Below are 135886 nucleotides of genomic sequence, written 5' to 3' on the forward strand. Positions count from 1 at the left end.
CAGTTCTGACCTGAACGTCTAGAATATTATGCAGTATATCTTTTGTTACAAACGATTCCAAGGCTGCATGATTTTTCTTATCGTGCTCTTTCACGCCAGATATGACGAGGTTATTGCGGCGGCTCCTATTTTCCAGCTCATCAATTTTTCTAGTCATTTGGGCAACTTCACTGCGCAAAGCGTGCACAGTTGCCTCACACTCATCAACTTTCTGGTGATATTGCCTGAGTGACGAGAGTGTCGCTTCAATTTGTGAAAGCCTCTGCTGCACATTTGCTGGACCAGTTTCTAAGGTCGAGTGCGAAGTTCGGATTTCAGTTACAGCCCGCAATATTTCATCTAGTTTATCGGGGCCCGGATTTTGCTCTACGTCACCACTTCGTTGCAATACCATGAGAATGACGCGAAATGATTCCAAACAACAAAGCAGTGCGCACTGTGGGCTCGGCAGCACTACCAGACAGACATCATTGCTTTTAACGCAAGCACGAAAACACCATTTGTTACCAACCTGTACGAACAACAGTATGAAGTAAGTCATAGTGCACCGGCCATGCTACCGAGCCCACTGAGTTGCGCGCGGCTGCTGGGCTTCCTTTTAAGCTGGTCCACCGATGTTCCAGGGGTCGCTGGTGAGCCAAATGAGCTAGTGTTCCTGTATATGCTCCCGCAGGGAGCAGAGTTGAGCATAGGTCCGCCGCCGTGCTCCAGCTCTGCAGCGAAGCCACTCCTCGCGCGCGCAGGAGCCAAATGCCACGCGGTGTTCCGCCTTTTTCTCTAGTGGTCGCGAGCTACAAGCGCCAATTGTTCGCAGGCGCTTAGCAAAGGGCACTGCTTAATACAGGCTACGCTCGAACGAGTCATTCGTGCAGCCTGAGGGGGTGGGCTTCCAACCAACCGAAACTTTGTATGTACACCTATGTAAACACGCATATACAAACACACGCACGAACGTACAAATAGGGGGTAGGACCGCCTTCGATTCCCCAAAATAAAATACTCCCGTGGCTCGAATAGCTCCGAAGTTCGCTCGCAAACGCGCAGTACGTCGCCACAAAAAGCGGTGCAATGATTTTCAGCATGCATATGAAGTTGTCTTATCACGGTCAGAAGGCAAGAAATGTTTTAAAGAGTGTTCAAAGAAAACTTCACACACGTAAGGTGGACACTTAGCGCATTTTGGCTGCCGAAACCAGCCGATTAATGAACGTCGCCAAGAGAGCTATCGTGCCTGCAGTTATGTCAGTGACAGTTAACAGAGCGTCATTTATCACTAACCATCGTTCACAACAGCTGCACGTTTTCGATACATGCGGTGCAGACACAGATTTAAGCGCATTTAAAATGTTCACATGCGCACATTTTAAGCAAAGCTTACTTTTACGATTAATTCATACCGTGCACAGACTAATCAGCTATTTAGTAGCAGCAAGTCTGCAAGTAGAAAAAGATTCAAGATGCAAGAGCTTCTAGATCAAATTTATTTCATACAAGGGAATGCATGAACGGCTGCTGGCAGCAGGCCAAGGGTGCTGCTTCTTGGAACCTTGGGGGCTGAATTCAAAGAAACTGGAAAGGCAACAAGCTATTAAGAGTAACAACAGGATAATTTTATTGCACTAATCACATCAAGATGGCAAACTTGTAGAGTAATTATTCACACAGTGCAGACTGTCATATGACAACACATTTTTCTTGATCTCTCACCACTCAGAGAAGACCCAGTAGTTGAAGACACTGTATCAAGTCAATGAAATCACTGAAGCAGGCTTTGGCCAAAGGCCAAGTTACAAAGCTTTGTGACCTATCGCATCAGAGGCAAGGAAATTTTACGTAATTCAACAGTGCATTCACTCCACTCCCGCCCACAGGAAACAGCATTCACCAAAGCACAACGTAGATTTCCAGTATATATATGTTTAATTGGACGACAAGTTTTGTTCCACTGGCACCGCGTAGAGCGCTTTACCACCTTCCGTGAGGTTTGTGCAGTATGGTGCGCTGCACCCCGTCATACTGGAATACAAGTGCCAGTACGATGTGTTTCGTATCACTTCACCAAGGTCCTTGTCTTCACATCGTCGAATACCGTACCTGAAACCCGCAGCTGCTCCTCTGAACGCACGATCAACGGTCTTCTGATTGCAATGGCGATGGAACTGACGGAAACGACGAGTTCGTATGAGTCGGCGATGCGCCCGTAAAGTTGGCTTCGCTGCGGCGCGGATCATTTGACGTCATTTTTCGCGCTCGGCCAATAGCGGTGCGAGCGGCGCCGGAAAAGTTATGCGCAACTCTGCTCCCTGCGGGAGCATATACAGGAACACTAGCTCCGCACGCTGACGGCGAGAGTGCCCCGAGTGACGCCAGAATTCGCGCTCACTCTCCCGCGCGTGCGTCTAATTGTCGCACAAGAATCCCTCACATGACCTGATCCTAGGTGCCTAGGGACAGAATCATTTAGGGACATTTGAGAGAGCGCGATGGTGGCGCCGTGGCGTGTTCGTTCTTGGCGTGATCGCTTATACTATTGGCGAAGAGGAGTTACGGAGTCGCCATCTATCGGAAGCGCCTCGCTGGCGTAGTATGAGGGATCACGCGGCGCGCTCCTCATAGGTTTTGCTGTCAGCGCTCACTGAAAACACCACGCGCGAGCTCTCCCGTTCATTTCTGTAAGTACTTTCGAAACGAGAGAAGTTTCTTACTGTCTAAATAATAATCTTAGGCAAACTGAAAGTACACAATCGTTTACAGACGCTATCTCTTTACCTAATACGTACAGTGAACGCCACTGCGCGTGGTCGCCGCGATGGAGTCTCCCGAACTGCGCACTGCGCGATGCAATGACTGCACTGCGCGATGACTTTCGCGGGGCTGGCTTCTGCTCCCGGGTTCTTGACTGGCGTCCGGTGGTTGGCTGAGTGCCTGGTGGCGGGCGGGCGTACCGCTACTTACATTGAATATTCCCAGTATGATGCCCGTCCCCACAGACGATGCACTTGGGTGTACAGGTTAGGGCTCCGTTGGCGTGTGCTTGTCATCGCAGTTGTGGCAACATCCGCTAGTTGGGGCGGGACAGACATCCTGGCGGTGTCTGATACGGCGGCAGTTGTAGCAAGCCTCCATTTTGGGTCGATTAGGAAAGCAAGTGTGAATACCCGCCCAAAAGAGGACAGCTTTGGGCAGGGGGCCGGTGGCGAAAGTGATAATAATGGATCGCTCTTTCCCAAAGGGCCGAGCGTCAATAACTGGTAGTTGAGGATTGAAGGGAACAAGTCCTTTCAGGATTTCACAGTGCGACTCACCACTGTGGGCCATGTGAATGACGCCCCTCACGGCATCATCGGGCGGAGCGAGGTATGCGGTGACATCAGTTGCGTTCGTACCGATGCGGATTGACGTTATTTGGGCATAAGCCCGAGCTCGAGCCTCCTCTGAAGTGCTGATCGTCAAGGTATTGTTTGTTAGATGCAGCCGCACCTGGTGTTGAGCGAGCGCTTCCTGTAGATGGATTTTCGTCGCGTCACAGATTGCTGCGAAGAGCGTTTGAGGGGGTCTCCTTGGTTACGTCCAAACCGCCGCGTGGTCGGACTACGATTTCGATGTCAGTGCTTTTTTTTCGCTTATGTATTGTTTTGTCGGTTCTAAGTCAGTGCCTGTGCCTTCTGCTGCTGCCCTCAGACCGGGTTTAAGGCCCGTCAAGTTGCTGCGAGCAACTTTTTCCTTAAATCCCCCATAAATTGTACGTTTATGGAAATAAAGGCATTTGTATTTGTATAAGTCTCCCCGCGGGAGATGCGGGAGCGGCGCGTGTCGCGTACGCAGCTGGCGCTGCGCAGCTGGCGGCGCCGCCGCTAGGGATATCTCGGCGGTTGAACGGCCGTCGCCGCCCTTGGGTTCCGTTTGGGGAGAGTAGTGAGTGGCAGTCGCCGGGCGGTACTGTTTGCGCAGACGCAGGATAGTCTCCCATTCCCCGTTTAGGGCTTCGGCGGGGTCGATGTCAGTGCTGTTTACTTCGCATTCCATGGCTGAGTGGGCTGTGGGGGCCACGGACTCTAGGCCTAAAACAGGCGCAGCTTCGGCGTGCGCCAAGGAGACGGAGAAAAGGCCGAAAAATCCGAGCCGGGCGGGATAGTGACAACCGGGTGGGCTCAAAATGGGCGGCCCACCTTCCCAGATACGATGGTGGCCATGTTGAGAGCCTCAAGTCTAAATGTCCGGTCGCTGTGAACTTCGAAGGAGGAGCCCATACATGGCGCGTCCCGCGTGTCTTCCGAAAGTTTTACACAATTCGCGTCGCACATGGGATTAGATTACACTAGCTTCGGTGACAACAGACATCAGATAAAAGCCAGCGATAACATTGGAGAAACTTCCGATACATGCGGGCCCCGTTCAGCGGTCACCCTAAAAAGATACACAAGTAGACACGTAGGTCATCTAAGGTGCGTGGAGAGTTGTAGGATTTGAGTCTGGCTACGTCGGCAATTTGGCTGGTGACGACCAGCGAAAGTGTCCACGCACTTGTTCATTGATCACGTCTTCACTTGTTCAGTGTTCAATTGTGAACGCACTTGTTCATAGCTGAGGACGTAGTGGGTGTGGCTAGATCGATTTCATGAGTGACATCGGTCACTAGGTGGAGAACGTGATGTGGGCCTGTGTAATCGAAGAGTAGGTTGCACCACGGAGGAACGAAACTAAGGAGAGGCCCTGACGTCACTCTTTGTGAAGCTAAAGTGAAGCCGGAAGTTCGCGTTGCTTATGGCGTTGCTCCGCCTATCGGGCCAGCTATCCTCTCTTGTTTACATTTCTCGCGAAACCACGCCGCGCCGCGCAACCGTGCTGCTCGGACTCGCGCGCCCCGCAGCAATACTAAGCAATCGTTAGCACGTTAGCACGATTCCGCGAAAAAGGGCCACATTTCCCGCGAATATTCCTTCGTCCGTAGCCATTGCCGTGGCGCGGTACATTGCGTACAGCGTTGCATGCGCGTTCATTTCACGAACTTTAGTTCCTCCTGTCCCACCTGGCCACAGCAACATCCGGTAGAGCACGGTCCAGAAAACACAGCGCAACAAAACACGGAGACAACGCAAACCTGCCCGCACGGCACCTTTGCCACGGTACGAAACCTACGGAGGAACACGTGTGAGCGCACAGAACCTGAACAAAGCCGCCATTGTGGCCCGAAAGGCATGGCCGCTACAGCAAAGAAATAAAAAAAACAGCAAGAAAGAGGAGAACCTACTACGTCATTTCCTCCACACTTTTCTCCTAGTGGGCGGAGGGGGTATAGGGCCTCTCCTCAGTTTCCTTCCTCCATGGTTGTCACAAAGACCAACTTTAAGAGATGGTGAGCAAAACAACACGAGGGTACGGGGCGAAAGATGGAGATCACGGTGACGGAGGTCATAGCGCCAGTGGCGTAGCCAGAAATTTCGTCCGGGGGGAGGGCTCACGTTGCAGCTCGGCCTCCTCCTTAAGGTAGCTCGGGTGCTCGTATCTAAATACGTGTAGAAGGAGAATTCCCTTTTCTCCGCAACCACTGCACCAAACTTGGCGAGGTTTGTTGCATTTCAATGAAAAACTCAAACTCTAATGACTGCTGGTTCTGAATTTTTTATTTAGGTTCAATTTCTTATTAAAATTTGGCATATATAGCAAATTTTCAGAAAACAGAACTATCAAGTTTAAATCTCTGTAACTCAACAACAAAAAATGATATCAAAATTCTGTGAATTGCTACTAATAGTACATCTGCAACGGACAAAATTGCTATGTTATAAATGATTATCACACAATTTATCACTATGGAAATACGGCTTTTGCAGAACGCTTGTACACAACGTAACAAATTCACGTAAGATACCAATTGACGTACCAAATTTGTCCGCTTTGACTGTTATAATAGGTGCCGTTTACAGAACCGCAATATCTGTTCTTGATGCAGAGCTACTAATCTGTAAACATCGTGCTTCTATATCTTTCGAACTTCCGAATTTTTCAAAATATTTTAAAGAAAATTCAGGCCCTAAATCGAAATGTCGTTTCCAACAGACACTAGAATTTAACCTTCTCTCTCAAATGCAACAAATTTTATTAAAAGCGATCCAGGGGTTATCTCAGAAAAGCACTTCTGCGTTTTACATGTATTTGAATAGGCCATGTTGGAGTTGGGCGCGAGCTAAAGCTTCCACTTAAACAATTTGTCGAAGGATCAAATAGATGAATTCATGGATCAAATACATACTGCATTGCCATTGCCAAAGATGCTGCAAACGATTTCTAGAACACTACGCACTGTCACTACAAGCCAAATATTTGTTTTTTCATAAAAGAGTATTCTCTTAGGCGCCAAAGATCGTGCCTAAAATTGCACCCAAATCAACTGATATCAATGCTTCCATATCTTTTGTCTATTTAAAAAGTAAAGAAAATATCACACGAATTTTAGAACTATATCCGTTCAAAACCAGCAAAGCAGTGCATGCCGTTGATACGAAAAATGTAAAGGCCATGAAATGAACAAGTTGAGGACAAATATGGTAATGAAACTTTGTCATTCAAGAACGTTGTTTACATTCTTGTACATATGCAACGGCCAGTGAAAAATCTCAATAACGCTGTCATTTGTTCCAATAAATCATGCAGGAGCAGCTGTCCCCGGTCGTGTATCGTTATTGATTGCACCAAAATTGTAGTCGCAACAGAGAGCACGTATAAAACGCAGGAGTTCTGCAAAATATACGAGGGCCATTCAAACGAAAGTCAGCCAATGCGACCGTATGACAAATGGGGTACTTTATTTAAAAGTAGTCTAGACATTTGTCCTATTGACTGACGAGTCGCATGATTCCCGTCCCATAAAACTCCTTGGGTTGCTTCTTCAAAACATCTGCAACTGACTCTTTCACATCATCGTTCATCACAAATCTGATTCCCTTAAGCTTTTTTTTCAGTTGCCCCAAAATGTGGAAGTGGCAAGGCGACAGGTCTGAGCTGTATGGCGGATGTTGCAGCGTCAGACCGTTTCCCACTTGAACTTTGCCAGTTTTGTATTAACCACATCGGCGACGTGGGGTCGGTCATTGTCATGGAACAAGATGACCCTATTCCTCGATTTTCCACGACGTTTGTTCTTGATTGCGATACGCAGACGATCAGGCATTTCACAATATCGAAAACAATTGATACTCTCTCAATATTTGGTAAATTCTATCAGTAATGACCCCTTACGATCTAAAAAGAAGTCAACAACACCTTTCCGGCGGAAATTGTGGTCTTTGCTTTCTTTGGGGCTGGCGAATTCGAATGTTTGCACTGTAAGCTTTGCCATCGTGTTTCAGGCTCGTAATCGCGGCACCATGGTTCGGCCCCGATCACAATTGCAAACAAGAAGTCATCGCCCTCACTGTCATACCAAATCAGATGAGTGAAGGCAGCGCCGAAATTCTCCGTCTTCTGGCGGTGGTTCAAAATCTTGGGCATCCATCGCGCACACAAGAGCCGACAACCGAGATGTTCATGAATAATGGTGTGAACAGAAGCGTGGCTAATGTTCACATGCTCTGCCAGTTCGTCGATGCTTATCCTCCGTTCTTGTCTAATCAGCTCATCAACCTTAGCAGTTGTGTTGGGGTGAGTGTACAGTGACTTTGGCCCGGTCTTCGATCGTCTTTGCCACTTTCACGTCCTTCTTTGAACCATTTGCTCCAACGTTTCACAGTGGCCAATGAAATGCAATGTTCAGCGTACACGGCAACCATACGGCGACTAATTTCTTTTAAGGAAACACCTTCAGTTGTCAAAAACCTCACAACACCACGTTGCTCAACTCATGTCACGTCACGCAACCATGTTGAACCCAGTGTATGAGAGCATTAAAGAACATTTATCCTGACGCGTGTCACTTTTGTAAATGAGAGATGCCTGTATGCTACGCGCATGCCTCTCAGGTAATGAACGGAACCATAATTGTGCGGTTTGGGTATGCTCACTTTCATTTGACTCACCCTCGTACATTAGAAACACAAAAATACAATGGAATATACAAATGCGAAGACAAAGCTTGATAAAGGGCAAAAAAGTGTCACTGGAAGCAAAGCTCACTGCACGTATACACAAATCCTTGCAACCAGATATTTAAATATACGTATAAGTCTTCAAAAAAAAAGAGCGGCCCAGAGGGCTGTACTACGAGTGCTATGACTGCTAATTATATATATATATATATATATATATATATATATATATATATATATATATATATATATATATATATATATATATATATATATATTCATCTCATTTATGGGATCGAATGCGAGCGCTGTTGCTTTGTCTCTGCGTGTAGTAGTTAAGAGAGCCAGTTTAAGGGAGGAGAAGAAGAAAGGAAAAGAAAGTTTCTGAAGCAAAATTGCAGCGCCGTGGTTTTAAAGCACCCCCGCGGTAGCGAAACGGACGGCGATATAAGCGTGCGCGGCCATGATACGCAAACGACAAACTGCCTTAAAATATTTAGACTTGAGGGAAAGCTTCGTTAACAAACGATAGCACGGCAGTCAGCACTCGAATACGATGAGAGAAATTATTGCGACGTGGAAAATTCCCTTGAACTAAGTATGGTTTGCGAGACAAATGCTTGTAAGTATTGAACCTTTTAAAAGATGAGGGGAATATGCGCTCACCGAGAGGGCAGCGTCCGCACGAGACCACCACCAGGCACCTTTCAGTCCCTTTCCACGTATGAGGCTCTCAGCAGGTGCTATGGCGCTTCAATTTAACCTGGGGCCTGACGAACCAACCGACTGAGCTATCTTTCCGGGCAACATCCAAGGGTCACGAGTTCAAATCACCTGTTCTCTTCCCTTTTTGTTTCCCTTTTTTCCCCCTTTTTAATGTCTTTTCTTTTAGTTTACCACTGTACGGGAATCCTCCTAAAAAATTGTATATATCCTCAATTATGTATGGCCACACATGTGCATATCATTAATGCCAGGTTGTTTAGCCGAGTGCCATCCGTGCGGTATAACCGAGCTCAGATTGGTCCACCTTGACTGATCAAATAAGGCACCACTGTAGGTTAAATGAGGCGTACAACGCCTGCGGGACCCGCCGTGGTTGCTCAGTGGCTATGGTGCTAGACTGCTGAGCACGAGGTCGCGGGATCGAATCCTGGCCACGGCGGCCGCATTTCGATGGGGGCGAAATGCGAAAACACCCGTGTACTTAGATTTAGGTGCACCTTAAAGAACCCCAGGTGGTCGAAATTTCCGGAGTCCTCCACTACGGTGTGCCTCATAATCAGAAAGTGGTTTTAGCACGTAAAACCCCATAATTTCATTTTTAATTTAACTCCTGCGGGGGCGGTAGAGTATCCGCCTCCAGTGCAAGAAGACCATGGTTCAAATCCCGGTGCCACGCAATTCTCCACCGAAAAATACCAAAAAAAGCCGTGTGTTGAGAAAATTTGCACAAACAGGCCTGGAGTGCGGCCTGATCCCGGTGACCAGAACCGGTAACGCACTCTCTCACCAGAGCAGGATTCGCCACCCTGGTGCAGTACTTGGCCACAACCTCCTATATGAATACAACAATCAAACCCCGGCCCTCAGTCTCCAGCAGCCGCGAAGCAACTAACCAGGCGGCGGTCAGATCTGTGACGCAGCAGAGGGTGCTAAGAATACCTGGCTCCGGACAGGCCGCCATTGGAATCTGAACCTGGCAACGTTTAACGTTAGAACGTTATCTAGTGAGGCGAGTCTAGCAGTGTTATTGGAGGAATTAGAGGGTAGTAAATGGGATATAATAGGGCTCAGTGAAGTTAGGAGGCCAAAAGAAGCATATACAGTGGTAAAAAGCGGGCACGTACTGTGCTACCGGGGCTTAGCGGAGAGAAGAGAACTTGGAGTCGGATTCCTGATTAATAGGGAAATAGCGTGTAACATACAGGAATTCTATAGCATTAACGAGAGGGTGGCAGGTCTTGTTGTGAAACTTAATAAGAAGTACAAATTGAAGGTAGTACAAGTCTATGCCCCTACATCCAGTCATGATGACCAGGAAGTCGAAAGCTTTTATGAAGACGTGGAATCGGCGAAGGGTGAAGTCAAAACAAAATACCCTATACTGATGGGCGACTTCAATGCCAGGGTAGGCAAGAAGCAGGCTGGAGACAAGTCAGCGGAGGAATATGGCATGGGCTCTAGGAATAGCAGAGGAGAGTTATTAGTAGAGTTTGCAGAACAGAATAATATGCGGATAATGAATACCTTTTTCCGCAAGCGGGTTAGCCGAAAGCGGACGTGGGGGAGCCCGAATGGTGAGACTAGAAATGAAATCGACTTCACACTCTGCGCGAACCCTGGCATTATACAAGATGTTGACGTGCTCGGCAAGGCGCACTGCAGTGACCATAGGATGGTAAGAACTCTAATTAGCCGAGACTTGAGGAGGGAACGGAAGAAACTGGTACATAAGAAGCCAATAAATGAGTTAGCGGTAAGAGGGAAAATAGAGGAATTCCGGATCAAGCTACAGAACAGGTATTCGGCTTTAACTCAGGAAGAGGACCTTAGTGTTGAAGCAATGAACGACAATCTTATGGGCATCATTAAAGAGTGCGCAATAGAAGTCGGTGGTAACGCCTTTAGACAGGAAACCAGTAAGCTAGACGAAAGATCTGATCAAGAAACACCAATGTATGAAAGCCTCTAACCCTACAGCTAGAATAGAACTGGCAGAACTTTCTACGTTATTGAACAAGCGTAAGATAGCTGACATAAAGAACTATAATATGGATAGAATTGAGCAGGCTCTCAGGAACGGAGGAAGCCTAAAAACAGTGAAGAAGACCCTAGGAATAGGCAAGAATCAGATGTATGCGTTAAGAGACAAAGCCGGCAATATCGTTACTAATATGGATGAGATAGTTCAAGTGGCTGAGGAGTTCTATAGAGATTTATACAGTGCCAGTAACACCCACGACGATAAGGTGAGAGAGAATAGTCTAGAGGAACTCGAAATCCCACAAGTAACGCCGGAAGAGGTAAAGAACGCCTTGGGAGCTATGCAAAGGGGGAAGGCAGCTGGCGAGGATCAGGTAACAGCAGATTTGTTGAAGGATGGTGGGAACACTGTCCTAAAAAGACTGGCCACCCTATACACACAATGCCTCATGACCTCGAACGTACGGGAATCTTGGAAAAACGCTAACATAATCCTAACCCATAGGAAAGGGGACGCCAAAGACTTGAAAAATTATAGACCGATCAGCTTACTGTCCGTTGCCTACAAAGTATTTACTAAGGTAATCGCAAATAGAATCAGGAATACCTTAGACTTCTGTCAACCAAAGGACCAGGCAGGATTCCGTAAAGGCTACTAAACAATAGACCATATTCACACTATCAATCAGGTGATAGAGAAATGTGCGGAATATAACCAACCCTTATATATAGCCTTCATTGATTACGAAAAAGCGTTTGATTCAGTCGAAACCTCAGCAGTCATGAAGGCACTACGGAATCAGGGTGTAGATGAGCCATATGTAAAAATACTGGAAGATATCTATAGCGGCTCCACAGCCACCGTAGTCCTTTACAAAGAAAAAAACAAAATCCCAATAAAGAAAGGCGTCAGACAGGGAGATACGATCTCTCCAATGCTATTCACAGCATGTTTACAGGAGGTATTCCGAGACCTGGAGTGGGAAGAATTGGGGATAAAAGTTGATGTAGAATACCTTAGCAACTTGCGATTCGCTGATGATATTGCCTTGCTTAGTAACTCAGGAGACCAATTGCAATGCATGCTCACTGACCTGGAGAGGCAAAGCAGAAGGGTGGGTCTGAAAATTAATCTGCAGAAAACTAATGTAATGTTTAACAGTCTCGGAAGAGAACAGCAGTTTACAATAGGTAGCGAGGCACTGGAAGTGGTAAGGGAATACATCTACTTAGGGCAGGTAGTGACCACAGATCCGGACCATGAGACTGAAATAACCAGAAGAATAAGAATGGGCTGGGGTGCGTTTGGCAGGCATTCTCAAATCATGAACAGCAGGTTGCCACTATCCCTCAAGAGGAAAGTGTATAACAGCTGTGCTACCAGTACTCACGTATGGGGCAGAAATCTGGAGGCTTACGAAAAGGGTTCTGCTGAAATTGAGGACGACTCAACGAGCTATGGAAAGAATGATGGGTGTAACGTTAAGGGATAAGAAAAGTACAGATTGGGTGAGGGAACAAACATGGGTAAATGGCATCTTAGTTGATATCAAGAAAAAGAAATGGGCATGGGCCGGACATGTAATGAGAAGGGAAGATAACCGATGGTCATTAAGGGTTACGGGCTGGATTCCAAGGGAAGGGAAGCGTAGCAGGGGGTGGCAGGAACTTAGGTGGGCGGATGACATTAAGACGTTTGCAGGGACAACATGGCCACAATTAGTACATGACCGGGGTAGTTGGAGCAGTATGGGAGAGGCATTTGCTCTGCAGTGGGCGTAACTAGGCTGATGATGATGATGATGACGATGACGATAGTGATGATGATGATGATGATGATGTTATGATAATAATTCTTCAATAAATCTACGTATTTAAGAAAAAGTTACTGTATATAATGCATCAAACAAGGCAAATAAACATGTTGCGCATTCAGATTCACAGAATCATAGAACCCGCCCCCATTCAATTCACTCCCCCCGATGCGCGCGATGGAAGGCGGCGCGCTTGCTCCCCGCTTTTCTCCTTTGCGCGCGCAAGACTAAGCCGCCATCGCTGGCTCACCCATTCCAACCCCTCCTATACTTTCACTCGCACGAACAGCATGCGGCGCGTGATCACGATGTTATCGCCCATGGACTTTATGGAGTTAGCGCTGTGTGTGTCCATATGTGTCTTCTTCATTCCCGTATTTTAATCGCGCTACCGTACTACCCTTGAAGATGCATTACCAACAAGCCCACATTGCAACCATCGTGAACATTATACGAAACATGAGGGCCACGGCGACGGCAGGAATTGGCCTGGGTGTCCATAAATAATTGCTCTCGCAATAACATAATAAGAGTATCCGGCAACTGAAGCGTCCCGTGGCCCATTACTTTCTGCAAAAGAAAAAGTAACAAAGTCGAACTTTCCCCATGCGACAATTCGCTGCGCCGCAACAATGTATTTTTTTTCCTTTTGAGGGGCGGGGTCACCGAAATGAACAAACGCAAAGGAAAGTATGTTGGCCACAATCGATTGCCTACTTTTGTGCACCTAATGAGGTTACCTTGGGAATATCGAAGAAAACGTGAGGCGCTTCGTCCAACGAGAGCCATGCGCATACTGCTCGCTATCTTACACCGGCGAGACAAGACTTTCCGGACAGGTTGCGCTCAAACCAACGCGGTGCAATTCATCGAGTCCCCACAGTGATGGCGACGAGCGACCATTGTTTCGTTTACTCGTCTGCCATCCAGAAACCGTCCCAAACTCTGCCAGGCGAAAAGCCACTCGGCCCGAGAAAAAGGAACGCGCACCGAAGGGCACCGCGCGGTGGTCGGGGCAACACGAGAAAAACGCATGCGCTCTGGCTGGTTCTGATAGCCCGCGGGTAGCGATAACAAAATTGAACAGGCTCAATCTGTCTTCCCGAATAGAAGCCAAAGTATAAAATAACAATAAGAACGTAGTTACCTTGGCTGGCTTTAGTGTCTTGACATGGATGCTTTGGCATAGGTGAAAAAAAAAATGTTGATTTTTCTATGTGATGTGACGGCACAAATGAACCACCACAACGTTTCGTCTCATCGGACCTCGTTGCGTACTTTGCCAACTTCTCTGATAGTGTGTTGATTTGGCTTGTCTCATTGTATGTTCTGATGTAACATTTTAGAAAAGTAATGTACCTTTGGCGTCGAATGTTTAAAACAACATTAAACCCACAGAGTTCCGCAACTGAAAATCTAAAGCCCAAGTTGGGAAATGTCAATGCACCTTTCACATCAAAAGTTTATGGGAACTTTATACCCATAAAGTTTCGGGATTGACATCCATGCGCTCCGTAGATTCCGCGGCCAGCGCGATAAGCCACGGCGAGCCCATTCGCCATCAAAACGCCGTTGAAACTTTGGGCTCGGATGGGGTTGCTTGCGTTATGCGACTCCCGGTGCATGGGCGTTGCCGCGAAAACCAGCCCTAGTTCGCAATCTTCGCGGTGAAATGTCTTTTCGAGCGTGAAAAAGACATTCTAGACTAAATCCAGAATGATTTCCGTCGCCGGGAGTTGCTTTGGTCGGCGATGCATGGACAGCATGAAAAAATTTCTTGGGGGGGGGGGGGGTAGGGCTGAAGCCCCATTAGGTCACAAGCGGCGACGTAACGTCGTACGGAACGGGCAAGACCCGGCCAGAAAAAACGGCGGCGTACTCGGTCATATATGTTGTAGATAGGCCGAGGTGTCCCGCCGCTGGTGCGTCGTGAAGCTGTTCTAGAACGGTTGAGCAGAGGTGTTAGGTATTAGAAGTAGAAAATCAGAGCCTTCCAGATGATGATTACGTCGGTACAGACTAGCGTGGCGGAGGACGAAGAGGCTCATCGACAAGTCCGTCAATCAAAATGACGACCGTATACACGGAACTTCGCAACCGGTCAGACAGCAGCAAGGCATTCCCTTACCGTAGTTGAGTAGTTGCGCTACGACAGTGATAGTAGGCGGCTTGCATAGGCAATAACGTGATCCTGACCATGATGACACTTGGTTAGGACAGCATCTGCATATGCCGTGACCAGCGGCGTAGCCAGAAATTTCGTTCGGGGGGGGGGGGGGGAGGCGCTCACGGTCCGTCTCCGCCTCCGCCTCATAGAATTTGTCGAGGGATCAAATACATTAATAATAATTGCATTGCCATTGCGAAAGATGCAACAAACGAATAGTTGAACGCTACGCACTGTCCAGCTAGAGGAGTAAAATATGCATTTTTTCATAAAATACTATACTCGTATGTCTCAAAAATTGTTCCCGAAATAACTGATATCAATGCTTCCATGCTTTCTGTCTAGTTAATACGTAAAGAAAATATCACACGAACTTTAGAACTATATCAGTTTGAAACCAGCAAAGCAGTGCATGCCGCATGATATGAAACATGTAAAGGCCATGAAATGAACAAGTTGAGGACGAATATTTTAATGAAACTTTGTTAACCTCCGTGCTTTTCTCTCATTTGCATCTCTCTATCGCTGTCGTTCAAGAACTTAGTTTACATTTTTGTACATATACAAAGGCCAGGGAAAAATCTCAATGACACTGTTCTTCGTTAGAATGCATTGCGCAGGAGCAGCTGTCATCGGTCGTGTATTGTAATTTCACCGAAATTGTAGTCGCAACAGAGAGCACATGTCTTACAAAAAGCGGAACTTCAAGGGCTACGAAGAAGTGCGGAAAGGCTAACATTCTTTTGTTTAGTTTTTCATGACAAAATTGGAATTGATAAGGCATCGTATATAACGCCATCCTCAGAATGTACAATGCGCTTTTGTCACTCTAAGAAAGTTGCAGATTTTATAAATTCCACTGATACGTTCAAAAATTTATTTTTCCGAGAACCCTTGAATGGAGTTGTCTACCAGCTGATGTTGTAAAATGTGAAACAGTCGAACTATTTATAAATGGGATCAGACACCAAACCTGATATTTTTCTTATTGCGTTGGTTGTATAATGATGCACTTCATTATAGATAATGCCATGTTTATTTCTGCTTTTTTTCTTTGTTCAGTTATATTTCTTTTTTTTTCACCATGTCTTCGTGATGTTATATGTTGCAACTATTTTGCCAAAAAATTCTGTATGCTCACTCCTGCTTAAGGCCTGCCACCCAGGCTATCAGTATGGAATAAATGAAATAAATATAAAAATAAGGAGTTCTGCTACATGTACGAGGGCGAGTCAAATGAAAGTCAGCCAATGCGAATATATGACTAACGGCGTACTTTATTTAAAAGTAGTCTCCATAAGCATTTAGACATTTGACCCACTGACTAATGAGCCGCGTGATTTCCGTCACATAAGATTCCTTGGGTTGCTGCTTCAAAAAGTCTGTAACTGACTCTTTCACGTCATCGTCCAACACAATTCTGGCTCCTTCGAGCTGTTTTTTTCAAATGCTCCAAAACGTGGAAGTCACAAGGCGACAGGTCTAGGCTGTATGGCGAATGTTGCAGCGTTTCCCACTTGAACTTTGCCACTTTTATGTTAACGACATCAGCGACGAGGGGGCGGACATTGTGGAGCAAGATGACCCCATTCCTCAATTTCCACGTCATTTGTTTTTGATTGCGACACGCAGCCGATCCGACGTTTTACAATATCCGAAACGATTGAGTCTCTCTAGGTTTAGCAAATTCGATCCTGACGACAGAAAAAAAGTCAACACCTTTTCGGCAGAAATGATGGCCTTTGCTTTTCTAGGGGGTTATGAATTGAAATGTTTCCTCTGTAAGCTTTGCCGTAGTCTTTCAGGCTCGTAGTAGTGGCACCATGATTCGTTCCCGGTCACAATTGCAGACAAAAGTCGTCACCCCCATTGTGATACAGGATTAGATCAGTCAGGGCAGCGCCGAACCTCTCCGTTATCTGGCTGTGGTTCAAAATCTTGGGCACCCATTGCGCACACAAGAGCCGATAACCGAGATGTTCATGAATTGTGGTGTGACCCGAACCATGACGGACACGACCTGCCAATTCACCGACGCTTATCCTCCGTTCGTTTCTAATTAGCCTTTGCAATTGTGTTGGGTTGGTTGCACAGTGGCTTTGGCACGGTCTTGGATCGTATTCGCAACTTTCACGTCCTTCTTGGAACCGTTTGCTATAACGCTTCACAGTGGCCAATGAAATGCAATGTTCAACGTACACGGCAGCCACACGGCGACTAATTTCGTTTTCCGAAACATCTTCAGCTTTCAAAAACCTCACGACAACATGCTGTGACACTTTCGGAGTGTCCATTATGCCACGAAACCGAGTTCAACCCTATGTACAAGAGCATTAAAGAACTTTTATCCTCACACCTGTGTGTCACTTTCGTAAACGAGAGATGCCTCTGTGCTATGTGCATGCCTCGCAGATAATGAACCGAACCATTATTGGGCGGGGTGGGTTGGCTCACTTTCATTTCACTCGCCCTCGTGCATTAGAAATGCGAAGATACAATGGAATGTGCAAATGCGAAGGTACAGCTTGATAGAAGGCAAAAAGTGTCACTGGAAACAAAGTTCACTGCACGTATACACAAAACCTCGCAACAAGATATTTCAATATAACTATAAGTCTCCAATAAATCTACGTATCTAAGAAAAAGTGACTATTGGCGGCGAGGAGTTACGGAGTCGCCATCTATCGGAAGCGCCTCGCTGGCGTAGTATGAGGGATCACGTGGCGCGCTCCTCATAGGTTTTGCTGTCAGCGCTCACTGAAAACACCACGCGCGAGCTCTCCCGGACATTTCTGTAAGTACTTTCGAAACGAGAGAAGTTTCTTACTGTCTCAATAATAATCTTGGGCAAACTGAAAGTACACAATCGTTTACAGACGCTATCTCTTTACCGAATACGTTCAGTGAACGCCACTGCGCGCGGTCGCCGCGATGGAGTCTTCCGAACCGGCTTCTTGCGTGAAAGGTAGGTAAACGCTGAGAGCAAACTATGTGAAATATGTTCTTATAGTGTTTGTATAACTAAATGGAGTGTAATAGAACGAAGCCTCAATGCAGCGATCGCGCGGATTCGCAGCGACCGACTGCGCGTCTGCATGCTTTTCCGCGCACTGTTTCGCTTTCTCCGCGCGCGCGTTTTCGCACCGTGCCATGAGCTTTAGGCCGCAGAATATGAGCATTTGACAGTATACAAGCAACCATTGTTGCGTGGGCGCTATCAGAGCTGTTCAAAATAATTTCATTGTATAGACTTCGACGCCTACGGGGACGGTGATGTGCCGTCGCGACGATTGAATCTTTTTTTTTTCTTCTAAATTCTTTGATCTTTCAATGCTATTTCTCGAGTTGCGTCGCACTGCATGTTTATCGGTGCTCTCAGCGTGAAATTTCCCTCTGCTCCTTTTTTTTTTGTAATCCAGTGCATTAATTCATAACACAAACATGACCATATGCCATGCTTTTTTTAAATGTGCTTCTTACCACTGCCTTTCCACTCCACTGAACTTGCCAGTATCTATAGCATCGACAAGTTCATAGACCAAACCGTCATGACATTAGTCGGACAGCAGACTCGGGCGAGCGTCTCAGTGCGCGTTTTCAGAACATCGCAGACCGGGCGCCGTAGCAGAAATCTTCCTCGCGTCTGTGCTTGCTGCGTACCCGAGTTGTAGCCGATGACTGTTTGCCGGTTTTATGTTTCGCGAGCCAAGCTTCACGCAGCTTCTTGTCCTGCGGCTACGTGTGAATAAGGCTGACACCGGCCTCCGTTACGTGCGTCCGGCCCTGCGGAACCGAGCAGTAGCCTACCATGTTGCGCGCCTTCAAAGGCAGCCACTACCTCTTGTAGTGCTTTCAAGCGTTGTAAAGGAGACACTCGATGCGGGAAAATTTCGCCACTAAATGAGGACCGCAGCGTACGAGGGAATTTAAACTCGTTTTCACGTCGCTTCGGCGCACCCGAAGCAGCCGACGCAGCCGCTATGTCCACGTGATCCCTCCTAGCACGTCACGCCGACGGTGGCACCAGCTTTTCCAGTGGTGGAGCTCGAGGCCAATATAAAATGCGTCAGACAAGGCAAATAAACATGTTGCGCAACCACAGATTCACAGATCACAGCCCCCCTCCCTCGACTCCCTCTGATGTATCGCGCGCGACAGGAGGCGGCGAGCTTCCCCCCTGTTTTTCTCCCTTGCGCACACAAGATTGAGCCACCCCATCGTTGGCAAACCCATGCCACCCCCCACCCCCCCTTACGCTTTCACTCGCACATGCAGCATGCGGCACGCGGTCACGATGTTATCGCCCTTGAACTTTATACGGAACATGAGGGTGACGCCGACGGCAGGAACGCGCCTGGAGGGTCCAGATGATTGCTACCACAATAATATAATGAGCATCCGCCAACTGAAGCGTCCCGTGGCCCATTACTTTCCACAAAAGAAGTAACAAAATCAAACTTTCACCATGCGTCAATTTGCTGCGCCGCAACAATGTATTTTTTTCTCTTGTCGGGCGGGGGCATGGAATGGAAAAAAAAACGCAAGGAAGGCATGTTGACCATAATCGAATGCCTACTTTGGGCACCTAATGCGGCTACCGAAGGAATATCGAAGAAAACGTGAGACAATTGGTCCACAGATAACCATAGGCATGCTGCGCGGTATCGTATCCTAATTTTCCGGAGAAATACCGCTCAAGCGAACACGTTGCAATCCGTCGAGTCCCCGCACTGATGGCGGCGAGCGGTCATGCATTTGTTTCTTTTTTTCGTCTGCTAGCCAGAAAGCGTCCAAAACAATGTCAGACGATAATCCGCTCGGTCAGAGAAAAACGAACGCGCATCGAAGTGCGCTGCACGGGGATCGGAGCAACACGAGACAAACGCATGCGCTCTGGCTGGTTCCGGCAGCCCGCGGGTAGCGAGAACAAATGAATAAATAAATAAATAAATAAATAAATAAAATAATGAGAAGGCGCAATGTGTTCTCAGGAACGAAAGTCAAAGTAGAAAAATAATGAAGAACGTAGTTACCTTTGCTGGCTTTCGTACCTTGACATGGATGTTTTGGCGCAGGTGAAAGAAAAATGTTGATATTCTTTTCTGTGGCATACTGCCACAAATGAACCACCACAACGCTTCGTCTCATCGGACCTCGCTGCGTGCTTTATAAACTTGTCTGGTAGTGTGTTGATTTGGCTTGTCTCGTTGTATGGTCAGATGTAGGACTTTTGAAAAGTCAACGCACCTTTGGCTTCAAATGTTTATAACAACATTAAGCCCACAATGTTACCGAATTGAAAATCTAAAGCACGACTTTGGAAATGTCAATGAATCATTCCCATCAACAGTTTATGAGAACTTCATACCCATAGAGTTCCAGAATTGAAATCATGCGCTCCGTCAATTGCGCGGCCTCCGCGAGATGCCACGACGAGCCCGCTTGCCATTAAAACGGCCTTGAAACTTTGTGCTCGGGAGGGGCTCCTTGCGTTACGTTATGTGACTCCCTGTGCATGGGCGTTGCCGCGAAATCCAGTCCGATTTCGCAATGTTCGCGCTGAAATGTCTTTTCGAGCATGAAAAGGTCATTCTAGTCTAAATCCAGCACGATTTCCGGCGCCGGGGGTTATTTTGGTTGGCGGCGCACGACAGCACGAAAGAATTTCGGAGGGGGGGGGGGGGGGCTGAAGCCCCATAAGCGCCCCCCCCCCCCCCCGGCTACGCCCCTGGCCGTGACCGCTGGCATCCGTACGCGATTCCTTGGGGCATCAGGGTCGAAGTGGGCGAAGTTGGGTGGTGAGGTTAGAAGAGGTGACTGGACGAGAGAAAGCGCGGCGGCTTATCAAGTACCCCACGAGAATTGTGCGCCTTTCTTTAAAAGATTAGGGAGGCGTCGTATATAAATCGCCGCAAAATCTTGAACAAAGCAACGAAAGTACGAGCATAGCCCTACAAAACTTCAAATGTCTGCGGCTGTCCTCAGAACCAAAAAACTTCGGACAGCGCTAGTTTTGCCGAGATCACGCTGTACTCTGGAAGCGTCGACCAGATGGCCCAGGACAGTGATTTGGCGGCTTCTAAAACGACATTTTGACGAGTTGAGTTGCACCTTCGCCTTTCGAAAAAACATCAAGTATATATTTGTTGGATGCTCAAGGTGAGTGTCGAACATTGGTGAGAAGACGATGACGTCGTCGAGGTAGCAGAGACGTGTGGATCATTTATAACCTTGGAGTAACGAGTCCATCATACGCTCAAAGGTGGCCGGAGCGTAGCGTGATGCAAAGGGCATCACTTGAAATTGGTATAGGCCATCGGGTGTTATGAACGCGGTCTTTTCTTTGTCCATATAGTCAACAGAATCTGCCAGTATCCATAACGAAGATCAACAGAAGAGAAATAGCTGGAACCACGAAGGCAGCCAAGGGCGTCGTCAATTCATCGGAGCGGGTAGACTTTTAGCAATTTCGCTCAGATGACAGCATAGTCTACACAGAAGCGCCACGTGCTGTCTTCCGTCTTAACCAACAACGCAGGTGACACCCAGCGACTCAAAGGCTAAATTATGTTTTTATCGAGCATTTTGTTCACTTTGAACTAGCCAGCGTTCCGACGCAGAAACTCGATATGCATGGTCGTCGGTAAATATGCTTAGCAACGCCAGTATGAATGCGATGCTTGACCGCGAGCGTCTGGTCTAAAGGGCAAAGGGTGATCGTCGAAGTCGAAAATTTCTCGGTAGGACGACTAAGCTTTGCAAATGTTTTCAGCCTGCGCAGGGAACAGGTCCGCCGCAACCATTTCGTTTATATTGGTATCGGCGCCCGAGGCTGGCGTGAGGGGCCTGCTGAGCTCGGAAGAACCATCTGTTGATAAAGCCGCCACTTGATGGTCGCCGAGAGAACCAACGTTGGCAAGGTAAATAAATACCTTAAGCTAGAATTTGCTTTGCCAATCCTAGAGAGAGAGAGAAATAAATTTTATTGTGAGACCAGGCTTCTTGAGCCCAAAGGTGGGTGGCCTCCTCAGTCCAGGTAGCCATGGCTCGCTGCCGTCGCCCGAGCCCTGTTCACCAACCGCAGCTGGCTGTCAGGGTCTTGCGTCACCAGCAGAGCCTCCCACTGGTCTTCCAATTCTTCTTCTGAATCCGCCTCTTTCTGCACGTTATCGCCTGGTGGTGATGATGATGGTGGTGCTTCTCGATTATTCCTGCACCCAAGCACCATATGGCGCAAGGTGTTGGGCGTGTCCGGCGGGCAGAACTTGCAGTCTCGCCCGTAGATGCCCGGATACATGGTGTGCAGCAGTGTTCCGTGTGGGTATAGGTTCCAGCCTGTAGTCTTCTCCAGGTTACCGCTTGGTCCCTACTCATCGTCTTATGCGCGGGCGGGTAGCGACGCCTCTGCTTCCTGTAGTGCGCCAAGATATCCGAGTACTTCTTGGATATCCGTTCATCATCCTCGTCACAGTCGTTGGTCCGTGTTCTCTGCGCGTCGGAGATGGCTCCGCGTGCATGATCTCGAGCCGGGGCGTGCGCCGCCTGGTTCACCGCGAGGGACTTGTGTCCCGGCGTCCAGAGGATTTGTGCTGCTTCTATCTTGGTGTTGTTCAAGATCTGAAGTGCTGCCTTTCCAATCCTTCCGTTCATATACCTTCTGCATGCTTCTTGCGAGTCCGTCACCACGGTAACCATGGCGTTGCACGTTGCGATGGCCAGGGCTATGCCCAGCTCTTCCGCTGTGCTCGCGTCCTTGGCACGTATGGATGTGGCTGTAAGTTGTTCGCCCTTCTCGTCGACCACGCTGATTGCAAATCGGTCGTTGGTACTGTACGCAGCTGCATCCGTATATCTCACGTTTTCTCCATTGCTGTTGGTGCGTTCGAGTATGCGCTTAAGCGCCTGTATTCTCACCTGTCTCCTTTTCTTGTCGTACTAATCCTAAGCCAGTCCTAAGTTTTAACAAAAAGATCACCGACGATTACGATACTTCCTATGAGAAATTTGAGCACAGCTAGATATTGGCTGGCGCGGACAATTTGTCTTGTGCGGCACATTGCAAATGGAGCGAAGTGTGGCGCGACTGCCTCGCTAATCGGGAAATCGCCATAGACAGCGCGTGTGTGACGCGTGGGCGCGATTCACAGCAGTCGCCGCAAACAAATCTCCGCTAATGCAGCGCTTTATTTTCGAATACCGGGCCTTTCAGCGAACACTTTCAGAAATGTTTTAAACTTGCCTGTGACAGATAATAGAATTCTACTCCATGAGCAGGTCTATTAGAAGAGGCAGGCACTGCTTGCGTAAACCATTTATATGCATTAATTGACTGATTAACAAACATTCACTAAGTTTTTAGCTAATGACCATATGGCACATATTGCAATTTACAAGTTCTAGCGGGTGAGACTGCAAGGCATATCCACCTGAAAACAATTGTGTGGGTGACACGACTTGCGAGATATGCGCCGCCAGAATTGCAGTAAAAGTGCACTGTCGTTACTTTCTTAAAACGTCATTTTATTAATTGAAGCATAAAAGTAACTGCAACGCCAAGGCTTATCTCTGCAAAGTTCGAGAATTAATATCTCGAAACTGCTGTCATCCTGAGAATTCGCTCCAAATGGACCCGCTTTCGTAACTCCCCGGCTAGAATTCGGAAATTGCAATATGTGCTATAAGGCAATTGGACAAAAATTTGTGATTTTTGTTAATTAGTCGATTATGCATATCAATTTTTTGTGCATGTCCGCCTCCTCCAGTAGACCAGCTCATGTACTATAATTGTGCTATCTGGCACAGGAAACATTAAAAAAAAAAATGTTTGAAAGTGCTCACTGAATTCAACACCTCGCATATACCGCTGCGCAAGGATACTGCTTGAGTACGCCTCGTACCTTCGGCAGTGCTGCAACCAGCTTTTGAGATGGAGTTTAGTTGCGAAGAGGGGCGGGGAGGAGGAGGTGGGGGGTTGCACTGTGGCTCGTTACCTCGCTCGCTCGTTCGTCGCGGCAAGGCGAGGAAACCAGGACACGGCCGCGTGCTCTCGGGCATGCGAGTGATGGGGAGGAACTGCAGGGAGGAGGAGGAGGAGGGTACGCTGTCGCTCGCTCGTTCGTCGCACGCCAAGCGCATCGTGGGTGCTGGGGCGGACAAGAAACTGTTACAGCTCACTGTGTGCGGCGATGAAGGAAATGGATGCCAAGCGCCTGAGACACGACGTGCCTAATCTTCACGCTTGTCAACGTGAAAAGACTTGTCCGTCGCGTGTGTGCGACGGGATTATACGCCAGTGCAAATCCTACTCTACTTTGTCCAACGTTCAACTTATCTACGCAGTGAGTGGTTTCTCTTCGAATTCCTCTGTGTGGGCTGACCAGCAGGATGGTGTAAGGCCAGCAAGACGCCATGGAGACATCTCTGCGCATGCACGCTGAACGTTTTTTTGTACTTTTACAGCGAAGTTGTTAAGGGCTAGTTCCCCCAGGATCATGTCCCTATGGCAACACAAAATTATCATCACGATTGGCCCCAGCGTTGTCTTCCACAGCTGGCTCGTTGGCGGCCCTTGGTGCAACCGCGCTCGTGCCAATGCTCCCGTGTTCGTCATGAATTACCTTTTTAATTAGGAAGCAACACAAGACGTAATCGATTTTACAGCGAACTACAGCGAAGCAGTTAAGGACAAGTTCCCCCCGTATTCTGTCCGTGTGCAGACACAGAACTCCCCGTACGTGGGCCGATTCCAAATATAGTGGCGAAGGTGCAGTTAAGAGACCTATACATACGCAGCTTCGCTGGTCATCATTATTCACAGAATAGAAGGGCGCTGAGTTTGCCTTGGAGCGCACCGCTCCTCCGTAACGATATATTAAACTTCTGTTTTGTTTCTGCATCATTTCGTCTTCCCTGCCGAACCTTCTCCGATGGTCAATCTGGTTTGAGCTCCAAGCAGGCGATGTTGAAGGTCGCCGAAACCCCATCTTAAGAACTGGTGGCAGTCGTAACAAAACCATCGCGGATTCTTGTCCGCGAAGTATACACTGCACACGTATTCTAGCGTTCAGTCGAACGGTGACGGGGATTGACACACCAAGAAGAGCATAAAGTGAACGCATTCGCTATCCGCGGCTGCCACCGGCATCGCAGGAAAGGTTACGCACTCTTGGGCGAGGAGGGACTGTCGTTCGCTCGCTCTTCGTCCGTTTCGTTCGCTTACATTGACGATCATCGTCGATGGTTTCTGCATCATCTTTCGGCGGGAAGTTTTAACATGCCCACTCGGCGAAAATGTGCGGCACGAGAGCCAACGCGCTCGTGAGGTCCAAGACACGCTTTGTAGTTTTCCTGTTCGGTAGCGTAAACCGAAACAGCTGGTCGGCTACGCCGGAATACGACGCCACTGCGAACCATCGACGCCGTCCCGCCACGTCTATTTGTGCTGGGCGAAGTTCGCCGTGAAAGTTCGCTCCATGTAACCCGGGCTTCGCGCCACTTGCGTCGCGGTACGGCAGCATGCGTTTGGGTTTATTGCCTATTAAAAGCGTGCAGTACGCTTCCAACGGCACACACACTGTGGAACAGATAGGATATCGCAATAGCTGTGAATGTTACGCGCGAGATTTGGTGGTACCTTAAGAGGACACTGCGTGCGTGTGGTGCGGGGAAGCTACCGTGGCAGGCGTCTCGCGCCTTTTTTTTCACATGCGATCTAGCGGCCGGAAAACGTACCATACGATCGCAGTTTGGCGATGTAATGAAAGTTGGCGCCGAAAGACAGTGTTTTCCGAGAACACAGTTACCGGTCAAAAAGAAGTGCAACTGTATTGGGTCATTTATTATTTGTTCTCTATCGCGAATGTTACGCTAGAAAATCGTAGGAAACGGGATCTTATCAACGAAGTTTTATTCTATTGGGAACCATAGATACATGCCGAGCCTCAGAGGTCACGAGTTGGGCCGATATTGAGAGGGAAAAAGCGAAGGAAATGGCTTCATCGAAACATCGCTTGTCAATTGAGGCTGGCTGCGTGACGTGATACTCTCCTTAGTTTAATTCCTTCCTCCTGGATTGCATGCATTTGTATGCACCGAGTGCTGCTGGACATCAGTCGTCACTGTCGCTTTCTCCAGCATGTGTTGCTATTTCTGCTCACCGCATTTGAGGCTTGGGTCCCTGGAAAAACTATTACCGTCACAACAATGACACTAGCTTCGGAGTGCCTGCATGATTATCCGTGCCTTACAACTAGCGAGCGGCGCCAGCAGGCAACACGATGAACCAAACGCAGCTGGGCGGGGTGACTAGAAAACACCGCTTGCGATACCGTGCATGGGTACATTTCTTGTGATTACTTACTTTTATAATTTTACTAGGCTTATAATAATACTTATACTTATAATATGTCCACTAACTTACTTCACTGGCCATGACAGCAGGAAGGAGATAACAGACAATAACTGCATTTATTGGACTTAATGATCTTGTACCACACACAGAACAGTGGCACATGACATAATCCAGAGCTGTACATGGGTGCACAGGATGATGGTGATGACAGTGATGGTGGCAGCTGTGCACTAACAGGAAGGTGTCGAGCCCAGCACAGCAGCAGTGATAGTGAAAAAGCCGTCGACTTGCTGCCACTCAGCTTTGCCACTGGATCTTCTTCTCTGGTTTCTTCTGTGTAAAAGGCAAAAGAATTGCGCCAACAGGCATAGATATCAACACTACATAAGATTGGGTGTCTGTGACAGCCCACAAAAAGTTTTATATGGCCAGAATACATTAAAATGACAATGACAATAGAAATTCTTAAAGGAGTATTGACATATTTTTTACTATTAACTTTTTTGTGTTAAATGAAGGTCTTGGACCTCTAAGCCAGAGCAAAAAAATACTGACTACCCTCAAAGCACCCTAAATAATTTAATAGCTTTCCTACAGCACATTTCGGCTTCGTTACTTCGGGATTACTGTATCATGACATAGGTGGTCAAGTGGGAGCAGTACATTGCAACATTCTGGTGCTACATCTGGCTCGCTCAGTCCCCTCTGATGCTGCTAATTCTATAGCCTTTATGATAGCTGCTTTCTGTTTCATTTTGATGGTCTTTCGCTTCCTCTTGGCTCATCCATATTGTCGTGAAAACGGCAACATGGTCAAAAATGAACAGCTTGCATAGTGCAACACAAACGAAGTCTGTTGGCATAGAGCAGCATGCGGCACACAATACGGTGTACCAACTATGCAGCTGGTCCAGGTTGGTCCATTGCCCTCGCGTGGCTCCGCTGTAAGAATGAAGAAGCCAGCGAACCTTGCCGCTTTAACCTGGATTGACCGGCTCGTGGCCTCCAAGGTCGTAGCGCCGCCTATGCAACCTCGAAGGCCACACCTGGCTGCACCAGCCTTCATAGCGCACCGCAATGAGAGAGATAAGTGGATGCACCCGTCTTGCCTGGTGCGTCCTGGTGAAGGCGGAAGGCAAAGGTCCAGACTGGTGAAGGTTCGACAAAGCTAGCCATGCCCAACCTTTGCCAGCCTGCTTGGAGAGTGAGAAGATCAGTGCTGCTCGACGGCGTATTCGATGCATGGGCACGGGAGTTACTGCTGCACCAAACAAGGGGGCAAACCCCGTGGAAAGCAATATACTCGGTGCGCAAAGGTTGGGTATATTTAGGTTTTATAGACTAATCTAGTTTCATTATATTCATTGGCAAAACAAGTTTACTTCATCAAAATGAGGTTTTAAATACATGGATCTCTATGGGGATCTCAAGAGACCTTCATTTACTTCGATATATCCATTACAGTAGAACTTCGTTAATATGTTCCCATTATGCACGTTCTAACAGCGCCAATGTTCACAATCAAAAACAAAAACGACCCTATGGAGCTGCTCCATTTTTAAATTTTTTTACCAGTTCATGCGTTTCTGGAACATACGATTTTTTGGCCCCAACGTTCAGTACGTTGCCAAACTGCGATCGTATGATACCTCTTACGGCCACTAGATCCCATGTAAACAAGAAAATGGGCGAGGCGTGCGGGATCGAGAACAGTACATAGCTGCCCGCCGCGGCAGCTTCACCGCAATACTCATTTGCGCGTCTCACGTGAAAGCGCCGATGCACACTCAGTTTATCATTACCGTGCCAGCACATCTTCGGGGTAGCAGCATGTGGCATTCACAGCTATCACCGCCAATCCTATTGCGATAAGCATCTTTGCCTATCTGTTTCACAATGCGTGGTGCCATTGGAGGCCTAGTGCACGCTTTTAATAGGCGATAACCGAAACGCGCCACCATTCCCTGCTGCACACTGCATCATATGTTTACCTGCTGCTAGATCCCATGTGAATAAGTAAAGGCATGAGGCACGCAATGGAGAACAGCATATAGCCGCCCGTGCCACGTGAAAACGAAGGTGTGCACAGTTTCAAATTCCGGTACCAGCACATCTCCAGCCGGGTCGTTGCATGCCACATTCACAGCTATCGCCTCCAAACCTATTGCGACAAGCATCTTCGCCTATCTATTTCACAGTCTGTGATTCCGTCGGAAGCGTAACGCATGCTTTTAATAGGCGATAACCGAAACGCGCCGCTGCTCCCTGCTGCAGACTGCAATCGCATGTGTTTTCCGGCCACTAGATCCCATGCGAACAAGTAAAGGCGCAAGGCGTGTGCGATCGAGAACAGTATATAGCCGCTCGTGTCACGTGAAAATGAAGGCGTGCACAGTTTAAAATTCCGGTACCAGCACATCTCCAGCCGGGTCGCTGCATGCCACATTCACAGCTATCGCCGCCAAACCTATTGCGACAAGCATCTTCGCCTATCTATTTCACAGTGTGTGATTCCGTCGGAAGCGTAACGCATGCTTTTAATAGGCGATAACCAAAACGCGCTGCTGTTTCCTGCTGCAGACTGCAATCGCATGTGTTTTCCGGCCACTAGATCCCATGCGAACAAGTAAAGGCACAAGGCGTGCGCGATCGAGAACAGTATATAGCCGCTCATGTCACGTGAAAATGAAGGCGTGCACAGTTTAAAATTCCGGTACCAGCACATCTCCAGCCGGGTCGCTGCACGCCACATTCACAGCTATCGCCGCCAAACCTATTGCAATAAGCATCTTCAATTCTTCACCTATCTGTTTCACAGCGTGTGGTGCATAGTGCCACTGGTAGTGTACTGCATGCTTCTATTAGGTGATAGTCCAAACATGCCGCCGTTCCTTGCTGCAGGCGGCAGCGATGTGGCCGTCACGTTTCGCTTTGCCAGCATTCGCCATCGTCCCCCGGCTCGATTTTGTTTCGGTTTCCCGTTGCCCTTTTAAAACACCACGCACACGGCAACAACAAAACATGTCTCAGGCTGCAGGAGCACCACCAGCTCGATGCACGTCGACGTCTCATGCCGCAACAATCCGTGCGACGTTTCACATTACGTAAATGTCAATAATAGTTGAGTCTGACAAATTTTTAGTTACTTCTGATCGTACGTTCTCCCGGTTAGTACTTTTCTCTTACGTTTTTTTACCAAGATGCATGAACGAGGTTCTACTTTATTTCATTACAGTGGAATCTCGATGATACGATCACGGCCAATACGAATTTCTGGATGATACGAATTTTGCTGTGGTCTCGGCCGAGCCCCATTACTTTGCAACGTGCTAGAGAACGGTTCTTACGAATCAATTTTCGACCTGTGTCGGTTGATACGAAAATTACCGAAGACACTTTGGAAATTTGAAAGTGTGCTTGACGAAAGCCAGACGCTGCTGCCGTCTGCGCTCCAATTCATTCGCTTTGGTATTCGGCGATATCGCATGTCACTGCTGCCGCTTTCGTTCTGCTTCTCTGCCTTTGGTACCCGGCAATCTAATCAGTCGCTGTTGGCGTTTCCGTTCTGCCTCCCTTGCTTTCCCATCTGGTGACATGTTCATTCGTCGCATGCGCATTCGTTCCTTGTTATTCTGGCGTTTGGTGTTGGGGGAATCCGGTGTCTGCTGCCGCTTCCCCGAACAGCTTGGCACGCAATCACTGGGCCGCTTCAGAGCTATGGGTCTCACTCACTTGACTGCAACGAGACGTCTGACGAAGGAGCGGCGGTGCCCACCGCCGACGCCCGCGCGCTCGTTTTAACGCTACTGTGTGATGTCACGGTTCCTATGCACAGCTGCGCCCCCGATTGGTGCCCCGGTTGCTAAGGAGGGGAGGAGGTTGCGCCACTGCGCGGAGGAGAGGTCACAGTTGGCACAATTCCAGCACACGGACGGACACGACCGCGAGCATGAGCCCACCGACAGCAGTGAAAGAGAATTGCACGCAGTTACACGATTTCTCCTTCTCTCTTTTGGTGCGGAGGCGCGGACGTAGCGCCGGAGAGCGCGGAGGCCGCGACTGGGTGCGAAGAGCTTGAAACGGTGGCACTTTTGTTGCTTTTGTGCTTTTCCTCCTTTTCCACATGCCTTCGAACGGAGTGGCTGCTGTGCTTTGGGCCGCGTTCTTTGTGTTAGACGTGGGCGATGGCGAAGGACCACCACCGGCGGCTGAAATGTTGCATGCGCTCGAAGTTCTGAGGCATGCTATGGCCGCGGATGAAATCAGCGACGGCACGTGCACGCATTTTTATGAATTTGAACAAAATCTGCTAAATGACCTGTCAAAGAAAAAGAAGCAGAAGGACATTAGAGACTTCTTCTTCAAGAAATAAATGCTTTTTACGTAATTGTGCCTGAGTGAGTTGACCTCTGACTTTAATTTGGCTGGTTTTAATTGTTTCGATGATACAAATTTCGGCTAATACGAATATTTTTCGTGGCGCCCTGAGATTCGTATCATTGAGATTCCACTGTATAACAATGTTCAAGCATACTGCGCCAACTTGTTGGTATAAATATGCTTCTACGAATTTCTCTTCACTCGCACCTATGGATTAGATTTTTGGCACAATAGAAAAACAGCAAAGCAAGCTTTCTAGTGGTGATAGACATGTGCTGGAATTTTTTTTCTGACCTTTCTTTTTCCCACTTCGCATGTCAAGAAATGCTGAGCTATACATGGGTGTAAAGGATGATGATGACAGTGACGGTGGCAGCTGTGCATGTAACAGATATATGTCAAGCCCAGCTCAGCAGCAGTCATTGTACAACAGGCACGTTGAAAATCGTCACTCCCGCTGGGACCATGATGCTTAATGCTAACTCACCAATGAACACAAACTACTGATTTGCTGGTACACCAATGTGAATGTCGTCCTGCAATCGTGAACTTAAAGTAGTGAAAGAACCCAGAAATGCAATAAACCTGACAATCTTTCTTTGACCAAAATTTATCGTGATATAGTGATTTATCGCAGAGATGGCGGTACCTTTGATGATGCCTTGACTTTCTTCTTTAAAGCCTCAATGTCCACAGGAGTTGCTGCATCAGAAACATTGAAACATAGCACACACGTCATCTCACTTGACCAAGTCACAGTCATGCATTGCAACAGTGAACTTCACAACAACAGCTTGTTGACACTGGCAATGCAGCAAGAGTATGTCGGAGATTTACGAGAGAAATCTAGGACACAACTGCAAATTTCCAAACAGGCCATGAGAAATGGTCAAGGGAAATCAAAGGTCTCCCAAGAGGCTGATAGACAACAGGCAGATAGCAGAGATCCAAGTGTGCATAGTACAGAGCTCATTCCAGTTTCAAGCAAAATAAGAAGGATCGCCAGACAAAGCTGCTTTACCAAAAACTAATGGCCTTCATTTTAAGCACCGGTGGAGAATGATAGGTTCCTACTGCGCTCCTGAGTCTTTGTTATATTTGCATAATAGTAACATGAAATATAGTCTCTCAACAAAGTCACGCTCGTGAATAGAGGAATTGCCACTTTCAATGTTTTTCTAGAAACAACTCGCAACTCAACATGAAGAAATAGATTACGTTAATGTTTGTAGTGCATACGCTTTCAGCTTAAAATTCTCTATATAAAGATCCTTACGACTGCACAGTAACATTCACCCAGCAGGCATTAGTATGCTAAAGCTTTGCAGGTAATGTGGATGACATGGTGCAAGTCATGAGTACTTGTTGCACATTGACCATTTAGTTCTGGGCACATATTCTACTGTATAAGCCGTGTTTCCTTTCTTTTTTTTTTGACCAGTGTGTTTTATATTTATTACACATGCAGTGAAATCTCGGTTATATGAATCTATAGGGATGGCCCAAAATTTTGTGTCACCCAAGAACGTTAAAAAATTAGGAAATTAAGGGGGGGATGCTGCAGTGAAATGGCCGACTTGCTTAAAATTCCCTAATTTTATTTTTTCCGCAATCCTAAGGCCTTCCTTTATTTCATGGCGAAATATTCTGAAATGTGCAGCACAATTCCAGAAAATTGCATTTCTTTAGTGTGCTGTCATAGAAATTGGGAGGAAAATCAGGCTTCGGAAAGTGCTATCACACTGCTGATCGTGTGAGCACGGCTTTCCGCTGATGCAGTGCTGCCATCTTGCTATCACCGAAAATACAAAAAATTGGAGGTTCACATAGCTGCAGCACTGCATTTCTGCATGCAGAAATAAAAGCAAGAAAACAGAGCGGGAGAAGGGACACTTAGTGTCGCAGTTCATTGCAGCAGTCATGTGGCATACAGGGAGCACTTCATTTCGCTGACATGAATTTAAATTACCTTGCTGTGAATTTAAATTACACTTGCTCCACACACATTTTGGCAGCAACGAGCTGTGCATTTCGCATGTTTCAAGGCCAAGATTTCAAGATCTGCCACGCTATCCAGAGTTTCCTTCATTACTTTGAGCTGCTGGCTGATGGTGATAAGGGCATGATTTGCTCAAGATAAGGAAATCTGTTTACTTTACGGCAGCGAAGTTAGTACTTTGTATCAAGCAGTCTGATGGGTGCAAATGTAGTAAAGTTTCGAACTGTCATCTAACCTGGGGTAGGATGAAAGACGTAGAGTACAGAGATAAAGCTACCCATGGATACCCATGGATGCCAATAGCACTGGTCTTGCTGATGCGGCATGACTGCGTCACATGTGATTGCCAGCTTTTGATAAAGTTGCAAGGTGTTTGAAAACGGCCGCAAAGTTGCATAATACTGCACAAAACAATTTCTTTCTTTGTTTATTTATTATGGAGCAGGAGCGGCGGAGTGACATAGGTCATCCTGGCAACAGATATGCAACCCGTGCACAGGCACGGCCACTTCGTCGATCACACCAGGACTTCCTCGCCAGCTCCACCAGGGATGGTGCAGCGGCTCAATTGTTCACGCCAATTGCCATGAGGCAAAAAAGAAGTTCATAACATAGGAAATTCAGCCTGCTGTAAGCTAATGAACTTGGGCCAAGAATTTTGACAAATTTGTATCAGGCATAATTGCATTACCAAGATTTTACTGTAGTCCAGAAAAATTATTAATGCCCTTCGTACATGGGAAACTAACAGAAGCAGCAGCTGTAGCATTGATCGTTGCTCACATCTTCAAGCATGAGGGCCTTGCAACATTGAAGATTTCCAAATGCATCTGCAAGTGAGCAGTTGCTACAAAAGAGCCCGAGTTAGGACTCTGCGCAGTCATCAGAAACAGCAAACCCTTATCCATAATCAGCCAACACAATTCAGGACAGCTGCGCTCACCTTTCTTGGCTGCTGGTTGCTTCTTGGGCACATATTTGGGTTCCGGAGGTGGCTGGAAGGACTTGCTGCGGCGTTCCTGGCGCTGGGCCTCGGCCTCGGCCTTGGCCTGCTCCTTCTCTTGCTTTTTCTTGGTCTTGCGCTCACGCTCCTTGAGGAAGTACTCGCCCGAGGCAAGCTCCTTGTCCATCTGTGCAATGCAAGAAAAGACCACGGGGCTTGGCAACAAAGCAAGTGCTTCTAAACTGGGTGGGAGAAACAAATTTTATGCTGCTTATAAGAACCAAACTTTGTTCCCCAAAAAGTAAGATTCACCACGAGATCAACCGACTGGTGGCAGCAGTGTCACTGCATTAGAGCAGACAGGCAGTTGGTAACGCGCATGGAAACATACACAGTGCACACGTTGCTGAATGCGATCTCGGTAGAGTTATTGGTATTTAAACTTCCCAACTGCACTGAACTAGTAATAATAACTGGAAGAGTGGAAGCTTGGGTGAGCTTGTACAACCATGTGTCAGCTACAGAGCATGAAAAAAGATAGACATGAGGTAAAGAAAAGAAGAAACAAGCACATGGGCATGCACATGCATTTAGTTACTCTTCCTTTTCCACTCTTGTGCATAATAAATTTCAGTATTGAGTCAGCACTCACCCTCTCCTTTCTTCACCTTGTGTCTACATTTCTCTATGCTGTGCAGCAACCCCTTACACCTCAAAGCAACCGGCATGGTAAGAGTGATAACTTATGTGAAGACAGTATTACCTGACAATGTCACATATGAACTTCAACTGTACAAGGATATATTACAGTACCTTTTTGAAGCCCAATGCATATGCTGAGTTTGATACCGAAAAGTTCTGATGCATGGAAAACATAATACAAAACCCATAGTAACGTTTTAATGTGTTAGCATCTTTGGGTATCTCAAACACTTTCCACGGGCTATCTGTTTATGTGTCTATCTACTATATCTGTGTCTTTTCCCACGCCAAGCCGGGTCACTGGGTAGTCGGTCATTGTTAACGTATCAGGCTACTGTGCTGAGGCAACAGGATTCGAAACCAACCATCGGATCAACTTGCGCCACAGAGTATGTGCCAATGTGTACATACATGCCCCTCTTATTTATTTATTTATTTTATTTACAAGATACTGCAGGCCCAAGCTAGGGCCCATGCAGGAGGGGTATAAAAAGGTTCACACAAGCACTAGTAAAAACATCAAACAAATCATCACAGATCTTGAAGAGAGGGAAAAAAATACATGTTAATAAACATTGCAACTTTAGAAGAAACAGTCCTTGGGTTCACGTCAAGAGATAAATAAAAAAAAAGCAAGAAGAAAACAAAAGAAAAGCGTGTCCCACCATGACATTAATGCGTCGGATGAGTCACTGTTCTGAAGCATGCATAGCGGCAAAGCGTTCCAGTCTGCAATCGTTCGTAGAAAAAATGAAAATTTGTATGTGTTAGTACGTGTTCTAACTGGTGTTATTGATTCAGCATGATTATTTCAAATCGGTCGTGACATTAACAAAACTCTCTCACGCCGACATGGGTGAGAGAGCTGGTGATAACGGTGGAGATAATCTTTTATGCCGACTTGTAGTACTGCACATGTGCCTCTCAGTCTGTGCTGGTCTTCGACGAACCTCTTCGATATCAACTTGGGTCACCGGGCACGTGCCAGGAGGCGTGTGCCGCTGTTCAATGAATGTCTTTGACGCTAACTTGAGTAACTAGGTATGTGTCACTGGAAATGTGGCACTCTACAATAGTAAGATCCCTTAAATATTTCTGATGCCGAGCAGAATTGAACCCAGATGACAAGGGTTCCCAAAGAACAGCAACCCGACGCATTAGCAGGCCGTACCACACATGCACCGGGCAAGTGCCACTTGCCAATGCATGCCTTTCACACCAACGCTTTAGCAAGCTGTGCAATGAATTCAATAGGTATGCACCTCTCTTTACTTCAAAGAACCTCTCGCCAACTTGGATGACTCAGTATGTGCCACTGAGTATGCGGCAAGCGAGGGAACAATTTTCAGCCTTCGCAGGCACCAGCGTGCCACGCTTCTCGTCTCAGAAGCAGTGCACAGACTTCTCGGCAGTGCCAGCCATTAGCTGGCGCAGCGTGTCCAGAAAAAAGGGACGGAGGGGAGCCCAGTTGCCGCATGAAGCATTTCTCAGCATTTGTATGCATTGACGCTCCATGCATTTTAAAGGCCATGCGCAGGCTTCGCAGCAGCGGCGCTAGATGGCTCCGAGTGTTCTCAGGGAAGCACGAAAGGGAAGTACGCTCCTCACACATAACTCGTTTCAACGGTGGCAATATGTTGTGTCACTATACTGATTCAACGCTAAACACGATTGTCGACAGTCATCGTGATATGAGTTCTGCCGCAATATTTTCATATGCTGGAGCGAGTGCTCAGTTGTTGATAGTTCAACAAACAGTTTACTAATTACTATATTAACTCTACTCAACATTTTCATTGTTTTGGTACGAATGTGCTCTAGCTAGAAATAAAGATGAACAAGTTCTTTTGATTTTGCTCAATGTAAAATAGTGTTACGGCTTTGTAGGTTTAAAGTTCACAGGTTACGCAAGTGGCAATATGGATGCATAGCATCTTGCCATGAGTCTGATTAAAGCTTTATGGAATGCCAAAAGTTCAGCAATAACTAACATACTAAGACAAAGTGTCGCTAAAGCATTGCCTCCATGTCCTGCAGTGACCAATTCGTCTTTATAATGGCATCAAATGTTTTCTAATGTGCTAGGCACAAAAAAAAAAAAAGATTGAAATGTCTGTGGCGAGCAGAGAGCATGAGGATCATGCAGGTCGCACTAAACATGGACAGTGAATGATCTCATTATGGTGCAAAACAACACTGCAAGGCCTTACACTTCTGCTCATTGTCGAAAAGGCCAGAGAAGCCGTAATGACTTCCACAGAAATATCAAAACCAAAGTCTTCAAAAGATATGCACACCATACAAGCCTCTATACTACAATCAGGGTGTCTACCAAGTTGACATTTCCAAATTCCCTGAGTTTTCCAGGTTTTCCCTGAGCACCTTTGCGAAATTCCCTGAATGAGTCAGATCTTTGTTTTATGTCAAGACAGGCAGACACCACGTTGCCCGATGCTGTCACTCTCTAGTAAGCATGCTGAAACAAAAAAATGACTTAATCCAGTTTGAATAGTAAGGAGTAATATATATTTTATTTAAAAAGAAAACAGAAGGAAGGTGTTAGTAAAATGCACAGCGAAAGAAATGGTAAAGCCCATTCCAAATTGAGTCGAACATTTTCAAATACGAATGAAAAGGAGATGCATACATAAGCAAATATTTTTTTTAATATCAGCTATTTCTATCAACGATAGCAAGCTCATCTGTATGAGGTCCTGAACTTTGTCCCAACTAAGGTTCTCTCTCAGCAGCTGGGAAGTCAACCTCAACTGTCCTGACATACTCTCAGCCCGTACACAACATCTCAGTGTTGGGTTTCACTGCGTAAACAATTTATTTTGGTTTGGATGAGGGACACCTGTGTCTCAGCATCAGCCATCACTTAGTTTTTTTAGCTCAAGCTCCTTCAAAAAGGTGGCGGCACCCTTCCTTTCCCGCTAATTCCTCAGTGCGTCGGTCCTTTCTGTTCTCATCCTCCTTCTACCACGCTTTCACCACATGGATCATCTGAAGCATCCTCTTGGTCAGTTGTACAGTCAACATTTGATTTCTTGGACTTCCGAGGGGCCGCAAAAAAAAAATTGAAAAAAACGGGCGGTCTGAAAAAAATTAATGCATGTCTTTAACTGCCTTTAAGGGCTAAAATTACCACAGGAACGTCTCAAAAAGCTCTGAAGGCCTGCCAGTACGCTTTTTAGGCATATCAGGGCTTGTACTGTGACAGAAGACGACGTGCACGCATGTGTAATTAAGTAATGTATACTGTGTGCCGCGACAATTGCCCCCTTCCCACGCTTGCTATGCTTCACCGCCTAACACTAGTGTACCGAGGCGAAGCTAACTTTCGCAAACTGGCATTACGCAACGCGCTGTGCTCTGTGAGCTTCAAAGCCAATCGCTAGGATTACAAAGGCGGAGTCGGTGCCATTGGTGATAGCGGCGAATTCTTTCAATGAAAAACACGGCACCGCACGGCAAGAAGCTTAATAGCGAACATAGAAGCAGCTAGGCCTGACGTTGCCGCGGTGGTGGTTACGGATTTGCGGATTTGCCTGCGAGAGTGCCGGTTCGAGGCGGCGAGATAATCAAAATAGCGGCGGTGGCGGCTTTGATTAATGCCATTTCAGACCTGCAGTCGGGGCAATATACACTGAATATATGGAGTACGTGGTGGTGCCGCAAAACCGTGCAAATTATCGGGCATGTCCGAAAAATCGGGCGTCTAGAAAATTGGTCGTTAACTACTCTGGCAATACATCGTGCCGATGACACGGCGTCAATAATGATTCGTTGCGATTCCTCTGTTACTGGAGCCAGCATTAACACGCCTTTCGTTCCCTTTCAATAAAGTTACAGCTAATTTTCCCTGATGGAAGCACAAATTCCCTGAGTTTTCCCTGAGTTTTTCCAGACTGTTCAAGTTCCCTGAGAATTCCCGGTTTTCCCGGTTGGTAGACACCCTGTACAATATGCTTTAGCTTGTCCACAAACTTATTATACTAAGTTTACAAGAGATGTGTACAGCAGCAAGAACTTTGGTGGTAACATCTTGTAATGCTTCATCTAAACACAATGCCTTACAGACACATTTTTGTGTTACATGAGAGCTCTTGTAGGAATAAAAGAACATTTAAAAAGACCTTTACGGCCTTGCAGAAAATTTACACTAGCAGCCGAGTAGAATACACTTGGTTACTGCAATACATTAGCTCTGTGTTTGTGTTGCCGAGCTCTGCTTCATGGCACCACAAACCTGGCTGCTCACGTTTACGCCTCCGGCAACTCAGTACATAATTTGCGAACAGTGAGAAATTTCTGGCCAAACTGAAAGTCTCTAATACAGATGCACTACGAGCTGGCAGATGATGTATGGGGCAATGCACACCAAGTGCAGTAGTGCTTGGGTCCGCCAGGCAAGGAACTCTGCTTGATCTTGCAGAAAATACAAGAAGTTTCTAATAGAAGTGTTTACTGCAAATTTTATGACATTAAGCAAACTGCGACAAAATTTTGCACCACATAAACAGCCTTGCCTTGGACATTGTACGTAGTTGTGGACCGTCCTAGCAAAACCTTGAGTTTGCAATACAAGTGTATGCACCATGAAACGCCAGCAAAAACGGACATGTCTGATGCCGAAGCTACGAAAAACGCTACTGTTATTTCATGCCACCAACGAAGCAGGGCGCAATATGTTGAGAACCACGGCAGCTACTAAGCATGGCCTGGGAGATTACAGTAGAATGTCAACAGTAAAAATCTCTTGGAAAGGCGAAAATGTTTGTATCATGCAAAATTTGTATAACCCAAAACCATAAAATATCGGAAAAGTAAGGGGAGATGCTGCAATGAAATGGTTGACGTGTTCAAAATTTTCCCTTTTTTTTTTCCGCACGATCTGATGGTGAAATATGGGAATATACACAGCAGCATATGAGAAAACTGGATTTCTTTTAGTGTTTAGTCTGTGAAGAAAATGGGGCTTTGGAAGGTTCTATCGCACCGCCGGTCACGCAACTCTGGCTTTCCACTGATGTAGCGCCTTAAACACAAGGTTGGAGATTCTGATAGTCACAGCGCTGTATTTCTCCATGCAGAATTAGGGCAATGAAAGCGAGTGGGAAAAGGAAGAATTAGCATCGTAATTCCTTACTGCAGTCATGTGGCGTGCAGGGAGCACTCCTATTGGTTGCTTGTTTAGGGAATCTGCTTGTTTTTCTTCGCGGCAGTGAAGCTACTTCGTATTGTGCAGTTTGACAAGTGCAAAGGTAGAAAAATTTTGAATATTCATCGGGCATAGAAGACGACAGAAGACACATAATAAGACTACCCACGAATGTGACTGCCATCAATCTCGCTGGTGCGGCAAAACTCAGTCGTATGTGATTACCAGCTCCTGGTTCACAAGATGTTTGAAAACATCCACCAAATTGCATGATACTGCACAAAGCAAAAGCGTTGTTGTTTTCTTACACGCAAGGATGGAGTCATAGTGGAGCAACATAGATTGAGCAGATATGCAACCAATGCATCAGTGCGGCTGCTCTACCAGCGTGCTGGCGCCTTCTAGCCAGCTCTGCCGGTGACAGTGCGGCAGCTTGGTTGTTCGTATTATTCACCAGGGCATGAAAGGCAGTTTCAGGGTGTCTACCAAGTTGACATTCCCAAATTCCCTGAGTTTTCCAGGTTTTCCCTGAGTGCCTTTCCAATATTCCCTGAGTGACACAGAACTTTGTTTTATGTCAAGACGGGCTCCCTACATCATGTCACCCAAAGGTGTCACTCTCTAGTAAGCATGTTAGAAAATAAAAAACAATTTAATCCAATTTGAATAGCAACGGGTAGTGTTTATTTTATTCAAAAAGAAAACAGAAGGGAGGGGCTAGTAAAATGCACAGCGAATAAAATATATTCAAAAGAAATAGTAAAACCCATTGCAAATTGAGTTGAACATTCTCAAATGCGAATAAAAAAGATGCATACAGAATATTTTCCAATATGAACTTTTTCTATCAACTGATAGCAAGCTAATCGGTATGAGGCCTGAACTTTATCACAAGTGAGCTTCTCTCGCAACAGCTAGTAAATCAACCTCAACTGTCCTGACATATACTCTCAGCCCGTGCACAATGCCTCAGTGTTGCGTTTCACCATTTGAAAGAGTTTTTTTGCTTGGATGAGGGACACCTGCATCTCGGTGTCAGCCAACACTTTGCTTTTAGAGTGCAAGCTCCTTCGAAAAAGCGGCGGTATGCTTCCTTTCCCGTTCATTTCTCAGTGCGTAGGTCCTTTGTCTTCTTCTTCTCGTTCGGCTGCGCGTTCGCCACATGGACTATTTGAAGCATTTGGACAGTTGTGCAGTCAGCATCCGATTTTTCGGACTCCATAGGGGCCGCGAAAACGTACGAAAAAATGAATGCATGTCTTTTACAGCCTTTAAGGGCTCAAATCGCCACAGGTACGCCCGAAAAAGCTCTGAAGGCCTGCCAGTACACTTATTAGGCATGTCGGTGCTCGTACTGTGACAAGATTGCGGGTGCACGCGTGTATAATTAAGGGATGCATACTGTGTCGTGTGACAGTTGCCCCTTCCCACACTTGTTAAACTTCACAGCGTAGCACCACTATAATGAGGTGAAGCTGACTTTCGGGAACCGGCATTACGCAACGCGCCGTGCTTTCCGAACTTCGAAGCCAATCGCGATGACCACAAATGCGGTGTCGGTGCCATTGCTGACAGCGGCGAATTCTTTCAATGAAAAACACGGTACAGAAGGGGCAAGAAGCTTAATACCGAACCTCGAAGCAGCTAGGCCTAGCACTGCCGCGGTGGTGGCTACGGCTGCCAGCGGATCTGCGTGCGAGTGTGCCGGTTCGAAGCGGCGAGGTTATCAATATGGCGGCGGTTGTGGCTTTTATTAATGCCGTTTCGGACCTGCGGTCACGGCAAAAAGTCCAAGAAATCGGACAGCAAAGGGTTCTTGCGTCCGAAAGTTCAGACATTCTTATACAGTGACCCAATGGGGTACGTAGTGGTGCCGCGAAGCCGTCCGAATTATCTGGCGTCCGCAAAGTCGCTAGTTGACTGTACTCTGGCAACTCCTCCAGCCGAGGACGCGGCGTCAAAGACAATTCGTTACGATTCCTCTCTGTTACTCGGGACAGCATTACCGTGACTTCGGGTTCCCTTTCGATAAAATTGCAGCTAATTTTTCCCTGACAGAAGCCGAAATTCCCTGAGTTTTCCCTGAGTTTTTCCAGACTACTCAAAATACCTGAGAATTCCCGGTTTTCCCGGATGGTAGACACCCTGCAGTTTGAAACATTTAAAATTTACCATATTAAAAGCTGATGTACTTGGGCTGGGACTTCTGAAAAATTCGTATCATTCTCAAATACGTGTCAAACGTGATTATATCATCGAGATTCTACTGCAAACGGCACCTGCTGTGCAATGTAAGTCTTAGATGCCATGGTCTGGGATTTGTGTCGTGTCCACCAACCACCAGATGCCCACACGGTCTGTTTAGGTGCTGTTTAAAGGCTCTTAATAAAAAAATGAAGCCAATTACCTGCCCTGCAGCATTGCTAAGATTACTTGATGGTACTCATTTATAATCAATTTCCAAAAGCGACATTTCATTTAAGTCGGCCTTCAAGGTCCATTAACAAATGGTATGGCAGAAATCACCTGCTTCGCTCATAAATTGCAAGCAACGGCGGTTAAGAAAGAGTTAAGCTGCAGTTCTCAAGCTAAGCTCGTACAAGCCCTCAGGATTGGTAGCAGCAACTGCAATGCAGCTACGGCACAGAGGAAAGCCAAGGGAAGTGGGGGAAGGCTGGCGCACCTTGCTCTCTGGCTGTGGTGGTGGGAAGGGCGTGTACTCGCCCTTGATGCGCTGTTTCTTGGGCTTCTTGCGTTTGGACAGCGTCTGGGCCTTGAAGTGCGGCAGGAAGCGTTCCCAGTTCTCGTTGCACAGCTTGGGGTCCTTGGCCAGCTCGCGCTTGATCATCAGGGCCTGACATTGGGACAGCCATGCAACAGAGAAGTCGTCATGTCGTACAAACCGTGTGACAAGTCGCGACACCTTTTGATGCCCTTCCAAGAGCATTATTTTGATATAGGTGTCTTCTATAGTAACTACATAACGTCTAGCATGTGGAATCGGACACTGTTCATATCTTCCGCAAACATGGCACCGAGAACGCCGTTATGTTCATAACGGCGTTGGTTGGTTCACTTGCCATGCTCATGTCCACAAAACATATGAACAGTCCTGCACGAAGTAATGGAAAATAGGGAGCTTAAATGCTTTGGAACCAATGCTGCATTTACATTTATTTCCACCATTTTTTCGTCGATTCCTGTCAGAAACAATTCCTGTTAGAAAAATAATTTGCCCATAAAAAAGGTAAGGCAGAGAAAAATACCTTCATCGACAAATGAAATGTGAAGGGGCAACAATAACGCACAAAAATGAAAAGATTAAGCTCACAAATTTGATTTAACGACACAATTAGTTTTTAAGACACAGAAAATGGCGTATCCCACATTGCAGTACTAATCAAGCAGGCATTCTACAATGCTGCCACTAACTCGTCTTATGCAGCAGTTCCTAACTTCCAGAAGCTTTTGGCCGCCTGGCAACGCACAAAACTGACCATGCTGCTGAATGGGAACCTAAGGTTGAGAAATAATGTTGCAACAGGTTTAACTTGACACGAGCGTATGACCTATCAGCTTTTGAACAAGGCCTGTGAGAGAGATAAGCCCACCTTGATATTGTAGACGGGGTGGATGTTTTTCATTGTGTCTTCCACTATCTTGCGAACCTGCACAGGTCAAGTATATTCTGTGTCACAGGGGGCATATGACCCTAAACTGGGAAATCATGCAATGGGCACAATACCCTGGTAAAGCCCACATCAAAATTATAGCACCGATGGATAGCCGGGAAGCTGAGCAAGGTGACAGGGATTCAACGTTCGAAATATGGCAGGCATACGAAACACAGACACAAGAGGATAGACAACACAAACGTTGATTATTACCTACAAGGTCACACTGAGGTGGAAAAAAGGAGCTTAAAGGCTGCATTTCATCTGTATTGTTTGTTTCTTTACGTATATATTTTTTATGCCGTTTTCTCTCTGTGTTTTACGTATAACACCTTGCACCAGGCAATAAAATTTCAGTTGGCAGTAAGCACTTGTCCTCCTTTTTCTTGCGTCCCTTGTCCCTGCTTCGCGCTGTATCACAATCTAAAATGGAAAGCCAACTAGCGCAAACCATCACCCTTAAAGGCCAACTGCAATGAAATTTCAGAGGGCATAAAAAGCCAACTTTAGGATAATGTAGACATAAAGAAGCCTCTGTGCAAAATTTGACATTTTAAATAGGAGTAAAAGAGTCATGAACAGCTCACAGAAATAGCTGGTTTTATTGCCAAAACCGAAAAAAAAAAAATTTTTAATGCTTCCATTATCGCTCATCAGAAGTGACGTATGACTTAAGGCATGCAGCTTCTCAGCATGACATCAAGATAAAGCAGTCCCTGTGGCTTAATGCAGCACGCTGAGAATTTTCGAAGGCAGCGTGCCGGCACTTACATCATAGCAACAAATGCCAGGTGCAAGCGTCGTCTGCTTAGGGGCTGTTTCAAGGGGCCCCGTGACCCTTCCATAACTGCCCAGTTCTGCACCACAATGTGTTCCTTGCATTACCCCGAGGTAAATGCAAAAAGAATTACGAAAACTGACACAGTCATACAAAAGTTATTCAACAAATTCGAAATAAAAGAAAATTACAGAAAGAGGCATTCCTTTTCACATAAGCTTTCTCCCAACTGTGGCCTCCCCACAACATGCCGGCCACGCCAGTACTGAATGTGGTGGCGCCATCTGGTTAAGCTGCCTGCAAATGCACTCTTCGAAGCAGAGTAAATTATCTAAAGAGCCATCAGATACTTGTTAATATATACGAAATTAACTTTACAAACTCGGGGTGCCTACTAAATTACTTAATATATATATTCCCTGAATTTTCCTGAAAACCCGGATATATCGAACTCGTAAAAAAACGCCTATCAGTTATATATAGAGCATAATTCGATATAAGCCTGCTAAATAATCGGATGTCATAAAAGCACATACCATTTATAAAATCACTTTATTGGTGAAACTATCTTAGTTTAGCATGAAATGGTCGTGCATTTTCTTCTGCTTCGGCAATTTCGCTCCCTGCGACATACACACTTCTCCACATTGACTAAGGAGCCGGAGCAACTGAGGCCGCAACCTTCCTTATTCGCGCAGAAGCACCGGACTAGTGCAAGTGCACCAGTCACCTTGGAGGATGTGGGCAAAAAACAGTCGTTGCTTTCCTCATTGTGCCCAATTTCACTTGTGCTGGGTACGATGTCTACAATGTAGTCTTCGTTTTCGGACTCTCCCATGTTTATGACACCATCATCTGCACTCACAAACTCGTCCACTGCTGATTCGTCAAAAGCTTCCGGAAATTCTGACAGCTCGCTCCAAATTTCGGAAACACCGGCAACGATTTCTTAGCATTCATCAGAATTTAATCATCACAGAGTACACAGAAGCCAGCAAGGCTGAAGCAATTTCGGGTGAACCACTTGTATACAGCCGTGCATCTGCGTCGGGCGCCACGGGCACCGGGTTGTGAGTTTGGCCACTTTAGCCCTAATCTCGGCCCTTATTCCATATAGTTAATATACCTTATTCTTCACAATCGTGCTGAGAGTGCTCCTAGGAATCTTGCATGCTACAGGGACATCCGACTGCTCACCGCATTCGACCCGATTTATGATTTCAAGCTTCACGACGAAAGGCGAATTTTGCCGCTTCATCATGGCAACACTGCGAGAGAAAGCCCACAAGGCGCACACACAATAGACAGTTTCAGTATAGCGTACGCTATACCATTGGGTACGCTATAAAATTGCGGGTCGTCACTGCGAATGCACAGAACGCTAAACGACCCATAGTGTATACAGTCGAAACCTGCAATAACGAAATCGCCGGGGAAAGCAAAACATTTCGCTTTTGCGGGAATTTCGTTAGCGCAAGAATGAGGCAGAAAAGACAGAGAAGAAAATTGGCTTGCAAAAAAAAAAAAATTATTGCCAAAAGTCAGTCAGCTTACTTTGCCGAGCCTTGCCTTGAAGCAATTTTACTGCTCTCGACTCGCACTGCAAGAAGTGGTCCATTGCCACGTCGTCATCATGCTCATCGAAAAATGATTGAATTACGGTACATCGAAGGCATTCAACACATCCCGTGGGTTCGCAGTCCTCCTTTGATTTGGTGTCTGGTGGTCGTCGGCGTCGTCGGCACCTTGGCAAACGCTACTTATGATGACTTCATCAGTCATCTCTTCATGGACGACAACACCTTCATCCACACGAACGAACTCATCGATGTTGAGGCCATCCGGAACACCATCTGTCACGGCAGAAAGTTCATCCCATGCGTGGGCCAGCGATGGCGGCACTGTGCCGTCAGCACTGTCAACTAGTGCACCTTCAAGCGAATCTTCTTGTGATGCCACTGGATCAGCGCATGATGCTTACTGAGTGGCAACGTAGCCGGCATGATTAAAGCAATTAGCTATCACGGCTGGCGACGTCGCAACCCATGCGGCGGCCATCATCTCAAGCGCCATGAACATGTCCACTACGGTGGGACGCTTCAACTGGAGGTTCAGCAGCAGACGCTGAATCAGCCTCTCCTTGTAGGCGCACTTGACGCTACGAATGACGCCTTGATCAAGCTGTTGCAGCACGGAAGTGCAGTTCAGTGGAAAAAAAACCAAGCACACGTTTCCCAGTTCCACGTCATCGACATGATGGTCACTGCGATTGTCCAAAAAAAGGCAGATCGATCTGCCTGCCTTCCGCATGTCCGTATCGAAGGCCTCGAGCCAGCTGCCAAATATGGCCCGGGTCATCCATGCCTTCAGGTTTGCGGTGTACTGTATGGGCAGCCGACGATTTCCCTTGAAGCAGCGGGGCTTGTTACTTCTGCCAATTACAAGCAGTGGCCGTTTATCTGTGCCGTCCATGTTGGTGCACAACAAAATTGCTACATGCCGCTTGCTGTGTTTCCCCCCACGGCATTTCTGGCCTTTTAAGTCCAGGGTCTTCGATGGCAGCATCTCGTAGAATGAGGCCGTCTCATCTGCGTTGTAAATGTCTGAGGGCTTGTACTAGTCCAATACTTCTTTGTTGGTCAGCAGCCACGACGATGTTGTCGAAGGGTCGACAGCTGCTGCCTCCCCGGAAATGACTTTGGCCACTATGTCGTGGCGGGCTTTGAAACGGCTCAACCAGCCAGGGCTAGCCTTAAAATCAGCGTGCCCGAGAATGCATGCGAAGTCCAGCGCTTTCTGCTGAGGAACTCTGCCAGACAGCGGCACTTTGTTGGCACGCTGTTCACAAAAACATGCAAACACCGCCTTGTCAACGTCTGGAAAAGCCGCAGCGCTCACCGTTTTGTTTTTCGCACTAACACCATTTCCGAGCGCGCCGAGAATGGAGGCCTCGTTTTTCAGAATCGTCGATATCGAACTGCACGCAATTTCAAATTCTTCGGCAATATCTATTTTCTTCCTGCCCTTTTCAGCTTGGGCAATAATTGCCGCCTTATCCTGCAGTGTCATAAATTTCCTCTTTTTAGCTGGAGGCGGCATCTTAGCAGGCTGTCAAAGCAAATGGTCCGATTGGCACAGAGACACACAATTGACGCACTCTAGCACCAACGACACTGAGCACCCGACCATGTGCAGCGGTACACAAAGCCCACTGATACTAAAGCGTCATCCGGGTTATCGGAGCCTTCACGTGTAGTAGATGTCGATTTGGCTGCCACGCACGCAGGCGTTTCACTCCGCATTTAGCACAAGCTGTAATGGCACACAGGATTAAATAAAATGTGCTCACTGCGAGATCACCTACGGTTCTTGTCTTTTTTTATTTGTATCATTTAAATGCTAATTGCATTTTTGGCCCGGACACTGCGCAGTCACCCGTTGCGACGAGCGAACGACCACCACCACCACCATCATCATCGCTGTCGTCTGTCATGAGAGGTGGTGCGAGGCTTTTTTCTTTTTTTATTGTAAACAATGATGGCGGCGGCCACGCAAGTGTGCTGTGGCGGTAGTTAATGCAATTTAAGTGCACAACGAATGCATTTGAGCAGTTTCTGGACACAACTAGTGTTACATGAGTAGATTATTTGCGGACTGTCATTTCAGAAAATTTCGTTGATGAGAGATTGCTATAGAAAAAATTTTCGTTGTCGCGAGATAGGAAATGCAGTGACTCCTATGGCTGTTCACCGGGGATCCGAAAATATTTCGTTGCGGCGAGAATTTCGTTCCCTCGGGATTTCGTTACCGCAGGTTTCGACTGTAGCATACGCACGCTATTTCTTAGCATGTTTGCGTGGTTTGCAGAATTTGCGTGAAACATGGCGGCGGTCCCGGCTGCCCACTTCGAATTTAATTTGGCATTGCTTTTGTAATATGCACTTCGTTCGTAGCAACTGATTGTGTAAATGGCTTTCGCTTAGTCTCGGGCCGCTTCGACGACAGAGTATTATGGATAACCTTGTGGTGGTTTTGTGATCGCTTCTTGTTTCGAACAAGTTGAAGCCTAATGAAAGAAAAATTCGAGGTGTCAGCGCCACCTATCGCTACAGTCGGGAAATAGCTGAAACAATGGCATATGGCCTCTGAGATCTGGAGATCTCGCCGGCCAACTAAAACTAAAGAATGTGCGCTGCTTAGCGTACGCTATACTATAGTGTATAGCGCAAGCTATAAGTTGCGTACGCTAAACTAAAACTGTCTAATGAACCAGAAAAGCAGCGAGACAACTCGCACTTTTCCCATCTTGTACTATAAGGGCACACGAGCCTCTGATTGGCTGTCTGAGCAAGCGCTGCAGGCGGGCGGGCGGGCCACGATAATTTTTTTCAGGGGGGTATCGATGGCTCGCCCGAGGAAGCGCAGTGACGGTAGGGAGAGCAGTTGGATGAAGCTGCATCGCTGGGTTTTTCCGCCACTGCGAAGGAAAGCCAACTTTTGGGGGCACTTTCCTGCCGCTTGACGTTCAACATATCGGGAGTCACTGCTATTTTTGTTCAATGTATGCATAATTTTTGCTATATATACTCATTGTAACTATACTGTGTGAAGACATTGTTCGATATATAGAATAAATTGATGTAAACGAGTTCGATATAGTCGGGTTCGACTGTAGTATACTTACTTGAAGAGCTCTTGAAACTACGATGCTGTTTTCAAGCCGTCAAACCACACATAACTTGAGAGGAAACAATGTGCTTGCTGTGATGCGAGTGTATTCAGCACGGCACACTGGAACACTTGAAAAGGTTATAAATGCTACCCGAGAAGATTACCAAATTCCAGCCAGTTGCTGCATGGCCTGTTTTAAGGCACCATGGACCATGTGCAAGCCACAGCTTCAAATGTCCAAGATTTGTCCCTGTCATGACAACTGGGTTCTTCCTTAAGTTATCTAAGAAATTTGAAGTTCACATCTGGCCCATCCATTGACAGGAGGAGGAATGAACGTTTATTGTAAGAAACAGCGAGAAAGTGTCCTTTCTTCGCCCTAGGTGGGCGGCTCTCTTAGTCCAGAAAGCCGTTGGCTAATGCTGCAGCCCGGGCCCAGTCCACCAGACTTCGCTGATCTTCCAGGCTCTGTGCCTTTAACATTGCCTCCCACATTTCTTCGATCGCTTGTAGCGGTTCTGAGGCATCATCTTCACTGTTTTTCTCGTGGTGCGGGCACACCAACACCATGTGTGGGAGCGTGTCTGGTACGTCACAATACCGGCATAGGTATGAGAATTTGGTGAGGTGCATTCGGTGCATGATAATTCCATGTACATACGTATTTGTTTGTAGTCTGCGGAGGGCGGTGGCTTCTTCCTTGCTTAATTTTGGATGAGGTGGAGGATATTGTCTTCTTTCCAGTCGGTAATGTTGCAATATTACGGCATAGTTGATGGGAATGTCCTCCAGCCACGTCGCTTTCCGGAGACCGTGCGGCAGGAAATCCCGGCTGGTATGCTCTCGGGCAACAGCATGTGCTGCTTCGTTTCCTGCCAGGTGTTCATGGCCTGGGGTCCATGCGACGTAGGTGTCGGGTAGTTCTTGGCGTCTTGTTATTTCTTTTAGAATCTTCACTGCTGCGGCAGAAATTCGGCCTTTTCGTAGGTTTCTACATGCCGTTTGCGAGTCGCTCAAGATGATTGCTGTGTCTTTGCATGTGGCGATGCCGAGGACGATGGCCACTTCCTCCGCCGTTTCTGGATTTCTGGCCCGTATGGTGGCAGCGATTAGCTCCTTTCCTTGGTTGTTGGTCACGGTAATTGCGTATGCTCTTCTACCTGGGTATTTTGCAGCATCTGTATATCTCGTGTTCGGGTTATTTGAGTATTTCTTGCTCAGTGCTCTAACTCTTGCTTGTCTTCTGTCTTCGTGGTATGTTGCATGCATGTTGCGAGGTATTGGAGCGACTGAGATAGAGTCACAAAGAAGTGGCGGCAATCGGGCTTTCGCGTCTGAGTCTGCTATGAAGTTTTCGCTGTATGCGAGCTTGCGAACTACTGCTCTGCCTGTTTGAGTCAGCTTAAGGCGTTCCAGCTGGCTGGCTCTGTGCGCTTCGCTCATTTCTTCCCAGGTGTTATGGAGGCCAAGTTTGAGGAGTGTCGTGGTTGAGGTCGTACTGGGGAGTCCTAGTGCACTCTTGATTGCTTTTCTGATGAAGATGTTGAGTTTTTCAATTTCAGCTTTCTTGAGGAGTAGATACGGGGTGCCATATGTGATCCGGCTTATAAGGAGTGCTTGGATTAATTGGACAGTTTCTTGCTCCTTAAGTCCTCTTCTTTGGGTGGTTATACGCCGAATGAGATGGGTTACTTGTGTTAGGGTCTTTTGAAGCTTCGGAAGTGTAGCTGCCCCAGAACCGTCTTTATGTATTGTGAGGCCAAGGATGCGGAGGGAGCCAACTTGAGGGATATCGATTCCATTGAGTCTGACGTTGGGATCTGGAGCGACGTAGCCTGGTGGTCTTCCCGGGTCCTTGCCTTGAGTATAAGTAGCTCCGATTTTTCGGGGGCGCACTGGAGACCGCATTTTGAGAGGTACTGTTCTATCTGATCGATTGCCTCTTGGAGGGTAGTTTGCTGTTGGCCGGTTGTGGACGCTTTTGTCCATAACGTTATATCGTCGGCGTATATTGCATGGCTTAAATCTTCGATGCCATCGAGTTGTTGTGGGAGCTTAATCATTGCGAGATTGAACAGCAAAGGTGAAATGACTGACCCTTGTGGAGTTCCTTTGTTGGGCATTTCGAACTTGTCGCTTCGGATGTTGCCTATACCCACCGTAGCCGTGCGATCTTTGAGAAAGTCACGTACGTATTGGTAGGTCCGGATTCCGCAGTTTGTATCTTGGAGATTTTGGAGGATTGCTTCATGCTTCACATTATCGAAGGCTCCTTTTACGTCTATTGTCAAAATAGAGAACTTTTTGTGGCGTTCTAGGTGGTCCAAGAGGTCTTCCTTGAGCTGTAGTAGTATATCTTGTGCTGAGAGGAGCTGCCGGAAGCCAAACATTGTGTCGGGCATGAGTCCCGAGTCTTCGAGGTATGTGGTGAGGCGATCGTGAACCATGTGTTCGAGCAGCTCTCCAGCGCAGGAAGTAAGGGAGATGGGCGTTAGGTTGCTGATTTGTAGTGGCTTGTTGTGTTTTCAGATCATAATTACTTTTGTGTGCTTCCATTCTGCTGGGAGCACACCTTTTTCCCAGCAGTTATTCATGTAGTCGAGGAGTCCATGTAGGGCCTTGTCTGGGAGGTTTCGTAGGATCTTGTTGGTCACCTTGTCATTTCCTGGCGATGTGTTACGGGTCAATTTGGCAAGGGCGGCATGGAGTTCAGGAAGCGTGAAAGGGCTGTCGAGGGTGAGATTTGGTTCGCCTTTGTACGGTCGGGGATCGGTAACCTTGGGGGCATTGTCTCCGACAAGTTTACGCTTGATTTCTTCCAGGATTTGTTTGTCTGTTCCTGGATGGGAGTTAATGATTTTCTTGAGGTCATGTCTTTGCTGGTTCTTGGTTCTGGTGGTAGCTAAAAGGGCTCACAGTATATGCCAGGTCTTCTTCGTGCTTAGTGTGCCTTGAAGTTGGTCGCACAGTTTATGCCAATTCTGCCTGTTGAGTTGATCTCCGTATTCTTCCGCTTGCTTTGTTATGTGAGCGATCCGTCTCTGCAGTTTGCGGTTAAGTTTCATCTTTTTCCACCGCCTCAGTAGTCCTCTTCTGGCATCCCAAAGATGTAGGAGGTGAGAGTCTACGGCCGGCGTGTCCATCGTGAGTTGGATGACTTTAGTGTGCTTCTCCGCCATCTTGACCACTTCGGTGAGCCACTCTTCAATGTTTTCCATGTTTTCTTCTATGTCATGTTCTCGGAAGGCCTTCCAATCCGTCAGCTTTGCCGTTCCTGTTCTACTTGGCTTCTTATGGTGCAGGATTTCAAGCTGAAGGATGTGGTGGTCGCTGCCAAGATTTTCTTCCAGTCGGGTCCATTCCGCCTTGGATATTCCTACTGTAAAGGTGAGGTCAGGATTTGTATCCCTGGACACACTGTTGCCTATTCGAGTCGGTAGTTTAGGATCATTCCAGAGGGTGAGGTGATTTTGTTGCACCGAATCGTGCACTCGCGCTCCTTTCTTGGTTGTGTGCTGGTAACCCCATGCTGTGTGGGGGGCATTAAAATCCCCCATTATTACGAGTTTATGTCCTTTAAATAGTTTTTTGGCTTGCGTGATGAAGTTTGCAAAGTCAGATAACGGATCCCTGGGTGGGCTATATAAGCATAGTACGAATAGTCTTTGGTGTGTCTTCTTCTCAGGCAGCACTTCCACTAGGGTGTGTTCCACGGTTGTTCCCTGAATTGTGTGATCCTGCGTGGTGAGATTTTTCTTCGTCAGGATGGCTGTTCTCTGAGATCCGGTGTGTGTATCATATCCCTGTATGTGCAGATTGGTGTAATAAGTTTCTTGGATAGCGATGATATCTGGTTGTTCCAGTTTGGTCAGTTCTTGGAGGTTTGTTCTTTTGGTTCGAATAGAGCGACAGTTCCATTGCCACAGCTTCATTGGGAGTTGTGGTAATCTCTTTTTAGTATTACTTACTTTATCGTTCTCTTCGCCCCGGGCCATGGATTCCGGTCTGGCTGCATTGCAGAGGTCTTTACGTGCTTTCTTGCAAGCCGTGTCGGTGTTGTTGAGTAGCTTTTCTACTGTGGCTTTCATTACGTGGTTCTGCTTGGCATAGGACATGAAGTTGCTGAGGTCTTGGAGGGTAGCATGGATAGGGGCCAGCTGAGCGGTGATGTGTTCCAGGAGCTGTTGTGTTATCTCCTTGGCAAAAGTGGCCATGGCCTCCTGTATCTGCTTCCTTACCTCCATTGTTACGATTTCCTTGATTCTTTCTTCCGTAAGGGGCGGTGGGATGTTTGGCATTCCTTGAGGTTTTGAGGCTTGATTGGCGGTGTTTTGTTCTTTGCATCTTTGTATGAGCTTGTCAATGAGGGCTTGCTGATTTTGGAGTTGTGCTCGCAGGTCTCGTTCGGTTTCCGTGGGTTCTTGTGCTCGTGTGTTTCCTCCTGCAGTGTCTGCATACGTGACTCGCTTTTGTGGGTTGCGTGTACGGGATCCAGATCGTGATCTTGACCGGGCTCCATCGTTTGCTTGACCACTTGTTGATTTGGAGTCACTTCTGGATCTGCGTGGACTCCGTAGTGAGGTACTGCTCGATTCGGATAGTGCCGGAAAGTCTGAGCCTGAATTTGAGTTCCATCTGCGTTGCTGCTCTTGGATCTTGTTTTCCCATTGCAGTCTGATCTTGTACGGTGGTGGATTTGGCTTCACTTTATGTCGGCACCCCTTCCCTGCTGTCTCATGGGGTTGTTGACAGATTTTACAGCTGGGTTGGCAGTCATGTTTTTCCGGTTGATTTTCCATCCCGCACATGTAGCAGAAGTTGATAACTGGTTTCGGGCAGATATCTTGCCGGTGCCCTAGTTCTCCGCAGGTTCTGCAGTACTGCACAGATTTCCTGTATGGTTTGCAGCGGTAGTCACAGCATTTATATATTATGTTGTATGGGACGTGCGGTCCGTCGAAGTAGATGAGTGCTGTTGACGATCTTCCCAGCATGCGTGCTGCGAGAACCGTGTATCTTGCGGATACTCGTAGTCCTTGTAGTAGTTCTTCTTCGCTTGTGCCTGGCGGGATGTTGTAGATTACGCCTTTGCTGATGCCCTCTGGGGTCCTGACATGTGCTTTGACTTCGTAAATGGACCCTCCAAGCTGGATGCTGGTGATCTTGAGGAGCATGTCGTACGCTATGTCTTTGTGTGGTGTACTTGCGATTATTATATTCTCGGCATGTTGCACTTGAATCCGGATGTTGTCGTAGAAGTCTTTCTGGGACAACTTGCTAGCTCGGCCGATGGCATGTGTCACTGCCACCAATGTCCATTTGGAGAGTTGTAATCCCGCCTTAGGTCTGTAGATGATTTTCGTGTCGTTTACTGGCAAAGGCGGAAGTCTCGGTTTTCTATTATGTGGCATGTTTCCCGCAATAGGTGTTGTTGCTCCGGCTTGCTGCGTTCGTAGTTGGTCTGCTTCCTCGGATGTGGGTTTTGTATGCACCTGGGTCTTCTTGCCTCTCCTCTCCCATGTGTGCCATTTTTCCTGGATGTTTATCGCCTTTCCGCTTTTCACGTCATACGTCCACCCCGCTTCCAGTTGTTGCTGCCCGTGTATCGTCTCCACCTGCATTTCAGTGCTGTTGTTTTCCTGGTTCAGTTCTTGTGCAGGTCTTGCTGCGTCGGATGCGTCAGTCATTGGTACACAGCAGCAGCGCCGAGTCGCTCTCGAAGAGAGCGAGCGGCGGCTCACGAGCGCTCACGAGCCACAGGATACGCTCCGCGGGTCACGGGTCACGCGGGTTCGGCTGGCCGCTTACCCTTGTAGGGTTAGCTCCGTTTGCGTGGCGTGAAACTTTCAAACGGCAAAAAATGACGAGAATTCCACGTACCACTCATAAACTTGATATCCTCCGGTACCGCTTCCCGTTCCGCTTCCGTCGATGCCACAGTTTCGATGAATAAAAGCAGGTGTCCGGAAAATTGCCGAAAAATGCAGGAGACCATGCGAAGTGCGTCAGCACTCCATCCATTGACAGTTGCAATATTTTGTGCTTTATATCCTCTATGGCTTTTTTGAACGTAAATGTTAGGTCTTCAGAACAGGAGAAAACATGAAGTCATGTACTGAGTTTTTACGGTAGCATCAGATGAATCCCAGTATCTGAACAGCACATCTATTTGTTCTTTCTGCGCTACTTCGTTTAGTGATTCATTGAATGCTACAGCTGTAGCAAGAGCTGATGGCAGCTTCTTTTGAAAGAATGACGCGATTCTGTAACAGATAGTATCCCCATTGTACTTCTGTGGCAATTTCACAAGACTGGAACATCAATGGAAAGGGCGGCGCCGATGGTGCCATGGAACGGAGGGATGCATGAGTCATTACAGCATTCACACACCATATGATGTCAGCCTTTGCAACATCTTCCTTCAATAAAAAGTCACATACCAAGATGTGTGCAGGAGCTGATGTAGCAGGAGGCAACGATGAGGGGCCTGCTTTCCTCGCCCCTTCGTCAATGTTCGTTGCAGTTGACAGGGCTGCACTGCTTAACTTAACAAGAGCCACTTAGTGGGCCTTCATGGCTTTCTTATGCTTTATAGCGTGGCTAGATATCATGGTTTTTCTCATGTTGCTCAAGTGAAATGTCTTGTGGCATGCTATGCATTGTGCGCTATATAGTACATCGTTGGACACAGGCTTAAAGGGAAGCTGAAGAGTCTGTCAAATTCAATAAGACGCTCATATACGGATGCGGGAACCTTATAAACCATGTAGGTAAAATTTGGGGGTTTTTTCTCAATTAGGAGCGATGTAATCGTTGGTTGAAATTGCGCTGTAGCTCCGCCCCCCGTTGAGTGAGCGAGCGGAGCGGAGACCGGAAACCGCGGTGTTGTGACGTCAACTCTAGTGTTTCGTTCCTTCGCAGCGTCCGCGACCGTGCCTGACCGCGCTTGTTTCTGCGTGCGTGCCATCGTAATCTGCTTCAATCGACCCTGCATTCCTTTGTTGGTGCGTCTGCGTGTATGTAGAGTGGTAGTCAACGTGCGTGGTAGTCAACGTGAGTGGTAATCAACGTGAGTGGTAGTCAACGTGAGTGGTAGTCAACAGGTGAAGGTCACTACACGTACTGCATGAACCGGGAAGCTTTTCACGCGTTTAAACCGTCTTTGTAGATTGCCGACAGCTTTGGACAGCGCACAAATGCCGACGATCGCATCCCCGCTTACGTTCCACGAGGAGGCATGCAGGAACACAACACTACAGTTGTTTGACCGGAAGCGAGCTCACTAGATCGGCGAAAGATCGGCGAGATCACTAGATCGCTTTGCAAAAAACATACTCACCAAAGAGCATTTCCAACACCAGGAGATCCCAAGACTTTGCTTTCGTTCGCGTCGAAAACACTGCTCGCACCAGCATCGTTTGGTTCTTCGAGAGGCCGGCTCTTCGCAATCGGCTCGTACATGTAGGGAGTAACGCTGAACTCCTCAGAAAAACGCAGCCTCTCTAAATTTTCCATTACTGTCTCAGAAAAACAGCACCAAACTACCTGGCACCGCGCTTCATGTGTAGCGGCAGCGGTCGGTTACCAGAGTTGACGTCACGAGGCGCACCGACCAATCACAGGCGGAAACAAGACGCGCGAGCTGGGCGTGTCCGCTGCTGCACTTTTCGTCGAAATAAAATATATTTGCACTTTCTTTCGCTCAATTTCGGTACGATATTCGAATTCGGAGGGTCGAAAACCATTATGTACAGATGTTCACTCATTTTTATGGAAAACCTTTCAGCTTCCCTTTAACCCAGTTTGTGAAGTCGGATACATTGGCATTAGTCCAGGTAGCATTGAACAAGCCCTTCGTTGACTGTGACATTGTCGCTTTCGAGTCTCTTCAAAAGCAGCTCAGAGAAGCTCACCACAAAAAACAATAAAAATGCCCCAGCCACAAACAAAGCACAGCATACACAAGCACACCCACAGGCATGCCACAGATTATATATGGCATTACTCATCCAGTGATGATGATAACAGTTGTATTTTAGACCCTTTGCAGTCGGTAACTGGCACCACTTAGTGACAATTAAAAAATGCAAGGACACCTAAGCACTCCTTATGAGTTCTGAATGTGAAAGCATTAATGTCCAATTGAATGCCGCTGAGAAGTCCTTCAAGCTATGAACTCCTCGCAGGCAAGCAAGTGCGTTGAGAAGCTTGGCGCGTTGTCATTTGGCCTTACGAAGGCGCATTTATAATGCAGGCAAGAGCTTGCACAGACAAGAAACGGGCGGATAACACAGGCTTCCGAGGGCGAGAGCGAGGGTGACGTGGCATTGCAGCAATGCCCTCTCGCCTCACACAATACTTGCCGCGCCAACACAGCAGCAGGTGTTCCCATGCCGTTGCGTTGCGGCCAGTGGCAGCGGTAGCTAAGGTGCCATTTTGCTGCTACAGACAACAGACGCGAGGCTTTTTTCTCCGTCAGCCATTGGACGCTTTCGCAGCAAAAACTGCAGAGAGTTATGATGCATCGAGTCAAGGATCTGCAGCACAATCTCAGAGGTCGTGCGCAGCAGCGCCATTGCTGTACACAGCCTTCGAGGTCTTCACAATGCTCGTGACAGCCTCGGACGCTGTGTGCAGCAGCGGCGCTGCTGCACGCGGCATCCGAGATTGTGCAGCAGAATCTGTTCATCGCTGCATCAATCTTACCAGCCACTTTCCCGGATTTGGTCACATTTTTTTGTAATTTCCCTGACAATTACCGGAGTTTTACAGACATATGGAGAATCCCTGATAATTCCCAGTTTTCCTTGTTGGTAGACACCCTGACACTGTTCACACGTACTTGCTAAGTGCAAACATTTACTTTTTGCATTATATTTCATGTGTTGACTGTTGGCAAGTGGCAAACAAAATTAATTTGTATTGCACAAATGGATGTCCTCCTTATAGATTTAGAAAGCATAAAACACGTTTTTATTTTTAATATCATTGTATGTCCAGCATAAACATGCACAGCATATTTTTTACACCTAACCAAAATGAACAGCATAATTTATACGCCTTTGCCTCACATGTGCTGCCAGAAATTGTAGATTTATGACACTGCAGTCGACATGGAAACTGATTTCAGAAGCAAATTAAAAGATCAAGTGCCCCACTTCAGCAATTTCACTGGTGCCAGGGGCATCGTCAATTTCTATATGTAGTAGTAACTAGGGGTGGGCGAACATCTGAACTCTTGAATATGAATCGAAAGTTACACACTGACTATTCATATCATGTGAAGCCAACAAACAAAGACACCAAGGAAAACATGGGGAAAATTACTTATACTAATTGAATTTAAGAAATGATAAATTAATGGCAATGAAATTGGATGAAAAAACAACTTGCCGCAGGTGGGGAACGATCCCACGTCTTGGCATCGTAAGCTTAATGCGAAGACATGGGATTGTTCCCCATGCACTTTCTTAGGTATTTCACAAAAACTGACTATTAAAGTCTGGTTATGGTTTACGGTCTGCTGAGCAAAGTACAGCAAATTATCAGATGCGAAGCAATGAGAAGAGTTTTGGAAGAAACGCAGCAACAAAATAGGTAATGCAAGCTTCGTTTTCAGTTTCACAGTGAAACGCTACATAACAACCAGTGATTTTTGCTTGTAGTCTCAGGTTTATTGTTTTTCAAAGTCTCTTCATATACGAGTTTTACCAGTTTTATATTCTGCGCTACAACGAATCCTTGGCTATAAATGGTGACATTTTTCTTGCAAAGGGCCCTATTACATGTATCGATAACACACCAGCTTTATGCTGCTTTTTGTTTTTCTTTTTTTCCAAACTTCTGATCTATTTTGGCAACCATTTTATTTAGTATTTTTGGAAAGCTTAGTCCTATAGGAGCCATTCATTCTTGGAAAGCTTACTTGCAACCAGTGTCTAAAGATGCTGAGAGGCTTTGCATGCAGTTCTTTCAATGACAATTAGTAATCTCGCATTTAAAACTGATCCTAATTGTCCCTGATAGTTGTATTTTATTCACTGGTAAGTACAAGCGTGCTTCCTAATTATACATACCCAACTAAATATTACTGAGATAAATATGTGAGCTTAAGTCTGACTAATCAATGTTTGATTTGACAATTCAATACTTACTATTTGTATTCTATTCATATTCAAAAAGGTTTATATTTGCTCACCTCTAGCACTAAGCAAGTGTGGAATAAAAACATTGCATGATTTGTGTTGCAGGGCCCATTCAAAGCCTGCTAACAAGAAAAGTATTAAATTGCAGCCTAATGGCATTGCTAAGATTGGTTTAGTGGTGCATACTGCTCATTCATAATAAATGAATTTAGCAAAGAGAAATGCTGTCACTGCTGCTTGTTTTGTGAGTATCATATGTCTCTGTTTGACGAGTTGGCACTGCCTTCCGTAGATAACGTACAGATGGTTTTCTTGCCTTCCTTCTTTTCAGCTGATGGTCAGCATTTGCACTGTCCTTTTTGTACTTGATGTTCTGTATGCCTGCTTTTACAAACCATGCATACAAATGCTTCCGACTGCCCCCTATAGCCAGTGCCACAAGCCTGTGGTAACGCTGCCTTGGCAGCAGCTAGCTTACCCCGAGATGAGGGCACTGCCACAATGTTTTCTTAAATACCAGGCAAGTTACTATGCAATGTGTTACACTGAACGGTCTGGACCAGAAAAAGCAATCTCTGCAATATTTCAGTAAGAACATAGCAGTGGTAAGCGCAAGATCACTTCGCTAGACTTTTATGAGGAAAACACATGACCCTATTTACCTCCCACCCACCGGTCAAAATCTGAAGTGGAACTAAATTACAATCTGCAAATAGAGTGAGCGAGTGAACAAGTTTGCCTTGATGACCAAAGGGGCAAAATAAGCAGAGGAGACTGAGAGTTGTCAAGACAAGTGAGCTGTGGTTTCACAACTAGCCTCAACCTACATCCAGGAACACCCTTCTGAACAGTGAGCAGGACTTCGATATTACAAGAACTACCCAAGGCTCGTTTGCAGCTGTGCACCATGTTTGCAAAAATTTGTAACGGAACTTAGGTTCGTCGCAACTGCTTCACAGCTGTTTTTTCGTGCTCCTTATATCGGTATGCTGCATCCACCACAACAGGGTCTGAAAAAGCACCGTTTCCATGTTCAGCAACTTGGGTGTTGAAGCCTAACAGAGTAACTATTCTCTCTTCCCCGTTTTCCAATGTCCCTGACAGCACGACTGTGTGACTGCAGCGATATCAGTTTCATTACAGATGTTTGACAGGAAGTCACTAAAAAGGTAGGACACTCCTGTGTAAGATAAAAAAGAAAAGAAATTTGGCAGTGCATCCATGCTATGATGGGTGTGTGTACTTGGTGGTGATATCTCTTATGATGTTATGATGATTATTATGAGGAGTGGCACATATCCCCCAGAACATACCCAGTGTTGGCGTGACAGCAAAATGGTTAGATCCGAACATAGATAGATACCGGAAAGTGCATGAAGTATCTTGAGATTGCCATTTGGAATACATTTGAGAAAAATAAATGTAGAAACAAGCCCTCACATGCTGCAGCCCCTTGTAGGGTCCAAGTGCAGCAACTGTGTTGCCCTGCACCAGGACGTAGCAGTTGGTCAGCAGCTCGATGGCCTGCATCAGTGAGCAGAAGTGATGTTACGCAATGCATCTGGTCAATGAACACGGGGCAACAGTGGAAGGCACGAGGTGTGTGTTGAGAATGCACCTGTCCGTTTCCTGCTATAGTAGCACCAAGTTTACATTCAGGTGCACTGTTATTTTCTTACTTTAAGCCTGGAAACATTTGGGTGCGTGTTAGACATGGGGGCACATTAGAATAATGCAAATGCATTATCATCTCAAGGATGGGTGCTTCTACTTCATTCAACATACAATGAAGCCAAAGAATGCAAAGTGGAAATTATTTCTTTGAGGGTTGATTTCTTTCACCATATGCGACCACCCAGGGTCGATTTTCTTTTACTGCAGACTTAAATTCTTCTTAGGGACTTATTTCGAAAAAAATGTACCGTAATTTTTCTAGGCTGACCGTAAAGTAAGACAAAAATATTTTGCATTGGTACATATGTACTCTTCATTCATGAATAATAACAATAAAAAAGGAAATAAACTTATAAGAATAAAAAAATTTGATGCATTGTTATACACACAGTTCAGGGCTTTGAAAATGCACACACAAGAATATTTCGCAAGACTCGAATGTTCCTGCTCTTACACTAATATCTAAATCCATAGCGTAACCGAACTGCGTAGGTGCACTCACTCAAGAAAACTGTGTGGTTGTGTGCCCATCAAAAAAGGAAAACGTGTGACAAACTTCTGCTAAGCTTCATTTTATCGCCAACCAGAGGCAATTAGTTTTCACGAGTCTCAAGAAAAAAGAAAATGCAACGGAAAGCATGCATGGCAGCATCCTTCTTATGCACACCCCTGTGAGCACTAAATGAGCGAGAAACAAGTGGCCGCCCTTTGAGCGATTAGTAACGAGATAGCCATCAGTTTTGCAAGCGCAAGAAGTCGAAACCGCCCGCGGAACAAAACCCAAACCGCCGCCCGCCCGCCCGCCAATGCGCAAGAGGTATGTAGTATATAGACACGCGGGAGCAAACTAGCTCTAAAACAAACCATGCAACAAAAACCAAGAGAGGGAGACGCGCGAAAAAAAATTCCCTGTATTCCCACATAGTGGTAGCACATGACAGAAAAGAAAAAGTTAGGAAATTGGTGCACTTTTTTAACGTACAGATGGCGCTGTAAATATATGGCAACGACCATTTTGAACTTGTTTGTGGCGCCATATATTTACGTCACTGACCCTGAAAGGGTGAACTGTTGCATTAATATAAATCTGGAAATAATAAGGTAAAGGGAAATGGATGAAATGACAACTTGCCACAAGTGTGGCACCCAAGACCACACTGCCTGCATTATGCACGCAATGCCCTTACCATTAAGCTTAACATTAAGCATTGTCCTTAGTTCACTTTCTTGGTTGTATTTACTTTGTGCATGTCTACTAGCGGGTATATCTAGCCCTGGGAGTGTTGGCCAGCATTTTCTTGTTAAAGCGACCCTGAAACGATTTTGACGGTTTTGTACAAACATACTGAGTCGTTAGGGTAGGTCCTTAAGATAATTATGTGGGACATTTAAGCACTCCGTATGAAGCGTCTTATTTATTATAAGGTTTTAAAAATGTGCATCGCTACCAATTGCAGTAGCAGCGCCCACCTGAGTTATCAGCCGCCCCCTCACAATTGACCTAATTAGCCCTACTGACGTCAGTTGGGCGAAGTGTTTCCTTGGCTACCTAGATTGCATCATCAATAATTTTTCCGACTTTATGGTGAACAAATGTTGTTTGAAATAGTTGGAATGTTGGTTGATATTACTCTAGAAAAAAAATGTAACAGAAAAAGAGTACACATCGACAATTTATCACTACACTCAAGCACTTCCTGCACGCAGCGTCGTCTGCTTATGTCACAGTGTGCTCCGTGTTGACACAAGCTGTGTGGTCAGTGGTCTCGAGCTTTCTTTTTGCAAGCAACATGGATTGCCCTTGTGTTGTGGGCTGTAAATCTGGCAATCGGCAACGTGCTAAGCTGCGACATCATGTCCCTCTGCAAGGCAACAGGCAAGCAGAGTGGCTGCAGCACATCAGGCTGTCGATATCCAATCAGTGCCAGCATCTATGCATTTGCAGCCATCACTTCATGCCACAGTATTACCACCACACTAGAGAGTATCAGCATGACGGGCAACTCGGTAAACACAGGCAGACTGGGTGGTCTGCCAGATGGGTGGAGGCACAAACATGAGCAGTGTGCAGCGTGACACCAATTTTGGGGGACCAGAGCTGAAGCGGACAATTGCAGAGCTAATATAGCAGTAACCAAGTGCATTCTACTTTGTTGCTGGCGCAAATTTTCGGCAGCAGCATAATCAAGAACACGCTGTCTTTATAAATGTTTTACGCTTGGTTACAGCAATATTGGCTCTGTTTGGCTGGATAAGCTCTGTGCTACCAGGTGGCTCTACTGAGCAGGCTGCTCAAGTTTATGCTAGAGCCCCTTCCTCATAGCAGTAGTAGTATGGAGGGCTTTAGTTTATGCTTATGCCCATTCGTCAAAGCACCCAGCTAGCCTGCGTTTACCGAAATACCAGACACACTCACTGCTGCAACAGAACACTTGCAATGCACGCTGCTTGCTGGGGATCGACGGCCAGGCAGCTAGCGGAGAGGCTGGAGAGGCTTTGCGCTGGCTCCCAAGACACCGGAAGTAGACGACACGATGTCATATCATGATGCAGAGCCAGAGAAGGCGGAGCTAGCCCCGATTGCTCGGCAAATGAGTTGAGGAGAAAAAGCATGGCTAGGTAGGAGGGTAACTTGTAATCGTCCGTAGCTCTCTTAATACGAAGCGCTTCACTTAAATTGCATCACAAACATTTTACCGCAGCTGTTTTGTGCGCATCTACATAATTTGTTCAAACCGTTCCAGGGACTGTTCAACAAACAATCAAGCGCCTCATTTATCCTTATTCTTCTCGTACACAGCACTGCACTGAAACCAAATCAGAACCAGGAAGACAAAAGAGCTGCTTCACATGACAACAAAGGTGACAACACATGCTGGGAACATGAACAGTGGACACAATGTGTCAGGATAATGCAGCCAACTACAACGAATCTTAATTAGTGCAGAATTGGCATTTGTGCCACATGACTCCTCATGACATAAAAATTAACCTTGCTTTATGAAGGTCACATTGCAGTTAAAACCTTAATGCCTGACACAGTTGTTCATAGCAATAAGATCTCTGCACATGTGCAAAAAAAAGTTACACAAGCTGCCAGGACCCATGCTGCGGCTCCCATCATGACCTCATGAGTAGTAAACACAGGGTTGCTGATAAAGGTCATTTTGAAAAATGGGGGTATTGCACTAAACACACAGGGAGACTAGAAGTAGAAGTGCACAAGACGTGCACATCCTGCCCTCTTCTACTTCTGTTATCCATGCGTTTTTAACATAATACCCCCCTTTTTACATGACGAACATCCACCAACTTGCTGCTCTAAAGATCATCTGTTTGAGGGCATGGGTTGTGAGTGTGCATGTTAATTTTTACTATTATTTTCAGAAAAATTACAGGACACTCCGCTGCAATGGTTGGTGCACGTGACTCGAATGTCCAAAAAGCTACACAATACAAATTTTGTTGATGTCTGTAGACCTGAAAAAAATTTTTTGCTGTCCTATCAGCAAAAATTTGGAAGACGCTTAAGCTTCGCCTTTAAAAGCGGAATGCAATAGCATTCAAAGATCCCTGACTGCTTCTCCCGCTTCCCGGCAACTGCAACTCATGTAACCATAATGTTTATCGGGAAATGGTGGCGGCAAATGCTATGCATGAAGGCAAGCCTTCTGGTAGAAACGCGGCCTCTTGTGGGCCGAGATGCAGCAGAAGCGAGCGCCATGTGGAGATGTTGCAAGGAACTCGGCATGCCACTTTAGGGCCTTTGAGATTTACACGTGCAAACCTGGGAGGCTATGGCCGCTCTATGAATGGTAGAAACGCTGGAAAAGGGGTTTGTGTATGTGTTTCTTTTTGTTTTGACATAACAGAATTACATTTTCTCGTATATTCAAATTATAATCCGACGCTATCATGTCTGTAGGTTGTGTGTATGCCATACTTTACCATTTTTCTACTAATTTAAGCTTGAGAAATTCAAATAGTTCATTAACTTCCTTTCGCCACATGGAGGGCCTGTGCATGTGTGGTTCGAAATTGTTTGTGCTGAAACGATGTCCGACGCAGGACACCAACGCCAGATTTTCTGCGACACAGGGCCCTTAGCACTATTGCGTTAAAGATGTGCCATGAAGAGTAGGAAGTTTTGAGCCACCAGATGACAATGGGCAGAATCGACCACCAAGCGCAGCAGCCGTGAAAGGGTTCATACCTTGAGTGTGGTACCATTGGGTCCGAGCAGCCTCTGGCGCCTCTTGATGAACCGCTCCCGGTTGCGCACCAGGCTGCCAATCTTCACTATGTCACAGCCCACACCGTCTTCCAGCACCCGGATGGCCTTGCAACCAGAGAAAATGTGCGCTATTAATCTATGCAATGGAATTCGTGGTCCCGACTAGGATTGTCAGGGTGCCCATATTCCTAATGTACTAGCCATGGAATTTCCAGTCAGACAAGAGCTAGCCAGTCTAGACCAAAGATCACAAAGGTACCCAACAAAGTATGGCTGAACATTGCACAGACGGTCGCCACAGTGAACCCACAGTATTCCTAAATGTGGACATGAAACATGTTCAAATGATTGCGTAGAATGTTTGAATTTTTTTATATCTTTATTTATTGATTTATTCTTACTGTCAGGATATGCCATGACCTGAATTGAGGCTACATTGCTATATTATGTACAAAGTTAGCACAAGTTTAAAGAATTCAATATACAGCAATTCGGATATGAAAATAAATATGAAATAATGAAAATAAAATATGAAAATAATGAATCACATGAGTTAAACATAACAAGTTAAAGTACATCGCTGTAGAGGCCAACGAAAATAATTTAGGAAATATGAGACAATGTAATGACGCCGAATACGTGAAACTGACAAGCAGAAAACAATAATGATTTAAAAATAAACATTAACAATAATTAATAAAACAAACAACCGTTAACAAATACTATTTAGAAACAGCCTTTTCAAAAGCTTGTAAGTCAAGACACTCAACTACTTATAGTGGTAAGTTGTTCCACTCACCTGTGCATCAAACTAAAAATTAGTGTTTCAATGATTCTGTTCTATAATTATGAGGGTTAAAATGTTTTGAATGCTTTCTTTCGGGGTTAGCAGGATTCTGTAACATGATGTGTTTTTCTAATTCCCCTTTATGGACTCTGCTCAATACGTGAAAAATAAGAATATGAACCTATTAAGCTGCATTTTTCGCTTGACAGTCATAAGTTCAGCTCTGCCTCTAGCTTCAGTAACAGACTGGGTTCTAGCGTACAAATTAAAGATAAACTTCAAGGCCTTGTGTCCTACACGCTCACATTTTAGTGTTTTGTTGAGTGTATGGATCCCAAATATGATTTGCATAAGCCAGTACAGGAAGTACAGTAATTTTGTAAGCCATTGTTTTTATTTACGGTGTGGCATGGTGAAGTTTTCATCGCAAGGAGAAAAGTTTACACATGGCCTTATTGCAAATATTGTCAACATGTACTGACCAGTTCAAACCATGTGTAAGATGAATCCCTAGGTATTTAAGTTCCTTAACTTCAGCTAATTCTGCACCATTGAAGGAAGAGCTAATAGATCATTTTGCCCCTCACACACATAAAAAGAGTTTTTGCTGTGTTAATTTCCATTCCCCCCCTCCTCTCCACTTGCTTCTTACTACGTTTCTGTTGGTCATTGGGGGAGCACATTTTAGCATACACAATGGTGTCATCTACATACTAATGCTTTCTTGCTACTTGTGGTGAAAAACCTGCACCAACATCACCAATATAAATGGAAAAAAGTAAAGAGCCTATAACGGATCCTTGTGGCACACCTGGCTAAACTGGTTTCTTGGTAATGGAAACAGAATTTATTTAAACAAACTGCTCCCTGTCTTAAAAATTTGTCTCTATAAATTTTAATAGCCGAGTATTTATTACCAAGGAAATGAGACAACTTTATAAGTGGCTTTCTGCGGGATATTCTATTGAGTTATTTCCATAAATTCATGATGATGATATCTACATGAACCGTTCCATCAATACATTCACCGATTTCATGTGCAACCTCAGTGAGAATTGTGAGTTTAGAGTTGCCTCGTAGAAAACTGTGCTGATCTTTACCTAAAATTTCGTTTTCTTCCGCAAGTTTCATTAGGTAGGTAGTTAAAATGTGCTCCAGTGTTTTGAAACATGCACTTGTCATAGAGACTGGCCGGTAATTAGCAACATCATTTTTGAAACTTTCTTTGTGAATTGGTATTATCTTAGCCCACCTCTAGACTTTCAGAATGCCAACAGATCCAAGAGATTTGGTAAAGATATCCACAAGAAGAAATGAGCACCACTCAGCATACCGCTTTAAAATAGCATTGGGAATTTGATTGGGGCCTCCACATTTTTACTCAGCTAGATTAAAAAGCAAATTCAGAATGCCATCTTGTTTTCCAGTTAGCTAAGATGGATGCTGCTTACTAGAAAGTCATGTTAGGGGTTGTAGAGTCATTTTCCCAAGTGAAAATTGATTCAAAACATTCATTGGAGGCAAGCCATTTTAGAGATATTCGTGATAGTTGCATTTTCACTTGCCAGAAATTGAGAAATCTACCTCCAGAGTTTGCACAGGGACGTTTTGATGAAATTAGTTACTGTTTGCTTCGTGTAACGGTATTTCGCTTGAATAATTTACCTTTTGAGCTCCTGTAAAATGAAATTAACACGATGACATGCTGTTGAAGAGAATAGCCTTCATTTATTTCAAAGGACGCCTTTTATGAATTATTTTCCATGTAATCCATGGGTTTTTTCATGTGAAAGCATCAAATAGCTCATTGAGTGAGAAAGCCAGTGTCCGGCGTCTGTAGCAGCCTAAGGTCTCATTGGCTGCGGCACCATGTCACGGGCGCGTGGTTTCTTTCTTCCAAAATGCTGTGAAAGAAAATCCCAACTCGCTCATGTGACCATACTGTAATCAGTGGCGTAGGTAGGTCGTCTGGCACCCGGGGCCCATAGGTCTTTTGTCACCCCCCTCCCCGGGTGTAGCCGGCGGAAAGAAGGGTGTCTTCAGACGTATATGACACCCCCCCCCCTTCACTGGCTCCTTGCACCCGGGGCCCACGGCCCCCCGGCCGTGGGCCCTGTTGCTACGCCACTGACTGTAATGAAGAAGAACGCCTGGCGGTTGTGCTCGATGAAGCACTGTACCAGTCATCAGCCCTTCATCGAATAAACCTCCTTTGTAACTCTGTCACTGGTAGAGGGCATCACCGAGCACAATCTCAAAGCTATAGCCTCTACGGCATGTGATGCTGTTGGCAATCCTGCTGCCTAAGGCCAGGCGTTATTCTTCATTACAATGCGATAGAAAACAGGGGATGCCAATTAACATTTCAAATCTACAGTGGCGACCAAAGCAGCACCACAAATAATGCACTACCGTGTCAAGGTTTCTCCAATGCACGCATGACTTGGTACAATGATTGTACTGAGTGAGAACAAGTGCTGCTTTATCAAAACTTGGCACCTACTGCCACGTGGCACTGTGCGATTGGTGCACATCATACTGTCCACTAAGCACACACAGCTTTTGTTTTTTTGCTTGCTGTTGCGTGCACATTTGCCAGCAGACTACACTCACGTTTCCTTATTCCACCTGTGCAGCTGGCTGCCTTTGTGACCGCACCGCTTCCAACCATGCAAACTATGCATAAGCACGGTGCATGCCTATAAGCGAATATGGGTGGCTTTTTATGACAAAAAAGTGCTATCACTATGCCAGTAAATACGGTATATGCCGGTTCGTATTATATGCGTGTTTTTACAGTGTACAATGAATAGGGTTTACTAATAGCATAACTGATGGACATGCATCAGTGACACATTTTAGTTGGCACTGGCCACATGGAATATAAGTGCAGTGGGAATGTGACCCACTACATGCCATGTATTATTAACTTGAAGTGAGTTGTGAATATTAAATCACATGCAAGCACAAGTGTTTGGTGGATGACACTTTTATACAGTAGAAAATTCAGGTCTGTGTGCCTATCACAGAATTTTTTTTTTCTAAGCAGACATCTTTGGTTTCTCCAATATTAGAAGAAAGAAAGCATACAATATACAGACATTGAATATGAACACAAGTTCATGAACACAATTGCACAGAAGTTTGCAAATGTACCTGTCTATGGAGGACAACGAAGGGATGCGTACTTGCAAATACGCGTGAAACATGATAGTAAGAATTCACTGAATACAAGAAAGAAGCACACAATGCAAACATCCACGTACCCCCTTGGACAACACGGATGGGTGGCTCATTCGCTCTGAGCCTGAGTTAAGACAGCTCTGTGGTCGTCACAGATTTAAGAATGTGTGTAGTGCATGTTTACACTGCAAGAATGCAAGGAGTCCCCCCCTGTGAGGATACTAAAGGACTTAAATAACATGGAAAAGACTTTTGGCATAAAAAGGTGAATTCATACGGTGATCATTACCGCAGTGATGACGTGCATACTGTACATTTACGCTGCAAGAATTGTATGGTACAAGGCATGTAAGGTATCCCCTCTGTGAGGATACTTAGAACCTAGTTAGAATGGAAGGTGCTTTTTTTTTGCATAAGGAAAGAATTCATATAACGGTTATTTACCATAGAGAAACTTGGAGATGTGCGCATTGCGAGTTTATGCTGCAAGAAATCCCATCCCTTTGAAAGATACTACTTGTATACTATTTACCTAATAAACATGTAAGGAAAGACATTTTTGGCATAACAGCCAAATTCGCATGGGAAGGTTGAAACTTCTGTAAAAAAAAGAACGATTAACCAAGGCAGTAAAGCTTGTGGAGTAGGTCCAGAGGAATTATTACTTGTAAATGAACTGGAATATGTGTTGGTGTCCTGAGTGTCTTCGGAAGCCCTGTCTTGGGAGGGAATGTCGGACGGAAGCTCAGGAGATTCTTCTGCATGGGGTGATCCTGGTCACGGGGACGAAACAGGAGGTTGTAATGAAGTGGCTGCAGCAGGAAAACCGGTACCAGTAGTATTCTTGCTGATGCGATGCCTTGCAAGACTTGGTCACAAAGGGACTCATGCCAAGTGCCAAATACACAAGCAGGCGCTAGCCTTTGTAAAGCAGTGATGAAGTCCTGGAAGGTTTCCCGGGGTCATTGTTTTCTGTCACTGAAGATAACATGATGTACCAGGATATTTGTGCTTTCTTCATAATGTTGGTTGAAGATGCGAAGAAAGTCTTAGAATTTTGCAGCTGTCAGGTCCATTTGCGACGCCATATCGTTGTAGAGACGCTGCCCCTCAAAAGCCAAAGTAAAATGGCCTTCTTCCTCTCGTCTTGTAGTGCCTCGCATCCAATCGCCTGGAGAAATGTGCAAAAAGAATCTTTCCAAGTCAACCACGGTACCAAAGGAGTACCAGGTAATGCAAGGAAAGACGGCATGGGGGGCACAATAGCCATGCTGGGCACCGAGAACAAAGACGGGGGAGTTGAGGTTGACGGAGCAGCAGTAGAAGTAGTAGCGTCTTGCATGCCGGAAGCCATGTAGGAGCAGTATAGTGGAAACCAGTTATAATGATACAGGTTATAACAACATATCGGTTATAACATTGAGAAGCTGCTGCACCGTCAATTTTTGTATGTGTTCCATGGTCAAATAACCCACTTACTACAATGCTCTCATGCCGCAGTAGCGGTTACAACGATAAAGTCTGGCTGCTGGGTGTCCGAGCCAAAAGGTAGTGAAATGAGAAATCCTTGAAAAAAGAAAAAAATGAAAACAAGAAATTCGAGCCACTGCAAGATGGCCTGCTGCTCCAACAGCTGCAGCGCGCTAGTTTTCCAGCCATCTCCACACGCCTCTCTCCCGCTGCCTTTCCGCCCCTCCGAACACGAATGGGCTGCACCCATAGCTCTAAGCCACCCCATCCTCTGAAACACGAATGGACTGCGTCAACTGCACTGCTCACAGGTTGCTCACCTGTTGCTCACTGGCTCCTTATTCAGCGCAGTTCTGCAAACAGCTTAATCACTCGCGTTCGTCCTTGCTGGTTGCGTCAAAATCGTGCCTGGTTGCGCGGTTTCTCAGCCTCATTTGACAAGCCACCGAAACGGAAGATGGCTGATCCGCCTGCTAATCATCGGCAATGCATGACGTTGCCGGTGAAAAGAAAGCGCACGGCTATAGTTTTTGAAACTAACTGCTTCTAACCGATGAGGCGATCGTTGCGAACGCGCTTGCATCAGATAGCGACAGCGACGACGGCAGCGATGACACGGTAGGGCAGGCTGCCTCACATTGTCCTCACAGGCAGATGATTCAGTCCCTCCGGGTGTTCGCTTTCGCGATGAACCTTCCACTGCACTACGTGGAGCACCTGGATGCCTTGCAGGATGTATGCAAGCTTTACGTAAAGCATGCAAGGTTGACAGACATAGGGTTTTCTTGTGCAAGCCAGTGACAAGTGTGTGGCAAGATGCTTGTGGCGATCTTGCCTCAGCGTTTCTTCTGGATTTTTTAAGCTGACAGGCTGCTGCAGCAGCCTTCTCACAATTTTTAAAAGGCCCCTTTTGGGGCCACCAAATCAATGCCTTGGCAGTGCTTGCATATTGCATGCCACCCGTGACCCCACTTTTAAGTTCTTATAGCAGTGCCACTTTTAACGTCGACAGCCACGGCTTGTTACACGCGATCGAAGCTCCCAGGAAGCAGTTAAATGAGTGAACATAATCAGCAGCTGGATGGAGGAAGGTGCTTGGGAGGGGCACTGACTTACCTGCTATTATAGTTTTCTCGCATCAGCTCTGCAACCCCCCTATTTTGATTTTTTCATGCAACCTTGTTATAACAATTATTGGTTATAACGATGGAATTTTTATGGCACTTGAATATTGTTATAAGTGGGTTAGACTGTAGTAGAATGGCAGAGGCAAGCAGCAAGCAGAATAAACGGTTACCTCGTCGCCAGTTTGTAGTATGTGAACGGCAATGGAAAGCACTGTACAGCCGGACGCGGCACAGCTACAACATGCTACATAGCTGAACGTTGCTCAAGTGGAACACTAGCAGCATGCATGCAGGAACCGGCATCCGCAGCAGCAAAATGGCACGGGAGTGTTGATTCTATCACCAGTTTGTAGTAGAGCTTCGACAGGGCAGCTGGACGCAGGACCTACGGCGTGAGGCCTAATGGCCGGGGCGCGAAGTGCCGCAAAATAAGAGCTGGACTGCTCAAGTTGGGGACCACACAAAGAATCTGTTTATTCCAATTAGGGGAAAAGGAACACAGCAGGGTACCCTTACAGTGTTGGGCGCGGAGTGGCGCTAGCAGTCATAACCTTTACGAAACCAAACAGGAAATCACAGTAGTGCTCAATCAGCCAGTTGGCGGGTGCGAATGACGAAGGCATAACCAAGGCAGTAGTATTGCCAAAAGTGAGAGTCGCAGAATACATCCCGAGGCGCAAATCGTAACACATCCTTTGCATTAAGTGGGAGCGGAGGTTTCCATTGCAGGCAGATAGCTCAAAACAGATGTATGCATACTGGGGTAGTTTTCGAGGTCCACAGCTTTGTTCGTGCCCTAGAAACAGCAGTGTCACAGATGTCCCCCGTCCACTAGCAGTAGCCTTTTTAATTCGTCTCCAATTGCATGGCATGTGCTGCCTTTCTCGCACCTTTCATGCCTCTTGAGATGTGTGTCAATTTTCCTGCCTTCACAGAATTGGCGCCCCTGCTCAGCCAACAGGGAGGGGCTCCCCCGACTCACCCTCGTGTGCACATTTATGCAGGCTAGAGTCTAAAGCCTGTCCTCATGCTTGGCTGCCCATGTCACTCCTTCTCACCTGCTCGTACGGCACGCTGCGCGACAGGAGCTTGATCATGTCGCGTGCCTTGAGAATGATGTATGGGTCCCACATTTTGCGCGTTGTCGTCACTGTCATGCTGCCCTCGATCACGTCCAATTCTGCATTCACACCCTGAAAAACAAAGTGAGGTGAAACATCATTTGAAGGCACATTCAAATTAAACTGAGTGCTTGCTATACATAGTGCGACAGATAAATTATTTGACAACTCCCCTTTGGCAATACATTCCACAATTCCATATTCAATTATGGTGTGTCTACTTAATACACAAGAATGACCTTACAGCCCCAAAAGCGTGACAGCATGTGAACTCATCTGGCTTCTTGTATGAGTCGCACAGTACTACCAAGAAGTGTGAAATATATGGAAAATACAGTAGAGCCTCGTTAAGTTGAAGTTATAAAAAACAGGGGAAAAATTTCAAGGTGAATGGAGTTTTAAGATAAGCGAAGTCACGAAAATAGAAACCCTTGGTTGTGCATAGACCACATACAGTCGAACCCACTTATAACAATATTCAAGTGCCACAAAAATTCCATTGTTATAATCAGGTTGCATGAAAAAAATCAAAACGGCGATGGCAGAGATGTTGAGAAAACTATAATGGCGGGCAGGCCAGTGTCTCTCCCCACCACCTTCCTCCATCTGGCTGCGGATTGTGTTCACTCATTTAACTGTTTCCTGGGTGCACCGATCGCGCGTAACAAGCCATGGCTGTCAGTGTTAAAGGGACCTTGAAACGATTTTGGCGATTTTCTACAAACGTACTGAGTCGTTAGAGTAGGTTCTTCTGATCATTAATTGATGCATCTAAGTGCTCTGCGTAAAGCGTGTAATTTATTATAAGGTTTTAAAAATACCCATCGCTGCCGATCGCAGCGCACTGCTCGGCGGAATTTTAAGCCGCCCCTACCCATATGATGCAAATAACCCATATTACGTCACATGGGTGAGCTATCTGATTGGCTGACCAGGGCGCGTGGTCGATAATTTTTTCAACTTTATGGTGAACAAATGATGCTCGTAATAGTTGGAATGTTAGTTACTTTGTTTTTGTAAAAAGAAAATAACTTAAAGAGAATACACAAGAATAGTTTTTTAGTACACTTCAGCACTTCCGGCACACAGCAAGTGTCGTCTGCTTGTGTTACAACGTACTCCATTTTGACGAGAGCTCCGCGGTCAGAGTCGGTCTCAGTCTTTTCGCGAGCACTGTGATTCGACTTTGTTGCCTTGTGGACTGCAAACCTAGCGACCTGCAAACCGCGAGTCCAGTATTAGGGCAAACGCAAGCGCAAGGGGACAGGGTCTGTCCGCTTGACTGTGCCGGGATGAGCCACGAGATGAGCAGAAGGGCAAATGTGAACGGTCTGCACGGTGCAGCCACCTGGTGGCACAGAGCTCAACCATACACAGTAGCAGCAACGAAGTGTATTCTTTGCTGCTGGTGTGTATTTTTCGCAGGAGTGTAATCATCAACACGTTGATTTATAAATGTTTAAAATGCTTTACACTTGGTTAGAGCAATATTAGCGCTTTGTTTGACTGGTTAAGCGCTGCGCCAGCAATTGTCTGGACCGTGCAGACCGATCAGGCTGCTCACGTACGTCTACGCTAAAGTTCCTTCATCAGCTTGAGTTTATGCCTCCAGTCATTTGCCGAAATGACCAGCTTGCCTGTTTTTAGCGGAGTACTGGACACGTTCGGCGCTACGACAGAATGCTCGCAATGCACGCTGCTTCGATAGCTCTCGGTTGACGGCCAAGCGGCTAGCGGAGAGGTCTCGCGCGGGAGGGGGCGTGCTCCTAAACAACCGGAAGTGAGCGATGTGACGTCGCATCGTGACGCTGAACCAGTGAAGGCGGAGCTTAGCGCCGCTCGCTCGGCGAGCGAGTTGAGAAGGAAAAGCATAGCTAGGGAGGAGGGTAACTTCTAATCGCTTGCAGCTCCATTAATACGTAACGCTTCACTTAAATTGTGGTGCGAATGTTCTACTTAAGCTGTACCCTACGCACCTACAAAATTTGTCCGAACCGTTTCAGGGGCCCTTTAAAGAGTGGCACTGCTATAACAACTGCAAAGAGGGGTCATGGGTGGCAAGCGATATGCAAGCACCACCGAGGCATCGCTCGGTGGCCCCATAAGGGGCCTTTTAAAAATTGCGAGAAGGCTGCTGCGGCAGCCTGTCAGCTTGAGAAATATAGAACACTGAGGTGAGATCGCCACAAGCATCTCGCCACATACTTTTCTCCTGCCTTGCACGAGAAAACCCTATCGCCGTCAGCCTTGCATGCTTTACACGAAGCTTGCCGACATTCTTCTCCAAGGCATCCAGGTGCTCCACGTAGTGCAGCGGAAGGTTCCTCGCGAAAACGAAGCCTCGGAGGGACTGAATCCACTGCCAGGCCTCCTGTGAGGACAACGTTGAGGCAGCCTGCCCAAGTGCATCATGACTGCCGTCGCCACCGTCGCTATCTGATGCAAACATGTTCACGACGATTGCCTCATTGGTTAGAAGCACTTAGTTTCCAAATCTATAGCCATGCGGTTTCTTTTCACCGGCAACATCGTGCACTGCCAATGATCACCGGGCACACCAGCCATCTTCCGCTTCGGCGGCGAGTCAAACCAACTGTTGGTCGAACGAGGCTGAGAAACCATGTGGCCAGGAACGATTTCGACGCAGCCAACAAAGACGAACATGAGCGATTAAGCTGTTTGCAGAACTGCACTGAATAAAGAGCCAGCAAGCAATCTGCGAGTAGTGCAGTTGGCACGGTCCATTTGTGTTTCGAAAGGTGGGGCAGCTTAGAGCTATGGGAGCAGCCCATTCCTGTTTGGAGGGGTGGAAGGGCAACAGGAAAGAGGCACGCAGAGATGGCTGGAAATTGAGCATGTGGCAGCTGTTGAAGCAGCGGTCCATCATGCAGCGGCTCAAATATCTCGTTTTCTCTTCTTTATTCAAGGATTTTGCATTTTACTACCTTTCAGCATGGACACCCAGCAGCCAGACTTCATTGTTAGAACTGATAATGCAGCACTGGGGCATTGTAGCAAGCGGGTTATTTCACCAAGGAAAACATACAAAAGTTGATGGTGCAGCAGCTTCTCATTGTTATAACCGATATATTGTTAAAATGGGTATCGTTATAAGTGGTTTCTACTGTACAGCCTTTCGAAATAAGCACTAACAGCCGCTAAATTTCTCAGAAAAGCTCAATATCCCAGAAGCAGCATTTTGATTCAGTAGATCACTTTTGCGCAATATTGTGCGACTTAGCACCCCACACATCGAGTGTCTACGGGCAACAGTGATCTTCGTATAGAGACAAGCAAACACTGTTGCACATAGGCACCAACCTGTCCAAAGCCTAGTTACACGAAATAACGCGAAAAATGTAATTGACCAAGAATACCATCCAAGGGCTGCAATTGTGCATTCGTGCCTTCTCGATTATATGCCACTCTTTCATCCACTGTTCTCACCTGGCTTATCCCATTAAAGGGACCCTGAAACGCTTTTGACGATTTTCTACAAAAGTACTGAGTCGTTAGAGTAGGTCCTTCTGATCATTATTTGACACATCTAAGTGCTCTGCGTAAAGCGTGTAATTTATTATAAGGTTTTAAAAATGCACATCGCTGCCGATCGCAGCGCACTGCTCGGCGGAATTTTAAGCCGCCCCTACCCATATGACCGAAATCACCCATATGACGTCAGTGGGGCGAGCTATCCGATTGGCTGACCAGGACGCGTGATCAATAATTTTTCCAACTTTATGGTAAACAAATGATCTTCGTAATAGTTGGAATGTTAGTTAATTTGTTTTTATAAAGAGAAAGTAGCAGAAAGAGAATGCACAAGAACAATATTTCAGTACACTTCAGCACTTCCGGCACACAGCAAGTGTCGTCTGCTTGTGTTACAACGTACTCCATTTTGACGAGAGCTCCGCGGTCAGAGTTGGTCTCAGTCTTTTCGCGAGCACTATGATTCGACTTTGTTGCCTTGTGGACTGCAAACGTAGCGAGTGGCAATATGTCAAGCTGCGACATCGTGTCCCTCTGCAGGGCAGCGTACGAGCGAACTGGCTGCTGCGCATCGGACTGCCGCTATCCGATCGGCGCCAGGATTTGCACGTTTGTGGCCGTCACTTTACACCGGAAGATTACTAACGCACTAGCGTTTCGCGAGTCCCGTATTAGGGCAAACGTAAGCGCAAGGGGACAGGGTCTGGCCGCTTGACTGTGCCGTAACGGGATGAGCCGAGATGAGCAGAAGGGCAAAGGTGAATGGTCTGCACGGTGCAGCCACCTGGTGGCATAGAGCTCAACCATACACAGTAGCAGCAACGAAGCGTATTCTTTTTTGCTGCTGGTGCGTATCTTTCGCAGGAGTGTAATTATCAACACGTTGTTTTTATAAATGTTTAAAATGTTTTACACTTGGTTAGAGCAATATTAGCGCTTTGTTTGGCTGGTTAAGCGCTGCGCCAACAAGTGTCTGGACTGTGCAGACCGATCAGGCCACTCACGTACGTCTGCGCCAAAGTTCCTTCATCAGCTTGAGTTTATGCCTCCAGTCATTTGCCGATATGACCAGCTTGCCTGTGGCTAACGGAATACCAGACACGTTCGGCGCTACGACAGAATGCTCGCAACGCACGCTACTTCGACAGCTCTCGCTTGGGGTCGACAGCCAAGCGGCTAGCGGAGAGGTTTCGCGCGGGCGGGGGCGGGCTTCAAAACAACCGGAAGTGGACGATATGACATCGCATCGTGACGCAGGACCAGTGAAGGCGGAGCTTAGCCCCGCTCGCTCGGCGAACGAGTTGAGGAGGAAAAGCATGGCTGGGGAGGAGGGTAACTTCTAATCGCTTGTAGCTCCATTAATACGTAACGCTTCACTTAAATTGTGGTGCGAATGTTCTACTTAAGCTGTACCCTACGCGTCTACAAATTTTGTCCGAACCGTTTCAGGGGCCCTTTAATAACACAGGAGGAGCATCACTACATGGTAACTAACAAAGCGCAATAAGAAACAGTGTCCGAAAAGACATCACTATAGTATGGTGGCCATGAACTTGTTACGTGAGAAAATGCAAAAAAATGTACCGAAAATTCTACACAGATGCACCATGAACGAATGGTGCAGCTGCATACATGGCGTAGTGCGCAGATCCACAAACTTAGAAATACAGAGCACCTCAAAAAAGCAAACTAGGTGCACACGTAAACACGCATGTTACGAAGGTGCCTTCTCATGCTTTGTCAGGGTCCAGAGCGACACTCTGCCTGCATTATCAATGAGATTGCAGCTGGCTGTGAATGGCGGATGATAAGAGTGGAATAGAATGAAGCATACTTCAGTAAAAAACTTGCACTGCTGTCATTAATGGACAATATCACGGCTGTACACAAAGTATGGAAATCTTTAGGCAGTCACTTTTTCCCAACATTATCGGAGTCGAGACTTCAAGATATCCAAAGTTCGACGCGATAGTATGTCGAGATAAAAGTGAAAATGTGGTTGACACTGAGCTAGGCAAAAATTTCCACTCGACCAAAATTTTGCGATATCAGAGTTTGAGTTAATGAGGGTTTACTGCACATCAATATTTTTCCAACTAACCCTTACTCCAGCTAGCTCAAATGCGTTTTAGGTTGGCATAATGCACTCAACCAACACACAGTCATGGAATGCCATGTGCTGCTGCAGTTCTTGACATGATGGTGTGGAGACGGAGCTCAGAGGACACAAACCCTGGTGAAGGCCAAAACCTAGTTTGCTTTACTGCTGGTGCTCCTCGAGAGACTTCATCTTTCTCGACCAAAGGGCACAATGAAATGTAGTGTTGAAAGCTCTTTCTAGTGGCTAGGCATTGCCACTATAAGCAAACATTGGGTGTTTAGCCTATAATATCCCTCCAATAAATTGCATTATATGCTATAACAGCATTGAGGTGCAATCAGGAAGCACTACAAACACGAGAGGTGCTGTACTCACAGACAACTTTTCTTGGCTATGAAGCGAAAGCTACGAAGGTGGAGTTTCTGTGCATGACTGTATTCGTACACAATGTAGTTCACGAGAGCTCGGTACTGCTTTTGGTTTCTCCAACCTTGCACAAATTCTTTACTTTAGTGAAGGCAGAGACAATTAACTTGGCATGAATCAATCAATGTTAATACACATCTGATATGTACCGAGTTCCAAAAATCTAGCAATACAGCCTGCGCTAGAGCCTCAAAGTGGCCATATAACCTCAGTGTTCGTTGGGACTTGGAGATGCAACTGACGCTAGTAGAGGTGGTGCTGCGGTTACGTAGCTGGCTCGTTTGTACATGCCGCCGGTTGCAATTTTCAGATGAGTCCACTTCGTTTCTGCGTACATGCTGCAAACATTCGTTTTGTGTGCTTCAAGAGTGTTTTGTTGTCCAAGTTGGTCAACAGCATATCAGGGGGACTTGACTGGTGAGACAGCAAGCAAGTGACAAACACTGACCGGAAGACATGGGCACCATCACGCCTTTGACAAATGCGTAAAACATGCAATGGTCTCGGGTGTGCGAAAACTCAAAAGGGGGGGGGGGGGGGGAAAAACAGTAGCTAACTGGTTATTTTATGTATTGTTTCAAATTAGGCACTGTAATAAATGAACAAAAATATTGTTTTCTATGTCGACATAAGAAAGCATTAACAAAACTGTGCAATTACATCAAGCAACGGTGACAGAGGTGTGCTTTGGTTCTGTAGCCTTCTTTTCATCGCCAACAAGGAGGAGGGAGGAAGGCCGCGAGGTGCATGTAAACCCATCGGCGAATGTGTGTTTGTGCTTCATGGAATTTAGGCTGCTGATATCAAACTTTTTAAGTTATGCAGCTAGAGCAAATAACATGCAGCATGAAGTAGCAGAATCGGTCACGAAGTGCCTTTATCACTGAATCACGAATGAGTATCTATGCAACACAACAATAATTTTAGTTTTTCAGCATATCAAACAAAATACTACTATCGATTAGCGTACTACAAAAAATATTAAAGCAACACAACCATAGAGAAAAAAGAGCACAAAAGAAAACTACCACATCTGTAACGCAACCTTGCTACGTAAGTGTCAGCCTGCTTTAGTTGTTACGTACCACAGTATCGCAGTACAAGTGCTTTGAGTCAGGCTCCATAAAAGAAACCCCCAAGTGAGTAAGACAATGGTTGTGATGCAGCTCCCAAAACAAAGTGGATCCCTTCCTTGATGAAATCAAAGAATGACAGTCTTGTGCAAGAAAACAAATCCCTGAGGGATGAGAACAAGTCCCTTGTGGATAGTAACAAGAACGTTACGCAAAGAGTTGGTGACCTGGAGCAGTACTCGCAGCAAAACAATGTGGAAATTAGGGGCATCCCAAAAACAGACCGAGGAAACTGCCTGTGAATAGCACAGGTTTTGGGTGAAAAGGACAGCTGTCCTGTGGCTGCTGCTGATGTAGATATCGTTCACTGCGTACCTGCTAAACAGGGAACCAACATCATAGCATGATTCTGCTCTAGGACAAAAAAGGCCGACTTTGCATCAAAAGCGTGAAAGGCCCGACTCACTACGACTGCTATTGGGCACTTGCATAAGCCACCGACATCTATTTTTGTCAACGATCATCTAGCACCGGAAAATAAGCGACTTTTTGCGCAGGTGCTAGAACTTAAGAAATCTAAAGGTTGGAAATTTCTGTGGACTGACCACTACGCTATCAAGGCCAGAAAGTTGTAAGACAGCCGTGTGCACCGCCTCTCCCATGTGACTGATCTAACTACCTTCATGTAATCACAGGTCGTTTTCTTAGCACGCTCTGATATTTACAATTCATCATGGCTGAGTCTGTTTTCTCACTTGATCAAACTAATTCTCTGCTGAAAAAAAAGCAGCCCATGCTATCTTTAGTACATCTTAACATCCGCAGTATTCGTAGGCCCCACGATAATGTTGTCACGTTTGTTTCCATTCTGGACCACGCTTTCTCTTTCATTTGCCTGTCTGAGACGTGGTTGTCATCACATGACGGAAATCTGTACGGTCTTCCTGGTTATACTTCTGAATACTGTCATCACGAAGGATATCGTAGTGGCGGTTCGGCCATATTAGTAAATTCAAAACTGTCATATAAATGCCATCATGACTTCACTTTGTGCGCCTCTCTCTGCGAATCTGTTTCGTTAGAAGTAGATCAAAGTAACTTTCAGTCAAGCGGGAACTTGTTGCCGACCAATCGTAATATTATAAATGCGTCCATTTATCGCTCACCTTCGTCTCCTTATATTGAGTTCTGCAGAGAATTCGAGCAGTTACTGAACAAGTTAATTGACAAGAACAAGGATACAATAAGGAACAAGGATTTGCGGTGACATTAACATCAATATAATTGACCCTAACAGTCAGTCATGCTCAGAGTACGTTAGCAATTTTTTTAGCTGTGTATTTTCTTCACTAATTTATACTCCAACTCAGTGCAAACAAGGTGTTTCTAGCACCTCAATAGATCACATCCTTTCCAGCTTACCCACTGACAATACCACGGCCGGTGTAGTAAACTATAATATACCAGACCATTATCCCATATATATTTGTGCAGGCTCCGTAACATCTGGCCTATCTAGAAAAAACATCAGGTTATTCTTGGATTCAAATAAATTCATTCACCTAATTCATGCGACTGACTGGACTGACATGTTTCTGGAGCAATTTGCAGAAAAAGCTTTTGTACCTTTTTCAATGAAGATATCAGAGTGCACTAACTTACGCATGAGTAACTTCACAGTGACGCGCTGGTTCAGTACACCAAGAAAGCCTTGGATCAACAAGAGTTTAATGTGGTTCACAGTAAAAAAAGACAACCTTCACAAGAAGCTCAAAGCTCCGCGATTAATAACACATTCTGTTCACGATTCAAAGCATATTCAAATGTTCTTGCAGCCACCCTAAAATGTGCTAAGCGTAATTACTACGAAAACAAGATAGAAAAAATGGAAATGACACCAGACAAACCTGGCAAGTCATTAAAGAATTTTTAAACACTAATACCACTGATAATGGTATATCCTGCTTCAGCTATAATTCAGTTAATTTAACAGACCCTAAGGACGTCGCTAATGCTTTCAGTAACCATTTTAGTGCTATAGTTGATCTACAGCATGAACCACCCTTACTTAGTTTACCACACAGTACCTATTCATTTTACTTATACCCTACAACTTCACAATAAGTTTTTAGTATCATAACATCACTCAAAGCAACTGGTCCTGGCCTTGATCTCATCCGACCGTCGAACATTAAGCTTGTGCATAAAGAAATTTCACCGGTACTTGCCAACGTAATAAATAAATTATTTAAAGATGGTGTCTTTCTCAAAAGCCTCAAAATGGGTAAGGTAATGCCAATTTTAAAAAAAAAGGTAATTGTGAGTGTTCAAATAATTATTGTCCTATTTGCATTTTGTCTTTCTTTAGCAAGGTAACTGACAAGCTTATTCGCAAGGGTTTAACTAATTACTTATCCAAATTTACGCTATTATCTCCTTATCAATTTGTTTTTAGAGAGCATTTGTCAACAGAACTTGCACTTATTACGTTTACTGACAAAGTTAAATTACCTACAGACAAAGGCCTATTAGTCGGTGCTCTCTTTATTGATTTCACTAAAGCGTTCGATACAATTAACCACCTCATCGTACCACACGAACTTGAATTTTATGGTATTTCTGGCCCGCCTTCGCAGTTAATTCGTGACTAACAGACCGACCCCAAATTGTCAAAGTGAATAGTTCCTTCATTTCACCTAAAATTATTATTGGAGGCATCCCTCAAGGATCAATACTTGGGCCACTGTTATTTTTATTGTTCATTAATGATTTGCCACAAGTATTAATGCATGTCCACTGCCTTCTCTATGCCAATGACACAACAATTTTCGTATCTGACAGAAATTCCATCACACTACTAAACAAACTAAACAATGATCTCGCTAATGTTCATGAACGGTGCCTGAAAAACACATTATATACCAATCCATCGAAGACAACATTTATGGAATGTCATTCCCCTCAAACATTATTTATAGATTCCTTACTTAACAATCGCATAATTACAAGATCTGGGTCAACCAAATTTCTAGGCATTATGTTAGATGAGCACTTAAAATTCAACCGCCATGCCCAATCTCTTGTCCAAAAAATTTCTTTTGGCATTCACGTCATTATCAAATCGCACTCCTTTTTTCAGCCAAGTATTCTCTTGTCTTTGTATTACGCATATATTCAGTCATCTTTCATATTGCCTCTCATCATGGGGTAATACATCACTCATCTCCACCAACTAGAAGCTTTACAAAAAAAAGCAACTCATGCGATTGATGACATTTCAACCTTTTCCACCTCACTCTGCTCCCATTTTTTGTACCCTAAACCTTCTCCCCTTGTGCATGTTATTAAATCATAAGCTGTTGCTAATAATGTTCTGTCTTTACAACAATAATACTAATAAGACAATAATAATAATGTCTTGTAGATACAGAGCTAGGTATTGAACGTTTTGCCTGTATTGACCTCTCTAATAATAACAACACAAGGTTTTCTGCACGCCACAATTTGCTCCATCCTAAAATTCGAACTAATTATGGGAAATTTACTCTCATGTTTTCAGGCATATCATCAGGGAATTAGATTCTGTCCGATATCAAATCATGTGCATTCCAAGCCTTCAAGCGCAAAGCATGATCTTAACTCCTAGTATTTTTATTGTGCAATGTAAACATTATTAAACATATTTGTGTTGTACTGTTCCTAATTTCCTTTTTATATTTCTTTGATCTTTTTCTGTCCCTGTCAATACCTTACAGCATTGCTTGTTCCCCATGCTACCACCACCTAGTTTTATATTAGAACACTGCATTAAATGCTACTGACAAACACAACCTTTGTATGATGTAGGCTGCTACTGTTGCCACAATTACACTAACCCCCATTTGTTTCCTGTTTAGGAGGTTTTCCCGACAGTTTTCACCTCGGGACCCCCGATTGTGCAATTATACTTTACTTGTTTTTTTTTTGCACTGATGAAAATAAATTCCATTTAATGCTCAATTCTCCAATATGCCTTTGACTTTTCAAGTGCCTACTGTTGTACTGAAGTTTCGGTTCATGAGACTATTGTCACATATCAGTGATAGCAGTGAAACAGGTAAGGGCAAGCTTCAAAGGTAGGGCCTCTGCAAATTGCAACTGGGTAGTAAGAATGGTGATGCTGACAGCACTCCTTGCGACCCTCACACGAAGTGCTAACAGCTCAGAGGGCCCCACTTTATTGGGCTTTATTGTGCGTTTTGGATCAACAAGCGGCTAGTACAAGAATGTGCTACACACTTTTGAGTACAGTGCTCAGAGTTTCAAAGGCTACATTCAGCCTGCATAGCAGATGGCGTGTTTTGCTCTACAAGAGAGCGCTGGTTGACTGCTGGGGGGCCAAATGCAATCACAAGGTGCCACAAAAGCTCTCGCTTTCATCGTTTACAACAATGCATCAGCTCGGTGTACCCTACACCCCCACAAAAAGTATCGTAACACGTGACAACAGCCATGCGCTCTAAAGTAACACTAAAAAATGGCCCACAGTAATAAAAGATAAAGCAGTCATCAGCAATAACAACCTAACAATCCAAACAGATTTCATTAAAGAAAATTAAACTGTGTACTGGCATTATCAACCAGTTGTTTTGGAGAGCTCTGGCCACTATGCAAGGACATTTATTTCCTTGCATAGCATTTATTACCTCGATTTTGAGAACAAGCAGGCTTTAAAAGTAAAAACTGGGCTTTACTCTACACATCAGAGCTAACTTAGCCTTACAATAAAGCTTCTTAACTACTGCCTTACAATAACACCGTAGCATTGTCATAGCCCCGTGAAGTGATCTGCCAAAAGGTTTTTTACAAAGTTTTACAAAATGTGTTGACAAAGACAGCATGATAAAAGATAGACAAACGTCTCCTCCACCGCTATCAATGCCACCTCACTATCACAGGGTGAGCGCACCAGAACACTCACATGTTCGGAGAGTGTCTTCTTGACCAGAGGCCAGCACTCACGCAAGTACTTCTCGCGGTACTTAGGGAAAAGGGTGGCAAATGCACTCTCGCACAGCACGCCATGCGGGTTGTCCTCCTTGGTGAATGCTGGCAGGGGCATGGACCAAGCACCATCGCCCGAGGAGACAGCAGGTGTTTCATCTGGGTGCAGATAAGGGGTAATGATGAAGTGATGTGTGCATGACTTCAAGTACTGCACTAGCGGTGTACCTGCTGCAGTGGCTACAGTGTTGTGCTACTGAGCATGAGATCGCGAATGTGACTTCTGGCAGCAGCCATTGCATTCCGATGGTGGTGTAATGCAGAAGCGCTCATGCACTTGTATTTAAGTGCATGTTTAGAAACGTCTAAAGTGGTCAAGATGAATTGGGAGTCAACTACTATGGCATCTCTCACAGCGTTGGAGCTCTGTTGGGGTGTAAAACTTTACTATTGATCGATTGTTTACAGATGACTTGCCAAACTTGATGACTGCTACCCAATAAGGAGGACTGCACATTTCACAGCAAAAGAAGCAGCATTACATTCATCAATATTTTGCCAAAAAGCCACAAGCCCCTTTGGGCAAACTGAACTATGCAATGCAACTGCTAGCTTCCAATACTTTTTTTAACTTCAAATACTGACTCTCTTGAACTATGTAGTTACTACAAATAATTATTCTTACATCTGCTCCAATGCTTCTGTTTAGAAATCTAGGTATGGAAGCACTGGCTAATTCAGTCATGCCAAGCATACTAATCACCATAATAATAATTTCAGGCAACCATGTCCACATTCATGGACAAGACTTGTTGCTGCCAGCTCTGTCAAGCGATGGCCAAGAAAAAGCAGCAGACACTGAGCTTTAGACGAACTGAACCCCCTGCAGACTCAATGTGCCTTCATTTCATTTCCAATGGGCACCATCCTAATGTGGAGGACCATTTTGCTGAAGGTACTATTGTGTTTGATGGCACGTTCGACATGCCACGTAGCAGCAGTTATATTGCAGAAAGTATTTTTCTTTGTTCGTAACGCATGCAGTTCATAATGAAAAATTCATGCATTTCAAGCATGTAATTGAATTCTTTTATGCAAAAATGAAGCATGACTGACTACACAATAATTGGATAATTACTCTCCAGTTATGACGACTCATCAGAAAATGTACTAAAGACCATCCTACCACCTTGTCCTTGTAGTGGACAGTCAAGTGCCTTGGAATGGAGTTGTGTAAATTTGACACATTTATAGGGAGTCCATCATAATTTGGGCCTGAATAGAATTAAAGCAACGAACTACTAAAATTTACAAAACAAATGAAAAAGTTTAACGTGTCTTCAATAGTCATCAATAATGCCCACGTGGTGCTACTGCCAAGTGTTCCTTAAAACAAAAAAATAAAGGTCAGCCGGCAACTTCCAGTTCGTCTTTGCTCTTCCATAAGAGGTAGTATGTTACATGACTGTGCGCACAGTGTCAGTATATAACACAGGCTCCTGCCATAGCAGTGTTCATGTATTGCCCATTCAGCTTTGTATGTAAAAGAAGTTCAAAACAGAATATTCATTTTTTTCCTCTGTTTAAGCAGCCCCTCTCATGTTCAGGAGCTGAAAAGCACCACCATCCTGCAAACTAAACTTAGCCACGTTCAGCTGTAGACACAGTCACACATCAGCTCGCTTAGCACTTTGTTGTAATTCATCTATGCTTGCATGAATTGGTGCAGTAGTTTGATTTCACAAAGGGAAGCCCTGCAAAAGCTTTCTAAAGGAATACCTGACTCAAAGATTTCAAAGTACTGTACTTTTAAACACACAACTTCTTCCACAAGCTACATCTACAAAGGTGTGGCTCCTGCACTAGTTTCCATGGTGTTGTTGACCACTACGTCCTTGTTTCTAACATTCATAGCGCCATTTCTTTGAGCAAAAAAAAAAAAGACCAACGATTGAGTTATATCTTTTTCTGTGTTCTTGTCTTCCTCACATATACAGTATGATCCACTGTTAAAGGTAACATTGTATCAATATGTTGGGGCTCCATAAAAATTTTTTGACACAAATGCATTGACAATCATTTTTTTCTAATATAGGTGTACCTAATGCTTCATTGAAGCACTTCTTTTCTATGGAGTTGCTATAATATAATGTTGGTTTGAATACTAATCAGGCATTCCCTTTAACAGTGACCCGTACCATACAATCACGAGGAAACATTTTCAGACTATGGGTGTTATGAAAAAAAACTTAGTTTCGCTGCCTAGACATGAGAATTAAAATTGAGTAGTACATTGAACGAGCATGTTTGGAAATGATGCAAGGCATGTTCTATTTCCAGGTTGCACAGCTGCAATAGAAGAAAACTAATTTCACACTGCTGCCACAGTTCTTATTCTTTTGTTTGAGTTGGTACATATTAAATTGTCTTAAGTTCTAGTTTATTTCTACAGGCTAGTTCCTGGTTACCTTGTGTTACAGCTTCCTTCCTCGTGTGTTGTGTCTGCCCATATAGCTCTTTTAACTTATTTACAAACTGTAAACAACTTCTTTTTTTTTAATCTGCAATCTCAGAATTTTATATCTTTCAACCAATTTTGAAACTTCAGAATAAGTGACAGGCACAACATTCCACAGAATGGGAAGATTTAAAGTGGCATGGAGTAACACCTTATATACAGTAAATTTAATTCATGGGCTTTAAATAGCTATAAAATTATGTCGTTTGCTGTAATACCAGTACATGGACCAAGACAAAGTCATCATGCTCTGCTGAATTTTTCCAAACATTTCTTGGCATTCATGTTGTTGTTTTTTTATATAATACAACCTCACTTTTCAGGAGCGCATATTATGGAGTGGCCAAGGAAAACAGGTGCTTATCAAGCTTCCCTAATTTTTTTCCTTTAATGTGCAACAAACGTGAGGCACACAGCAGGCATCTTGCACTGCTATCACCAAGCATTCGTAACCTCCTTAGACTCAACATAATCCTAGTGATACAATACCTTTTATAATCAGTTCTTATGCTCAACCGCTCTCTTACCAGCCTGAAAAACTATTTGCTCGATGGAATATGGCGCATGTACAACATCTCCGTGTAGACGGACAAGAGTCCACTTCTCCCGTTTCTTTGGATAAAATTGTCGTCTGTTTGCTTAAACACTTAGATACAGGTTCAACAAAACCTGAGGATTCATCGCTATTGTTTTTCATCATGGGTTGCCGAGCCACCTTGTGGCATTTGAAATGTGCTACACCTTCCACCTTTTTTGTTTGTTTGTCGTTGATGGCGTAGCAGCACATTTCACACAAAGTATACAATTTCTCGAAAAGTTGCGGCAACAAGATGATTAAACATTTGATATACACAGTCGCCCGGACATACCTTTATGTTACACCAAAATTTTACATTTTGTCGTTCCTGACTTGACATTGAAAAGGACGATGTCAACGAGGCTGGACAACACTGGGTCTGAGGCGCTGGCTTTGAGGCGCTTTGTTCTTTCTTTTACGCCTGCATTAATTCTAGCTTAGATTTTGCATATATTTCATGCCAAAGTTTGCCAATAGCTATGGACAGACAATACTTCATTTATCCACTCATTACAGCCTACGTGCACATACAACGAACACTTTGGTGCACAGCATAACACACAGTGTTTCTCAAACAAGCATAAAGAATACGCACTAAGATTTTGATGCCGAAATCGGAGCATATGACGGGATTGGCATTACAAAGACGATTTTGTCTAGACGCGTTTTAGAACCGCTCACCAAATGCAATCCACGGTTTGTTTTCACCTAAAACATATCAAAAGTAGTGCGAACGGCGGACACTTCCACATCAGCCATTTCCCCCACAAGAGCAACGTCTGCACTATACAACAAACTGTCAGAAGGTAGCTGTCGGGGAAAACAGTGCACCCAATAGGCGTCGTGTAACTGCTCCCTAGACTGAGTTTCTTCCTTCTTTTTTTTCTACGACATTTTACAAGAAGTAAAAGCAATCCAATTGTATCGCGAAGATTCTGACTGGTGTTGGAGATGTCGGCGGCCAGACTCCGGGGTCTATAATACCGGTAAACGTAGACCTCAGGAGAGCACCTGAGATTATTATAAAGCAGCAGGCGGCGCAGAATCTCCAGGGCACCCAAATGGCAGCGGGGGGATCAAAGCTGGAAGTAGAGCGGTCCGTGGCCACGTTCGCATATAAGATCGGCTGTCTGCGATATACGTCCCCGACACGTGGAAGTCTCAGTGAGAACCCGACCCACGGACCAGTCCGGGTTCGAGCTTTGATGTCCCCGTTGCCGCTTTGGTGGCGCCGCCAAAGTATACTAAAGAGGGCCCGACGAGCACTTGCGCAAATTCTCAATTCCCTCGCGGCCTGGCAGCTTGATTAACTTATGCGGCACCAGTTAAGTTCGTTAGACACGTAATTTTGTGTTCGTGACAGTGCACGCGACGAAAAAAAGCACCTCGAGACTTTTACAACACCAGTTAGAACGTTGCAACTTCCCGCCTTATAACGCAAGAGTCAGAGGCATACAATCAACTTACTAGGTACGTCGGACATTTCAGCGCTCTACCTTTCTTACCATTAACTTAGAGCTACACATTCAGCCCGTTCAGCTGTCGATACCGTACATGACGGGCGCCGACATATTGTTTTTCATTGTTGCTCTCATGTGGTCTTTTTTTGCTCTGCTGCTGACGTTGACAATTTTCTCAAGTGTTACCGGGCTGATGCGCATTCTAGTTATACTTTCGTGAATAACGGCTGGCATACCTTTTAAATATTGTTCACTTTGAATATTAAAACATCCTAATCAACATATTTTAGTGAATTGCAAGCAAACGAGCCAATAGCAGCAAAGCTTGTAACCTTGTGTGCAGACGAGCCATTCATTTGAGGGATCGCCAGCCATTTGTGCGCAGGCGCGAATAAAAGTGGGCGTGAAAGAGAAAATCTGGGGGCTTTTGCTCCTTATGACTCTGCCCAGGTACTGCGTATTGGTATTGTAGGGGTTTGTCCCTAGGCGTGCCGGCATCGCTCGGACGCCGGCTGCCGGCGCAGTAAAGTGTTTCTTTTTTTTTGGGGGGGGGGGGGATTTTGTGGCGAATGGACGTGCTTTTCGGGGCTCCGTGGCAGTGACGAAATCATAACTTTTTGTGCATGCTTTGAGCTTGCTTCTGTTTTTCATTTGCGGATTTTTGGCCTTTAAATAGTACAGTAAAATACCACTTGAACGAACTTCATTTAAACCAAGTATTCAGTTGTACGACCATTTTTTTAATACCCCCTCCGTCGCGCCATTGAACCGTATGCAAACGCCCTTCAGTTTAACGAAATTCAGTGCAGTGAGCATTTCACTTCCACGAACAGTTTCCGAGGCGCCATGCCATGTCTCCTAGGCCATACTGAGCACTTCAACAAGTATAAATTTTATGCTTTCTTACGTTGAGAACCGTGCCGACCGCGTTCCATTACTGCGTTACCGCTTACCGCCGCCCATAGAGTTTCTCACTATAACACCTAGAGGGTAATCTGGCGCCACCGTCTATGGGAGTTTCTTAAAGGGGCACCGTGCCGTCATGGGAATGACGGTATATGTGTCTGCGGGGCTCGTGTTGGCTGGTGTTGTAAGAGGCTTCGTCTAAAACGTGGATATGGCTACGCAAATAACGGGTTCTCAAAGTAAAATCTTCATAAAATGTTTTCATTCACGCATATTACATCTTTACTCACCCACGATGCATGACCAAGCGAAGAAAAGCAAGAACAAACGACAAACTGTTTCAAAGCGAGCGCGAACCTTGTCGTCTGTCCTCCAACTTTAGTGGCCCGCTGATACTTTTTACGTAACATGTAGTCGTACACACAATAACAAGTTCTCACAGTTAAACAAAACATGTTTTCGCGTAATAATAAAGCTAAAACAGCTTTTCACCTGCTGTTCTAGTAGAAAATGAATCATTGTGACAGACGGAACGGTACTTGCCAAGCGCGTCTTCAAGGTGTCCTGCCTCTATGAGAACGATGCCAATTCGAATCCACAATATACCGGCATTCCCATGCATACCACAGCGCAGCAGCGCCAGATTTCCCTCTGGGTAATGTAGTGAGAAACTCTATGCCGCCGCCATTTAGCGGTTTAGCTTTGAACTGGATTGGCTACCTAAGCCGTAGCCAGCCGAAACCATTGCTGTTTTTTTGACGTTTAGTGCGTTTAGTTAGCTCAACAGCCATAGCTAGCCAGAGCCAGCCACAGCTTTAGCCGTACTAGAGTGTACTAGATTCGGAGAGTGGGTCCAACGAGGGCTCCGCGCTGAGGCATTTTAACGCGACAGCGTTAAGGAGCTCGTGTCGCAGAAAAGCCGGTGTCGGCGGCGTTGGCCGTGAGCGACAAATCCCGGCAGGCACTGTGCGCAAAAATTTTTAAGCATGCCGGATCGATGATTGCTTTGTGTGATTGGAATCGCTGCTTCATTTCTGGAAAAAGCGTTACGTATTTCTGGTTGAATGATCAAACATCAATCGGCTTTTCCAGCCTTGAGGGATTTTTAGTTACCAACCAAACAATATATTAATCTTTGCGCATTTCATACTTCATGCACCTTCCCACTACAAATAAATGTCCTCTTTACAGTGCTTTGCCGTGCTGTTATGACGCTCAACATAACTTACAGGTAAAACATGATTTAAAAAGTCTGATATAAAATTCACCTTGCCATAATTATTTTGGGAATTTTTGGACGATACTGCAGCCTTGAAGTTCTTTTTTTTGTCCCTTTCCATTCAAGATATCAGAAAGTGCCGCCTTACCGTAGTAAAAACTGCAGCACAACCTTGTTGCGTCGAAGAAATTCTTCAAATCCCATGAGACTTCCCTGGTCCAAAATCTCTTGCATTTTGCTTAGCTTGGCCTCCACAACCTCCACTGTGTCTCTAAACCTTATTTTTGCTTCAAAAGCAAGCTGAAAGAAAAGAGATGCACATTGAATGGTACTTTAGGGCCCACTGAAACAAAAACATGCCCTAGGATAGCTTCAAATACTTTAATTCGGTTGAACTATACGATGAGCGAAAATATCAACTTCAGACAACTGCTCAAGCAGCGGAGTTGATTCTATATTCATCTTGACTTAGATGAGATCTTTGAACATTCATTGTTATAGGAATGCTTTTTCAACGGTGTTAAAGGTTATAAAGTGCGAGCCGGTCTGTGTAAATGACCACTCACTTTTTACCTTTTATCGAATGCTACAGACAGAGAACAGCTGACTAAGCATAAATCACAGCTTACAAAATAAAACACTCTTAACCTTGCAGAGCAGGCCCATACGATTTGAAAAACATGAGTGATCTTACCACGTCAGCATTTAAAAAGTACGATGGCAAATCATCTGGTACATTAGAACTGCAGGCCTCTGCAGTTGCAACCAAAAGCATTTTCATTCGCCCAAGAGCCATACAGAAGGGGTCCCTGACCAAGTCCTCAATTGTCTAGGCCAAAAAACAAAGCAAATAAATAAACTGGGCACATCAGCAAAGCATAGATCATAAAATAAGCTACGTTTTTGTGCTTCCGACAAACCACACATAGTAACATCCATGAGAAAACGCCTGACGTTAACACTTAAAATGGCTAAATGCATTCCACCTGATCGCAGAAAATCTATGCACATAAATGAAAATTTATAGCATAGTTGAAGAGTTCGCAAGCAGCTCATCAACAAAATAAATGCGAAATTCTCCTGTCTGGAAGCTAGAGCCTAAAGAAATGATGGTGGGGCACAACACAGGAAGTAAAGGCATTGAACCAATAAAGCATTTTCATTCGAGAATCTCAAATTGTTTTGCGCAAGTGCAGTTTCCGAATTCACTAGCAGCACATGCATTACATTCCTTGTCTGCCACAGCTGTTGTCAATAGGCTAAATGCTTGGACTTACAGCCAGTACAACCCTCAATACCTGTTAACATCTAGTATTTTCACAAGATATCTCACTTTACCTGCCGAAAAATGGTTTACCAATGCAAGAAGTAGCACGTGGTTGCTTATAAGCGTAATATTGTCAGCTGGCACTTTCACCATAGAGGTAACTAACATGTTGTCAGGCAATGTTTGAACAAGGCCTTTGAAAAATGAAATTCTCACCTTCAGTCCAAGTAGCGCGTCAGGACAAGGGATTGGGTTGCTGGAAGGACGGTCACTTTCTGCAGGCTTTTAAATACTTTTTTCATCCGAAGCAGCCGCGTTTTCCTCGTTACACTCACAGATTGCATGAATGCTTTCTGAAATAACATGAGTCAGCGTTGAAATGCATAGCGATATACACCTCACATGGTAGTGGCCTCTCCAGATTATGCGGGAATCGAGTGCTCAATGTGGAAGGGTTATAAATCTGCCATTATACATCTAACATTACAAAATACAGAACAAATGTATTCAGAATGTGTTTTTTAATGCTGCTACCATGTATAAACATTGCTGTTCAAGTCACAGGATGTGAAAAATTTTGTATTGCGGAGGAAAATTTATGTTGCAAAGGTGTGCCCACCTCAAATCTTATCCTCTAGGTATATACCCTGTGTGGTGGCATGAGCCAAACTACAACTGCTGGTGGGTTAAGCTGCTGCATGAGATTCTCACATATCATAACTACATGCCTATTATATGCGTTCTCGATGAAGATTTGATCGTTGGACCACATTCTGTGGTCTGGTCAATGTATTTGAGAAGACGAATTAAACCTTATATACCCATCCAATACTAATCTAACACTAGCGTTGCTTATGTGCTCCACTTGTATTTGGGGGTGCCATTGATTTATACCACTTCGTTTAACAGCAGACTGCACTGGTATGCTACCCTGACAAACTAAATCAACCAGTTTACAGGGCGATTGCGAACTTTTGTAAACATGGTTTGCGACTACTTTATACAACATAATCGACATTCTCAAGGTAGCATAATGCTAATTTAGAATTTATTACCTGTTTATTCTTTCTTTTACAGCCCGTTTTGAGCACAAATTGACGAATAAAAAATCATCATATCAGTGGCTTGTTTGGTCACTGAAATCAACTGAAAAATTGATTAAATTTCATGTTCGTAATAGAACTGCAGGCTTTTCTTTATGAACACAAATGCCAATGTACCTTTAAGCAAGTACCATGTAATAGTAGGTGCCACGTGACACTGCAAATCGAATTGTGTTAAACAGGCTGCAGTAAACAGGGACCGAAGAAAGTTCGAAGCAGTCAGTTTAAAAGACTTTTGCTACACATTGAGAAAAAATTACAGGAAGCGCGCTAGTGTTTGTAGTGAACTGTGCGGCACGCAAATAGGATAAAATATTCGATGGAGCAGACAAACCCTGGTCCCGCTTACGGGCCACGTGAGCACCTGGTGCACTGGGAGTCGAAACTAAACAAACTGAGCTGAGACCTAAACCACATTAAAATCAGTTCCTGTGAGGCCCAGAGAAATGGCAGCAGCTCTTCAATAATTAGTGGAGCAAAAAAAAATCTGAAAATTTTACCTTTGAGTTACTGCAACAATGTTACAGCAGCAGCCATGTAGGACATGTCCGCAGTGCCATAATATTACAGTACCAAGCCTCAAAGGGTAAACATAGCGAAAATGCAAAATATTAGTAATTTTAACCACCTGCTGCATCTAAAACAGGCTGAACGTGAAACTAATGCCAGACATGGTAGTTCTCAAAGAGCAGTGAAAATACTGACGTTCACAATGAATTCATAAGTTAGCATTTACTACAATGAACACTCATATGTATTGAGTCGTGTAATAATTAAAGTACTAAGTTACCCAACCAAAATTAAGATCTGCATTTTTTTTTTGCCAGGGCCTCTTGCCTCAAACTGCATTTCTGGGAAAGTCTCCGCCAACGTGATACCAAAAGCTTCGTGCTGCCACCTTCTGACTGCTGTTCTTGTACTGTTGATCAAGTTGTTTCCACTGAAAAGTTGTTTGACAACTGATTTGTAATGCAACAATGCCAGAACAAAGACAATCGAAATTCCAAAACTGATGGTGCCTACTTACTTCAAGAATGTAATCATTTCGTCTCTTAATTGGGCTTTCATGTGCTGCCTTGTTTGACAGGCAAATCAGGCCCATTCAAGAATGGGTTCAAATAAGGGAAATACTGCGGTATGCATTCCTTGTTCCATTGCTTATCAGTCAGTGTTTGCCCTCTAGCTTATAGAAAAATAACCAAACATCATTTATGCTTTTATTCGCACACAAAGCACTACAAAACCTGAAACTGATTTATTTATTTATTTAGACAATACTGCAGGCGACGAAATATGGTCCAAGCAGAAGTGGGGTAGTTACAGAAAAAATGTACAGGCGCGGCAAAATAACAGCCAGGTCGTTAACATAGTAAGGTAAAAGATCAGAATCACAGTTCACAATTATTTTTAATGGATTTTAGTATGCTCCCGGAATTAGAAGTATGGTGCGGCAGGTTGTTCCAATATATTACCGTACGAGGAAAAAAAAGTATTTAAAATCGTTAGTACGGGGCCAAGAGAGAGGTGAAGTTGTGTTAATGGTATAGTCTTGTGCGACGCGAAGATAACGGAGCATGCAAGTATGTCTGTTAGGTCTAGAATACAATTTTTGCAAATAGGTGGAAAAAAGTTTAGTCATTTAAATAACAAATTATAGTTTCATTAGAGAGAGCAAAAAAAAAGGACTAAAGCATGTTCTTGCTTTCACATTACATCAATAAGGTCTGGGCATATCCTAACAAATGACAGCACCTGTGGGCATGTTGGAGCAGCAGGGATGCAGCCGGCCATATACCCGTTCCTTTTCTTGGTGCAGTTCGCTGCACTTGCATCGGGATGGACCAGCTGCCCGACGGTGATCAGCTGACTTGCTGTGACGCTTTCAGCTTTGCACTGCGCAACTGCGTCACCGGAGCAGCTTCACGGAACCGGAATGGCGTCATCCATATCTGATGCATTGTCAGGCACCCAATGTCCTGCTTCGGCGTCTAAGGCTCGATGCGCGATACCGGAGATGTTCATCTACGCACGAGTTCTGCTTCCTCATATTGATGCTTCACTATCGTCAGTGCCATCAGACCTACGCGACTATTTAAAACGGCAGCTGCTAGCTGAACCTCCCAGGGGGCATGTTGGAGCAGCAGGGATGCAGCCGGCCATAAACCCGTTCCTATTCTTGGTACAGGGTGGCGAAGCTCCTTCTTGTTATTGTAAATAATCGAACAATGTGTTTCTGCTGCTCCTATCATGCCCCAGTGTTTTTTACACCATTACTTCTTATTTTTTCAATGTTATCAAACGGCTAATATTGTGTGGGGACATAGAAGAAAACCCTGGACCTGATGACCTGAATTTACCACCGGAGTTAGCTGTTGTTGTTAAAACTATTGTTGCACATGTTGACTCGCGTCATGATGAACTAAGGTAATGCTTGACGGCGTCAAAATAAGTCAAATCGCCCTGGAACAAACTGTGTGTGGCATTAACGCTAGACTTGCCATCGTAGAGGACAGTGTAAATAATTTAGATGAGTGCCAAACTAATGGCCTGCAACAAGTAGTTGCGGCCACAGTACGCGAAGAAGGCGCCGAACTTCGGAGCAGGCTAGATGATTTTGAAGACCACGCACGTAGGGACAACCTAATTTTTTACGGTCTTGCTGACTCGTCAAGTGAACCCTGGGCTCAATCGGAAGAAAAAGTTAAAGTTCTTGTATTTAGTAGCTTAGGTATGCAGTTATCATCTGACAGTATATCTCGAGCCCATAGATTAGGAGCATATGTAGCTGCTAAATGTCGACCAATAATTGTAAAATATACAGGCTTCAAAACAAAAGATGCTATATTTTCTAATAAGGGCAAACTTAAAGGATCAGGTGTAAGCATATTTGCAGACTTCTGCAAGGCAACCCGTAATTGCCGAAAGAAACTTACCGAGTATGGCAAGGCAAGCGGACAGCCCTTTTCCTTGCGACACAATAGGATGTTCATCAACAAAAAATGCTTCATGTACTCCTCGCAAACCAATACTGTACGAAATTCCCCAGGTTGCAGATCGTTCTCCGCTTTCCTCAATCGCTTCTACGTCACGGCAGGATAACCCGCCAAAGAGATAGCACAAGTCTTCTAAGAGGGGCATGCTTACCATAGGCAACGTATCCTTTGTCTTTACTAACATTAGAAGTGTCATTCACAAACGAGATGATTTGTCTTCTATCAGTGATGATTGTGTTGCAGATGTGGTTGTACTGACAGAAACTTGGCTTTCAAGTAATTGCTGACAATGAAATTTTACACTGTCACAATGACTATAAATTCTTTAGACCTGGTCGAAGCGGAAAAGGCGGTGGTTGGCTTATTGCAGTATCAACGCGTCATTTCTGTCAAGATATTCCAGCCATATCTCCACTAGAAATTGTGTGCACATGCGTTCGTTTCGGACGTCACGAAGTAATTATTTGTGCCTGTTACCATGCACCTCAATCTTGTTCGACGTTCTGTGATTCTTTATGTGACGCTTTGAATAACATTCTTGTACGATACTCAAATTCTCCCCTTCTAATTTTAGGTGATTTTAATTTTCCAGATATTTTGTGGGATAGCAGCCATGGCTTTATTTGTACGTATACTAATGAAAGCTCTGATTTTGTTAATCGGTCATGATTTCAATTTACCCAATTAGTAAAAGAACCTAGGCGAGTTACTACTAACTCATCAAACGTGCTAGATTTAGTCCTTACTTCAATCCCAGATGTGTTTTCAGCATTGACATATTTCTCTGGGCTAAGCGACCATTGTTTCCTTCACTTTTTTGCAACTTTAGAGCGAGCGCCACACCACAGCAAAATCACAAGTGATTATGCTAGAGCTAATAACGGCGCTATTGACGTCGAAATGCAATCTTTTTGCGAGTCATTCCTGTGCTTCTACACGTATAATACTGTAGAAGAAAACTGGGCAATATATTGTTACGTAGGAAGATGCAGACGAAAACCTATATACAAGTATATTTACAGGGAAATACGCCACACTTGGCCAAGAGGCAACAGCCCGCGCTAGCCTCTAATCGTCGTCGTCGTCTTCACACTGCTCGCCTCTCCGTGATCGCAAATACCGTTCCGTAGCAATACTCCCGGCGGCAAAAGCGTCGTGCAGGAGCGACTAAAGGCCAGACTCGGAAGCAGTGTAGTAGGCCTTGAGCCTACTGACGTGCACGACATCACTAGATGCCAGAGTAGAGGACGAGGTTGAACGCACAGGAGCAATTTCGTACGTCACAGGCGGCACCTGGCGCAACACGCGGTATGGCCCTGTGTATCGCGAAAGGAGCTTCTCTGAAAGTCCGACCTGACGAGAGGGCGACCACAAGAGCACGAGCGCACCAGGCGAAAACTGTACGTCACGGTGGCGGGCGTTGTAGTGACACTGCTGAGTGGTTTGCGAGGCCGTCAGTCGAGTACGGGCAAGCTGGCGTGCATGGTCGGCGAGGGCGATGACGTCGCGCGCATACTCGCTTGTGTAGATTGCAGCAGGAGAAAGTGCCGTGTCTAGGGGCAAGGTCGGTTCGCGACCGTACAGTAGACAAAATGGAGAAAATCCGGCGGTGTCGTGCCGGGAAGAATCGTACGCAAATGTGACGTAAGGAAGGGCAATGTGCCGGTCGTGGTAGTCCTTGGAAACGTACTTGGACAGCACATCGGTAAGAGTATGGTTTAACCACTCTGTCAGGCCATTGGTTTGACGATGGTATGAGGTAGTCAGCTTGTGTTGAATGGTACAGGAACGCACAATGTCGGCGATAGCTTCCGAGAGGAAGTTACGACCACGGTCAGTAAGCAACTGTCGCGGGGCGCCATGAAGCAAGATAATGTCACGCAATAGAAAGTCCGCAACGTCAGTGGCGCAACTGGTAGGGAGAGCCCGCGTGATAGCGTATCGGGTGGCGTAATCAATTGTGACGGCTACCCATCTGTTCCTGGAGGATGATATGGGAAAGGGACCGAGGAGGTCTAATGCAACAAGAAAGAACGGTTCTACAGGGACGGTGATCGGCTGGAGATGACCGGCAGGTAGCACCTGAGGTGTTTTGCGACGCTGGCAGGGATCACAGGCAGAAACATTGCGTCGGACAGAGCAAGCGAGACCAGGCCAATCGAAGCGGTGGTGGATGCGGTCGTACGTGCGGGTTACCCCAAGATGTCCAGCAGTGGGTGCGTCATGCATCTCAAAGAGCACAGTCTGTCGTAGATGTTTTGGCATGACAAGAAGATCAGAGCCGTCAGGGAGGAAGTTTCTTCGGTACAGAATGCCGCCCTGGAGGACATATCGGCGTACGGATGCGTCGGTAGGTGTAGAGCGCAGACGCTCGATGAGTGCTCGCAGCGATAGGTCTCGGTACTGCTCATCGGCGATGTTAGGCAGACACAGAGGAAAATGCCGTTGGCGGTAATACTGTCGGCTTCGTCAGGTTCGTCGACCGGGTAGCGAGACAGGCAGTCGGCGTCCTTGTGTAGTAGGCCAGATTTGTAGATGACAAAAATCGAATATTCTTGGAGGCTTAAGGCCCAGCGACCAAGTCTTCCTTTACGATCTTTCAGTGAGCATAACCAGCAAAGGGCGTGATGGTCTGTGACAACGGGACAGGGTCGGCCATATAAGTACGGGCGGAATTTTGCATCCGCCAAACTAGGGCCAGACACTCACGTTCAGTGATAGAATAGTTGTGCTGCGCGGGTGAGAGGAGCCTGCTGGCGTAAGCGATAACACGGTCGTGGCCACGCTGGCGTTGTGCCAGTACTGCGCCAATTCCGTGACCGCTGGCATCAGTACCGACTTCGGTAGGCGCAGAAGGATCGAAATGGGCCAGAACGAGAGGCGTTGTGAGAAGGTCGATTAGATGCGAGAATGCATAGGCGTCGTTATCGCAACCCACTCGAAAGGGGCGTCTTTTTCAAAAGCTCGGTTAGTGGCCGTGCTATGGCGGCGAAACTTTTCACGAAAAGGCGGAAGTACGAACAAAGGCTGATGAAGCTGCGCACATCCTTGACACACTTCGGAACAGGGAAGTGCGTAACAGCATGGATCTTGCCTGGGTCCGGTTGCACTCCATTCGCGTCAACGAGATGTCCAAGGACGGTAATCTGGCGACGGCCGAATTGGCACTTCGATGCGTTGAGTTGCAGACCGGCTCGACGAAAAACGTCCAGCACTGCTGAGAGGCGCTCGAGGTGGGCAGAGAACGTTGGGGAGAATACTATAACGTCGTCCAAGTAGCACAGGCACTTGGAGCATTTGAAACCGTGAAGAAGGGAGTCCATCATGCGTTCAAAAGTGGCAGGAGAGTTACTTAGACCGAACGGCATCACTTTGAATTGATAAAGACCCTCGGCTGTTATAAAAGCAGTCTTCTCGTTGTCGAGATCGCCCACGGCAATCTGCCAGTAGCCGGAGCGAAGGTGAATAGAGGAGAAATAGCGAGCACCGTGGAGGCAGTCAAGGGCGTCATCAATGCGAGGTAGGCATACACGTCCTTTTTGGTAACCCTGTTAAGGTGCAGATAATCCACGCAAAAGCGCCATGAGCCATCCTTCTTTTTTTTTTACCAGTACAACAGGTGACGCCAATGGACTACATGATGGTTCAATAATGTTCTTGGCAAGCATTTTGCGAAATTCTGCGTGAATAACTTGACGCTCAGCCGGTGACACTCGACACGGGCGGCGATGAATAGGAGGGGCAGCGCCGGTATTAATACGATGTTTAACAGCTGTAGTTTGGGCCAAAGGACGATCGTTAAAGTAAAAAATATCGTGGTTGGAAAACAGAATGCGGTAGAGCTCACGATCATGCTCGGACGGTTTGTCGGACGCAATCATTTTCTGTAAGTCGGCGATGGTAAAAGTTGCCGACTGCGATGGTTGAGGAGGATCGGCTGAATTGTCTACTGCAATAGATGCTATTGAGTGATCCTCGAATGAGCAAAGCTGGGCTAGAGACATCCCACGTGGCAGTACTTGTGTCGTCAAGCCAAAGTTGACCACTGGCAGGCAGACGCAATTCGCCGTAATAGATAAAACTGTATTAGGTACTGTGATCCTATGTGTAAGGAGGACGTCTTGTATAGGAGCCGTGATGTAGTGACCGTCGGGGACGGGTGGGGATGGCACTAAATCAACGTAAGTCAGTGCCGAAGGTGGGCAAACTGCTGACGGGCAAACTGCGGTCAATATTTCGGCTTTTAGAGAGTTCCAGGCGGCGGCACTCCTTTAGAACTTCATCCACCGTCGCCACGTTGTTAAAAACGAGCAAGTTGAAGGCGTCATCGGCAATGCCTTTGAGGATGTGGGAAACCTTGTCTGACTCAGTCATGTGTGCGTCAACTACTCGCAGGGTATCTACCAACCGGGAAAACCGGGAAAACCGGGAATTCTCAGGGATTTTGAGTAGTCTGGAAAAAGTCAGGGAAAACTCAGGGAATTTAGGCCTCTATCAGGGAAAATTAGGGGCAATTTTATTGAAAAGGTCGAAAGTCGTGGTAATGCTGGCTCGAGCAACAGACCGGAATCGTAATGAATCGTCTTTGACGCCCTGTCGTCGGCTGGAGGAGTTGCCAGTGTGCACTCAACGACCGACTTTCCGGATTCCCGATAATTTGGACGGCTTCGCGGCACCGCCACGTACCCCATAGATTCAACATATCAGAACGTGTGAAATTTCGGACGCAAGAACTCTTCGCCCTCCGATTTTCCGGACGTTTTGCCCTGACCGCAGGTCCGAAACGGCAATAATCAAAGGCACCACCGCCGCCGTTTTGATTACTTCGCCACCGCGACCGGCACTCTCGCACACGGATCCGCTGGCAGCCATTGCCACCACTGCGGCAACGCTAGGCCTAGCTGCTTTGACATTCGCTATGAAGCTTCTTGCCGTTGGGTGCCGAGTTATTTATTGAAAGAATTAGCTGCTGTCAGCAATGGCACAGACTCCATCTTTGGGTTCCTCGCTATTGGCTTAGAAACTTAGAAAACACGGCGCGTTGCATAATGCCGGTTCCCGAAAGTTAGCTCCGCCTTTGTGCAGACGTGTTACGTGGTGAAGCTTACGCAAAAGTATTGCAGTGAAGCACAACAAGCGTGGGAAGGGGCTATTGCCACTGAAAACAGTATGTATTCCTTAATTATACACACGTGCACCCGGTATTTCCTGTCACAGTACGTGCGCCGATATGCCTAATAGGTGTACCGACATGCCTTCAGAGCGTTTTCGAACATGCCTGTGGTGGTTTGAGCCCCTAAGGGCAGTAAATGACACGAATTTATTTTTTTTCCAACTGGCCGATTTTTCGAACATTTTCGCGACCCCTAGGGAGTTCTAAAAATCGGCCGTGGACTGTGCAGCTGACCAAGATGCTTGAGATGGTCCTTGAGGCGAACGACTGGCAGAAGGAGGACAAGAAAAGAAATGATGTAAGCATTGAGGAATAAACGGGAAAGGAAGCTTGCTGTCGCCGTTTTGAAGGAGGTTGAGCTCAAAAAACAAAGTTTTGGCTAATGCCGAGATGCAGGTGTCCCTCATCCAAACCAAAATAAACTCGTTAAAGCAGTGAAACACAACACTCAGGCGTCGTGCTTGGGCTGAGAGTACGTCAGGACAGTTGAGGTTGACTTACGAGTGGTTGAGAGAGAATCTCAATTGTGACAGAGTTCGGGCCTCATACCACTGAGCTTGCTATCAGTTGATAGAAATAGCTCATATTCGAATATATTGGCCTCTATGTGCATCTCCTTTTTATTCGTATTTGTGAATGTCCGACTTCATTTGCAATTTTATTTCGAAGACACTTTATTTGCTGTGCATTTTACTAACCCCTGCCTTCTATTCTCTTTTTAAATAAACACCACTCCTAGTATTCAAATTGGATTAAGTCGCTTTGTTATTTTTTTCATGTGCTTACTCGAGAGTGACAGAATCAGGTGATATGTTTTCAGCCCGTCTTGACATAAAACATAGTTCTGCATCGCTCAGGGAAATGTGCAAAGTCACTCAGGGAAAACCTGGAAAACTCAGGCAATTTGGAAATGTCAACGTGGTAGACACCCTGACTCGGCACAGAGCCAAGACGTCCTGAATGTACGTGACGTAGGGCTCCGTTGACGTCTGCACGCGACCGGATAATGCCTTCTGCGCGGGAAGTTGGTGACCGTAGAGGTTGCCGAACAAGTCTCGGAGGTTTTGCTTAAGCGAATCCCAATTGGTGAGCTCATCTTCGTGCGTCCTAAACCAAACTCGAGGTGTGCCACCGAGGTAAAAGACTACGTTGGCGAGCATGATAGTAGGGTCCCACTGGTTATTGCGGCTGACGTGTTCGTACAGGCTGATCCAGTCCTCGACGTATTCCCCATCTTTGCCCGAGAATACGCCAGGATCACGGGGGGCGGGGAGAGTGATGTACGTCGTCTAAGTGGCAGCAGGTGTCGGAGCCGGCGGAGTCGAGTTGTCGCCGGGAGCCATGAAGGAAGGCTCGACGTACCGTCCACTGTGAAGCTCCGTGACATGGTACAGGGAACGTCAACCTCCACGAGATATGTTGCGTAGGAAGACGCAGACGAAAAGCTATGTACAAGTATATTTATAGGGAGATAGGCCACACTTGGCCAAGAGGCAACAGCCCGCGCTAGCTTCTAATCGTCGTCGTCGTTTGACACTGCTCGCCTCTTCGTGATCGCAAATACTGTTCCGTAGCAATATAAAACAGGAATGCCTTCCCTTATTGAGAAATATGTGCCTTTGCGTAAAATTCATTCCAAACTTCGCTCTCCTTGGTTCACTCCACTGCTCAGCCTTCTAGGAAACAAGAATATATATATATATATATACAGAAAGCAGTATCAAATGATAAGGCTGAGTGCTGGGCAGCTTATCAAGATTGCATCTCTGATTACAAGCGTAAACTCGAAGCGGCCAAGCGCAATTTGTTTTCAAGCACTCTTCCTTCGCTACTTGGAAATAAACCACGTAAAATTTTTGGAAGTGATTAGCGGTAAACCGAAACAAGATATCCAACTATCTGATGAAACGGGGAACGTCATACCATCTCATATGTGCTATGTTGTTCTGCAAACGTATTTAAATGTTCGTTTCCTGATAATCAGTCTTTTCATCAGCCGTATTTAATAGCCCCTTGTTTCCCACGATGGATCCCATAATCATTGACTGGGTTGGAATAACAATACTCATAGAGAATCTATAGGTATGTGCACCCGGCCCTGATGAAATAACTGCTCAGTTTTTGAAATGCGCGGTAACCCACTCATCTATTATTTCATCTAAACTTTCAGGCAGTTTTTAGAATGCGGTGTGCTGCCAAATGACTGGAAGGCGGGGAACGTGGTGCCTATTCCAAAACAGGGTAACGCTTCATGCGCTATCAACTACACACCCATCTCGTTAACCAGCATTCCCGGGAAACTTCTGGAACACATCATTTTCTCTAATCCCGTGCTTTTCCTTGAATCGAACAACTTTTTTAGTAAATATCAGCATGGTTTCCGAAAAAAAATTTCATGTGAAACACAACTAGTCATGTTTACTAATGACCTGTTCTCATCTCTAGACCGAGGCTCTTCCATTGATTGTATCTTTTTAGACTTTGAAAAAGCTTTTGACAGAGTATGCCATCGTTTCCTCCTTCTGAAATTAAGCAGACTTAACATTGACCCTTATTTACTTAAGTGGATTGAATGCTTTCTCGACAAACGAACTCAGTTCGTATATGCCAACAATGCCGTTTAACCAGCCTGTTTCGTAACTTCCGGTGTGCCACAAGGCTCGTCCTTGGGCCTCTCTTATTTCTTATTTACATTAACGATCTGCCGGAGAAATTGACATCTAACATCCATCTTTATGCTGATGCGCGGTGTTATTTATCGTGAAATAACTAACCCAGAGCATTACTTTGTACTTCAATTTGACCTTAACAGGATTTCTTCGTGGTGTAACCAATGGTTAATGAAATTAAATGTCAACAAATGTAAAATTTTCTCGCGATAGTGCTGTTTCTACATCCTCATACAAAATTAACTGCACTCTGTCCTCTATCACTTCCTATAAATATTTAGGTGTTCACATTACTAACAATCTGTCATGGCAAATTCACATTGAATACGTGAAAAACTCTGCCAATCGTACACTAGGCTTTCTACGTCACAATTTTTCTCGCACGCCCTCTTCCCTAAAACTTACATTATATAAAATATTAGTAAGTTCTAAACTAGAGCATGCTTCATCAATTTGGGATCCATCTACAGCACAGCTAACATAATTACTTGAAGCCATTTAGAACCGCTCTGCACGTTTCATTGTATCCAATTATTCCCGCAGTGCAAGTGTATGCGCCATCAAACTAGCCTTCATCTGCCAGACCTATCATCAAGAAGGAAACTCGCCCGGTTATCTCTCTTTCATAAAATGTACTATACTAACCCAGAATTTAAAAATGACATTTTTATATCACCCCCTCATATTTAATGTCGAATCGACCACAACGTCAAGGTACAAGTACCAAGATGCCGCACAAAGCTTTTCTTCAATTCTTTTCTGCCCAAGACAGCATCCGAATGGAACCAACTCCCCGCCTCTGTCGCCAGCAGTCCGGTTCATTCATCCTTTCAGACTGCCATATCTAACTATATATAATGATTCACCACTCCTCTCTGTAACGCCATCAGGCATTGAGAGTATATTAAAAATAATAAAAAAAATAAAAAAAATGACAGAGAAGGTTTGCTAGTGATTACATTGTATATAACTTTCTCAATGTGGCAACTGGGTGTAGTAGCGAGACAAACAGCGGAGAGAATTGATACCTGCATACAAAAACAGCGGCCATGGGAGAAGAAATCTCTCCTTTGTGACAACTGTCTCATGCCCAGTCTCTCTTAAAACAAAGCAGTTAATCTCAGGATCATACTGCCGCAGCATTAACACGTTGCACAGAAAGAAATCTCGGCTTGAGACACGAACAATTATGATGATCTTAAGAAATCCAATGCCCCAGAAGAGTCATCATCACACTTTGCACCTCAACGTTTTCGCGCATGACAGACTCCAACGAGAGAAGCCGGGAGGCCCACTCGAACAAAGGCGCGCGTCAGCAAAAACAGCCCATCAGTAATGGTTCCACCATGTCGATCTAGGAAACCACTCCTTGCCTCACCATTCCCATGCCACATAACATGCGACAGATTGAGTTGGGGAAACTAGCTCACTTAGAATGGAACATTTTTAAAGTTAAAAATTTGTTTGATTTTGGCAGGGCATTTGCCTTCGAACCTCATAGTCCAGGGATGGTAACCAGGGCCATGCTGTCTTATCTGTTTCGCTAAGTGGAGCAGCATGTGAAACTTTGATGTGAAACCAACATCACCATAGAAGGCACGGTACAGCTTCTGATGTTTAACAACCTCTGAGTCAAGTTTACCGACTGCTGCAGCACTCACTACTGGTGATAGTACTAGCTGGGCAATTTTACACATTATGATGTAGCACTCAAATGTTGGGCCCAAGTTATTGGTGGCGACAATCTTCTCTATCATAAAGGTAGATGCAGCATGAGGATTGCCGTTGCACTCTGACGGAAGCATCAAACAGCCTTGGGTATTCACTGGAGCTGATTGCCTTGTCAAACTTAAAGTTAGATGTTGCATCATTGAGTTGTCCCCAAGTAAAAGTGTGTCGTTTTTATATCTACTAATGCAAAAACATGCTTATTTCCCTTGGAATAATGCCTTCGAGGAGTTCGAGTTGCATTTGCCAGGAAGCGTGAAAAGCAGTCGGGGACCTTTGAATACTATCGTGTTTCACTGTTGAAGGTGAAGCTTAAGCGTCCTCCAAATTTTAGGCACCAAGCATGGGAAACTTGAGAGAAAATAATAGAACTAGGCCCTCCACCAGAAATGCAGACTCAGCGCCCCTAAAGAAAAAGCCTGGCTACGTGCCTGACTGAGCTGTAACACAGATGTTGCCCTTATACGGGCAAGATCACATGAGGTTGATCACAACGTCATTTCGTCGATTCTTTTGAGCAACTTGTGCGATCATCATCATCGTTAGCCTGACTATGCCAGGCTAATGCCTCTCCCATACTTCTCCAACTACCCCGGTCATGTTCTAATTGTGGCCATGTTGTCCCTGCAAATTTCTTAATCTCATCCGTCCACCTAACTTTCTGCCGCTCCCTGTACGCTTCCATTCTTTTGAAATCCAGTCCGTAACCCTTAATGACAATCGGTTATCTTCCCTCATTACATGCCCTGCGCATGGCCATTTCTCTTTCTTGATTTCAACTAAGATGTCATTACCTAACGTTTCTTCCCTCACCTGATCTGGTCTCTTCTTTTCCGTTAAAGTTACACCCACCATTCTTCTTTCCATAGCTCGTTGCGTTGTCCTCAATTTAAGTAGAACCCTTTTCGTAAGCCTCCAGGTTTCTTCCCCGTAGGTGAATACTAGTAAGACGCAGCTGTTATACACTTTTATCTTGAGCGATAATGGCAACCTGCTGTTCATGATCTGAGAATGCCTACCAAACACACCCCAGCCCATTCTCATTCTTCTGATTATTTCATTCTCATGATCCGGATCCGCGGTGACTGCCTGCCCTAAGTAGATGTATTCCCTTACCACTTCCAGTGCCTGACTACCTGTCGAAAACTGCTGTCCTCTTCCGAGACTGTTAAGCATACTTCAGTATTCTGCAGATTAATTTTTAGACCCACCTTTCTGCTTTGCCTGTCCAAGTCAGTGAGCACGCATTCCCCTGCTATTCCTATAACCTATGCCATATTCCCCCCCGACTTGTCTCCAGCCTGCTTCTTGCCGACCCTGGCATTGAAGTCGCCCATCAGTATAGTGTGTTTTGTTTTGACTTTGCCCATCGCCGATTCCAGGTCTTCATAGAAGCTTTTGACTTCCTGGTCCGCATGATTGCATGTAGGGGCGTTGACCTGTTCGACCTTCAATTTGCGCCTCTTATTAAGTTTCTCAACAAGACCTGCCACCCTCTCGTTAAGGCTATGATATCCCTGTATGTTACCAGCTAAATTCTTATGAATCAGGAATACGACTCCTAGTTCTCGTCTCTCTTCTAAGCCCCAGTAGCACAGGACGTGCCCACTTTTTAGCACAGTATATGCTTCTTTTGTCCTCCTAGCCTCACTGAGCCCTATTATATCCCATTTACTGCCCGCTCATTCCTCCAATAGGAGTGCGAGACTCGCCTCACTAGATAACGTTCTAGCGTTAAGCGTTGCCAGGTTCAGATTCCCACGGCTTTCCGGACTCAGAGATTCTTAGCACCCTGTGATGCGTCACATGTCTGACCGCCGCCGTGGCCAGTTGCTTTGCGGCTGCTGGGCACTGAGAGGACCGAGGTTTGATTGTTGTATTCATATAGGAGGTTGTGGCCAAGTGCTTCACTAGGGTGGCCAGCCAGGCTCTGGTGAGGGAATGCGCTACCGGTTCTAGTCACCGGGATCAGGCCGCACTGCAGGCCCGTTTATCCAATTTTATGACCACGATTTCTTTTTAATCCGATGGAAAATTGCACGGCAGCGGGATTCAAACCACGGTCCTTCTTGCACGCGAGGCGGATGCTTTTCCTCTACGCCACCGCTTCAGCTTTGTGCGATCAGGATACCTTAAACTCGAATATTCTTCACTCTGTTTCCTACAAAGTTCTTCATTTTTTCTAGGCTTGAATTATTCCACCCAAAACAACTGATAAATTCAACCAATAACATGGTCATATGCACCTGCAAGTTCCTTCCAGCGACATAACTTGGTCTACTCTCACACTTTCAAGATGGTCTAGTTGCGAAAATGTCAGCATTTTCAAAGATGCTAGTTGGTTTGGGCGTGTATAGATAATTTTTCCACAAGGCAGTTTATATAGCAATTTTGTTGTCCTATTCAGTGCTGTCAAAGTTGTGCATAGAATATGCAGGATGTCTCAGCTAACTTGGACCAAGATTTTGAAGATACCTAAGAGCTCTAGATAATTTGTAGCGACTGCATAGTAGGCGTAGTCGTATGTATTTACGGCCAGTATCTTTTTCATCACGAAGTATTACTTAATTGCTTTTAATTAGTGAACTTTTCAATTATTGATTGAATCGCAAACATATCAATTACAATGTTGTTGGGGACCTCAAATAACCTCCGAATCAAGCATTTATTTAGTGCTCAGCTTTGCCTCGTTGTTAGAAAAAACAAAAGCACGTGAAATATCCAAAATACGAAATAGAGAAGTTCTCGCGCGCCACTGCTCAAGGGCTCCCAAGCGAACAGCCACGGATACACGGCCTGACTAGCGGCGGAGCCCAATACAAAGCTTCACGCTATGTGATGGTTGCGGCATCAAGAGAACATGCCGCTGACGCATTGATAAGCGTTGCGGAGCCTTGTACGATGCGGCGATAAGAGAATGTAGCCGTTTATGTTTCAATGGTTGCTTGTAGGCGCTTGAGTAGCGGCGTGGGAGTGCGCATCTATTTCGTATTTCGCGTATTTCGCGGGCTTTTGTTTTTTCTTGGAAGAAACAACCAAGACCACTTCAGGACAAAATAAATGCTTGATTCGGAGGGTATTGAAAGTGCCCTACAACATTTTACTTAATGTTCGTGATGGAAGCAATAATTAGGAAGTTCACTAATTAAAAGCAATTAAAGAATTAATACGTCGTGATGAAAAAAATACTGGCTGTAAGTACATACGACTGCCGCTACGATGCAGTCGGTACGATTTCACTAGAGCGCTTGGGTGTTTTAAAAATATTGGCCCGAGTTAACTGGGACACCCTGTATATGCAAAGCACACGAATACTTTCACGTTATTAGAAGAAAGTCTGACGTGCACTCGGATAAAAGACAACGTAGATGGACAACACAAGTCACCTTGTGGCCACCTTTTTGTGTCTGTGTCCGCATGTCTTTTTGTGTACCTCGTAGAGGGAGACACGGCCTCTATTACTGAGTAATTCCCGAGGAGCTCCATGGCGATGGATGATGTGGCGCAGGAGAAACCAGGCGACATCACGTGCAGAAGCGCTGGACGAAGGGGAAGTTTCCGCATATCGCGTAAGATGGTCGGTGGCCACGATTACCCAGCGATTACCGTCTGATGTGGTTGGCAGAGGGCCATAAATGTCGATGCTTACTCGATACAAGCACGTGCTGGGCAAGGCAAATGATGCAACGGGGCGGTTGAACGACGAGGGGGATCTTTGCGGCGCTGGCAAACGAGACAGGAGCGGACATAACGACGGATGAATCGATACAGCCCCCGCCAGTAGGAACGAAGGCGTAAGCGCGTATGTCTTCAGTACACCTGCATGCGCGCACTGGGGATCGTCGTGGAACGCCGCACAAGTATCCGAACACAGATGCCGAGGGATGACATGCAACCATTTGCGGCCGTCCGGGAGGTAGTTACGACGGTACAAGAGCCCGTCGCGAATGGAGAAGTGATGTGCTTGGTGACGTAATGCGCGATTGGTAGTGTGTGTCGATGGGGTGGACAAGAAACTCAGCATGGACACAATCCATGGGTCTTCTGCTCTAGAAGAATTTCCGTGGCAGCAAGGGAAGACTCGGAAAATGAGGCCTTCAGGGAGCTAACCTCGTCTGCTAGTGACGAACGAGACAAGGCATCCGCATCTGAGTGTTGTCGGCCAGAATGGTACAGCACTCCAATGTCGTACTCCTGCAGCCGAAGGGCTCATCGAGCAAGACGACCGGAAGGTTCTTTTAAGGACGCCAGCCAGCAAAGCGAATGATGATCAGTTATCACGTCACATGGGCGGCCATAGAGATGCAGACGGAATTTGGTTATGGCCCAAATTATGGCCCAAATTATGGGTTATGGCCCAAATTTTTCTGTTACAGAATAGTTCGATTCAGGTTTAGTGAGTACACAACGGTGAAGGCGACGACGTACTCACCGAAGCCAGCCTTTCTCTAAGCGAGAACGGCACCAAGGCCGACGCCCTTGACATCCATGTGTATTTCAGTTGCAGCGCTTGGGTCGAAATGGTGCAGGATTGGTGGTGACGACAGAAGACGACACAGCTGTGTGAATGCGGCATTGCAATCCGGGGACCAGGTCGAAAGTTTGTGGCCACCATGAAGAAGCTGCGTTAAAGTTGCTAATATGGTTGCGAAATTGCGGGTGAAACGGCGGAAGTATGACGCTAACCCAATAAAGCTGCGCAGTTCTTTCTAGGTCATTGGTCGTGGAAACTGGGCAACAGCTTGTAGTTTCGCCGGATCAGGGAGTACACTTTTATTTTGACACGACATGGCCGAGGATGACCAGCTGTCAGGCAGCGAGCGAAGCGACACATCTTCATGTTAAGCAGGAGGCCAGTATTGGCGATGCACTTGAGGACGCGTTCAAGTCGAAGTAAGTGGGAAGGAAAGTCTTGTGAAGAGATAACGATGTCGTCCAGATAACACAGGCATATCTCCCATTTCAGGCCGCGCAAGATGTTGTCCATCATTTTTTAAAATATGGCAGGCGCGTTACACAGGCCAAATGGCATCACGGTGAATTCAACTAAATCGTCGGGTGTGATGAAGGCGGTTTTTGGACGGTCTGACTTAGCCACTGGCACTTGACAGTACCCGGATACTATGTCTAAATATGAGAAGAATTCGGCACCTTGGGGCAGTCTAGCGCGTCGTCATACGGTATAGTGGATGAACGTCCTTGCGGGTGATCTTATTGACTCACCCGCAAGACAGCGCTCGGGAGAATCCAAGGTGCCCAGCGGTTAGATCGTCATGTAGGGCGTGGAGTACTTCTGGACGCAGCGCTGACGGAACAACAAGAAGGTAGCCGGCGTGGACTGGTAAGAAGTTCTTAATTCTTTACGAGCAGGTTGTTTCGTAGCGTGAACGAATACAACCCGCGCCTAAATGCCCTAGGGACTACGTCGGCGTTCACTTCCAAATACTCGACGAGGCCTTTAACTGCAGGTCTGCTAATTGTTGTTTAGTGAAGTGTTCCGCACTTATTATTCCAAGAAAGGCGTCGTCGTAGTCTTTCGGCGGGAGATCGATGGTGGCGCGTGATAGGCAGTCGCCGTCAGAGTGTTTTCATCCAGTCTTATAGGTTACCGTGACATCATATTCTTGCAGTCTAAGGCTCCACAGCGCCAGCCGTCCTGAAGGGTCTTTGAAGTTAGCTAGCGAACACAGCGCGTGGTGGTCGCTGACGAATTTGAATGGCCTGCCATATAGGTACGGACGGAATTTTGCTGTAGCCCAAATGATGGCGAGGCATTCCTTTTCAGTCGTTGAATAACTGCCTTCCGCTTTTGACAGAGACCGGCTGGCGTAAGCTATCACCCATTCAAGTCCGTTTTCCTCTGGACCAGGACGGCACGGAGGCCTAGGCTACACTGTAAAAAATTTCCGTAATTTTACGGGGGATTTCCGTCATTATACGGAGAACTGCAGATAAAAATACGGAAAGTATGTCATATTTCAAAAATACGGCAAAATCTGCCGTTAATATACGGAAAGTGCTCTCCGTATTCAGCTTTACGGACATTTTCCCTGTAATCATATAACGGCTATACACTGTTTTGGACGAAACAGAGAGAATTCCGTATTTTTGTTATGAGAACATCCGTATATTGTGAGAAAATTTAAGCTGTCTGAATGAGCGCTCGTACTCATAAAGTTTCAGCTAACAATACTTTATTGAACACGCAAACTGTACGCATTATGAAGTTGCGTACAAAATGTGAGAGCTAGCCTTCTACCAAAAGCTGCAATAACAGATCGTATAAATATATATACGCATCTTCTATTCCGGTCGCAGTTTGCCGCGCATATGGGCTTAGTAACGCTGATCATATGCGCAAATATATGCGTGTTCTCGCAATGTTCTCAAATTAAGCGCTTTGTAGTTAATAACGCAGCATATATGTTTAAGTGAATGAAGAGCCGGAGACATACGTGCATACGTAAACAAGCTTGCGGCACTCAGGTGCTGGTGCACTGGGAATGACATTGGTGCTCTATACGCCAAAAATTGTGCGCACTCTAAATCAGTACCGAAACGTAGGGAGTGGTATAATGACCGTAACTGCGTTTACATTTGGCAATAAATGGTCTCGAAGGGGACTGGCGGCCTATAGATGCAAGTACAACGGTCGGAGGAAATTTTCGACTGCGGCAAGCAATTAACCCAAGTGTCAAAGGGCACTGCTGAACTGCAATGTAGTTGGTGGAACTCATTCCCATGATATTTACAAAATATCTCGTCTCTGACAATAACTACCCATTCATTGAGACAAATCGATTACGCATAATCTTCACTGTTCATGTGTTAATTCTTGCGGTAAGATGTAATCGCAAACATTTGGCGCTTCATCTTGAAACAAGACCGGTAAGCGCGCTCGTTCTTGTAGGGTAGAATAAAGAACGCGAACATGCACCGACATGTATGTAAACTACTGGAAGGTGACTGAAGATGAAGGACCTATTACCGTGCTAGTACTGTGTATACTGTCAAAAAGAAGAAAAAAATATTTCGGAAAGAAAGAATGCCCAGTGTCGAGATGTAACGATTCAAGCGTTATTTCTTTTTGACCTAGAATGCAACGCCATTAGTTCCACGTGCTTTATGCATGGGTAATGTTATGACACAACTCATTATTTACCCGTTCATTACATGCACCAACCCGCCCAAATTATCACTGTACTCGAGCTTATGGACGCATCGCAGTGCACTGCTTTGCACTTCATTGTAGCACAGGCGTTTGCTATCGCCAGTAGCGAATGCTTTGGTTGACCTCCCTGCCTTTCTGCCTTTTGAATTCTCTCTCCCTTTGTATAAAACGCACTAACTTGTAAGAGAGAAAGCGTTCTCCTCTTTTAGAATTCAATTAATTGTCAAGCCATTATATTGCAGTTCCAGTAACTAGAGCACAAATGCGAAAACGAAACCGATTCTGTTCGGTTCTCCGCGCTCAGAGTGCGGCACCAGGGGGCAGCGCGCGCTGCGCGTCGGTAGTGTTCCTATATATGCTCCCGCAGGGAGCAGAGTTGCGCATACCTTTTCCGGCGCCGCTCGCACAGCTATTGGCCGAGCGCGAAAAATGACGTCAAATGATCCGCGCCGCTGCGAAGCCAACTTTACGGGCGCATCGCCGACTCATGCGAACTCGTCGTTTCCGTCAGTGCCATCGCCATTGCAATAAGCGGACCGTCGATCGTGCGTTGAGAGCAGCAGCTGCGGGTATCAGGTACGGTATTCGACGATGTGAAGTCGAGGACCTCGGTGAAGTGATACGAAACACATCGTACTGGCACTTGTATTGTGCCAGTACGATGCCAAAAATGTGTTGTCAGATTACAGTCTGCATTGTGTGAATAATTACTCTGCAAGTTTGCCATCTTGATGTGATTAGTGCAATAAAAATAACCTGTTGTTACTCTTAATAAGCTTGTTGCCTTTCCATTTTCTTTGAATTCTGCCCCCAAGGTTCCAAGAACCAGCACACTTGGCCTGCTGCCAGCAGCCGTTCATGCATTCCCTTGTAGGAAATAAATTTGATCTAGAAGCTCTTGCATCTTGAATCTTTTTCTACTTGCAGATTTGCTGCTACTATATAGCTGATTAGTCTGCGGTATGAATGAATCGTAAAAGTAAGCTTTGCATAAAATGTGTGCATGTGAACATTTGAAATGCGCTTAAATCTGTGTCTGCACCACATGTATCGAAAATATGCAGCTGTTGTGAACGATGGTTAGTGATAAATGACGCTCTGTTAATGGTCACTGACACAACTGCAGGCACGATAGCTCTCTTGGCGACGGTCATTAATCGGCTGGTTTCGGCAGCCAAAATGCGCTAAGTGTCCAGCTTACGTGTGTGAAGTTTTATACACTCTTGAAAACATTTCTTGCTTTCTGACAATGATAAGACAACTTCATAAGCATGCTGAAAATCATTGCACCGCCTTTTGTGGCAACGTACTGCGCGTTTGCGAGCGAACTTTGGAGCTGTTCGAGCCACAGGAGTATTTTATTTTGGGGAATCGAAGGCGGTCTTACCCCCTATTTGTACGTTCATGTGTGTTTGTATATGCGTGCTTACATTAGTACATACAAAGTTTCGGTTGGTTGGAAGCCCCCCCCACCCCCCCGACTGCACGAATGACTCATTCGAGCGTAGCCTGTATTAAGAAGTGCCCTTTGCTAAGCGCCTGCGAACAATTGGCGCTTGTAGCTCGCGACCACTAGAGAAAAAGGCGGAACACAGCGCGGCATTTGGCTCTTGCGCGCGCGTGGGGGGGCTTCGCTGCAGAGCTGGATCCCGATGGCGGACCTATGCGCAACTCTGCTCCCTGCGGGAGCATATACAGGAACACTACGCGTCGGTTAGGAGTGGCAGGCGGAGATGCACATGTGTAGTCAGACGGCATTTTTCGAGTCGTGTTGTAAATGTTGTTAATTCGCCGTAAATATCTCTTGATTTGTACTCAAGGGTGGAGCAAGACCCCAAGGAAGAGAGATTGACGCATCGGGAGCGAAGAACAGAAACGATGGATGGTTACGCTGCTTGGGTCTCGGCACGTTCGAATTGGCAAAGTTCCGAATTTGTCGCTGTGTTGTGTACGCTTGTGCGCTCCTTATTTGCCGTCATCGCGCGGAGATATTTGCGCTGGATGTCTTTCACTTCGTGTACAAAACTCTGCTCGCTGCGGCATCGAAGAAGAAGTCCTGTGTTTGGGTGCACGTATGCGCTTGGACACGGATAGCCTGCTTGCTCTCAACGGGTGTTCAACAGTCTACGCGCGCTCGTAACTTGCTCATGAGGTAAGCCCATTTTAATCTTATTTGGTTTGCATAACGTAGGTGTTAAAATGATGTGTGGTAAGCCGGTGTCGCGAACAGAAATATTGTTTCAAAAGACCACTATGCAACGTCTTAGGGCAAAAATCACGCATGAATTAATGGGGAAAGGGATCAACCTATCTTTTCAGATCGATTCCAGTCGTAGCGCGTTTGGCTCGATCGCAATTTCCGTGAGGTACTTCTAACCTTTTGTTCACTCGCGTTAAAAGCGTAGAATAAAACTGCGTTCAGTTGAGCTCTTGTATTGACGCTTGTATTGGCTTGAGAGCATACTGTATCCGATACAAGAACTTCTGTTAAAATACGGAAATAAACGTTCTAGGCAATAGCAGTCGCTCACTACCTGTGATCGTTACTTTCTTGCTTGGGTGCACGTTTTAATTGTGACCAGGAAAAAAACGTCTTGCGTTTGCGGTGCAGCAAGACGTGTTCCTTCGAATGATGTCTGGGCAGTCAAGGCATTCGTGCCACTAAGCAAGCAGTAAACGGGGTATCAGTGCGAAAAAATTTGGACATACAAGAGAAGCGAATGGTATCATCATAGACTCTTTTATTTGACGAATAATTCAGTTGTATTACTAAAGCGGAGAGTGGATATGCATGAAAGTCAGATTGTATTGATACTCAGCAAAAACAAGGTAACTTATCATTACTAATCAATCCTTTTCTTTTACTGAAAGGCAAGTTGCTGTTGTGCTGGAGCTGAGAAGAGGTCTGCTGCCTGCAATGGGTCCATCTCTCTCAAGTTATTGCAGTATTATAGCTCTCAAGGTGAGTGGATTTTTTTTTCTCATAGCTATTTGCCACCTGAATCATGACCGTTTACTTAGCTGTGTAGGTGATCACTGTTAGTGACATTGGAGTGCTGGTGGACCAGCACTCCTTTATGATTGCAACGCATATGACAGAGTGCAGCTGTGGCAGTATGCAAAGGTGTTAATCTATAAGCCAAATTAGGTTCTTTGAGGTAATATGTTAATATGTTGATGACATTGGATTGTGGTCTAGCAGGCAAAAATGCTAAACAAAAAGAAATTTTAATTTGCACTTGGGAAGATGTGCAAGCAATTCAGGCTGTTATACATGAAATGGGACATTTGTAGATGTCTTCTACAGTGCTGCAGTTCTGAATTGCTTAAGAGTTGAGTGATACCACTATAATTTCTCTGTAGAGCATGCAGCACAGTTTAGCATTGGGGGAGGCTGGCATCAACAGGCGTCTACTTACTGTGAAGTTCAAATGAGGTGTTACTGTTAGGGTGACTATATATAATTTATGGTTTAATTAGTCTTGTTAGACTAATTAGTCTGATTAGACTAGTTTAACTAGTCTTGTGTCAGGCAGACATAGTTTACCCACTTGGTTAAACAATAGAGATGTAATATGTATGTATACAAGTATTACCCATTTTTTATGCCATTTAGACAATGGCAGAAATGCGTGGGTAATACTTGTGTACATAGACAATACATCACTATTGTTTAACCAAGCGGTGTCCCTGCATGCTAAATTTTACAGGGCTATTATTAAGTAATGTCAGCTTTTGTTGTAACATTAAGGCACCTTTTATATTATTACAGATTACCACCATTGTGCACCATCATAGTGTCATATTTACACTAAATGTATTTGACTTTGCTATAAAACCTTGCACAGCGGTGCGTCATGAAATTTTTTTTTTATAGTTTCTGGCCTCAGAATGCACTTCACGTTATATTCTTGTTTGCAACAAGACTATAATGCAGGTTTCTCTCATGTTTTGTGGCACTTCAAACTGCGGCGAGCTAAACCACTGGGCAGCAATACTGGATACGCTACTGCGTGTGGAGCTGTCTTCAAACACACACAAGGAATACATCATTGCTTTTTTAGCACAAAACAACGGACACAAGAAAGACGACAGAACAAGGCGCTACTCTCAACTGACATCACTTTATTGCGTCCCTCCTTTGTAGACAGCAGAATCTAGAAGAACATTTGCTGTGAACACCATGTGCAGGAACCACCAACATCTGATCAAAAAAGCACACTCATGCGACAGAATCCAAAAAAAACCATATTGAGCACTTTACAAGGTTAAAGAAAGCACACTAATGCACTGTGACCCCAATGACTGTATGAAGAAAAGTTCCGATAACTCTCTGGCGGTGGTATCACGGCTCTTTTTTCAAAATCGTAGCATCACGAAACATTGCGAACCTAAGCGATCCATACCAACAGGGAGAGGTTCCCATTTGGCTCAACATTGTGAAATATGGAAGTGCAAAGCCATGTTTCGTGATACTACGATTTTGAAAAAGTGCTGTGATACCGCCGCCTGAGAGTTATCGGAAGCTTTCTTCATACAGTCATTGGGGTCACAGTGCATTAGTGTGCCTTCTTTAACCTTGTGCAGTGCTCAATATGGTTTTTTGGATCCCGTCGCATGAGTACGCTCTTGTGATTGGTTGTTGGTGGTGTCTGCACATGGTGCTCACTGCGGATGTTCTTCTAGATTCTACTATTTATAAAGGAGCGACGCAATAAAGTGATGTCAGTTGAGTGTAGCGCCTTGTGCTGGTCGTCTTTCGTGTGTCCATTGTTTTGCGCTTAACAAAGTATTTATGGATTCACACCAACTAGCCCGCCAACACATTGTGTTGCGGGCACTTCTGAAGTACTGTCTGTCCAATAACCTTGGTGGCATGGAAGCGCCGTCCACTTCTGTGCGTTGCTTTCTGTTTCATTGTGGCATCACATCACATTATAATCATAATGTGTATGTACTTTTTCCAAGAGACCCATATTCCTATCCTTGTGTTATATTTGCTGTCGCATTATTTATGTGCAAATGACCAGTGCTCCAAGCTCCATTTTATCGCAAAGTAAACTACTGGTACCTAAACAGTTCTGTATATCAGAAAACCAAAGCTGAACTGCCGAACAGTACCAAGCGGCAGCCTTAGTGCAGTGTCAAGTAGTCAGATTTTATTGGTCATGCAGAGGTACACAGGATAGCTCTTTATTACTTGCTGAATAATTAAGCTGTGTGAAAACTAAGTATTTATGTAGCTTCAACCACATGCTATTGGTCATTGCTCCTGCCCTCATCAAATGTAGAAGATTATCACGGCATTTCCTATTCTCTTTTTCCTTAATACAGTGGGATTACTGCATGCGTAAGTAGGAAACAGATCACATAGGCAATCAAAAGCCAACATTGTGTAAACTTGGAACATTGATTGTACAGTTTGATGACCCAGAATAAGTAGAAATACACCATAAATGATTGACAATTAACTTTTACTTGACACAGGGCTAAAGCATACAGTAAGCATACTGTATGCTCATACGGTGTCACATCAATTTAAATTTTAGTGTAGCTTTACAGTGTACGCTTCTATTGTTGCATTCTGTCAGAGGAATGGTAATGTTTCGCGTGTATAGCAACTAGACTGTCTATATACAGAAGTAAAAATGTGTGAACTGTATTTTTTAATGATTTGATAGAATGTGTAGCACAATAAAGCCATACAATCAACGCACAGTGATGTGACTTTCTCTGCACATGTTGCAGGTTCAAAAAAAGTATGGTGGAAGCTGTTGCCAAGGTTCCGACCAGAAAAGACAGCCAGTATAAAAGGGTCCACGCCACTGATCTCTACTACAGGGGATGAACAGCACATCGAGCGCCCTCGACTGAAGCCGGCCTTGTCCCGGAAGTTGGTGCTTGACAACTTTGCGGCAGCACTTTGTTGCACGGGTGTGTAGCATTTCTTCCCCTAACATGCCTGCCTGATGTGCCATAAACTACCCAAGCATTGTTTCGAGGTGTCCAGAATTTTTCCATTGTATTGTATACAGTGTTGCTAACATAAGTGGCGTGCAATGGAAACACTGGTAAATCAGAAAAAACTTGATGTAAGAGAACACTATCGTATACGGGTTCAGATTGTCATAAAAGTGCTTACCAGACATGTAGAGACCTCCTAAAATGTGAAAAACCACAAAGAAAAGTTTTTCGGCAGCAATATTATCTGATCGCACGCACTAGTTAGTCCACCATATGCCCTGCTTCCAGGACAAGCGACTGCATGACATTGCATTTCCACTGGCTTCACCTGCATCCGGTGCGGTGTGCTGCATCCAGCGAAACATGTTAGAAATCAGTGGTGCACAGTGTTTTCTGTCCCCTTTCTCGACGCCTACTGAACACATGTTAAACTGTTTCCAAAGCAGACAAACAGAGGGAAAGGGTTCTGAACACATTGCATTTTAAAGTGGCTGGTACTGGGTAACGCAAGTACTGTGGCATAGTAGATTTGCACCAGGCAACCTGGGTGCCCAAAAAGGCTGCTGTTTACTTGCAAATGGCCAACATATTGTGAGCATATTGAAGTTCTTTTTTTATTCTCATCGCTTATTTAGCTAACGGAGACAGCTTTCACAACTGAAGAAGCCTTGGAAGCATGAAACACTTCACAAAACCAGCTTCAATATATCGTGTCTGCATCACAATTTCACGGCTGCATGAGTGAACCCTCTGGTTAACATGTAAGAGAGTTCATGATGTTTGCCATGCATTATCCACTTTATTTACAGGTCAACCCTATCTTGAGATTTAAGCTGATGTTGCGTTTAGAGAAATTATGGCCGAGAGCCAGCTTTTGAGAATAGAGATTGAGCTTGACAGATTAAACGCCAGAACAAGTCGTTGAGGATTTCAGATCAAGAATCTTCAAAGGCCAGTTCATTTAGTGGTGTTAATATTCTGCTCGAAGTTGTTGATTGTTACGTTCATATGGTGCCCAAGCATTGCGGTAACAACTTCACTTGGAGTACATAGCAAGGGTGTATTCGATGTAAGCTGCTGGCTTTTTTTCTGTGTTTTCAAAAACTGGTTTCTTGTTCAGTTTAAATTTTCAAATTTTGCATTGTTTATTAGGTGTTGTGTCTTGTTTCCTTTTCCTGCAGCTTCTTAGTTAAACATCTGAATAGTGAACACAACTTGACCTTTTGCTTGATTGCCTAGATTACATGCCCTTGATGCAAAACAATTTCACTTCAAAACTGCTTGTACCATACTGAAAGAATAACTTGAAGCAGCCATAGCCACCAATAACACGCAAGAGATGATTATGAAAATTTTAATATTGTTTTTTGATCTACAGGGTGTCTTAACTATCATGCACCAAGATTTAGAAATATGTAAATGCGATGTAACTAGACAAAATGAAGGTAATGTTTGCCATCGCCTGGAGATACTCTGATTATATTGTGCATTCTGCCTAATTACATAACTCTTAATTAGGTATTAAATATCTCAAATAATTAAATGAAATGTGTCAATGAAAAGTTGTAGAGCAATATGAAAGCCTCCTGATACACTTTTTTGTTACTGTTACTCATTGTGTGCTACATAAAAGTGTTTTTCCAAGGAATAAGCCTGCGAATACACATAAAGTGTCTTGCGTGGCCAGTCATGTGTCAGTTTTGTGGTGCAAAGCCACGAATACAACTTAAATGGGTTCTTTTAAGAAAAAGACTTAGCTCAGCAAATTATCTTTCTTTGTGCAGCCTGTGGAGACAAGGTTTCTTAGACATGGCCGTGGCCCTCAAGGAAGATGCCGAGGCCACAGGGAGTTCCTCCAGTGACCGTGAAAAGGTCCCCTGGGGCACAAGTCTGGTTTGGCACCCCCACCTTTCTCCTGCAGCTTTTCTGTCTACTTAGCTAACCAGGTAGGTCAATGATGGGAAAGGGAAAAAAGAATCAACAGCATCAAACGCAGAACTTGCTCAAGCTCAATGCATTTTTGGTGTGAAGTTTTTCCCTTATCATTTATCAAAAAACGGGTAATAAGTATATGATATGGTCTTCATACGGACACCTCTTTCCCACAGAGAATTAGCAGTAAAAAAAGCAGCTTATGAAGGCTTGAATATTAGCTATGATGATGTGGCATAGATAGGATAATGATTATGAATGTTTCTAATGAAGGCAGTGGTAGTAGAGTGAATAATCAGAGTTTATATATAGATTGAAAGACATTTCGTTCCAATGCCAGAATTTTAAATCATCCCAAATAATTCTTGCATTTTATAGTCTTCATTTTATAGTTCTTGATGCTTGCTTCTTGCTGACATCATTCTTATGCTGCATAATTCACCTGTTATAAATTCCCTATTTCCCCCATTCAAGCAACTTTACATTCAGCATAAGAAACCTCGTAGATGAGTTCCAGAAACTTGCTGATGAGATTAGGGGGCAGCGTGTACCCCAGGCTGAGATATGCATTCAAGAGCCTCATATCTTGCAAATGTTAGAAATACTCCTGCTAAGCAAGTTCTTGGTGTCATACAAGGTTATTTGCGAATACGAATTTGCCTAAATTTAGAAAACAGTCAATATAAAACATGTCAAGCGATATCGCTGACGATACACACACATTCCAACTGAACTAAATACAAATAAATATAGCACCAAATGCAGAATCATTGGCATGATGCCATTCTTTCAGTGGAATAAAATCTGTCCTGCATTGTAAATCTGGAATCCTTTATAATCCAGACTACTAAATACTTATGAGGGTTGTAGCGTAAAATATGCATGTATTTATTCCTCGTTTCTTTACTTTAGGACCCGATAATGCTTAAACAGCAGTGAAAGAACTGAGATCACAGTACCTAATACTTTATATTGCTCCAGAAATCCGTTTCTCTGCCGATCGCAGCATTCGACACTAACAAGACGGCACATAACACTTAGGGTGGTGCTATTCACTTTGATTGTTTGGGAACGAAACCCATAATGTACATGTTATGGCCCTACGTGTCATTACGTTTGAACAACAATAAGGTAGGGGGTTTGCATTTTGCAAAACTGCATGGAGGTTTTCACTGTGTGCAATTAAAATTAGGAACCTTCCCAGCTCATACTAAATGCATTCTCCAAAGCTTTAGGTTATACAGGTGCACTACTTTACACAGAACACACTCTTTTCCCTCGTCACGGCTCACACTCTTAGGCAGAGTTACACCCTTTGAAGTGCCCCTTCTTCCACACAACGATAATTGTCATCTGCCTTTATGCATTTTCTTTCTTTAACGCTGCGAGCCCTGTGCTTTTCAGTAACGAACGGCATGCGCGTTATCAGCATGATAGCATTCTCGACAACAAAGTAGCGGGCGTGGCGTCTTCAAGAAAGGAAACGCATCAAGGCAAATAACGATTATTGTTGTGTGGCAGAAGGGGCACTCCAAAGGGTGTAACTTTGCCTAAGAGTGCAGGTGGTGATTCAGATTCTTCAAAGGTGTTTCATTGTATGGGATGGCACATCGCGCTTCACTTATTTGCAGAATATTGCATTCCAATTGTGTCATATGAGATAAATCCATTAAAGAGCTTTAGCTTGCCCTAAATTTATTACAGCTGTGTACTGGTAAACTGGCCGCAGCTTGCAGTGCTTGTGGAAAAACAATTGTAACTGCCATATTATATGTAACTGCTAGTGCACAGGCATCGGCAGCAGCAATGGTTAGGGTACACTTGTTTCTTCTATTCTGGGGTATGCATCCTCCACCAGAAAGTAGTTTTTTTCGTCTTCCTCTTCTACCATATTGGAATGTGAAATGGGGTGTAATTTGTAGGATATACTCTTGCATAAACTTCATGAGCATTTATTCTTGTCTGTGCCACAGATCATTGTTGCTACCACTGTAAAAGCAGGGTGCCTGTTTACAGCACCCATAGGGAACAATCTGTGAATCTTTAACGAACAGTAAGGATAATGAATAATCGAATAATTTTTAGTAATTTTCAACAAATTTAGCACTCTTTGCTTTCCACTACGGTGTTTTTCAAACTCTAATATTGGCACAAGGTTTGAGTGCAGGATGTCATTTTGTGTGAAAGAGTACACTTGTGCGCATAACACCTCATCGTCAACATTCTGCTGCACAGAATCTCATTAGCTTTCGTATGCATTGGTCACTATCTCACAAACCGGTTGCTCCTTTGTTAGTTGGAATGTAGCATTTATGTAAAGCACATTTGATGTTCTAACAAAAAGCATTGTGCCCTCTTATCCCCTAATTCTCCTCACTTGATGCCTAGTGTTGTAATAGCATGGTTGACACCATGAGAGTCAGTGCGGTGAATAAGTGTGTCTGGTGGAGTAGGGGGTGTACGTTAACTTAAGCAACTTTTCCAGACGACTTGAATCAGTATTGTGGAATGCTGGTTTTTTTTTTTCAATCACTGTTACCAAGTTTCACTTTGGTTGTGGCAACAAGTATAATGTAGTTCGCTAGCACTCCTGCCAACACATATAATATGCAGGCATCTGTGTTGAAAAAAAGACCAGCTAATGGTTTGCCAGGAGCTAAGGTCCATTTAGACCGTTAAATTTTGAACTTACACTGGTGGAAATAACTGGTGAATGAAAGCACACCCAGGAGAACTGAAGCAAGACTGCGAGTCGGCCTAGTTGGAACAAATTCATCTTGAAACTTATTGTGCGCAACAAACAGGGACGAAGAATAGAAGAAACACAAGGACGAGCGCTTAACATTGTGTTTCTTCTATTCTTCGTCCCTGTTTGTTGCGCACAATACGTTTCAAGATGAGCAGGAGAACTGGCCATAATATTTTCTTTCATTATAACACGGCTGAAGCTTTGAACTGCATTTGAACTGGCTTGTTTAAAAAATGACCCATTTCCTTGTTCAAGTAAGACAAAGGTTCCACAGGAAGACAGAAACTTGAAGCCGTCAACAGCAGCATGAATATAAACAGCACTCGACGTTTTGCAATCTTGCACCTGGTTATATTAGCCATCCCATTTTTTTCCACAGGCTGTTCTTTACTGTTTTATGATCATATCCAGTTTAATTTTAATGTCCCTATTTTTTTATATTTGGTTAATATGTATTTTCTTCATCGGCTTTCAACAAAATATATATTCATAATGTGCCTTCACTTACCATTTGCAGTGATCTTAACCAGATGCATCTTGATACAAAATTTATTTTCCTTAATTCTTCGTTTTCCTTTTCCAAAAGTGCAAACTGTTTATCTTGATACCTATTTTGTCTTCTGGGAAGATTGGTTCTACTGGATTAATGACTGCATGCATGTGTACATCGTTTTCTGTTTTGGTCACCCCTACTCTTGGCAAGTACTGACAGCATTGCTCATACCCGCTCCATCACAATCACCACTGCTATGCACACCCTTCCTTCCTTTATTTTAACACTTTGGCTTCTCTTGACCTATTATATGCACCAGTTACTTCTCCCCCAATGAGGCTAGGGGCCAGTGAGATATGCACAATCCCACAACACAGCCAAGGAAAACATTTGCTACCCTAATGACAAGCACCTATGTCGAAATGTTGGCTACAGCAACATCCCTTGTGCCAACAATGTTGATCTACTTACATGTTTTTCTAACACAGAAGTTACTGCTTTGTCGTGTTCTGTGATTAAACTTTTTTGCCGCTTTCTTTAGGATGGATATTCACGAATACTATTTGTTTCTCCTAACAGCAGCAAGTTTATACTTGCAAGTGTTTGGAGTCAAGAACAACTTTCACCAGGAAGAAGTGCAAGACGAGTGATTGAAGAAAATAAAGTTGCTTCTGTGATCTAAGAACTTGAGGACTGAAATGTTGCACCTTTTTGTATATATGCTATGCAGTGCATTCATATCACAAAGTGCAAAGTGTGTTATCTCTGCAGCCATGTCAGTGTGTTGGCAAGACAATTTTCTCAATGGTGACCTGCTGCTTTGACTATGAGCTGCCTTCATGACATTTGCATTAAAGGAGATGTACTATCGTGGACAAAAGTACCCTGGAAGTGCGAGCGTTGACCAAATTGCATTTCTGCTCAAGACCGCTGAAAACAGTGGGTCACGTATGCACATTCCGAACGCAGATGGTGGCACGGCTGATCCCAGCAAATAGCACACCAATGAAATTCGGTCGACTCTCGCACGTCCTGGGCAATATTGTGCCCGATGGCACATTCTTCGAATGGATATGCTCTGCAAGATGAAATACGGGAAGCACCTGTACTTTAACGGATATAGTACAGATTTAGTATACGGAGTCTTTCGTTTTCTGAATACGGCAAGCACCTGTTTTTTAACGGTTATAGCACAGATTCAGCATACGGTGTGTTCCGTTTTCTGAATACGAGAAGCACCGTACTTTAACGGTTATAGTACAGATTCAGAATACAGTCTTCCGTTTTCTAGATACAGAAGCACTCGTATCTTGTATTACGGTCTCTTTTTTTACAGTTGTCCGTTCTACGGAAATGACCGTTCTTAATTTACGGAAGAGTGTTCGGTCACAAATTACCAGCAAATTTTCTGTAAAGTAAGGCAAATTTTTTTTACAGTGTACTGGCGTCAGTGTGGATTTCGGTATCGGCGTCCTGGTCGAACTGCACAAGTACCGGCGGCGACTGCATGCGTCGTTTGAGTTCTTGAAATGCGTCCGCCTGCGGCGTTTCCCACTTGAACTCGACATCATATTTGGTTAGATGTGTTATTGGCATAGCGATGCGTGAAAAGTCCTTGACCAAGCGCCTATAGTAGGCACGCATGCCAAGGAATCTGCGCAATGCCTTCTTGTCGATGGGCTGCGGGAAGTTTGCGATGACAGCTGTCTTCTACGTGTCGGGGCAGACTCCAGATTCGCTGATAACCTGGCCTAGGAACACAAGCTCATAGTAAGCGAAGCGGCACATTTCCGACTTCAGAGTGAGCCCTGATGACTTGATTGCCTCTAATGCTGTCGCAAGCCGCCTAAGCTGATCGTCCAAATTTCCGGCGAAGACAATGACGTCATCCATGTAAGCAAGACACGTCTGCCACTTCAATCTTGCTAACACCGTGTCCATGAGGCGCTGAAACGTTGCAGGCACCAAGCCCAGTCCGAATGCAATGACCTTGAACTCCCAGAGGCCGTCTGGTGTGATGAAGGCGGTCTTTTCGCGATCTCTCTCGTCGACTTCTATATGCCAGTAGCCAGACTTGAGGTCCATCGATGAGAAGTAGTTAGCGTTGCAGAGCCGATCCAATGCGTCGTCTATCCGTGGAAGGAGGTATACATCCTTCTTCATAATCATGTTAAGTCGACGATAATCGAAGCAGAAAAGTAGGGTTGCGTCCTTTTTTAAAATTCGAAAGCATGCCCTTAGGCATAATACAAATGATGTTAAAAGTGCCCGAACAGATTTGACTCGTGCAAAAAATGTAGGAGTGAACGATGTTGTGGTCCATGAATCCAACGTTCAAGGTCGGGTGGGCGGCCAGGCCGAAGGCCTGTTGTCCGGAGGCGGTTGAGACCTCTTAGATGCAGTCCTGGGTACGCCCATAGTAGGCGTGTCACTGTCACATTTTGGATTTCTGTGTTAGAAAATGGGCACGATGCGCCGTAAGGACCATGGTACTGTTGTGGCCAGAGAGCGGTCACAGACGGGGTGAGCGCGACTCCGACACGTAGCCTCCTTAACGTAACCTCCTCTCGGCGGGTCAAACCACCAGGGAGGTCTGACCCACACGGAGGTATGAGAGCTCGTGTGGTACGTCGGAGATTTTTCTTTTCCCAGATCAGTCGTCCACAGGCGTCTTCAGGAAAATGTGGAAGTCGGTATGTTATAATCTGTGGGTGGTTTGCCATATCTGCTTCAAGGAGACCCGGCAGGGCTGCTCGAGGCACCTACTGGACGCCAATGAGGATATTCCTAGTGGCAGCAAGACGGTGAATGCTATCTGAGAATAGAGTGGACCGAGATACCCTACGTATGTCATGGATGGCTTGAATAGAGTCTGTGCGAATGATGAGTTGAGAGTATCGAGCAGCTTGAACAGTAGGTAGCAACGCGGCCAAGCCGTCTCGTTTGGCAGCAAGCTCAGCAAGGTAGGGCAGTGGTGCAGGATCGGCATCATACGAGCACGTCTGGCCTGCCTCTGGTATCAATGGACACGCGAGAGCAGTATGAATCATGGTGCCATGAACGCATCAATGTATGCTACAAGAGTTGCATCGTCTTGATTATCATCGGCGCGGCGAAGGCGTGAAACTTGGGCATTCGCCTGGCGAAGAACCGGGCTATACAGACGACCAAGAGGCTTATTGTCACTTAATTGTACCTTTTTCCACGGAGCTACATCGAGTCTCATAGATGCTGCAGTGTCTATTTCTCTATTTCGCGTCCCATGTACCGGGGCAGTGAAGCAGCCGAGCAGTAATTTGATGGCTTTAGCGCGCGTACGCATCGACGTTGGTGTACGAGTTCATCGATAGTGTTGAGTTGGGACTCGGCCTGTAGGGTTGGCAGCGGAGTGAGACGTGGCAGTCCCGTTATGGCCCGCATGCCTTCGTTATTATTGGCTTTAAGGCGAGCTCATTGTGCCTTCGTGAGATGATGAAACTGGGCTCTGTACACGAGTCGTGGTTGCAATACAGAACGGACAAGAAGGCGAGCCATGTTGGTGCTCGCTCCGCCAGATTTCTTCGCAATCCGACGTATCAACTGTAGCATTTCTGCGGCCTGTTGCTTTGCATTCTTGACCCATGGTTCCCCAGACCCGGAGGAATCCATTTCAAGGCCGAGTACAGGGAGAGTTGAAGCCTCGTGTAGTGGTTGCTGATCCAGAGTTAACTGAAGAGGCCGGAGTGCCAGTAGACGGCGCCCATACTTGTTCGCTACTGACATGTACGTCGTCTTGTCCTTGGAAATTTCAAGGCCTACCTGAGCACACCAGTTGTGCGTCACGTTTAGGGCCTCTTGGAGCGCTTGTTCTTGGTGGCAGATTTCAGGATCAACTGACCAGACAGTGAGAGAGAGAGGGCTCTTTATTAGAAGAACAGAGAATTTTGCCGGCGCGTATATAACCGCTGGCATGCTACTCTGTATAGGGGTGGGGAATGGGATTAAAAGATTCCAGAAGAGAGTGGGAGAAAAAAAAAAGGATAAAAATAAATATGAAATGTCCGCGTGGACCCGATACTAATTTTTACACGTGACATGGCGGGTTAATTTAGGCTTTTGGATAGGAAGGATGCAATTTTTAAAGTTTTCCTATTTGACGAATTTCTGTCAGGTATTTGAACAATAAATCCAAAACCCGTCGCTGTTTTGAAGGGCCGGGCATTGGACCTAAGATGCTCGGTAATGTTAACGGTTCGTGGCGAATCATGTCCATTTGGTGCTCAAAAAATTGTCTCTCGTCGCGGTACGCGGGGCATTCTAGTAATATGTGCTCAATTGTCTCTAAGTTGCGACAGTTATCACAGTATGGGTTAGTGGTAAGTCCTATGCGGTACAGATAATTGTTCGTATATGCCACGTTCAGTCGAAGACGATGGTACAATGTCTCTAAGTGTCGAGGAAGTGGTCGTGGAATTTTCGGTCTCATTTCTGGGTCAATGTAACGTAGGAAGTTATCTTGGTGAAGCGGCAGATTCAAGATGCGGTTTTTTTCTTGATAGGCATATTTTTTTGCCATGGTTGAAGCGTCGGCTTTTGTAAAATATGTTCTTCTGAACTTGCGGTATTGGAGTCCATTTCTGGCAGCTTCGTCCGCTCTTTCATTTCCCGAAATGCCGGCATGGCCAGGTATCCACTGGAACTTTATGCAATGCCCAGCAATCTTAGCCCTGTGGTCAAGATAAGCAATGTCAAATGCTGCTGGTTGATTATTGCAACGCTTGTGCCTGTTCCATATACTTTGTAGGGCTGCTTTTGAGTCTGTGAATATCACCCATGTCTTTGGCGGCTGCTGCCGAAGTATATACACAAGGGCCTCCTTAATGCCATATAGCTCCGCTGAGGTAGATGATGTCGCTCGCTCAAGACGAAACGAGAATCGTTGTCCTGTAGAGGGAACAAAAAGTCCGCATGATGAACGATGTGGAGTTGTAGAGCCATCTGTGAAAATGTGCGTTGCGGCTGCGTATTCTCTGTGCATATATTCTAAAGCTATCTGATAAGTCGCTGATTGAGGCATTTTCTTTTTCGCTCTGATTCCAGGTATGTATGGCACGATTTCCAGTGGGGACAGTGTCCATGGTGAAATGTTTCGCGGCATAATTTGTGACGCCTGAGCAGGAATCGAAATAGATATGCTTCCGACGGCCTGCCCAAAGCTAGATGTAGTACGGGTTCTGGAAATATCCTTTAAAAAGTGAGTCTTCGTATGAATGACGTGGCGGAGGTGTATCCGAAGTGTCTCCTGCGAACATAGCACTTCCAGAGGCAGGCATCCAGCTTCTGCTACAGTCCCTGAGCGGGACGACCCCTTCGGAAGGCCAAGACATACGCGAAGGCAGTTGTTTCGTGCTGCCTCGAGTTTTCTCTTGCTTGTGGGAGATATTTTGTGCAGGATCGGGAGGTAATATCGGAGTGTTCCATCGACGTAGGCCTTATGGAGGAGCACCATTGATCGACAGGTGCTGCCCCACTGTGATCCGGCTAGAAATCGGAATACGTGCGACGCCGAGGAAATCTTCTCACTCAGTTTTTTCACTTGGGGCGACCATGTGAGGTTCCTGTCGATCGTCACTCCAAGAAACCTTTGCGTCTTGACGTATGGAAGGGCGCGACCACCCAACACTAGTGAGTATTTTTCCATACACCTCCGCGTGAAAGCCGTGGCAACGCTTTTGTCGGGGGCAATTTCAGACCCCTTGGATTTAGGTAGGCCGATATATTTGCTAGCGCTCTCTGGAGGCGTTGTTGGGTGGTACTGCGGGAACGCGCCGCACTCCAAATGCAGATGTCGTCCGCATACAGTGTGATTTTGACGCCAGGGGGCAGGTTTCTTTTCAGATGGATGAGGACTAAATTAAATAATACCGGGCTTAACACAGCTCCTTGTGGCACTCCCTTCTCGACGGCATAAAGCGTCGTGGGGCCATCCGGGGTACACATGAAAAGTTGGCGTCCTGGAAGATAGTCTGCAATCCATGCGTAGAGCCGTCCTCCAAGACCAAGTGTTTCCAAAGCGTCAAGTATTGCTGTATGATAGACCGAATCATATGCTGCCTTAATGTCTAAAAATAATGCAGTAGGTATGTTGCCAGAGACCAATTCCTCTTCAATTGATGAGACCAAGGCAATGACATTATCAATTGCGGATCTATTTTGCCGGAAGCCATTCATTTCCTCCGGGTAAACTTTTGCAGTTTCCAGGAACCAATTTAGTCGTTTGTAGATCATTTTTTCGAATAGCTTCCCTACGCAGCTAAGCAGAGATATGGGTCTGAAGGAGGCGTAATTTGTTGGCTGCTTCGATGGTTTCAATATAGGAATGACTTTCGCAAGCTTCCATTCCGTAGGAACCTCCCCAGTTATCCATGAGGCGTTGTAGTACTCCAGAAGGCGTAGGCGAGATGTGTGACATAGATTTGCGAGTGCTTCATAACTCACGCCGTCATGGCCAGGTGATGATCGCTTGTTTACGTCGCTGATTGCTGCCGTGAGCTCTTCGATGGTGAATGGTAATTCTAAGTCAGGAAGGGCAGCTCGAGGTGGACTAGGCTGACGACTCGCAATTTGCCGCAAAGGTTGTGCCCCGTTGGAAAGGAGCCTGCAGTACTGCTCTGCCACCTCTTTCAGGGATGCGCGCTCATGTAATGAGAGGGCGATAAAAGGATAAAGCTGTTGCGGCTCTTTGCGAATGCCTCTGACGACTCTCCAGATTTTGCTCAGCGGTTGTCGTATGTCCAGTGTCCCACAAAAGTCCCTCCACCTTTTTCGGTCAAGTTTGGTGAGGTAACGTCGTATATGTCTTTGTGCCCGTCGACAAGTTCTGAGGTCTTCGATATTCTTAGTACGTAGAGCCTTCCTTTCGGCACGCCTTCGAATTGCACATAACCTTTCAAATTCCTCGTCGTTTGTTGACAATAGCTCAATGCCTCAAACAAAGTACCCGCTCTGCCACTAAGCATTGTAATGTACCAGACAGTGATGTCATCTGCGTGCATTATTCACTGTGTGTTATGTATCGTCGCTAGCTTCCAAGATAGTGGAAGGAGAGCAATATTGAAAAGGAATGGTGCGAGCACAGATCCTTGTGGGACACCTCGATGTGCGACGAACTGACCTGCTGCTTGGCCATCCAGGCGAATGGAGAAGGTGCGAGCGCTCAGAAAGGCTTCGATGAATGTGCAGACCCGGCTAGGGAACGGAAGCCAGTGGAGAATTCCGACAATTGCTTCGTGACTTACATGGTCGTATGCTCTACGAATATCCATTGCCAGAATGGTGCGAAGTTTTCGGGAGCGGCCTCCAATGAGCACCATAGAAGATAGGTACGCCAGGCCATCCTCTGCGCCTAGATGAGCACGGAACCCAATTTGGCCAGGGTGATACCATGAGTACGGTACGAGCCACCATGTAATACGTGTCGCGAGCATACGCTCCATCAGCTTGCCTAACGTTGAGGTTAGTGCTATTGGGCACATATGAGCGATATTATCTTGAGGTTTTCCGGCTTTGGGAATAGGGACAATTTCTGCATGCCGCCAAGAATCGGGGATGACTCCTATAGCCCAAGCTTCGTTTATGGCCCCCAACAGCACTTATAAAGTTCATACAGTATGCCATCCGGTCCTGGTGCCTTGCATGGCTTCGACAGGTCTATTGCCGCTGAAAATTCTGCCATAGTGAAGACAGCTTGTATACCCTGGAGGTCGGAGAGCGTAGGCGGCGTACCTGCTCCCGCGGGAAGGCAGTTTTGAGCAGCGAAAGGAGGCGGTGCTGTGTCCAAAGCCGGAAAAAGGTGTGGGCGACAGTTTCTGCGAATACATCTAGCGCCTGGCCCGATGCTAACAGAGCGCAGGCTGCGGGTTCTGGAGGGTGCCGACCACGTTCCATTATTTGGGAAATGCGCCAAATAGACGCATTGGACGACGAAGGTCCGAGAGAAGAGCACCAGTCCATCCAGCGGCCACATTCTAAGCGGCGTTCATGGCGCCGAGCTACTGCAGTTATGCGTTGGGCCTCTACCCGAAGGATATTTGATGCAGGGTCACGTTCTGATGCAAGTTCTGCTTGGCGGCGCGACGCCCAGAGACGCAGAAGTTGCAAATGAGCAGGAGTTCGCGATTTATCAACCCAAGACGTACGTGTTGCCTCAACTAATGCCGCCTTAAGACGATAGGACAGGTGCAGCAGGGAGTTGGATACAGTGTTTTTGATACCGCCCTGTGTTGATCCCAGTCCACCACTCGACATAGTCGGCAGAGGCGGCCTGTTCCGCCCAAAGATAAGCCAAGGTGAATCGGATGACGGCCGCTACCCCAGCAGTCGGGTAAACATGACCACGGGACGGTCGCCCTTCCTAGCCACCAAGATAAGTCCGGTGAGTGTGGCGGCGCGCGAGGTTGGTCACGCCGACGAGTAGTCACTGACACATTATTAAGCAGAGTGAATTGGGCGTCCATAAATGTGTCCAGCACACACGTACCACGCGCACTGGAAATAGCGTATCCCCATGTATGTGGGGCGTGTTAAAATCTCCTGCTACCATAATGGGGCAACCAGGATGTTTCTGTCGTAGGTGCGCCAAACAGCCGAAACACAACGGAGCCGCACGACCGCTGTAGGGGCGGGCATAGTACGAAACAAGGACAACGTCCATGCGTTGGAGACGAACCAATACGGCCTCGACTTCCTGCCATAAAGTACACCACCGTGAGAGATCAACGTGGGTCTGATGAAGAGTGCATCTTACGTAATCTGCCGCCTTTCCTGGAGGGACATCGGGCGTAGCACTCCTACAATCCAACATTGAAGGCGATGAGTATGCCACAAATCCTCAAATGGGTGGCAGGCTATTGGATTCTTGAAGCAGTAGAGCCAAAACACGCAGCTTCCCATATCTGAGACACTGATGCAGCTCTCCGACGTTCCCCGCGATGCCACGACAGATCCACTGTAAGATGCCTTCTGGCACACTTGAAGACGTAGCACCCATCATAGGTTAAGATTGGCCAGTAGAACCGAGGTGAGATGCTGGAGCTGTTGAGCAACGAAGCGCAAGAGTTCTTGGGGTGAAAAAGGTTTCGACACAGATGCCGGGTTAGCCATATGAGCAGGACTAGACGTCGACGACGAATGCGACGACCGCGCTCAGTCATCACGACGCCGGTGCAGTGTACGGCGTTCCTTAAGACATTGGATTTCCTTTTCAAGGGTGGCCAGGGGAGCGTCGATCTCGAACTCTTCATTTGCCAAAGGAAGCGGCATGTCTTATATAGATTGTGATGCCCGTTGTGGTCGCGAAGTGGACGCCCTAACAGCTGCGCTATATGTAGGAATGGCAGTATCACTTGTTGCAGTACTTGCTATTGTCACCTGGCTAGCGTCCTTTCCCAGCGAGGCCAGAACGGCGTAACGGTTGCACACAGGGACTTGTTTCATTGATGGTACTCGAGGGGATCTTCCTGGCTGTAGAGAATGGCGTTGTCGAGCCTTCTTAGTGGCCTTCAACTTCGTAGGACACGTCGTGGAAGTGATGTCGTGATCGTTTGTTTGGCATAGGCCAGATCTAAACGATGCTGACGGTTGAGGCTCCATGGTGTCGTCCTTGGGTGGGTAGGGGCAGGATAATTTTATGTGTCCCTGTCTAAAGCAAGAGTAGCAGTACACAACGGAAGGCTTTGAACGGACGCGGGCGCAGTACGCAGCCGCAATAGAGGATACGTTCAGGTGGGGAATTAGGACCTTGAAGCGTGATTAGGCACGTACGACCGCTGCCTAGGTAGCGAGCAGCCACGACTTTGTGTGTGGGACACGATAGTTCCTGCAGGAGCCTCTCGGGTTTTTCGTCAAGGTCAACGCCATTAACCACGTAGCGTCTTAAATCGGTGCCCTGGCGAGGTACGCCTGGACTGGAAGGACACATTCTTCCGAGACTTGTATTTGTTGCAGTTTTTCGACTTAGGAAGTCTCGAGGCAGGCGTCCAGGGCCGCTTGAATTATACTGTTGTGCAGAGTGGACATGTCATATATAGCACGAGGCTTGATAACCACTTTGTACCACGATGTCGTTAGCGCCTCCGGAGACGTACATGTCAGTCGTGCGGGCAGGCCTTGTGATGAGCGAGGTTTTTTGGGGCTGCTGGAGCTACATTTTCATCCGATGGAAGGCCAGTAGCTTCCTTCGTTCTCTTGACCGAGATGCGCGCCATCACAGCAGGGCTTTTCTGCTCCATGTTGGTGGTATCCACCCTTAAGGTACCACCTTCGCACGTTGCACTTGTCCCCACGAAGGAGACGCTCCTGACTTCGATGGCAGTTGCATCGGTAATGTTCCGCTCCCTCGACGCAGCGGACAACAGCTTGGATGCTCCGCGCGACGCGGCGAGTGCTGCGGGGGCACTCGCACTCGCGAAGCCGCGCAATAACTTGAGCTGGACGAGGCCGCAGGAGGGTGTAGTTGCCGATGGACCTTGTGTATAGGCGTCAGTAGTAATTATGAACCGCCAAAGCGGTCCATAAACAACAGAGCTCCAGTAGTGTGGAAAAAACCAGAAACGAGGCGAAAATACAGAGATACGGAAAAGCACGTCCTAGTGGAACGAGCGTTGCAAACGCCCCCCCCCTCCCCCCCCCCCCCAACTCTTTTGTCCTTTTTCTTCACTAACACTACAGGTGTTGCTCACGGGCTTTTCGACGGCTGGATGATGTCGTCGCGCAGCAATTCGGCGACTTGTTGCCTAATAGCGTCACGTTCTCGCGTCGAAACTCGATAAACGCTCCGGCGGAGTGGCCGAGGGCACTCTTCAGTTATTATGGGATGCTTTGCGACTGGTGTTTGTCGAATCCTCAATAACTTCGAAAAACTTTCTTTGTATCGTCGGAGAAGACTTCTGAGCTATTGTTGCTTCTTCACGGGGAGACTTGGATGTATGTCGAAGTCTGGTTCAGGAACAATGGTCGTCAGGGTAGAAGCGGCAGAATCCGAGAGGAGAAACGCATTGCTGGTTTCCACAATTTCCTGCATGTACGCGATTGTGCCTTTGTTGACGTGCTTGAACTCCTGGCTGATGTTGTCAGCAACACCTTCGTTTTTCGTCCGTGCTGTCCAGCGATCCCTCTTGCGACACAAATTTCACGGTCGAGTAAAAGACATTGGTCACCCTCGATGACGTCTTCTACGTCAGGGGATGTTTCGGTGCCGGCGGAAATAATGCTGGAGCGCGGTGGGATGCTCCCTTGATCTTCGAGCACACTGAAGGCGTGGTGACTACGAGTGCTCTCCGGTGGTAACGCTTTATCTTCCGACAGCGTTATCGATTTCAACTGCAGGTTGATGACTGCGGCGTATACTTCAGGAAGTTCATGCCGAGAATGACGTCTCGTGAACATTGTTGGAGGATAACGAAGGCGGCAGGGTAAGTACGGTGATGAACGGTAATTCTTGCTGTGCAGATTCCAGTCGGGGTTATGAGGTGCCCTCCAACTGTCCGAATTTCAGAGCCTTCCCATGCCGTGTTAACTTTCTTCAACTGGGTGGCGATGGGTCCACTCATGACCGAGTAATCGGGTCCTGTGTCTACTAAGGTGGTGACGGCGTGGTCGTCAAGAAGAACGTCGAGGTCGGTGGTTCTTTGTCTTGCGTTACAGGTGGGACTTGGCGTCGTGTCACGGCTGCATCGCGTTGACAGGTGGCTAGAAGGTCACGTTTCAGGTCGTTTTTCATCGGCCTATTCTTTGCTGC

The 135886-nt window shown here is 45.7% G+C and overlaps 1 protein-coding gene and 2 long non-coding RNA genes across 7 annotated transcripts; 1 reads left to right on the forward strand and 2 right to left on the reverse strand.

The window, feature by feature from the left end:
• Positions 1-26158: 26158 nt before the first annotated feature.
• On the reverse strand, positions 26159-88910 carry dbe (KRR1 small subunit processome component homolog dbe). 5 transcript variants are annotated; one of them, XM_065432019.1, is made up of 10 exons: positions 88751-88910; positions 84166-84347; positions 72051-72185; positions 64405-64530; positions 59958-60041; positions 42861-42917; positions 41933-42103; positions 33384-33570; positions 31091-31143; positions 26159-26391 (listed from the first exon to the last, which is right to left on the reverse strand). In XM_065432019.1, exons 1-10 carry the CDS (start codon positions 88764-88766, stop codon positions 26359-26361), a joined length of 1044 nt encoding a protein of 347 aa, XP_065288091.1. In that variant the 5' UTR covers positions 88767-88910; the 3' UTR covers positions 26159-26358. The 5 variants fall into 5 exon arrangements, with proteins under 5 accessions (XP_065288091.1, XP_065288090.1, XP_065288093.1 ...); XM_065432018.1 differs by having other exon boundaries at positions 26159-26394; XM_065432021.2 differs by having other exon boundaries at positions 26159-26394; positions 88740-88874.
• A 2138-nt stretch (positions 88911-91048) lies between these two features.
• Positions 91049-92457, reverse strand: LOC139057039 (uncharacterized). The gene is made up of 3 exons (XR_011512540.1): positions 92352-92457; positions 91563-91697; positions 91049-91168 (listed from the first exon to the last, which is right to left on the reverse strand). It is a non-coding gene; the product is annotated as an uncharacterized lncRNA (long non-coding RNA).
• Positions 92458-114704: 22247 nt separating this feature from the next.
• Positions 114705-124795, forward strand: LOC139057040 (uncharacterized). The gene is made up of 5 exons (XR_011512541.1): positions 114705-115124; positions 115844-115934; positions 118721-118906; positions 120721-120882; positions 124690-124795. It is a non-coding gene; the product is annotated as an uncharacterized lncRNA (long non-coding RNA).
• Positions 124796-135886: the final 11091 nt, after the last annotated feature.

Source organism: Dermacentor albipictus, chromosome 3 (assembly GCF_038994185.2).
Source record: "Dermacentor albipictus isolate Rhodes 1998 colony chromosome 3, USDA_Dalb.pri_finalv2, whole genome shotgun sequence".
Taxonomy (NCBI): domain Eukaryota; kingdom Metazoa; phylum Arthropoda; class Arachnida; order Ixodida; family Ixodidae; genus Dermacentor; species Dermacentor albipictus.

Excerpts from the sequence above, each read along its gene's own strand:
- dbe (XM_065432018.1), bottom strand. Across the intron at positions 60,042-64,404 it reads CCAATGGTACCACACTCAAG|GCCATCGAGCTGCTGACCAA; the intron begins GTATGAACCCTT and ends TCACTGATGCAG. Across the intron at positions 42,104-42,860 it reads ACCCCGTCTACAATATCAAG|GCCCTGATGATCAAGCGCGA; the intron begins GTGGGCTTATCT and ends TCCCAATGTCAG.